Here is a 144,179-nt window from a genome sequence, read left to right as displayed (position 1 = left end):
ACCTAATATCAGAGGTTTCCGTGTTTACTGAATCCACCCTTAACCTTTTTTAAAGCTTATATTCTGTCAGGAGACTCACTTCTGTTTTTTCCACTCCAAAATCCAGTCTTAGAATTTGAAGCATTTTGTGCTTTTCACACACATTCAACAATGTAGAGGTCTGGACTCTGCAGAGGCCTGAGGAGGGGGTGATCAGCCCTTTGTTCTGACTACACCAGCACCTTCTTTGTTTGAGCTGCAACTGTTCTTGTTTCATTTCTCAGTAAAAGCTTCTTGATCAGCTTCACGGCTTACGTTCAGACCCACAGCGTTGAGTCATCTTCAGCACGAGTGATGCTGAATCCTTTCTCCGTTTCATGAAGTTTTTTTTCCCTTTTTACTCCAAATTTGGTCATGAGAACTAAGTAATTGATTAATTTGAAGCTTACCCCAGCACTAGCAACGCTCCCGACACTAAGAGGGCAAGGACTTTACACGTCTCCTCCGATACAGGCAAAGCCAGCCACCGTCTTTTTTCTAACTGCCACAGAAGCGACATCGCCAGGCAGCCAACATGCTCAGAGGAAAGCGTCGGGTCCCCAGCTCCACCACACCAGCTAACAGACGTCTGTTAGCTGATGCACGGGCAACTGGGTCATGGTGTTAGGGCATTATACTGCCGAGACACTCTGAGTCCACATGAAAAGTTTTGAGTGCTGTTTTGTCTAAAAGGGGCATTGCTGGTGGTCTCCCAGGTCTTATATGGTTGATAATTTTTTTCTGTATCAAATATTTTTAGATATAATTTCCACAGAAATATAGTAAGTATTTGGACAGTGACACAATTTTTGTAGCTTTGCCTCTGTACACCACCTTAACGCTTATAGTAATATAATAGTAATAATAGTATAGTAATATTATATAATAATAATAATAATAATAATAATAAAGGCTTAATAGTCAGATTGCATTAACTGTTCATGAATTACAGATACTTTTACATAGTCCCTCAAATTATCAACATGCTCAAATATAATTGGACAATCTAACATAACATATATAAACATAAGGATCCTTTGCAGTAAATGAAAGCCAGGAGCCTGTAACCCATGGATATCACCAAATGAGGACTTTCACCAAATGAGAAGATGCTCTGCTTTACTCTAGCGGTCTTCAGCTGCTGCTTGTTTGCGGGTTTTTGACCCTCAGTTTTGTCTTCAGTAAATGAAAAAAATGTCCAATAGGGTTGAGGTCAGCTGACTGACTCGTCCATTTAAGAAAATTCCACTTCTTTGTCTTAAGGTCTCGGGTTTCATTCTCGGTATGTTTTGGGTCATTTTTCACCGGTACTGTGACGTGCCATCCTATCAGTTTTGGAGGTGGTTTTCTTTTACCAAGGAATAAATTCTGTGATCATCTACTTTAGTTGCCCTCTGTGTTCACTGTGTTCAGCAGTGCATTCCTTCTTTTTAAGAATGTACCAAACTGTTGATTTGACCACTTTAAAGTTTCTGTTCTCTCTCTGGTATTTTTTTTCCACAGACAGATGATGGCCTTGCTCGCTCATATTAATTCCTCTGTAGACCTCATACTGAGAGTTCCAGTGAACAGCTACAGATAGTTGTTAAGATAAAATGAGGGAACAGAGCATTGTTGGCTATGAATCTGCTTATAAGTAAATTGTCTAACTACGTTTGAGCCTGTGAAAATGGGAGGACTAAGTAAAAAATGGCTGTAACTGCAAAATTAAAATTTTAATGCAGCATTTTTGTTAAACCCACCAAATTAAAGCCGAAATCTGGACCTGCCTGTACATGTTCTGAAAAAATGCAATAGATAAATTAAGTAAAGAAAAAGAACCTAATTATATATCATTAATGTAATAAATGATTTTATTAATTATTATTATTTTTTTAATTAGAAAATCAATGTACTTTTGCACACCACTTTTCAACATTTCAAATGCAAAATATTTCTTAGTAATTTCTTAGTCGTTGAGTCAAAAAATTTTGTTAACAGATTACTGTGATTGTATAATCTCAACCGATTTCATCATAAGTCATTTCCTTACAGGTTTCATTTATGAAGAACAGAGAGAAATAAGAGCGTATGGACAGTCCATGGTCACACGTGTTGACATGATGAGTTTCCACCACTGCTATGACATTTAGATGTGGCCACAGATAGAAAAAAAATGCCTGCTGAAGTAAAAAAGAGACAAAAAGATGCCAAAGATATTAAGAAAAAGGTGGTGTTTGGTGAGAAATGGGGTGGTTCCCCTTCAGCAATAGGTCAGAGAATGAGAGAGAGAGAGAGAGAGAGAGAGAGAGAGAGAGAGAGAGAGAGAGAGCGAGAATGTGGTGGTGTGGGAGAAATGAACAGTTTCATAATGTTTCAATGTTAAAAACCCGCGGCCTTCACGTGTGTAACTATCTGCTGAGTAAAATGCAAACACACTGCATGCCTCTGCGTTCCCACTAGCACTTTCAGTACCAAAGATTTATCATGAGACTCATCACTGATTCTCCAACAAGCACAAAGAGCTACTGCATGAACTGCTCTTAGATTTTAGTAGCAATTCAGTGGTACAGTACAAATGGAGAACCTTTAAATAGAGAATCTGACTGATGGTAGCAGTTAAAACCTGTCATAAACTATCATTACTGCCATAGATGTCTTTACTTCCAATTTTTTCTCTTTTTTCAATAACATTTGAAAACTGCAGCTGCTCTTTATATCGTGTGAATACAGCATGATGAATGGACCAATAGGAAGAATTCAGAACGACTCTGAATAAAATCTCTGAACATTAAAGTTAAGAATTTTTTTCCCTTTCTCCTTGTAAGGTTACCATTTCTCAGATATTGATAGTGGATCATTATTTAAGTCATGATTATAGACGGACACTAAAACACAACAACAGTTGTACTGTTCATGTATTGAGCTGAGCACACTGAGACAGCCACAGTGCAGGCTAGAAAAAGTAAGTGACCCTCTGTGTTACTGAGTTCTCCAAGAGCTTATTGGCAAAATGTGTTCTAATTAAGGAGATTAGTGTTGGTCTCATGAACAGTCCAACTGTGTGGGTCTCAAAGGGGATTTGCCTGTTGTAATAACACAAAGCGTTCTCGAGAAAGATTGGTTAGTGTAAACCACGACTCAATTCAAACAACTTTCCAGGTAATTTCAAACAGTTCACCTACTTTTTCCTCACTTATTCTAGCAGCTTTACCTACTGTTTAACTAAGAAACACTTACATTTAAGAATGTTTTTCCTTTTCCTTGTAATGTTAAACACATCGAGTAAACATCCACAATGCAGGCTAGAAAAAGTAAGTGAACCCCTTGGACTCCCAAAGCTAGATTTCCAATCTGTTCTTCTCAAGAAAAAGTGGTTAGTGTGAACAGCAACTCAATGCAAACAACTTTTCAGGTAATTCCAAACGGTTCACCTACCCCCCTTTTTTGCACCTGTACCTTCTATTTCATATATAATATATTACGTAAAGCTAAAACGGATTTCCCTTCTCCATAAATTAAAGTTACCAGTTCAGTGATAATGAGAGAGGTCTGATCATTCTCTAAGTCATAATTATTGCCAAACACAATTTACATAAACAAATAATACCCCAACAGTTGAACTGTTCATGACTTATATTAAATACGTTGAATAAACATCCACAGTGCAGGCTAGAAAAAGTAAGTTAACCTGAGTTAATGACTTCTCCAAGAGCTAAGTGTATGCAAACTGTGTTTAAATTAAGGAGAGGACATTGGAAACGTGAGTTTCAAGAAAGAGTGATTAGTATGATCCACAACTCAATGTAAACACCTTTCCAGGTAATTCCAATTGACTAACATTCTTGTAAATCTACCTCCTTTTTAATATATTATATATTGACCATGAGTAAGAAACAATTAAAGCTAAGAATGTTTTCCTTCTCCTTGTAAAGTTAGCATTTCACAGATAATGATAGTGGTCTGGTTCTTATCTAAGTCAATTATAGTTAAACACAAACCTACACTACACTAATAACACACCAACAGTTCGGTTCATGACTTGTATTAAACACATTGATTAAACATCTACAACATGCGTTTTAATTAAAGAGAGGAGATTAGAAGTGCAGGTTTTAAAGGTTTAAATAAAGGCAAGCAAAGTCTGTTCTTCTCAGGAACAAACTGGTTATCATGTATCCTTAACATCCAGATAACTTAGTTCACTTATTCTCACAGCTGTACGTATTATTTTAAATATTTCAGCTTGACCATGACCAACAAACAATTAACGCTGAGCATGTTTTAACTTTACCGTTACCATTTCACAGCTACACAGCTTTATTATTTTGATATTTATGGTATCAATAATGCTAGCACAACCCACAAAATTAAGAATAGCATGACAGCGACTCTAAAACTTAAAGCTATACACAAAGGGTGCATCTGAAGGGAAAATTTAAGATTTGCTTAATATTTGATTCCACATATTCCTCCTGTAACTTCACTGTTGTTTCTGCTAATATTGCTGCTGCAGTAAAGCTGTGTTTGGTAAGGGTTGGCATGCAGCAGGCAGAGGAAGCCCATGTTCGGCTCTGTCTCTACGATGACCTTTTAAGTAATGATAACCACGCAAAACAAAGTGTAAGTGAAATCACTGATGAATTATGGATGATCGGAAAGGCTTTCAGAAAAGCTTTATGGCTGAATTAAACTCGCTATATAAACAGAATTGTGTGCGCCCAGTCATTCCGCTAATATTTAAAGTGGAAGTTCAAATACAGCCATATAGAATGAATGGTTGTATTTAGAGAGCTGATAAATATTGCATGCATAATGCACAGATTAGGGACCTCTGTGTGTCTTTGAGCCGCACTTGGGGAAGGACCGGCCTTTGTTGTATAATTCAAGGTCACGTGCACATCTCACAAATTGCATTTTATTCTATATATTGCATTTATTCTCTTTATTAAATGCAGGGTGGCTTTTTTTATTCATCACTGAATCTATGTGGGCCAAGATATATAGGTTGTGCGGGTATGCATGCGCCAGTGTGGTTTAATGATCGGTACGGAGAATACGGTTTAAGCGATGACAGTTCTAAGTGGAAATGTTTAAAACAGCAGTGGTTTTGACTTGGCTTATTCCAGGCTTTTCCACCCCATTTCGACTCTGCTTTTGCTCCAGTGGGAAGCAAAAAAAAAAAAAAAAAGCTCTGCACTATTGCGCCTCTCTCTCTCTCCTTCTCTCTCTCTCTCTCTCTCTCTCTCTCCCTCTCTCTCTTTTCACTCTTATTCTCTCTTGTTCACTGTAAATGTGTTTGTTTTCATTTCGCTCTGTCTCTGAGCAAGTGTAGCATTGTATTATTTATGCCCCCCGGAGCTTTAACTGTCTTACCACTCACTAAAAGTCGCGCTCGACCCTCTTAGCACTTCCAAAACAACAACAGCAGCTTTGAGATAACACGAGTAATTAGAGAACGACAAGCACCACTCCACGGGGTGGTTATTGGGAATAAAAAAAAGAGGCAAACTGTCATTTGACAGAGGTAGGAGTCCTTGTAGCTCTGGCAGGGGCTGAGATTGGGCTTTTTTACAGTGTCGCCCCCTGTCTGCTCGTACAAGGCACAGTCAACCCCCCGGTGAGCTGCTGCTGCACCCCGAGGTCCGTCAGAGCTGATTTAGGTGACAGCTGCTGTTTAACCCTCCGCATGGCTGGCTGTCATATATTAGATGCTCTAGCATCCTGCCTGAAACACACTTGCATATGCATACAGACACACACACACACACACACACACACACACACACACTTCCCTGTCATTCCCACTCTGGGCTGGAACGCCACTGCTACACTATGGAACTTCAGTAGAGCTGCAGGAGAACCTCTGTCCAGAACTGCTGTGTAACGCTCCTGTAGTAACACTCTGCTGCCTCATGAGTCCACATGCTTCTCTACCTTCAGATGACAGTTCTGTATCTCTCAGCTTGTCAACAAATGCACATGTACAGCTGTCCATAAGGGGAGGATTTTATAGAGAAATTTGCATTTACGACAGTGGTGTCAAAGTGAATTGCACTCCCCAACTGTAGGGGGAGCCCAGGTGCCAAAAAATATTCTTGCATAATAATTCTGCTTTATGCTGCACTTCAGTAGTTTGCAGTTGACTGTTTTGGCCTCTTAATCTACATATAAGGTATTCAATTTTCTTTCCCAGGGTTGTTTCCAGTGGTGAGTACTGATCCGAAAGCAGTGATCTGCTAAAGCGCCCCTGTATCATAGTAGTAAAGTACATAAACAAATTGGAAATACATATTTTTGTACACATTTTTTAAATAATCTTCTAAAAGGCTAATAGCATGCACCGTTTCTATTTAGTGAAACTTTACAAAAAGACAACAGCTGTAAACCTGCAACACTCCTACATCGGCCTCTTATAAGAACTGACGTAAACCTACATAGACACTAATAAAGGTTTAATCCGGCATCATTGTTCTACACTTATTAAAGTAAAATCACATTAAAATGATCAAATATAGCTTTTTGAAATGTTTGTTGGAATTAGCCTTCATAAATGCCTATTTAGGCTTAGTTGTCATGAAAGACCTTCTCCAAGTTACAATTATAGACAAACACAATCTAACTAAACTAAACACACAAGCAGTTGCACTGTTCATGTCTGTTCTTAAGCATGTTAAGTAACTCCCACAGTGCAGGCTAGAAAAAGTAAGTGAATCCTTGCATGGGATATATGTGCATATAACAAAATATTGTCGCTGTCCAATGAAAAACATGGCAAAAATGTTTCTAACTGTGAATGGAGGTCAATGTAATATGAGTTTATTCCAAGTAATTCCAAGAGTATTTCTATTGGGTCATTCTGAAAGAAAGATTTACACAGTGTACAGAGCAGCTACCCGGTTCAAACCATGGACCAGACAAAAATGGTGATACATGGTTTTCATTGGACAGCATTATTATATACTATAATACAGATGAGATGATGGATATACAGTCATATGAACAAATTAGAACATCCCATGAAAACCTTTGTCTTTTTAAACATATTTAAACATATAAACATTAGATCTTCATTTGAACAAGATTGAGAGATGGAGGTAATAGAACTGTGAACACATACAACTGTTGTAAATATATAAACATGTAAATTAGCTCACTGTAATTAATAGAAATGCAATTTTCAAGGATAGAAAATGTTAGAACACCCCAACATTAATTACTACTTTAAATGCTGAATATTCGTTTTAGTGCAGCACATATCATAAGATCATAAGAACACTGTTGAAGGATCCTGCTTATAATATATATATAAGATAATAAAACAGAATAGAATTTATTGCTGCTCTCCAATGAAAAACCATGTATCTCCATTTTTTGTCTGTTTAGTTTTCTCAATGTTTCGAACCTTGTAACTGCTCTGTACACTGTGAAAATCTTTCTGGATGAACGGACCAATAGAAATTATTTGGAAAAAACTCTTATATTACATTCACTTCCATTCAGAGTTAGAACATATCTGCCTTCTACCGTAAAGTCACCATTTTGGAGATGTTTTTTCATTAGACAATGACATTATATATATATATATATATATATATACATCACTTTGTATAAGAAATGGTAACAAACATCATTGTATTCCAATAGAATAGGCTTCTTATTTTCAGAAAAATGCAATGAATGTCAAACAAAGTCATTGTGTTTTAAAGCAATCAGCAACAAAGTAATGCAGAGCACGACGGCACAAGAAGAGTACTGTCATTGAGATAAGATTCCTTCTTTTACACAATGAACAGCTATTTCTTCATTTCCCCCTCCTACTAGGCTTGTGAAAAGCTATTTTGTGTGCATGTGTGTGTCTTTCTGTGGCAGGCTACAGCCTGCTCCACATAAAACCTGACACACTGATATATCAAATCAACAAACGATCGTTGGGTGCTTAAGGATAAAGAACACAAATACGCACAGTATGGCAGAACGTAGATATGAATGGTGTTTTAACATTTGAAGACAATATGCCAGTTTTGCGTGCACAAGAACAGGCTCATCATCAGATTGTAATCAAGCCTTTCTGTTCAACACTTAAGGTCTGAAGGAAACATAATTGTTCTGCTGACAAGTGCATTTACATCTGCATACCTGAGGCCCACTCAATGCCAGCGGCGACTGAGAGATTTACTAGAGTACTTCCCAAGGACGACTCACTCATTTGGATAGAGAAAGCATCGAAATATGCTTCCCAGAACAGTCAGACTTAGTACACAATCTGAGCAACACACTTTCATCTTTCCTTTCTGCTTTCATGTCTTTTTATTACTGCACAGAAAATGCTAATTTGTACGGGGTTGTGTGACATGTTTGCAGGCTTCTGGGGCCTCTGAATCCAGTGTGATCATGGCTCCATCTAGTGGATGACAGGCATCGCTGTTAAGAGTTGGAAGTACAATATTTTAACTGGTGTTTATAGATTTTACTATTTTACACTTTGAATTCTGTGCCCTTTTAGTATTTTACACTTTTCTTATTAAAATATAATTTCCCAAACTATACATAGCAATAGTGTAAGTCCACCCCCTTCCACAACAGCTACTGTTACTATCAACCTACATTAAAAAATCTGTATCCGACAAAATATGTCAGCCCCTTGAACACTGGGTTAATTACTCAGTTAATTACCATCATGTAGAATTATTATAAAAACCCTACTGTGTTTGGTTTAGCATATCTGTGGAGTCCCAGAAACTGATGGTATTTATGACAGTAATGTATGGAGTAATGAAAGTAAAGACTTACATGCATGCTCTAACGGGTTGAAGACAATGTATGTAATGGGATATTGTTTTACAATACTGCAAATACTGTCATCTTAAATACTTTGGTGTGGCTACTGTGTGCAGGGGTGCCATCTGGTGTGTGTGTGTGTGTGGGGGTAGGGGCAGTTAGCACAATGCTAAGGGCCTGTGACTAATAGGGCCCTAAAAATGTATTCATTGAGTATTTTAGCAGAATTGGTGTGGGTTGTGAGTTGTGGGGACCAGTGTAATATCTTTTCATTGGGCCCAAAATCCCTGGCAGCGGTGCCCCTGACTGTGTGTCACTGCATGGCATGCTAGCTGGTTCATTATTTGAGTAAGATGTTGTGTGACTGTGAACAGAGGCCGTAGATAACTTACACAACACTCAAACGTTTGTCAAACATTCACACACATCTGTTGCACACATGAAGCTTACATGAAAAAGCTTCAAGTATTCAAGGACTCAAATGCCTTAAAATTTGCCTCTACTTGAATGAATCATTTAAATATGTTTACCACAATGGAATAAAAGACAATTCAGGGACTATTGGTCAGGACTATTGGTCAATCTGAAGGAAAGCTGTAAAAATGAAGACCAAAGGCTACAAAAAGATTTAACACTTTTGGATCAACTGTGAGGAATCTGAAACGTCATTAAACACCTGAGACACTACCTAAGACCAGGCAGTTTCTAAAACTCGTAAAGAACGCTACAGAGAGGCCAACAATCACGGTGAAGGAGCTACAGAGTTCAGTGGATCAGACCAGATAACAGTAGAGCTCTGGATGCAATTGGCCTGTATTCTCATAAAGGTGGCTAGTAAAAAAAGCCATTGCTGAAGAAAACATCAAACCACATCTGCAGGTTGCCAGAAAGCATCAGAGTGACCTAGCGTAAATATGCATAGAATGGTGGAAAATGTAGGTCCAGAAAGTAGGGACTGGAATCTTACTTTCTGGACCTGAATTTTTCATTTTTAAAAATGCAACAAGGTTTTATGGCAACACTGTAACACATTTCTGTAGTACTCACAGCATTACTACAATATAATGGGCAAATTACAGCATGTTGCTGTAGATCTGTAAAGCACTGTGGTCAAAATGTAGAGGCAGGTGAATTCTACAGTAAACATATTGTCCTGTAAATCACAATACAGTAATTTTGAGCAGGATTTGTTTTCAGTTTGAACAATACTCAATCTATGCTAATTGTTTGTTAATTTTACATTATTTTCAACTGAGAAATTTGTTTTTATTGTCACACAGACTAAGGGATGTCTTTATGTCATCCAAAACTGTTTATAGGCACAGAAAGCTACAGTATGTTAGATGATACATTGCTAAAAATGTACACAGAGAAAGCCAGTGAAGATGTAGTAAACTGATACCAAGCATGAAAAGTAGCTCTGAAAGCTTTTTTTTTCCTTCAGTGTTTACGAGTAGAGAGTAATAAAGAGCTTGAACTTATAGAGAGATGCACCTCACTTGATTTTTACATGTAGTTTTGTGTGTTTGCGTGTGCGTACTCATGTGTATAGCCAGCTAGCTATGTGTGTTAATGCACTAGTTAGCTCCATTTGGTGAAGCTTTTCACTTATTTTTCTTTTGCTAGCTATAACAAAAGGTATTTAATCAAATCAAATCAAATCAAATTTTATTTGTCACATACATAGTCATACACAGTATAACTTGCAGTGAAATGCTTTTATATGATTTAGTTTATAATAGTGTCTTTATTATCTATATATTATACTTATTTTACAGTATATAATCAATTTACAGTTCTTTATTTACTTAGTACTTATTTACTTATTTACCTACTTTATTTAGGTACTTTTTTAATATTTGCTGTGATAAAAAAGTTATATCAATTAACAAATATCAATTACAGTGCTATAATAACAGTAATTACCATTATAGTACAGTCATTATTACTGTAATAAAAATTACCGTATTTCTTAGGTACGCTGATTAAATGTACAGTATGCATCCTGTGAAATTTACTACAGTACCATACATACTGGCTCATTTCTGCCAGCAAGTCACTGCACATTTCACGGCGTCCTTTTTGCGGTGCAGATGAGACAATAATGGAGCTCAAAATTCAAACTGCGATGTGATGCAAACCTAACACTGCTCATTCCTCAGTGAACACCATCCTAACAGTAAAGCATGGGGGTGGTGGCATCATGTTGTGGAGATCTTGTTAAAACTGAGGTACAGCTGAATGGTGGGAGATACTGTAAGAGAAGCTGCTTCAGTGTGATACAACTAAAGCTCAGGAGAAACATCAGCTCACTACAGGACAATGATCCCAATCACTTGTACAAACCAACACAGGAGTGGTTGCACAACAAAAAGGTGAATGTTCAGCACCCAAGTCAAAGTCCAGATCTCAAACCTGCTGAGAATTTGTGGCAGTTTTTGAAAGTAAAGTGGAAAACGTGATCAGTGTCAACCAACCTGAAGTGACTCTGACAGGAAGAATGGAATGAAAAATACTCCCACACAGACAGCAAAGCTGGTACAAACTCACCCAAACAGCCCCAGAGCTCGTACTGAGGTAACAGGCTGTTCTACCAAGTACTAGTCTGAAGGCGTTGTATGCTTCCGCAAGCAGCATCTATGTGTGTGTGTCCAAATATTTGTGACTTTAAGTTGCACCCCTTGCGAACACAGACGTACAAATGCACACACAAACAGCTTGTGTAGTCCCTGTGCAGAGGTACTGTCAATAGAATAGGACTTTCTGGAGCAGATAAACATGAACCTATTGGCACCATGCCTAATGATAGACCTAATGAGAGGGGTATAAAGTCCCCCAGCTCCATCCAGAACATTTTGGATGAGTTGGGGACGGTCTTGTTGCTGAATGCTGTCAAATCCTCACAGCAATGCTCCTCCACAATCTAGCAGAAAGCCTTCTTCCCTGGACAGTACAGACAGATACTCCAACAAAGGCAGGATAAGATATTTTTTTAATACCCTTGATTTCACATCCCAATAAGTTTGTCCATATATTGTTGATAAATAATGATGTATGACTTCTACAAATGACTGTAATATTAGATTGGTATATATAATAAGAAATAAGAATAATAATAAGAAATTATATTAAGAAATTAATAAGAAATTTCTTCTTAAAACCCACTAATGCAAAGATTCCGACATTCTCCGGTGTTTCTTATTTGAGATTTATTCAGTTTACAAGGAAAATGAGATCCATCATAATAAGAGCCGAGCTGTGAATAGTTCTTTGGTTTAAAAACACATCATGACTCTGACACAGACTTGGTGTTAGGAGAAGAAATTCTTAGGAAGGTATTGGTGAATGAGGCCTATTGAATCCAAATTCCATATATGGACTGTACAGACTGAGGAGTAAACAGTAAACAGTGTTTACTTAATACTTAATATAAATATTTTAAACTACTCTCTTATATAAAAAAGAATGAAGAATACATTTTGGTTTTCCATGATATGGGCCTACTAATAAATCTCATTATTCTTTAGGGTGAACCTCCTGATTAATGTCCTGTTGATGTCCAAGCTCAAATGAATCGTTTGGACCATGCCATCAGCATATGATGATTTGGTAGAAGACTAAAGAGAGGGGAGAAAATTAGAGAAATTTTGCCTATAGTTCAGGCGGCTACTGCTTGTAGTAGGAAGCCAGGCCTCATCCAGGCCTCAGAGACGTTAAAAAAGAGGTGACTAGGTGGTGGAGGTCTGGGAAGACTTGTCAAAGACACGTAAACAATGTAGAGATGGTACTTATAGCACGCTAAATTAGGAAATGGGGTTTCAGACATGTTCCTTCTCCCAAATGTTTGTAATTTCATAAAACCACCTGATGCATTTGTAATGACGCTACACAAAGGGGAGACGACCATTACCATCAGTAACTAACATATGAACTGTAACTTCCTGTGAAATGAGTTGGAACCAATGTACTTTCTACTATATAGCCAAAATTCTTTGGACAGCTGCTCATCCAAATTTACTTCCAAAATCAAGGCCATTAAAAAGGAGCCCGCCCCCTTCAGCTTCAGTAACTGTCTTCCCACTAGAATTTTGTAACGTTGTTGTGATGATTTGCTTGTATTTACCCTTAAGATCAAAGTGAGGTCAGGTATAGATGAAGGATGATTCATCCTAGGTCACAAATTCCACTCCAGTTAATCCGAAAGATATTGGATGGAGCTCCGTCATTCTCCACAGCTCCACAGCTAGAGGAGGCTTCATTCCTCTAGCCTACTCTTGGCATTAGGAAAGGTGTCCTAAAGCTAATGTGTGGCTACTCCAAAGCGCCCCTTCTATTGTGCATTTAACCACTTCTCATCAAAGGGCGCACCTTGAAGTAGCTGCATTCACTAGAACTCAAAGGGGTGTCCATTTCTCACTCCCATTGGTTTAGAATCAACCTTAAAATGTCCTGTGTAATCTCTTTGCTGGGAACTAAGAAAACTGGGTCTCCATAAATGGCAGGTCTGGAGTGTTCCTGGTATGCAGTGGTCAATACCTACCAAAAGTGCTTCAAGGAAGAATAACTGGTGAACCAGCGACAGGGTCATGAGCTGCCAAGGCTTACTAATGCAAACAGCGTAGGCCCTACCTCACAACCTACAGTACTTACAGGATCCACTGCTAGTCTTGGTGCCAGATACCACAGGACACCTTCAGAGGTCTTGTGGAGTCCATGCCTCGACCGGTCTGAGCTGTTTTTTTTTTTTGTTTGTTTTTTTTTAGCACAAGGTGGACTTGCACAATATTAGGCAGTTGGTGTTGCTATGGCTGATTGTTCATACTAATGGGGTGTAATGGTGATTTGTGGCATAAATCTAAATTATTGTATAGATTACTAGACATTTAGTACAAATTGTCTAGATACTGTTGGAAAGTCTGATAGTGTTTGATGAAGTTTGTTACACAAAATATGCAATTATATTATTGTCATCTTAAAAGCAGCATTTTGTGGAGCAGAATAACAGAAACTGTCTGTGCACTTTATTAGGAACACCTGCACACCTGCTCTGTCATGCGATTATCAAATCCGTCAATAGTGTGGCAGCAGTGCAATGCATAGAAGCATACAGATATGAATCAGCAGCTCAAGGGAAAGTTCACAAGTTCAAAGTTGATCCCATGAGATTCAGCACATCAGTCTCTAGAGTTTACTCAGAAAAAAAAAAAAAACATCCAGTGAAAAAATGAACAACTCAGCCAGTTTGCATTGCTTTGCATGTAGTTACCGAGTAGTAATCCTTAGGGTGTTATAAAAGTCACAGAGCATAAGGGGTTAATGGTCGAGCTGTTCACACTGTCTCAAATTTAGTATACACTTAGAATGTATTTAACATGCACTGTAAAACAACCCTGCAAAATTAAGTTAAATATCCTGATTCAAATTCAGTTAAAACACGATAAATTTACAGACATTATTAATAAAGTTATTTTACAGATTGTTAAGATTGAATTATTACAATCAATGAAGTGATGGTGCTAAAAGCCATTGCTTTACAGTGTTTTTTTGTTTTGTTTGGTTCTTTACAGTGTACACAAAAATATAAAATTAATTATATTTATCCTTAATTACAAAGAAAGAAGCTTCAATTGTTACAAATGTTTTTATTATTATCTGCATGCTTAATTACAGATAAATATTGTAATTGTAAACAGTTATAAAACAAAATATTTTTCAGTTATTTTTGTAAAACTGGCCACTGTTGCACAAAAACTTTATATCTGGCAAAATGTTTATCTTTATAAAAAATGGCAAATTTGCAGTAGAAGGAAAAAAACTTTTAACTTTCAGTGGAAGTCAATATAAAAAAGCATTAATCAAAGAATTTGGACACATAAATATATGATTATTTTACAATTTAATATAATAAATAAAAAAGAGAAAATGGCAGATTCCCATTATGTAAAAAAAAGTAAAATGCCAGAAATGGAGACACAAGTTACTAATGCAAAGAAATGATAGATCAAAGAGATGCATAAATGCAATAGATCAAAACACAGAACAAAATAAACTTCTAAAAGTATTAATAATGGTACTTAGACACTAGTATTAATATCAGAGTTTTTGTATTACTGTACTAATACTGTGCTTTTGTGCTGCTGTAAAGTGTGACTTTCTGACTGGCATTAATAAATGATCTATCTGTCTACATGGACAAAAGTATTGGGACACCTGCTCAATTCATTGTTCCTTCGGAAATCAAGGCTATTAAATGTTTATCCTGCTTTTGTTGGAGAAACAGTCTCTACTGTCCAGGAAAGGCTACAATGTTGTAAAACATTGCTGTGAAGATTTGATTGCATTCATCAACAGGAGTGCTAGTAAGGTGAGGATGTTGGATGGTCATCACCCCACCCCACCTCATCCTCAACTCCCCAACTCATCCCAAATGTAAAAGCATTACTCCAGAGAACACAGTTCCACTGCTCCACAGCTCAGGCCTGGGGGGCTTTATACCCCTCTAGCCCACACCTGGCATAGCCATGGTGCCAATGGGATCATGTTTCTCTGCTCCAGAGAGTCCTATTAACCTATATTTAACCATACAGACATTCATTCCTTATTTTTTAGTTTTTAATTCCTACTACTGTGGACTTCTTCCTCAGCTGCATGAGTCTAGTGGATTTGCCTCCCCCTGCAGGTGACTTCTCCTCGACGCTGCAGCCAAACCCTACCGCTGGATGACGATGGGAAGGAGGACCTGATCCAGCTAGTTAGTGACAAAGATGCTGCAAAGTTTCCCCCGTTTCTCCAGACACAACTCTTGAAAAGCTACGAGCGTTTGCTATGACACCCAAAGCAGGTAAATGTGACCTGACTGCTGTCTTCGGTTGTGGCTGTGCGGCCGGGCTGTGTGTGTCGCCTGCCAGATTGTCCCGCATTGCGGCCTACAACAACACAGGCGAGGGGGGCGAGCTAGCAGTGTGGGACCGGAGAGAGGAGTTCACCGTGCGGCTCGGTTGCTCCTCTTTGGCTGGTTCTTATTAAAGACGGTCTGGGACAGTCCTCTGTACCGTCGCTAGTTTAGAAAGTGGGCGCTGTTTTGAAGCCTGATCGGCGCTCGAGCTGTCAGTTCATGTGATTGATCAACCAGGGCTCGCGGTGGAGCTAACGCTAACGCTAACGCTAGTGCTAGTGCTAGCGCTAGCTACTAACACAGCAACTGGGCAGCGTCGTTTGCTAAAGCTGGGAGGACAGGGATTTAGGATGACATGTGGACACGTTTATGTTGACGATTAACTCTTCAATTCATGACCACTTTTGTCTGATCCCAGAACAGCCGCTGTGAATATTCGTCTAGGCGAATTTCAGCAAGGAAGCCCCGTTAGCTTGCCAGCTAGCTAGCTAGCTATCTGACACAGCTATGCGATTAAAGGTGTCTTTCGAAGAAAACGTGAGGTTTGAGTATGTCAGCAATATCTGTAGCTTAATGATAACTAAATTATCTTAAAAAATAGGTCATGGTTCAGCTTGTTGAGCAGCAAGGAGTTGTAGTGTTTTGTAGCATTTGCTAGCTTAGAGGCTAATCTGCTAACTAGCGCAGGCTACGGAAGTCCTGGCTACCTGTCTACAGTGTTTCAGCAAGCTGGCTGCCTCAAAGACTCACAATCCAAGTTTATTTGTCATATACATGCACTATCTGTCCAAATATTTGTGGACACCCCTTCTAATGGATGCATTTTGCTACTTTGAGTTGCACCCATTGCCGACACAGCTTGTCTAGTCCCTGTAGAGAAGGACTGCCAATAGAATAGGACTGTCTGGAGGAGATAAACATGGACCTGTAGGGATGCATATACATGCTGCCTAATGTCAGGCGTGGGCTAGAGGGGTATACAGCCCACCAGCATTGAGCTGTGAGGCAGTGGGAGAACTGTGTTCTCTGGAATGATGATGATGATGATGATGATGGTGCTCCATCCAATACTTTTGGGATGAGTTGAGGAGTTGGGGATGAGGTGGGGTGGGGTGGTGATCATTCAACATCCTGACCTCACTAACGCTCTTGGTGCTGAATGCAATCAGATCCTCACAGCAATTCGCCTCTGCCTTTTTCCCTGGAAACTAGAAAGTAGTTACTCCAACAAATGGAGCATGATTTAAAAAAAATCCCTTGAGTTTGAAACAAACAATGAATTAACAGGTGTCCCAATACTTTTGTCTCATAGTGTGTCGATTTGATTATTGATTTTATTATTTGTGTGTGTGTGTGTGTGTGTGTGTGGAGGTTATGGTGATTTAACAGGCTGAGGACATGCTAAACACTCACTGCTGTGTGTCAGGGGTCTGTAGACGTCCATTAGGCTCTGTCACAGGACTTGAACAGGAGTTTGGTTCTAGTATTCACTCACGTTTCTGGTTGTGTGAAGATCAGCCTGAGATAGGAATGTCTGGAAAGATTCTGGAGAATGTCTGTAACGTCAGTCCATCCTTTGTTTTGATAAGTTCATCCTGGGCTCTGAGCTTAGCTGCACGCCGTTCCACTGGAGCAACTAAAGCCGTGTTCTGTCTCTGTGCAGCTGGACGGGGCTGTGATGTTGAATTGTGATTAACGGTGATTAGTTCGTCTCTATTTATAGTCAGGATGAACGTCTGCGGTTTGTCAAATGGCCCAGTTGTCAAACAGCGCATCTGAGACTAAACACAGATGTAGTATTTTAAGTAGAATGATTGATAAGCAGGTATGTTTGATTTGGACAGAATGTGGGTTAAGTTTGGGAGGTTTGTACATTTGGGGAAGTGAAGATCATCTGCATGATTATTGCAGTAGTAAATGATATTAGCTTGATCCAGATTCACTTATGAGCTTCCACATGTGAGCATTAGAGCTGTACCCAACAGCGCTCAGCTCCCTTGATGGTAATATAATTATCTAATTGACTGACTGGGATAGTTACTGATATTACTGGATGATCATTTATAGTGATAACTATATTCTGCCCCGATAGCATGCAGCACTGGTAACATCCAGTGGTTCTTTGTATTGATTTGGCTAGATCTCTCTACCAGAGATCAGAGGCTAAGTATACAAAAGCTTTCCTCTGAAAAAAACCTTAAGATGCTTCCCAAATGCAATTTAAACATAAAAATATGTTATTTTGTTAAACTTCCTGCAAAAAGAAGGAAAAACTGAATTAGAGAGACACCAATAGAATAGGACTCTCTGGAGCAGATAAACATGATCCTACTGGCATCTTGCTGGGCTAGAGGGGTATAAAGCCCCCCAGCATTGGGCTGTAGAGAAGTGGAAGAACTGTGTTCTCTGGAATGATGGTTAGGGCTCCATCCAATACTTTTGGGAAGAGTTGGGGAGTCTGGGATGATGAGGTGGGTTGATGATCATCCAACATTCAGACCTCACTAACACTCCTGTCGCTGAATGCAATCAAATTCTCACAGCAATGCTCCACCAAAATCTCGTAGAAAGCCTTCTTACCCGGATAGTAGAGACAGTTACTCCAACAAAAGCCGGCTTTTTAAAATACCCTTTTGTTTTTGTTGTTTGGAACAGTAGATGAGCAGGTGTCCAAATACTTTAGTCTCATGGTTTGTCTGACAGGCTCTAACGGTGTGAAATTGATATGATTATTGAAAAGGTCACAGTCTGTTTGTGTTTTTACAGTAGTGTGTGGTGGTTAACTGGCTGAGGATGTGATGGAAACACTCACTGTTGTGTGTCAGTGGTCTGTGGAAGTCCATCTTAGGCAGTCAGATCCTCACAGCAATGCTTTTCCCAAAATCTATCAGAAAGCCTTCTTCCCTGGACAGTAGAGACAAGGAATGAGCAGGTACTTTACAGTACCTTAAGAACAATGGGCCTTATTCACCAAACTCTTCATGAGGACGGTAGGTGAATAAGGTCCATCGTTATTGGAAACGTTATTTCTTCTTAAAACCCACTTATGCAGTGTTTATGAATATTTTGACATTAACAGGTGTTGCCTTATTTGGGATTTCTTCAGTTTAGGAGGACAGTGGTCTATGGCTATCATTATAGGAGTGGAGCTGTGAATAATTCTGCTCGTCTTCTGTACCATTTATAATAATTCCAAGTGTTGTTTATTGTATTTTTATATAATGTAGGCATGCACCGATCCATCTTTTTCTGTTCCGATACAGGTTACCGATACATGAACTTACATGCATATTGATCGATACCCGATACAATCCGATACCATTGTTTAATTAATAAACCCTATACCTTTCCATGTGGGAGAGACTTAAGGCATCAGGATTGACGTAATCATTACTAACTACAATAAACTATAGCAACTGAACACGGATATAACTGAACCCAGGGCATGCTGGTTAGATAGGGGGAGTCTTGCTGTTTATGATATGTGGATGTGGATGTCTGTAGGTTACTCTGATCCTGGGCTATAAAGCCTAGATTACGGGCGGTGCAAACATCGGGTTTTGTGAATGGATCGGTCCTTTGGATCTGACTAATTAGCCGATACCTGATCCTAGTATCGGATCAGTGCATCCCTAATATACTTACCTGGCAGGGGAGATACCATGATCAAGAAGGTGGTTCACCCAGGGTGAGGCTCAGCCATTGTACTCCGTTTGTGCTGACCCCTGCAAATTCCCCAAATGTGGGAATCTCGACTGCATAATTTCTGGTAGTGGGGGACTGCGTTGGCGCTCTACAGGGCAGTGGTGGCTCAGCGGTTAGAGCGCCGGGATATCGATAACAGGGTTGTGGGTTCGATTCCCAGGCTCGGCAAGCTGCCACTGTTGGGCCCTTGAGCAAGGCCCTTTACTCTGCTCCCCGGGCGCTGGAGTTGGCTGCCCACCGCTCTGGGTGTGTGTGTGTGTACTCACTGCCCCTAACACACGTGTGTGTGTGTGTGAGTGTGTGTTCACTACTAGATGGGTTAAATGCGGAGGACAGTGACAAATACGTGCACCTTTACCTTTAATGTATGTATTTAATTTGTTTATCATTTTAAATAAGAATGTGTGATCTCTTCATTTGTGTGCATTATTTCAGCTATACCATAAATTATGATTTACCCCACATGAAGCACTCCTCATCACACCTGAGTACACAGAGGATTGCAAATGCCAGCATTACTCTAATGATCAATAAACCACTCATTTACACGTGCAGCCCTGATTCACACTTGTATACCTTGTTGTTATTCAGTGATTGTGTGTTGATCAGGTTTAAGCTGGTTTAAGACAGACTGCATGGGTGCAGTGAATGAAGCTTACCTCCAGCCCAGGAAGAATATCTTTATCTTTCATTTGTCTCACTGCTATGTGGAATGCTGTGCCCGTGGCACTGTGTGTGTGTGTGTGTGTGTGTGGAGGTTATGGTGATTTAACAGGCTGAGGACATGCTAAACACTCACTGTTGTGTGTCAGGGGTCTGTAGACGTCCATTAGGCTCTGTCACAGGACTTGAACAGGAGTTTGCCCGTGGCACTGTGCGGTTAATCAGTTGCAAATAAAGGTCATTGCTGTGCACAGGACTAGGTGTTTATTTGTCTCGCCCTCATGAATGAACCAGAAGTTATTGTTGAAATACTTAGTTCCTCAGTTCACATGACCGGCCTGTTTGTGCAAGGTGAACAGGGGCAGAGGATGGGATGGACTGTTCCTTGTTGTCAAAACATGGTAATGCCTTGTTTGGTTTGTTGTGCCCTGCAAATCAGCAGTGGGAGCAGAGTTGTGCTATACCAGTTGGAGTTGGATGGACTGCGATGTAAAATGAGCAAAACTGACTAACAGTGTGTGGAATAGTGTATTGGCATTGGTGTATTGGCATTGATACTGGAAATATAGATTTTTTTTTATTATTATTATTTTTGTTTTACATAAAAACATTATTGTTTTTTTCATACTTTGTTATAAAACCAAATGTTTAAACAACCAGTAAAAGCACTTTTTGTTTCTAAACTGGTATTTGGTATTTGTATATGTGAGTTTTAAGCACTAGTTAAAAACTGTTTAGTAAATCTTAGCAAGATAATTCTTCCCTACCTGCATGTGTTTCTGCATTGAGGACATTTACAACTTTTCAAATGTGCAGTTCCTCAACCAGTAAATGCTGCTTTGTCAAGCTCAAGCTCATCTTATTTGTAATATATAATATATATAAAAAAGTACAACCTATATAAAAGTGGAGCGCTATAAATATCAGGATTTATTGCCGTCTATTGAGTATTGAAGACATTGAGTTGGTATCAGTGTCTGTACTCGGTATCGGCAGATACTTAAAAAAATCTGGTAACGGTATTGCAAAGTAAAAAGTGGTATCGGTGCGTCCCTATTGAAGAATAGTTATTATAATAATAATACGTCAGCAGAGAACACTAGATTGGATATTTGGGCGGGGGTCTTTTTTGTGACAGATCTAGCTCACACTCACATTGAGATGTCACATTAGATGCCACAGAGCCTGTTTACACCTTTACGATTTGTACCCTGATAGTATGTGGATGACTGGATTCTTTTTACGCTTGTCATTTAAATGTCAATCAAATTCTTCCAGCAATGCTCCAAAATGTAGTAGAAAGCTTTCGTCCCTGAACAGAAGAGACAGTTTAAACAAAGGCAGGAATGAGCAGGTGTCCCAGTGCTTCTGTATATTTAGTGTCTTGTGATCAGCAGAATGAATGTTCTTCCTGATGCCACAATTTCACTTCCCCCAGTTGATAGTCAGGGTCTCAGTATTGGTATCAGAAAGGGAAAATGGGGTATAAGGGGTTGGTGTGGTGCAACAGAAAACACCACTACCTGGCAGTGAGCTACAGCACCATGTGGGAGACTGGGGTTCAATTCCAGGTCTGGGTGACTATGCTGCACTACAGACTCCTAACGCTACATTGGCCTGCCTCTGTAATACGAGTACCCTTGTAAGTCGTTCTGGATAAGAGCGTCAGATAAAGACTATACATGATGACATTTATGTAGCGGGGTTCTTCTCTATAGTTCTCTATTGCTGGTTTTCACAGTTATCTGATTTCTGTAAATTGGGGTGGGGCGGTTTAACGATGGCACCGTATACCACGTTATCTCAAAATGTGGACAGCATTTCAAAATGATGGACTGTCAGCTGTGTTGAATGTGTCGAAGTTCTGTTTCTGTATAGCACACGACCAAATAAGCTCATTTTTCCATGTGCATTTAACAGAGCCGCAGAGTGGGGGTGCTGTGGAAGCTCACTGATTGGTGATGTTGCTCTCTGGAAACTGGTGGGAAAACGTTGCAAGCCCACTGATAACCTGATTAAACCAGTCTACCAAATGTGTCACAGAACAGTCGGAAAAACGCCTAAGATCAACTTAGGGCCTCAGTTAGCTAGAACACAGTCTGTGCTGTGGTGTTTACCCTGCTGGCTAATGTATTAAACTCTAGCTGGCCGGCTACAAGTCTGAACGCAGCAGAACCGGCCAAAACCAATTGCTCGACCTTGCTCCCTCCTACACAAGTTTTTATTGTGCCGGTAGCTCAGCAGTTAGCCAATAGCAGCTGCACTGAGCTCTCTGATGCTTGGGGAAGCTGTAGCTGACGTGGAACCATCCGGGTTCCCCATCCCTGGTAACATACTGTAAATGTAAGATTAATGTTGCGTGTGAATATTGCTAAATGAAATTCTTTATGGCTGTAGCTATCGTATCTGCATGAACTCACTCACCTTTCTGTTCTTCCCTTGTTTCAGAACTTAGCTGGATCCACTAGAAGCCTCAGCCATGTACTCTGAGTGGAGGTCTCTGCACCTAGTGGTCCAGAGCGATCAGGGCCACCTGAGCGTGCTGCATTCTTACCCAACTACTGTTGGCCGGGATGTTGCCAATGCAGTGGTACGCCCCCTCGGGGCCACCCTTGGAACTCCTGCCCCTGAGTGCCTCCTCAAGACTGACAAAGAGGTAAGGTGGGAATGTTGGTGTGAGAAACCAAATAGACTGATTTCAGATTACAGAGACCAAAACAGCTGTTGTTGAGTTGTTGTTGAGTGTCTTTGTGCTGCCAGAAGACAATGATTAAGAAATGACCGGTGAGACAGCATTGATTTTTAGCCTGTAACTGTAGAGAGGCATTCAAGATCACTCAGCTAAAGCTAGCTTACTGCAGACTCCCAGGATCACTTACAGCTTAGCTGGTGGAAAATCCTTTACTTGCACAGCTTCTTAACTCTGAAGTGGCATTCCAGAGAATATTAGCAGTTGCAAGTTAAAATCATGCTTGTTTAGGCTCAGATTTTCTTTTTCTTCTTATAGTTTGTAATGTAGATGTTGTCATCAGCTAGGGCTGGGTTTGGAAAGAACAGACTGTATGCTGTAGCCTAGCTGTGTTTATACATATCTGACTTTCTGTCATTGCTTCCTCAGGGAGAACTAGGCTGATACTGAGTGTTTGTACGTTAGCTGGCTTGATTATCCTCAGCTTTTTTGATCTGATTAGTTACAAGTCAAACATGTGCACTTGTCAAGACCGTGATCTGCATAGATTCACCCCCATCGTTTGACACTCACTTGAACCACGGATCAACTGTCAAAGTTTAACTGTACTTGTGTGGAGTATAGTGAGATGTGAGGATTTGTAAGTTTTGCTCCTGGGCTCCCTCTATGGCCGGAAAGTGTAATTCACACCTAAATTACATGCTTTACACATGCATTTCTGGACAAGCTGAGAGATACAGAGCCATCACTAAAAGCTAAGAAGTGTGTGGACTGAGCCGGTAGAGTAATATTACAGGATATTTCACAAATATTAAATAGTTATGAGCAGTACAATTCTTTAGAGGGCTGCAAAGTGCAGTAGCAGCGTGCCAAGCCCAGAGGAGCAGCGATAGAGACGCCGTTCTCCTTTTGCAGTCAGAAAATGAAGCATCCCAATGAAGCTGCTATTTCAAGGTTAAATGCTGTGTATTCTTGCTTTATCTTTTACATTTTGAAAAAATGCAGTCTTATAAATAATACCAGAGCTGGGCTATACTTAGAAACACATGTCTCTTTGAATCACTGAGTTGTGAAGTCAGTATCACTAACAGAGCATGGTCATGGTGTGTGTGTGTGTGTGTGTTTATTTTAGACAAGGCATTTTTCTTTCCTGCCAAGATAAAAGTACTTTGTTTGTTCAGTGGATTTACATGATTTGCCATGGAAATGTCTCTTTAGAGGTGTATTTGTGTTTAATGCAAATATGCTTCTGTAATTGTATTGTGTGTGTGTGTATGTATGTGTGTATGTATGTGTGTGTGTGTGTGTGTGTGTGTGTGTGTGTGTGTTTAGTATTCACCCTTCTGTCTGCTCTAGTGTATGTTTGTGTGTTTTGTGTGTGTGCTCTCTCACACACACACACACACACACACACACACACACACGTCTCACTGGGTTTTGTGTAGATTTGACCCCCCCCCCCCCCCCCCCCCCCCCTCTGTTGCATTGTAGCCGTGGTTCCTGCGGGCTTCTGTGCAGCCCGATAACAGCAGAAGGATATCCTGTGAACTCCCTTCTTGCCTCCCTCTCTGGATCTGATTTTTATTGACTGTTCCCACCCCCAAGCTTCCACACAGGCCTCATGCCCACTAACAGCAGTGTGGTTTGGATCGTTGCACAGAAATGCAAAGCCTGTTTTTAGGTTTGGGAAAGCACGATGATTTGTGAGTCGTATCGGTTTGAGAAGATAACCGCTTAAGACACAGATGTTTAGATTTGACCATAACCCTCCAGAAGAGCAGAACGTTGAGGTGGCGCTGGGCTACTACACTAAAATATCTGCATTTTACTCACTTTGCTGCATTTGTAACCTAAAATAAGTCTTATTTCTCTGTTATGAGCAGTTCAGGTAGACCTAGTCAACTCAGATTTAATTGTGTAGCGATTTTTGCAACTTGATGTGGTTACAAAGTATCTTGCGGAAATCCTGAAAAACACATATATGTATAAACAAAGTAAATAAAACATGAACCCCAAGTGAGCAAGACCGAGACGAGACAGGAAAAACAAAGCTGGAGGAAGAAATCTGGGGAGTACCTATGACTCTGAAGTGGGGACCCATCATCCTTGGGTCAAAACCACTTAGAAATGATGACTAAATGGTGTAAAGTATCCTTAACACTGCATTGTTCCATTGCTGTGCATTGGTGTACGTACATAATCATTGATTTGCTCAGTAGAAGTGATGGTAGTAATAATAATAACAACTGTGTTGATTATGATTATTAATAACTAGAGAGTGTGATTACAGTTTAACAGTGTTTCTGTAATATATGTGTTGGTTGCTAAGGTGTTGCGAGGTCAAGGTAAAGCTGTGTTGTCAAACTTTTGCCCAAAAGATATTTCAGGCAAAAGCCTATCCAATACGTTTGGATATATATACTATATGGACAAAAGTATTGGGACATTTTCTCATTCATTGTGTCCTCCAAAATGAAGGGCATTAAAAAGAGTTTGTCCTGCTTTTTGCTTTTTGGAGAAACTATCTCTACTGTCCAGGGTAGGCTTTCTTTTTGGTTTTAGGGCATTGCTGTGAGCTGACCTTAGGCTCATTGCTTCAGAAAATCCTACACTGTATAAAATGAGAACCTCTAGATTCCTTCAGGAACTCAAACATTCCTCGGTGCTCTTAGAGGTGTCTGTAAGAACTTTTGTTTTTTCAAATAACTAAATATTGAATTAAGGTTTCTAGCAGATCTTTAGGCTACTATATTTTGATCCAGCTATGAGATGGTATGTGTCTCACTGAAATAAATGTAGTATCTTGTCCTTTTACCACACCACTCTTTACCTGATGTGTGAAGGTTTTGTGTTCACATGTCTGATTGTTTTTTTTTTTTTGTTTTTTTTTGTGATCCTTAGGTGAAATGGACTATGGAGGTACTGTGTTATGGCCTGACTCTTCCCCTGGATGGAGATACAGTTAAGTTGTGTGTGGATGTCTATACTGACTGGATCATGGCACTGGTGTCACCACGAGATTCCATACCCCAACCCATCATCAAAGAGCCCAACCTTTATGTCCAAACTATCCTCAAACATCTTCACAACCTCTTCCTGCCAAGGTAATTGTGAATGCCTGTGTATAGGTCTGTGTGATGAAGTGATATCATTTCAAGTTGTGTCGGTAGACACCAAATGTGACCTTTTTACCAAGTGCTGGTAAAAAGCTGTAACACACGGGGGAGTTACATTTCCATAATTGCTGTTTGTAATTAATTAGGCTATGGGTTTGTTTTGGGTGTTTTTACCTTTATAAATCATAAAGGCCATATCAAGCCTTTAGATAGACTACCTAAAAATCTTCACTCCTCAGCTGAAGTATCCCAAGAGAAAATGATTGCAGGTGCAGTGATTAGTTGATGTCATTATTATATAAACAAAAGTGCTTACATTGTTGATGTTGACATAGGCCATATTAGCTAAAGTACTACTTCACTTGAAATAATTAATTATTAAACCACTACCCCAATGATACACTTATAGACAAAAGTATTGGGACACCTGTTCATTCATTGTTTTTTTTTTTTGTTTTGTTTTTTTTTTTTTTCCAGAAATAAAGGGGACAAAAATTTGATTGTCCTCTTTTTGTGGAAGTAACTGTCTCTACTGTAAAGGAAAAACTTAGTGATAGATTTCAGAGAAGCATGTGAGGTTTTTATTGCATTCAAGCTGTGTGCATGTGTGTGTGTGTGCGCACATTTGCGCATCTGTGTCAGCAATGGGTGCAACTCAGCTGAACGCATTCATTAGAAAGTGTGTCCACAAACATTTGGACATATAGTGTATGACTGCAAGTACTTTTTAGCACAGCATGTGGTCAGTGGTAAGAATTATTTAAAGAATTATTATTTATAGACGTATGGAAGCCATAGAGACATCTGCACAGTTCCTTGCTTCATAAACATAAAATCTAAAATCATATCTAAAATCTGGTCTGTACAAAGTTTTGTTTCCCAAAATGTCAAATAATAAATTAAATAAATAGAATTTGTGCTTGAACATTATCATAGAAAATGCTATTATTTAGAATGTTCCCTGTAATAGGATTTTTCCTATCACTTTGTTTATTTCTGTATTTTAGATTCTTACATTTAATGATAATGGAAAATTAAAACATTTTGTCTTTGTCTATAAATTTATGTGTTTAATAACAAAACATCTAGAAACTTCATTATTTAGCAGCAGAAACGGTGGTTGTTTTCTTTTACAGTGTTTAATATACTGATTTAACTTGCATTTATTTACCTTTACATTGTTTGTTGCTTTTATGGCCTCTAATATAACTTTGAGCTGGTTTGTAAATGTAATTTTCCTCATTCTGTCTCTTAGGCCTGAACAGTTCAGCCCCATGCACTTCAGGTTGTGTCAGCAGGTGCTGTCTGCGGTGCAGAAGCTGGCCCGTGATTCCTCCTCCATGGCCAGAGAAACCTGGGAGGTGCTGCTTCTCTTCCTTCTCCGCATCAACGACACATTACTTGCCCCACCTACTGTAGGAGGTCAGTTGCCATGTCAACCATCTAACTCTAACTACTAATGTTTCAGTATGAAGGTTTTCTTCTCTTTCCAGAGCATTGCTCCACAGTGTCTGCATTATTTCATCTGCCACTCAAGCATCCTGAGACACCCAGTGCTTATTTTGCCCCAGAAAGAATCTCTTGTGTTATCTGTTGTGTTGTAGTGAGGAATGTCGCGTGCTATTTTTAAGTGTTTACAAGTCTGCTATTTTGGTCCCCTCTAGGTGGGATAGCGGAGAAGCTAGCCGAGAAGCTAATCAGTGTACTGTTTGAAGTCTGGTTTCTGGCCTGCACGCGCTGTTTCCCCACCCCGCCATACTGGAAGACTGCCAGGGAGATGCTGGCTAACTGGAGACATCACCCTCCAGTGGTGGAGCAGTGGAGCAAAGTTATCGCCGCTCTCACCTCCAGGTGAACTTATATATATGGTCCGAGTGTTGGAGTGTAGTAGAAATCCTGTAATGGGAAATTACAGCAGATGGAGTCATTTATTTATATTTTTTATAATTTTTTAATAAAAATGATAAATTAATTTTGGTTAGTTTAATATCTAAATAATTTAGATAAATTAATTTATTTTAGTTATCCTTTTCTAAATATTCTTTATATGCAGTCCTACATTTTTCCTAGTGTTTAATAACATTTTTGTGTTGTTGATGTACTAAAAACAATCATCTTTAATTTTTACCACATTTTTTTCATCCCTTAGAATTAAACAGACCAATTTTTTCACTGAACCTTTAAGATAAATTATATATTTATAAATGATAAATGTAAATGATAAATGTACATGTACATAACTTTATATGGAAGTCAGTTTAAACAGATTTTATTCCAAGTAATTTTGGAGCATTTCTATTAGTCCATTCTTTATGGAATTGGACATAATTTTGAGATTTTTTCAGATTCACATTATGGGGATATGGGGTGGGGGGTGGAGATGCTTTGTGTGACGTAGTAAAATAAATAAATAAACAAAGAGTCTAAATTTTATAGTCAATGTGTTTTCACTCCATGTCTTTTCCTCAGGCTGCTGAGGTTCACATATGGACCGTCATTCCCGCCGTTCAAAGTGCCAGAGGAGGATGCTAGTCTCATACCTGTGGAGATGGACAATGACTGTGTGGCACAGACTTGGTATCGCTTCCTACACATGCTCAGGTATGCACCCCTGTTTACATTACCTTCATTGATTTGACTATCTGCTTTCATGCAGATTTCCTTGCATAAATGCAGTTGTTTCTTCTAGTAGGTTATAATATTATTATTATTATTATTATTATTATTATTATTATTTAATCTTTCCTGATCCCAAATCTGTACCCTTGCTTCTGAATGTACTAATTAACATAATAACATGTCTGTGTTTCACCCTCAGTAACCCAGTGGACCTGAGTAACCCTGTGATCGTAAGCTCCACTCCCAAGTTTCAAGAGCAGTTGCTGGGGGTGAGCAGTGTGCCTCAGGAGGTGATCCAGCACCCCTGCCTCAAACAGCTGCCTCAGATCTTCTTTAGGGCCATGAGGGGCATCAGTTGTCTGGTGGATGCTTTCCTAGGTAAGATTAAAAAGATTAGACTGTAAGCCTGATTATTTGTTTATGATGGGCAACACTAAGCCTTTAACAAGAACTCAGAACAACACGCAAATCAAAATGACAGGTATTGATTTTTGTACATGGCTGAACGCTAACATGGTTTGTGGGATGCTGCGCATTCTTCACCCACATCACATGGCACCCACATTGCCATAGTAATAGCTGCCGCCCTAATCGAGCGAATGTATTTTCATGTAGGTCCTGTGGTTTCATGTCTCGAGCAGGGACAGGGGCATTTTTCTTACTGTTCATGGTGCATGTGCAGTCAAGCAGCTTAGTTATTGATTATTGTCTCTAAGCAAAAATTTTTTTATAGGTTTGTGACTTTTTAATAGAACAAAAAAGTATGCTTGTAATAATGATGTTAATCTCATGTTAATATTGTGTGTGCAAAAATAACTTGTACACTTGTACAGTGTAGTTTGGTACTATTACAACTAGCCATACACAGATCAGCCATAACATTTACACCACCTTGTTTCTACACTCATTTTATCAGTTCCTCTTAGCTCATAGGAGCACTTTATAGTTCTAAAATTCCTGACCATTCCTAAGTCCACTTGTTTCTCTGCATACTTTATTAGCCTCTTTTCACCCTGTTCTTCAATGCTCAGGACCCCACAGGACCATCACAGAGCAGGTATTATTTGGGTGGTGGGTCATTGTCAGCACTGCCGTGACTCCACTGACTGACATGGTGGTGGCGAGTGTGTTAGTAGTGTGTGTTGCACTGGTGGTATGAGTGGGTCAGACACAGCAGTGCTGCTGGAGTGTTTGAACACCTCAGTGTCCCTGCTGTACTGAGAACAGTCCACCAACCAGAAATATCCATCATCCAACAGCTGCCCATGAGCAGCGTCCTGTGACCTATGATGAAGGACTAAAGAATGACCAACACAACCTGTGCCGCAGATGACTTCTACCGTACCTACATGGTGGACCAACTAGGTGGACACAGTGTTTTCAAAACTCCCCGTATCAGAGCAACACACACCACTAACACACCACCACCGTCAGTCAGTGTCACTGCAGTGCTGAGGATGACCCACTACTACTACCTTTTGAAGGGTGCTAAAAAAAACAAAGTATGCAGAGAAACAGATGGACTGCAGCCTGTCATTGTAGAATTACTGTGTGCTTCTCTGAGGTAAGTGGAGCTGATATGATATGATATGATGGTTAGTGTAGAAACATGGAGGTGGTGTTAATGTTATGGCTGGTTGGTGTATAATGGCTCTGGTAAAAGTGCCACTCAATTATTAACACATTCACACTTCATGTGTTTATATAACAATATTAAATACACAAATTGACCCAATTACAAAAAATAATACTTGTATGAACAGGTTTCTGTTTCCATTTTGGTTTGCATGGTACACTGTCCTGGAACACTGACTTGGTTTCAAATGACCTGTGTGAGCTGTGACCTGTGCCACAGTGTGATTCTCTTTCCCTCTCTAGGTGTGGCAGTGTTTAAGAAAAACAAGAGTCACGAAACTCTGCCCTCTCATGGTACTCAGAAAAAGTGCACTTGCTGTTTTCACTTCTATGATGTAAATCTGAGCAATTAGGGATCACTAATATGACTGTTAGATGCCAAGCTAGCCTCAATGTTCAGATTTTACCTCAGTCTCTTGATTCAGCAAGAATGAATTCCAATAAACTAATCGAGTAGTATTATTGATGACCATGCTTGCTTTTTGTTTGTGGCAGATAGTCTGACTAACCCTGAAACAGTTTGACTTGACATCGGGTCTCGTCCCTTTGCTGTCACTCAATCCAGGCCTTTTGTAGTCTGTATATGTCAATGTTGATCTGTTAGTGGTGCTGTTTTTAAAATGTTCATAGTAGTCCTTAAGCATATCCATATAATGCAGATGCAGATTTCACATGCACATTACTGATTGTCCGATTATGTTTATTATTATTATTATTATTATTATTATTATTATTTTTATTTATTTATTTATGTGCTGCTTTTTGCTTCGTAGCAAACCTGATTTTAGACTGATTGGCAGTGAGTGTGTTGTAAAAATGACAAAACTCTTGATGACCTCTAATGTGGGTGAAAATGTTTCAGTGGAACTATTATGTTTCTTCTTTCTCAGGAACAACAGTGTCTAGGAGCTATATTCGAGAGAGACTTCCCTCTCTAGGTATACCATACCTGACCAACCTAATCAAGTAATAACTAACTAAGTACTGGGTTTAGCTTCACATCACACCTGATTCTTTCCTTATTTTGTAGTACAGTTGCAAGAAAAAGGAAACCTTTTGGAGGCGCCTGGATTTCTGCATTGTTTACTAATACAATATGGTCTGAGTCACAATAATAGATAAACACAAGCTAACTAAGCTAATAACACACCAGCTGTTCATTTTTGTTCATTGCAATGGATATTATTATGCATCTTGAGTAAACATTCACATTGCAGGCTAGAAAAAGTAAGTGAAATCTTGATTTTTAGCAGCTCTAGATTGATGTCTTGCAGGCACAGTCCTCTTCAGGTCATGATGCCTCTCAATAGGGTTAAGGTAGGGCTGGGCAATTAAGCGAAACAGATATTCCAAACCTTTAACCGAATTAATCTTGTTCATACCGGTTAGACTTTTCTCACTGGGTGTGTTCATGTTCATGTAGGTCTTCTGCTGTTCTGCTTGGGTTCTTTCTTACCTACGCCAGGGTTGCCTGTTGTGCTCTGGGAGTGATCTTAACCGTCCTGAATGTTTCCCCCTGGATTGATGTACACCCGGGTGTTTAACAATGCTTTTATCACCTTATCCAGCTTCATTCATCTCCAACACATATTTTGAGGTCTTTTGAAAGTTGTTTTCATCGAGGCATGGTTCAGGACGTTTTGGAGAATACTATGTTTGCCAGTAAAAAGGCTTTGTGTGCCTTTACTTAATAGACAAAGAACCAGTGAAACCCAGTCTCATCATCCAGTTAGCTTTTGGAGAAATCTATTAACACATTAACACAGAGGTTCACTTACTTTTTCTAGCCTGCACTGTAGATGTTCACACAATGTGCTGAAGACCAGATATGAACAGTACAACTGTTGGAGTGTTATTAATGTAGTATACATTGTGTTTGTCTATAACTGTGACTTTGGTAACAATCAGACCACATGTCCTTAGTAATCAGTGGGGAAATCTGTGTTCTAGAGGTTTTCAACTGTATGTGTACTATGTTCACGAGGTTGCGTCGAGGGGGCATCAGTAAACATGGGCCTGCGTTTTTGTAGTGACACAAATATTAGGGATCAGACAGTAACTCAAATATGAAACTGATTTAAAGCAGAAATGCAAACATGTTGGACATCATCTGTTTCTGATCCCTGATATGTTGTGATGAAACTCATAAATTCACCTTTGCATAAGTTTTTTTCTCTATAGTGTAAACTATTATTTTGATCCATCTGCACATGTAATCCTATTTGTCCCCAGGTGTTGCTGTATCTAGGAACAATTTTCGTGACAGGCTGCCAGCCTATGGTATTTTTTTAACATGCTCCTGACAAATCATTTGGGACCTTTACTTGGATCAGGATGTTCTTGGGTTTGAGTTTGATTGGGTGGTTAAAATGTTGCATGTGGAATTGATGGAAAATGCTGAGCAAAATCATTTACATGTTGCAGAATGGACCATTTGCTATACCCAAGGCATGGTAGCAAAGAACGTAGCATGACTTGTCAGATGTTCACTAGGCTGAATGAATGGAAGTGCTGTGCCTGAACCAGGCCTGGCCGATATCTAGAGATGGTAGCTCATTGTTTTCCTTTGAAACAAATCTGGGGATTATCAGTTATATCTTAGGAATTTCTCAAAGCAGTTTTCGTCAATCTCCAGTTTCATCACCTCATCACACAGACCCACAATAGCTCTGAGTCTGTTTCTGTGATGGAAGTTCTGCAGAATATAGTGACCCAGATAGAAATGAAAGTATCTCTGCAGCCTAATGCTCTTATGTTCTTTCTGATGATGTTTGCACTTTTTCTGACTATCTGTGGATGGAAGAATTTCTTTAGAATAGCTTTAATCAATGACCGATTGCTGTACTCACCCAATCAATACTTACTGTAGTTGAGATCTGAATGTGGAACTATCTGGGGCCATATGAATGGTATGTGGACATCACAATATTGCTGAGTACGAATTTATGCAAAAATCAATATTTATGTAATTGAAACATGATGCATGTGCTTCTACACTCATTGTAGAGGTAGTGTTCTTTAGGGAATTTAGGGAGAATAAGAATTCATGACAACTAGTGGACAGAAGAGGTAGTGCAGAATTAATCAAATTAATTCGACTTTTTATAATGGTTTGTTTTGTCACTGAATACACTCTAAAGTACACTCTGAAATCTAAAGGTGTTACAAAGTGTTCCTTGAGCGATGCCATGGAGGAACCATTTTTTGGTCCCACAAAGAACCATGTTTGTAAAAGAGAGAATTGCAGAGAAGCTTAAAATTGCTAAAGCATCTTTACATTAACTTCATTAAGTCTTCACCCACACTCATCTCTTGTGTCTAAATGTTTCTTTTTTGGAACTAAAAATGGTTCCTCTATGGCATCGCTCAAAGAACCCTTTTTATTTGAAGAGTGCACAGTACAGGAGCGGAGCAAGTAGGACCCCTAAAACATAGCACAATGTTATTTAGTTCACAGAGTCAGTAAATAAAACCTATTTCCCAAATGTTTAGCGTCTTGGCATTGCTGTTAAGTGTTGCACGTTTGCTTAGCCACTGGAGACCTATGCAGATGTGACTGTGTGCTTTGGCAGTGGAAGAATGGCTCTTAAGAGGTTAATCATCAGTGTTTTATTATGAATAATTATGGGAGCTAATCCCACATTGATTTCACTGGCACACTCTGATTTATGAGTAACAGGTGTGCATAGATTTGACAAAAAGGCCATTATTGATTATATATATATATAATGGTATTTACATTGTCACAATTGTCCTGATTGATGAACCAATAGACCAATTCTCCAAAATGATTTAGAATCAAATCTTTTTACATTAACTTTTGAAAATAAAGGTGTTTTCCTTCCCATGTGAAGGTGCCATTTTGGAGGTATAGTGATTTTGTATGTTTAATGGAGATTCTGTGTATGTTTTCATAAATATGGCCCCAGGTGTTTGATCCATATAGATCTCCTACTTTGCTTACAGTTATGATACTGTAGTAAAAGCAGCTCTTCAACTGAACGCACAATTGATATGCTCTAACGATGCGTGGACAGATGTTGGGGATTTAAACAGGTGCTTAATGGCTGAATGTGAGTCCAGATCTGTTCTGAAACGGCCACTATGGTGACAAGTTTATCTCCTTGTGAGTATGCTTGGACCACCAAAGCTGAAGGCCAGATTTGGTGAGAGGTTTGACCTTTGTGACGCTTACAGGTGTTTATCTTGGTCGTTGTCACATTTGGTTTTGTGTGTGTGTGTGTGCACATGCATGTGTGTTTCTTCTTCTTTTAATCTTCTTTTTAATCTGCCAGGTATATCCAGGCCTCGGTCAGACAGTGCCCCGCCCACTCCTGTTAATAGACTTAGCATGCCACCGCCCCCGACGACTACCAACACCACGCCTCCTCACAGCCGCAGGCACAGACCCACAGCAGTTACCAAGACAACTAGCAAAACCACAACGGTACAGCATAGTGGATATGGATATTGTTATACTGTAGAATTGTGGAAGTTACAATACAAAAAGGGCAGAAACAAGCTTTTCCCTATTTTATATAATAACTCTTATCATAACACTAATAACACATATAGAGTCTAGTTCCCAGAACCTTCATATTAAGTATCGGCTCTAACCTGTCAAATACGCTCATGTTTTAATACATAATACAACCATAAAATAATTCTGCTAATTTATAAAGCTGTAAAATTACTTTGATTTTAATTCAAGATATGGACAAAAGTATTGGGACATCTGCTTGTTAATGGTTTCTTCCAAAATCAGTTGGTTTTTTTTCTTGTTTTTGTTTTATTATTATTATATATTAAATATCCTGCTTTTGTCCAGAGTCTCTACTGTCCAGGTGAGGCTTTCTACTTCATTTTGGAGAATTGCTGTGATAATTTTATGGCATTCAGCAACAAGAGCATTAGTGAGGTCATGATGCTTTATTATCACCACTCCACCTCATCCCCAGCTCCCCAACTCCTCCAAAAAATATTGGCTGGAGCACCAACCATCATACCAGAAAACACAGTTCCACTGTTCCACAGCTCAATGCTGATGGGCTTTATACCCCTCTAGCTAGCCCACCTCTGGCATTAGGCACGTTGCCAATAGGTTCATGTTTATCTGCTCCAGTGATTCCTATTATTGGCAGTGCTTCTCTACAGGGATTGGACAAGCTGTGCGTGTGTATTTGCACATCTGTATCAGTAATGGGTGCATCTTCAAATAGCCAGATGCGTTCCATAGAAGGAGTGTCCACAAACATTTGAACATGAAGTGTATATTTTACATATCAACACAGTCAGAGAATTGAATAAAAAGTATGAATGAGAAATGATTGAGTTACAGTGTGCTCATAAGTACAAAGTCTAAGATGTAATTAGAGTTAACGTAATTATAGTAATTATAGTGTTTGAGTGTATTTTCAAGCTTCTAAGTAATTAATTGCTTCTCTATTCCAGACTGGCCAATCCAAAGTTTCGCATCAGCCTTCCTCCACCTCTCCCCTTTCCAGTCCAAACCAGACGAGCTCAGAGCCGCGGCCCTTGCCTGCTCCCACCAGGCCAAAAGTCAACAGTGTTTTGAACCTGTTTGGTCAGTGGCTGTTTGACGCTGCACTGGTCCACTGTAAACTCCATTCTGGCCTCAGCAGAGAAAGTAGTATGACTGGTAAGATGTTCACTGGGCTTAGACCTGTAACACGTTATTAACATCCTATTGCAATAACTTGCTTTTCTTTTTTCTTTTCTCATTTATCTCTCTTCCTTTTCCTGTTAGTGTTTTATTTCCATTCTTGTTTTCCTCATACAAAATAGGCTATTCCTACCTGCAAGATTGTACAACATTTGGAGCTTGGAGTCATTTGTGACATGTAGCTGTAATGTTGTGAAGCAGTGCTAGCATTGGTCTCAGCTCAGAATACCCAGTAGTATCGCTTTAGCCGTGTGCTGAAGTATTTGAATGTGACTGATGAGGAAAATTAAAATAAATAAATAAATAAATCCTGAACTTATTACATACATTTAATCATAGTGGTGTTCCGAGACCTATAAAATTAGGGCCAATTTATGCTTCTGCACCGAACCTGGGTCAAAGCCTATGCCATAGCCTGACATGCACCTCCCCAGTTGGACGACCGTGGATCATGGATTTGTGTGTACACTGATGTGAGCGAAATGCTTGTAGATAACAAACCAAATTTTCTCATTCATGTCTCTCAGTGGCCAGACAAACTTCAAATGGCCCAACTCCAACGTAATCCCCTCAGTTTCAGTCATAATTGTTTGTAGTGCACCAAGAAAGCCAACACCCTCCATCCCCCCTTGCTAGACTAGTGTTTAGGAGGTGTAATTGCAGAGCAACGCAAACACAACAAGGCACAGAGTATAAAGTATCACAATGGTGTAAGTCACGTATCCGTAGGCTCTGCGTTGATTCGATGCAGGAGCATAAATCGGCCTTTAGGTAAGAAATGAGGATGTTTACAGTGTGTCGCTTTTGTCTCGTAGCTTCACATTTTCTTAAGATTAATTTGTTCAGGGACCTCCTTCAGAGATGCTGACCTTTCTTTTGCAAATAAGTGAATATTAATGTTCATAGGAATCTTGCCAAGTTGTACCTATATTTATTTGAATCTCTGTTTCATATCCTTGAATGCTTGCCAGCATTTTTGCACTTGCAATATTTAGGGCTTAATTACCACATACTAGGACAGAGGGTCATACGTGGAGCTTTTTTTTTTTCTTCATCATCGTCATCATTTTTACTGTTGATGGTAGTGGTAGTAGTAATTGCTAGCTTAATGATCACATTGTTTAATATGTGGGTGAACACCTCCAATCGAATTTATCCTTGTAATCAAAGAAATCCACAGTCTGAGAAACTGCTTTGGAAACCAGACTGGGCTTATAGAAAGAATGTCAGTTTTTCAGAGTAACATGTAGTAACAAAGGTTGCACGATACAGGGTCCTAGAAAGCCTAGGCCTAGTTCACTGCAAAATAAAAACAAGCTGCAAAATTATGAAACACATCCATCAAAATCCCAACACCTGTGCTTCACGGACATTATGCAAAATTCAGAATGCGAATGCAAATTCAGTCACAACACTATGAAAGTGTCCTCTCTGGAGGACACTGAAAGGGAGTGGAACCCTGAGGCTGCATCCTTGTACCAGATATTGCTGCACTAAATGGTTTGAGCACCACATTTAGAAGTGCATTAATTAGTAAAGTACAGACGTGTGAGATTTAGGACGTGGTCTGATAATACGTGAAATGCACACAGAACTAGATACCAGTAAACTGAACTGTCTATCTATGATTACCATGGTTTTATCATGGGTTTATGACCAAGCCAACGATTGACCTCTTTATGCTCCATGTTCTGTCACTGGATTCAATCTATCTATGCTTTAAAACCGGATGCACACACGTGTGGAATTTTGTTAAACAGACATGCAGTGTAATAGCAGAGGGAACTCAGTAGATCACATATTTAATTCATAAATTTTAATCCATACACACAAGCACTGTGCTCACTTCATAGCCAATAATATGGAAGGAAGTTCCAAATACAAGTGATGTTTTAATGGCTTGATAGGCACTTAGTAGACTTTACTATAATGTTTCAGTTAATTTGTTATTATTATTTTTTTTTATAGCTGAATCTGAAACAGTATACATAGATCGTTTTACATAGACTCACACAGAACACTACATGTTCTTCAGAGACATGTAGCTTTTCTTTTGTTTGGTTGCAGTATTGTGTAGATCCAATGTTCCAGTTGCTTTTATTGTCCTCCGGAAACAACATTTCTGTTGTGTTTGGATTGGATTTCCAGCATTTCTGAGTTTGCATCGCCTCAGTGAATTTGTGTAGCGTCCGTGCAGCACTAGGATAGCAATGGTAAGAGATTTCCGCGATATGATAACAGTCTCAGAAAATGTCATGGTTATACTGTTTCACAGTTTTTCTCTTCTTGTTCTTGTTTTATACATTGACACTTAAAGGAATGACACCAGAACAATAAATATGTATTTTGTTAATTATATAAAATATAATAAATAAATAAGAAAGCTGCATTTGAGGTGACAACATTTTTTTTCCTTTAGTTTTCTCCATTAATCTCTCTGTTTGGCTGCATTTTCTTTTAGTACTGTTATTTGGCAGAAGTGTATCAGTCAGCTATCAATTTTTTTATACCATGGTATACTATACAATGGTATACTACTGCAACCCTGATTTTGACTTTGATGGATGTGTTTTGTGATTTTTGCAGCGTGTTTTTTATTTTACAGACCGTTGCCACAGTTTAAGAGCAAACCGTTTTAGGTGAAATTTTCAGGAACTCATTGAACAGTATTCTGAGCTGAATGTTGAACCACTGAGATGAAATGTGGGTAGTTTTAGGTAAGCTAAATGTCCATTTTATGTTTGATTAATTCCTTTTCGTTTCATTTCTACTCATGCATGATGAATAATTGAAGCTCAGTATCATGTTATAGCCACTGCATTTGCTTCCTAGCTTCAGCTTTAGACCTATCTTGGTATTTAAAGACACAAAACAAAAATGAAGAACTGTTTTGACATTCTTCATAGTATCTGGATCTCTATTACTGCTGTTCTTTGATTTGTTTCCATTTTATCTCTGTTATCTTGCAGCAACATTTTTCCAAATTCTTCTTTCTTATAAATCTTGTAAGTAGGAACACAAGCTTTACCAGTTGCAAATATTTGGTTACATTTTGTTTGATTTCATTTTCTTTATTTTATTTATTTATTTATTTATTTTTTGCTTTGACACTGTCACTCTTTCTGTTGTCGCAGTATTGTTTTCTTGGGGCAAGAGATTTGACCATACACTGCTTGGTTCTGGTATTAGGGGTCCGGGGAGTATTTTGACTGCTGCCCAAATGTCATTGGCTCAAATGCAACAAATATTCTGAAATTCCCCAGATGAAATGATAATCACTGGGTCCAACAATCACCAAAGGGCTGAGAATGTTTGTTGTGATTGATCCTTTTTTTTTGGATGCAACTTAACCCGCCATCATACAACCAGTTGCTGCCCATATCATCCACCTAAAGGACCTCTACTAACCGATCTTCTCCAAAGAAACACAACAACCAACGTTGTCCTCAGTTTCGCCTGGTGTTTTTCTTATGTAGCTTTTATTTATTTATTCATTTATTTATTGATTTGGTTCTCATTTGATTCTTCTGTTCTCATTTGAAGTTCTGTTTATTTTACGTTTTGTATGGATATTTCTGCATGTCGTGGATGTTTGTGCAATTTGTTTCTGCCATATTGTGCCCTTTATTGTGTTTCTCAGAGATGCTGACTGACAGTAACTTAAAATAACTTCTGGGATTGAAAACGGGGAGGCTGACCAGGAGAGCTTGTTATTTATTTATTTTGTTGTATTTATTATTATTATTATTATTATTATTATTATTTTCTTTCATCATTCTCAAAGATGCAGATTCAAAGCCACTTATTTTGGCATGGTTTAAACCAAACACTCTTATCAAGAGATATAGTGGCAGCGGTTATTAAATATATTATTAAAGTAGCTAATGAAATCTTAATAAAATGTACTGTCTTCCAGAGATAATGAAACGTATGGCCTAATCTTATGCTTTGAACAACCGAATGACCAGGGCAGAAATCCTGTTAAAATGGGTGGGAATGGGGGGCTCCGAGTGGTCCAGTGTACTAAGGTGATTCGAATCCTGGGTCATGCTGCTTGCCGCCAGCAGCTGAAGTCAGAGAGCACACAATTGGCCTTGCTCTCTTTTAGGAGTGGGTTGATGGAACTTTCTCCCCACATCACTGCTGGTGTGATGCCGGTCAGTACAAGCATCTGGTAGCTCAGAGCACATTGGCTAACTAGCAATGCTGCATCAGTGGCGGTTTGAAGACAAGCTGGTGGCTGACTTTGTGTGTTGGGGGAGACATGTGCTAGTCTTCACTCTCCTAGTGTTGGAGGCATTGCTAGTGATCGGGGAGTTCACATGAATAAGGGATTGAGTAATTGGCCTTCCAAATCGGGTAGAAAACGATGTAAAATTACATATTAAATATTTAACAAAAATTGGGGAATGATCTGTCTAAATGATCACACTTACAAGTTATTACCTGATACTTTAAACTGACAGTAAATTGTCCCAGTATTTTTGGTGGAACCATGATCTCTGGAGAGATTTTCAATCTGCGGATCTCTTTGTCTGTAATCCCTGTTAAGACCTTTTCTTTCTTTCTTTCTTTTATTATTTTTTATATATATATATAAATAGTAGGCGTACAAAATGTCACTTAGACTTTGCTGCTCTTCCTGTCCTTCTCCTTCTTCTTTTTTTTCGTTCTTTCTCCTTTTTTCAGCCCTTGCGACTCAGGCTGGAGTTGAACTGAGGAGGAAAGGCTCTCAGATGTCTACAGACACCATGGTCTCAAACCCCTTGTTTGATGCCAATGAGTTTCCTGACAATTACGAGTCTGGTCGAGCAGAGGCATGTGGAACGCTGTGCAGAATCTTCTGCAGCAAAAAAACAGGAGAGGAGATTTTACCTGTCTACCTGTCCAGGTGCAGTAATTATAGATTTTACCCAAGAACTATCTATACTAAACTTTAGGCTGATGCTCTGTAATGTTCTGAATCCCATGCCAGACGGTGTTATGAAAGCATGATCAGTAAAGCAAACATATTACCACCTGTATCTGCGACGGTCAGAGAGACTACAGGAAGGATTTGTCATTATCCTGTCTCTCAGCAGTTTTCATTAAGCTATGATGAAAGCTACGTTGGTATTGCATCACATGACATGATCAGTTTATGTTCTCCTTCTCTGTAGTCTGCTTTGTTTCATGTGTTGAATATATTTGGCCTTTAACTCACTGTAGTTATATTCATTTGACATTTGGTATTAAATCAAGAGTAGAATAGGACACTTTATTGTCTAACCCTGGGAATTTGTATTTGGCTTGACCAAGTTACACAATATAAAAATAAATAAATAAATAAATAAATAAATAAATAAATAAATACATACATAAAAATAGCAGGGCAAGAGTTTACCTATAAAGGCAAACACAACACATGAAAACACACCTAATAGCAAACACCAGCTTCCAACCCCCCAGTTTAGAGTAATTACAGTACCTAAAATTAGCTACATTTCCATCAAAGCAGTAAGTGACTTAGGAATTATTAGACAAATTACTTATATTTTACTAATATATGGAAAAAATTTTCTTGTGACCAGAGGCACCCTATAACGCTTTCCAAAAGGGAGCGGATTAAAATTGGATGAGTACGATCCCCCACAATTTGCTAGGCTTTCTTCTTACTACTGGACAAATATATCTCACACAGCTGTTTCTAATGGTTTATGTATTATGTATTGTTCTTGCCATATTCACAATCCTCAAGAACTTGGTCTAATCCTTCGATACTGTGAGTGCTCTATGAACATATGAATGAGGGTTTTTTTTCTTCCCTAAACGACTACTTGATTAACTTGATTCATTTTGTCTCTTTTCTTCATCCTTCATGCAATATCTTCTTTTTGTCTTTCAGGTTCTACATGGTCCTCATCCAGGGCCTTCAGATTTCCGACTTTATCTGCAGACCAGTTCTGGCCAGTATTATTCTGAACTCCTCAGCTCTGTTTTGCTCAGATCTGAAAGGGATCAACGTAGTGGTTCCGTACTTTATATCTGCACTGGAAATTATTTTACCTGATCGGTGAGGACAGACAAATTGTACTTCACTATACATATAGTGATCCATGATTTCTAAATGTGCTTTAATATATTATTCTTAGTGCTTACATGCTTCATCATAATAGCTGCTTTAGATAGAGGGCCAAAATGTCTTTATACAGTGACTGAAAATACAGCTGTTTCTTAAACTACCCAACTAATTGCTTTGAAAGTCTTGAACAATTCTTTTTGTGAATTAATTGAGCGATTCATTGATTGTTTTTGTTGTTTTTTGTTTGTTTGTTTGTTTGTTTACAGTGAACTGACCAAATTTAAGTCATATGTGAACCCCACTGAACTAAGAAGAGCTTCCATTAACATTCTGCTATCTATGCTGCCTCTACCACACCATTTTGGCAATGTCAAGTCCGAGGTAATACTTTATTACTGATAGACACCCTGACAGAGGTTTAACCGGCCGTTGTTAATGGTTCCATCTACCAACTAAGGATCGGACAAAAAAGCTGATCATAGTAAATAGCCTTCTACTCCCAGGACTGTTTTGGCATAATGAGCATAATGAGCTTGTTAACTTGCAAGCTTTTAACACGTTGGGCATTGATTTTGATTTTTGTCAATATAGTAATACTCAGTAAGGTACTTTTCTCTCTATGGGGATTTTTTTGATACCACCCTTCTTGTGAACCACGCCAACATAAGTAATTGACTGGTTTTCTCAATCTCATTTTCAGGTTCTCTTGGAGGGTAAATTCAGCAATGATGACAATTCGCTTCATGACAAAGCGGTTACCTTCCTCTCACTAAAGCTGCGATTGGTCAATGTCTTGATTGGTGCCCTGCAAACAGAAACAGACCCAGTCAACACACAGATGATACTAGGTGTGTTTCCTCAATGTTTCTGTTCCTCAGCGTTTCTGGTTTGTTTTTTTGGGGGTTTTTTTTGTAATTCATGTTGAAATCGGATGTCTCAGTTTTGTTTAGAAAAATCCAGATCTTCATGCAGCATCCTGTTACACTCAGACATTCAGATGAATAAATGTACATTTATGGTCTGTCCACAGCTGCAATGCTGAATATTGTTCAGGATTCTGCACTTTTGGAGTCGATAGGTGCTCAAGCTGAAGTAGTAAGTTGACTTTTAATTTTTGTTATGTAAATTGTCCAAAAGGTAGTGTAAAAGTATGAATAGTGTAAGTTGTGCTGCTTTTTCTTGATTGAGCACAAGTAAACAAAAAAAAAACTCCCCAAGTGAACTCCTGAATTTAATAACTTAATAGATCTGCCTTTAGCAGCAATCCTCTGTAAATAGGGTTTGCACAGTATTGAGGAGGAATTTTGACCCATTCCTATATACACGTCTTCATTAGTATTTCCAGAATGTTTTGCATAAAGTAGAGTTCTCATCAGTTCTCTTGATGGGGTTTAGTTCATGACTTGGACAAATCATTATATTATTCAATCTTTTATTAGTTAATTTACTTCTGTGCTTTGGGTCACTGTCTTGTTGCATCACCCAAACATCCCTTGCTGCTGTCCTCGCTTTCTCCTGTAAAATGTTTTGATACACATTTGAATAAATTATTCCCTTAATAATTGCAAGGCATCCAGACCAAAAGGAAGCATTGAAGTATGATGTTTTAAAGGGTCCACTTATTTATTTATTTATTTGTTTGTTTGTTTATTTTTTAATGCAAAAGTAGATCTATAGCTCTAAAAATACAGCAAATGTTTGCTCAGAAAAAGTTTCTTTTTGTTGTAACTGTAGCGCTGTCTTCCGTCTCTTTTGCCATGTGTAGGGAAGTGTGGATGGAAGTCATTCCTTGGCTAAGAGCCACAGTCGCAATAACAGTGGAATTAGCAATGCTAGTGCAGGCAGCTCAGAGGCCACCACTCCAGACAGTGAGAGACCTGCTCAGGCACTGCTGCGAGACTACGGTAAGTCCTGGGAGACTCACTACTGACACACTGCAGAACAACAGGTCATAGATGATCTAGTAAAGACCCATTCAGCTTGTCTTCACCAGAATATGATTGGTTTCTTCTTGGAGATAAATGTGATTCAGCTCGTCAGTTGATTTTATCATGAAGAGCATCTGCTGAAATCGACTTTGTGTGCTCCATACATGTTGTCTTTCTTGTGGCTCGTCTGAATATTGAAAAACATGCATTTCTAGGCTCTGAAGTGCTTTTTGTCTACAAGGCATGGTATCTTTTTAGGCTGCATGGTCTAAAAAGTGTTTCTTGCTGATTGTTTGATTGCCTCGTATTTGAATCTGTATGTAGCAGGAGATGTTGCCATCAGAACCGAGACTTCATTTTCTCAGCCAACTGCCTGAAGCCATTTGCACTCTGTTTTGTTTTGTAGCAGAATGCCATTCATTGTTGATTTGATCACTTATGTAGACGTGAATGACTGTGATGTAGTGCAGCGTTATGATGGTATACGGGTGATTCTTCAATTGGGGGCTCTTTTTACCACTTTTAACTTTTGGAAAGAAATGTTAATTATGCCAAGACAATGTTTAAATGCTTTTACAGAGTAAAGACTTAATGATGTCCAAGACTGAGCTTATATAGGATTAAAACATTTTAGATCTCATTGCCAAGTCAAGGCTTCTGATATTGCCCAGAAAAACTGTGAAATTTTGCATTTCTAAACATAATATATAAATACATAATATATAATATAATAATAATTATAATAATATAATAATAATAAAAAAATTATATTATTGATGGTAAAACTGAAAATGGCATAATTACCATCACAACCAGTGTTGTGTTGGTAATGATGTGTTGCAGTAATAGTATCTTTTTAACTTTTTAATGAAAAAGAACACTAGGTCATGTTTTTTCCTAACAGATTTTTTTTATTATTTATTTTTTTATTTTTTTAAATTATGATGTATTTTTTTATTTATTTATTTTTATTTGGTAAAATATTGCTGTAACAGTATAAATGACAAAATGACAACAGGTAATGATGCTGAGTATATCTACTCCATTATTAAAAAGAATACATCTAGACTTCTCAAATGTCACTCTTCTCTAATGGCTCTAATATTCTCCACTGTCCGTCTTTGCTTCTATGGTTAGAATATAGACGTGTTACTTAAAAAAAAAAAACTTACAGACATCACAGACTGACTTATGTACAGTAATGACGGTAAGGTTGGGGACTGGAATATATTCAAAAATTTCCCAAACAAGTCTGTAATACAGAATATATATTTTTTCCATTGTGTTTATTTGTTTGTTTGTTTATTTATTTATTTATTGACATTTGTATTATTTTATTTGACCTGAGATGTTTAATTAAAAAATGGGAGTCTTAATGATTTTGTTGGTGCGATAAATAGTTATATCTAAAAGTTCCTCTAATTGAAGAATCAGCCTGAAGAATCACATGCATGTGTGCATACCTGTGCTTGTATGTATGACACTACTGGCTGCTGGCTGTGTGTTTGCGCTTGGCTTGGGGTGCGTGCGTGTGTGTGTGCCACTAACCCGCTCTCTGTGGCGTGCTGTGTGTTATATCCCAGCTCTCCACACAGACACGGCGGCTGGCCTGCTGATCCGCAGCATCCACCTGGTCACCCAAAGACTAAACCCTCAGTGGAGATCTGATATGAGCATCTCACTCGCCGCTCTCGAGCTTCTTGCTGGACTTGCCAAGGTATGTAGCATTAATCTGAATTTTAATCTCATTTACATATTTATATATTTTTATTTACAATAACCACCCTGCAGAGGCTGAGGCCCAACCACAATGTTTAAAACAGTAGTCAGACCTGTCTACATCTGGCAAACAGCAGAGGAATCTGAGTGGTCCTTTGCTCAGCAGTGAAGATCTGGAAGAAAGGTTAAGTCGTGATGGAGTGTTCTCATGGTTTTTCAGGTGCTTTACTGAACGCAGGGCCGAGTTTGTTTCCCACTGCGAGTAAAGTAACTTCAGTAGACAAACATGAATCTCACACAGTATGAGGTTTATGCAGTTCGTATCCTGTACACATCAGCTGAGTTTGCACGTCTGTTATCTCTGTTTTCCACTTTCCAGCTTGTCTCAGCCTCTCAGCCTCACTGACTGAATGAGGACGCGCTCAGCTTCCTCTGGTCGTTTAGCAGTCAAAATAAAAGCCAGACAGATTTGTTTTTGGCTCTTCCTTGTTGTGTAACTTCGGTTCTCACTTACTGCTGCAAATCCTGAACTCCAGTCTTTTACAGAAATACGGAGGCTAGCTGTGAGAGTTGTAATTTCTACATTATACTCTTAAAAATAAAGGATGCTTCAAATGAGTGTGGAGGACCTTCACTCATACATCTGTTACAGTCATGGTTCATTATGCAGCCGAAGTGGTTCTTCTTGGGCATCACTCAAGAACAGTTTTAAGCACCTTCGTTTATTTAGTAGCGTTAAATCACAGTGCCTGTTACAGTTTCAGTGTCCAGTTATCCATCAGCCCTGAGCTGACTAATCTTTTCACTTAATAGTTGCTTTTGACTTCATATTAAAGAGATGAGACTCTCCTTTAAAATTAAATGTGCCTGTAATTTTTCCTAAATATAATCTGACTCCAATTATTGTAGAGAATCCACAAGACTTTTCTGGAATGCTGTTGGGTCTAAAGGGGTGAAACAGCTGCTGTTTATTGAAAGTAATGTTCTTACTGGGTCACTCTGTTGGTATAATCGAACTCTAAAGACCTAAATATAATCGATGGGTGCTTCGTAATCTGTATGATACTTCGTAATCTTATTATACTGGTCGTAATGCAGTGTGTTCTGTGTGGAAACCTGAAAAATGAATTTTTCTTGAACTTTTCTTTTTTGTTTTTATTTTGCTAGGTCAAGGCGAGCGTGGAGTCGTCCGATCGTAAGCGAGCCGTCAGTTCCGTTTGTGGTTATATAGTGTACCAGTGCAGTCGGCCCGCTCCCCTCCACTCCAGAGACCTGCACTCCATGATCGTAGCTGCTTTCCAGTGCCTCTGTGTGTGGCTCACAGAACATCCTGACATGCTCAATGAGAAGGTATGCTCATTTGAAGATGGACTATGGGAACAGTTTGTGGGTATCGCAGATATGAAGTTACCAGGTTTTTCTTATGTGTCCTCCCTCTATATGGGAAGCTTTAAGGACATGTAGTTCATGCTAATAAAGTTTAAATAGTCTTTCAAAATGGGGGAGGGGGTTATATCTATATCAGGTTTATAGAAGCAGGGACCATAAGCTAAGATAAGAACAATAAAGTAAAGAGGGCCAATGTGGATATATGTACAAGAGCAGCATATGCATTATTACACTATGGAGATATGAGGTAGTAAGACTATAGATAAAATATTATTACTAGGAGCCAGAGTGAGAGGAGAGTGAAACTGTTGTAAAAGCAGTAGGTCAGGTGGAAATAATAGTGCAATTATTGCATTAAGTCATACAAATATAATAATTTTGTAAATTGCCATGCAGCTGTAGATTTGTATTTAGTAATTACAGTGTAATTACATTATGTAAAAATTGCCCCCAAGCTGTAAATATGCAGTAGCACCGTTCTGATGTAGTTTGGTTGAGTGCATGTCTCTTGTCTTTGTGTCTTACAGGATTGCCTGATAGAGGTGTTAGAGATTGTGGAACTGGGCATCTCCGGCAGCAAGTCAAAGACAGGTGAGCAGGAAGTGAGGTATAAAGGTGACAAAGAGCATAACCCCGCGTCCATGAGGGTCAAAGATGCAGCTGAAGCTACTTTGTCATGGTAAGTTTGACCCCTAATTCTGTGAGATTATACTGTGAGAGTTGAAGATGTGATTTTTGTTTGTGTCTTGTACATCTGTAAGCCTTAATACAGTTATTTTAAAGGTGGCATAGAATGCATTTGTGGCTGAGCAGACGCTGTCCCTGTGTGATGCTGCAGGCATGTGTTGGCTATCATATATCTGTTGGTATCAGAGCAGGGGAGCTGTCTCTTTCCTCCAAACGCCTTGGCTGCTTAGCGATGCTGCATTGGCGGCAGGTCAGAAAGAGGCGGTGGCTGATTTGCTTGTCCTCACCCTCCTAGTGTTGCATTGCAAGTGATGGGGGGGGAGTCCTAGTGAGTGGGTGGGTTAATTGGCTCAGCTGAATTAGGAGAGAATTGGGTAAAAAATAATAATAATAAAAAGAATGCATTTGAGTATGTGACTTAAATTGGGGTAAAAAAAATAAATATGCTGGTATTCCTTTAATAGTGGGCTTGGGGAAAAACTATGAAAAGCCCAGCTTTTATTGGCTAGTTTACATCAAAGTTACACATCACAGTAGCCACATAGCTTAGCTCAACATAGCTTAGCATATCATTTCATATATAGTACAAGACTATCATTGAAGTTATGATTGGCGTGCCACTCACTTCTGTGGATGTTCTGTTCCAGTATAATGCAAGTGCTCGGGGCATTCCCATCGCCAAGTGGTCCCGCTTCCCCCTGCAGTCTGCTGAATGAGGACACATTAGTAAAATACTCCCGTCTGACGTCCACCTCTCACAGCAACTTCAGATATTACGTTCTTGACAATTCGGTCATCCTGGCAATGCTGGAGCAGCCCCTTGGTAACGAGCAGAGTGAGTGAAGCACCTCCTTAGACTTCTGTGTGTTATTGTGATGGTACAGTAATACAGAATATTTACACAGGTTATTTAAAACTTTTTATAATTATATAATTAAGTTCTAATATTTCAAGGAATGAATGATTGACGCTGTATTGATGTTATGAGCTTACCTGACATCTTTATTAGTTCTTACAATGACAAGAGAGTAGGTTGTTGGGGAATATTTTGTAAGTTTGGGGAAAATAAGTAATCATGTATGTCATATGTGCCTTTGTTTGTTTACTGTCAGACCCCTGTCCATCTGTCACAATGCTGATCCGAGGCATGTGTGGTCGGCATGCCTGGACCATGCAACTCTTCCATCAGCCCAGAGGAGCCCGGGCCAATCAGAAGGTAAGATATACCCCAGCAACCAGTCAGACCATAGATATGCTTTGAAAGGTCTTTGGAATAAGGCCCATATGAGTAAATACACAATCTCAGAAACTCATATGTCATATCTATTGCACATTATGTTGTAGTTGTAGTTTCGGCCACAGAAGCGGATTTGTTGAGAAGCGTCCTGCTTGTTAAGGATTTAGCTATAATTTGGTGGAAGGACATGCTAACATTAAAACATTAAATGCTTCGTCCACGGCTCTATTTATTTCTAACTTTATTTATTTTCTGCTCTGCTGTATAAAAGCAATCAAACACTTGAGGTCGTGTGTTTTTGGGAAATAACAGCACGGCTGTGATGAAATAAGACACTCTACTTCGGCTGGTGTCTGCTTTGTCACAGCCGTACTGTTCTTTCATGATAACACACTCCCTCTCATGTTTTATTGTTTTATTTAGCAAGCTATAAATATCTGGATTCTGTTAGGTGCGTTCTGTTTGGCTGTGGGCTTTTTAAATCACAGTTTACCAGTTTACAGGTATACACACGCAACTAGTAGCAAAATACTTCGAAAATGTATTTCAAAAAAGTTTGATGCCATTAAACAAAATAGAAGATGAGAAAAAAATAGAAATGTAGATATGTAAATAGAAAAATTGCAGAAATATCTAGAAGTAAAGGTTGGGAATCAAAAGGGTTCAGGTTTAATGTTTGGTGCAAAAATATTATTCAGTCTTACCTGTAAATCCATTTGACAAATTTACCATTAAACAAGTAAACCCATTTGCATAATTGCCAGCAAACCCATTTGACATATTGATTTACCTCCATTCAGAGGCCATACTTCATACTTTGCAGAACCAAATAATTATTTCAAAGAAAGCAGTCTGTGCACTGTACTTTTGACTGGTTTCCCTTATCAAATGTCTCTCTCTCTATATATATCTCTCTCTCTCTCTCCCCTACAGCAGGTGTTTGTTCCAGAGGGTCGACCAACTCCTAAAAACGATGTAGGGATTCGTTTTAATGTCAAGCACCGGCCATTCCCAGAAGAGGTGGACAAGATCCCGTTTGTAAAAGCTGATCTAAGCATCCCAGACCTGCATGATATAGTGGATAAGGAGGTAAGAAGAGTCTACATTTACATTTACATTTATGGCATTTAGCAGACGCTCTTATCCAGAGCGACTTACAAAGTGCTTTGCTATTTACCCAAGAAAGAAACCTTAGCTAGTTAGAATAGACTAATAATTCAAAGATACCTCTAAGCTTAGACATTAATCTAATTAGTCTAAATTCCTAATGTCATTATCTTTGCATGTTGGATTATGCTCTTCAAAATGTTTGGTCTGCGTGCATTAATATGAAGTAGTCAAATTGTATACAAGTTGTTTAAATGTGACTGGAATGGGTTGGGCTGTATCTTTTGACTGACAGGAATCCTACTTGTCCTGTGCTACAGCCTTGAAGTACCCAGATGCGCTCGTGAGTTTGTACACTTGAGTGTGGGGAAATGGTTCACTGTCACAAATCAGCCCTCTCAGCACACGTTTCCTTCTTTTTATTTCTTTGTTAAATTAGTACTTGGTCTCTTACTGATATGGTTTCTGTTTTATTGTAAAAACTGAAGACTGAAACTTTTAATTTTATGACCGATGTGCTGATGTAGTGCTGTGTATGTTAGGATCTCTGTACACAAATTATATAGCAGTAGCAGAATAATTTATAGTAGTTACTGCATACTTTACAGCAGCTACTGAAAAATGCCCAGTAGTTACTGAATAATTTCTAGTAGTTGCAAATTATTTACAGCAGCTACCAAATAATTTACTACAGCTACTGTTAAGTTTATAGTAGTTACTGATTAGTTTGTAATAATTGCTACATTATTCACAGCAGTTACTGAATATTTTCTAGCAGTTACAGAGTAGTTCATAGTAGTTACTGAATCATTTTCAGCAGCTTCTGAATAATTGAACTAATCAGTAGTTACTGAATCATTTATAGTAGTTACAAATGATTCACAGCAGCTACCAAACAATTCACACCAGTTGCTGCTAAGTTTATAGTAGTACTGATTAGTTTATAGTAGTTGCTAAAATATTCACTGCAGTTACTGAATAATTTACTGAAAAATTCTAGATATAAAAAAGATACTTAATAGTTATAGAATAGTTCCTTATTACTTGCCGTCACAGCAGCTATGGAATAATTAACTGCAGTTAGTGAAAAATGTATAGTTTTTAAATAATTTATAATATATACTAAATAATTTACAGCATTCGGTGAAACTGTATTGTAAATATCGAATAACTTGTCTAGACACTAAATAATATGTCTAGAACTTCAAAACATTGTTTCCCAGTTTTGACACATGCATCAAGCTGGCAAAGGTGAGTCTATGAGTGGTTTTATGTTTGTATTTGTTTCTGGGGAAATGTCACGGTGATGTTGAGGATGGTGATGAGGGAGAAAGTGGGAGATAAGTAGGTACTTGTTCCTCATGAAGAGTATTACATTTATTAAGTCACTTTACTAATCCTAGCGTATATGTGTGTTTGTTTTAGCTGGAGCAGCAGCATGAAAAGCTACGTGGTGTAATGGTGAAGCAGATAGATTATGAGACAACTTTGGAGCATAACACTGAGGAGCTGTGGAAGAACAAACCCTTCCCTGACCCGCTGACGGACTGCAAACCTCCTCCTCCAGCACAGGAGTTCCAGACTGCTCGCCTCTTCCTCTCACACTTCGGCTTCCTGTCGCTAGAGGCTCTCAAGGTATTAGAAACTACTCGACCTTACCCCTTCTCTCTCTTTTCCTAACACCAGCTTGTTGGGTGCCATTAAGGGATTCTTTGCAGCATCTTCCCCTCTCGTGGCAAACTCGCAGTGTATGGACTGACAGGGGGCGCTATAGGACTGGAAAATGCATTCCTCTGTTTAATAGATTGCTAGATTTTTCTTATTTGGCAAAAATAAGTGCAGAAATAACAAATACAGTGGATTTTACATCTCCAGTTTAGCATGTGATGGACACTTCTTGCTTTTATCTCTCTGGAACACAGGGATTTTGTTTTTCAGTTGCGCTACGCCCTGGACCTTCTGAGTGAAGGACTGTGTGTGGTGTTTGCCTGGTCTGCAATTACTTGTGTGCTGTGCACACCACTATGTCCACAAAACAACAGATCACAGGCGGTTTATGTAATTACATACAACTCAATTTACAGTAATGTCTTAACGTTTTACCTGAAATTTAGATTGAAAAGCTGCTTATCTGGGCAGTAAGTGTTTAATTACTCAGTAAAACACTGATATTAGAATAAACACTAATAATATTCCTACAGAAAGTGGTGATGGTTCTCCATCACTGTGTTAATTAAAACATCTTCAAAGTTCTCCTCATGGAGTCTAGTATTATTTAGAGTTCTCCTCATTTGGTAAATCAGGGCTTAATGATGGTAAATCAGGTGAGCTGCTGCTGCTGATGGAATTGAACACATCCACGCTGTGTCCAGGAGAAACCTGGAACCAAGCTTATTAAAAGATTATTATATAAAATTAAGAAGACATTGCATTAGCACCACCTGCCTAATATTGAGTAGGTCCCCTTGTGCCACCACAACAGTTGTGTAGCATCTACCTGGCATCAAGTGGTTAACCCATTTAGTCCTGTAGGTTATGAGATAGGGCCTTCATGGATTGCATCAGTGAGCCTTAAGTGCCCAGCATGACCCTGTTGTCAGTTCACAGGCTGTCGTTTCTTGGACCATTTTTGGTAAGTTCTGACTGACCAGAATAAAAGACTTGAGGCCTGATGTTTGAGATCCTCTGACCCTCCAGTCGTCTAGACGGTTTGGTTCTTATCAAAATGGCTCAGATCCTTGTGCTGCCCATTTTTCCTGCTTTTAACGCCTTTATCAACTTCAAGAACTCACTGTTTACTTGCTGCCTAATATATCCACCCCTTGACAGATATCACTGTAGATTAAGATAATCAGTGTTTTTCACATCACCTGGTTATGGTTGATCGGTGTATGAATATATAATTAAATAAGAATAATAAATACCACTTCTATACAAGTCTTTTTAAATTGATTCTGTTAAATATTTGGTTCCTTTGAGAGAAAAATCAGTGAGGGAAGAGCTTTGCTCTATATGTTCAGCGTGTGTTTACTTGGACTTGGAGTCATTTGGAGTTGTTTTTGTTTTATGTGAGGTTTTTTTTTTAATATAAAATCTGTGCCAAAGCGAACCCTTCCAAAAAGAGAAAAAGCAAAGATGCAGCTTCAAAGTAGAGGTCCTGATGGGCTATGGACTAGCAGTAATGCACTCTCTCTCTTTGTTGTCTTTTGTCTCCAGGAGCCAGGTAATAGCCGTTTGCCTCCTCACCTCATCGCCCTAGACTCGGCTGTGCCAGGCTTCTTTGATGATATTGGCTACCTAGACCTGTTGCCATGCCGACCCTGTGACACAGTTTTCATCTTCTACATGAAGGCAGGGCAGAAGAGCAGCCAAGAGGTAAACGCAGTCCGAGCCATGTTATCACAGCACTCTGTCCATATGTTTCCAGTGACATTTAAAAACCAGTTATAGGAAGGAGGTGTGAGCGTCCTGTTCATGATGGTTCTCTTTGTTTATGCATGTTTGTAGATCCTTAGAAATGTGGAGTCCTCTGCAAACGTGCAGCCACATTTTCTGGAGCTGCTGTTGTCTCTGGGCTGGCCAGTGGAAGTAGGGCAACATCCAGGCTGGACTGGAAGTGTGTATACTAGCTGGACAATAAACACATCCAGCGGCACTGATACACCAGGTACAGCCTCTAGTATGTCATTTTAATGCAGATCGTCTTCGTTGTGGTATTAATTTTGCATTCATTTTTGATGAGATGATCCAGATTGAGAATGAGATTTCTGCTGCAGATGAGTGCGTGGCTGTCGGAGACACTGGAGCTGGGGTTTTTAATGGCGAGAAGAGGGTGCTCTACTACGCAGATGCTCTCACTGAAATTGCTTTTGTGGTGCCCTCACTTAGTGACTCCTCTGGTAAATACAGAACCTTCAGTGACTTTTTTTCTTTGGATTTCTCTTTGTTTTATGTCCTGGAGCATACTTGGATTTTTATTTGATTTATAATTAGGATTTATAATTTATTTTAATAATAATTAGGATTATTATTTGTTTTCGTCCAAATTGATACTGCCCGTTTAAAGATCCTCTAACCCTAGCAATGCTCCCAACACTAGGAGGGTAAAGACTTTCCTCCAACACTTACAAAGCTGGCCAGATGTGCGCTCTCCCCTCATCACTTTTAAGCAATGTTGGCACAGGCATCTGTTAGTTAGTGCTGTGGAGCTGGGGACCCGGTGCTTTCCTCTGAGTATTCCGGCTGCCCGGTGATTCCCTGTTTGGCCACAGTTCAAAAAGAGGCGCAGGCTGACTTTACATGTATTGGAGGGGATGTGTTAAGTCCTTACCCTCCTAGTGTGGGGAGTATTGTTAGTGCTAGAAGGAGCTGAAAGGGTTGGGTTCATTGCCAGCACCAAATTTGGAGAAAATGGGAACATTTTTAATATGATATATTACGAAATATAATAATAAATAGGTCTGTGATGCTATTTGTATTTGTGTGGTCATGTGTCTGTTTACATTTACACGTGTTTAGCAGAGTCATCGGAGAACAGTTTCCCCACGGCAGACTCTGATTCTCAGATGGAGCTGCTGCCAAGCCTGCTGAAACAACCCAACCTCACACTGGAGCTCTTCCCCAACCACTCGGACAACATGGGCCTGGCACAACGGGTAAACATACACACATATTTACACTCCCTCTCTTTTTGCAGTGTTTTAACTTTGAGCCAGCTATTCTCAGCTTTCCAAAGAGAAAGCAGCTCGGCGTAAACAGAAGGCAAAGCAATGCACAGCTCTAGAGTTTGGCAGTGTGCTCTGCGAGGAAACCGAAGTTGCTGATGGCTTTTCCCGTAGCAGAATTCCCTTTACAGCAAACTGCTTCTCACTTTACATGTCTGCCCTTGACGCATCCGATAACAAAGACGTGTTTTAAAAGCAGGATACCCTCAGCATTCCCCAAGTCAGGAAAGGACGTTGTGTAACCCTTGCTCTCTTTGTGTCAGTCTCCCACAGTGAAGAGTAAGAAGCTGCCATCAGGCAGGAGTATACCCCCACTGGGTCCAGAGACTAAAGTACTGGTGGTCTGGGTGGAACGATATGATGATATTGGTAAGAGAAAAAGTGTTTGGTGGTCATAAATCTTTTTATTTATTTTTTAGACGCAGTTTGATTTATCATGTTCATGGTTCATAAAGCATATATCTCCTAATATTGTTCAAATGAAGATCAAATGTCCATATGTTTAGATATGTTAGATTTGTATGAGGTGTCCTCATTGGTGCAGTTTTAAAATGCCTGCACCTTTAAAGAAGACTCTAAGCTAGAATCAGAGACATCTGTTCACTTCCAATTACTGATGCAAATATAGAAAAATAACTCTCCGGCCTTCTACCTAACAACAGTTTCTAAATAAAAAATGAAATAAATCAGTTTATCTGTTGCACCAGCATTCCCTGATTAACCATTGCTGTAAATACATAGAATTATGTGAACGACTGAGTAATTGAATGTGTATTGGCTGAAAAAATAACGTTTGGGGCTGTGACTTCATTCCTGTCTTCCTCTTTGAACTGCAAGACAATTTTGACTGACTGACATTGTGGTGATTTGTCTCTCCATAGAAAACTTCCCTGTGTCTGAGTTGATGGCAGAGACCAGCACAGGAGTGGAGAGTGCAGTCAACAGTAATGCTTCCAGGTTAATACCAGCCATCTTCATCTCTCAGCTAATTTACACAGCCTGTCAAATTTTGGAACACCTTGTCTTATTTAAACCTTCTGAACTCCACAGACCCACCGGCTGTCCCAAATATCAATTTCTACATTACATTCACTTAAAGTATTGGTTTCACATTGTATGCAGTCGGATTTTCACTGCGTAACCTGAACCGCTGTGACTCCAGATTGTTCAATGCGGTTCAGGCTTGTATTTAGCTTTTTTTTTGGGTTATGGGTTATTATCGGTTTTGCATAGCAACAGCTTTTTTACAGATTATTTTTCCATAGGAACAAGTGATGAAAATGCGAGTACAAACATTTGTGCATTCTTATTACATAATAATGCAAACACACTTGCAACACCCAACCAACCACTTAGGGTACCACAGCAACCATTTGGCAGGAATCGTCTAAAACACCTTAGAAAACACCTGGGATAACATAGCAACCACATAGCAACCACTTAGCAACACCATAGCAGCCATCTAGGATAGCATTGTAAGCACACACACCTGGATCAGGTCATCTCACACCTCATCAAGGGCATCTTAGCTGTGCCTGTTTAGGTGATTGAACCGTTCCGAACCCCACTTCTATAATTATTAAGCCACACAATTTCTTTGGGACACACTTTTCACTGTTAAATTTGACTCAAGTAGGAAAAGTAAATGTTTTTATACTGTTTTACATTGTTAATTCTCAAACCTGCGATGGGTAGCGTATGATGAGTGAGCTTGACTTGATTTGCATTTACATTTACATTTATGGCATTTACCTAACGCTCTTATCCAGAGCGACTTCCAGGGTTACTCATATTACAGAGGTGGGACAATGTAGTGTTAGGAGTCTTACCCAAGGACTCTTATTGGTGTAGTGCAGCATAGTCACCCAGACAGGGAATCGAACCCCAGTCTCCTACATGGTGTGGTAGCTCACTGGCAGGTAGTGGTGTTATCTGTTAGGCCACACCAACCACTAATTTGATTTGCTGTTTAAAATTGTGTAATTGTACTGCGCTGCTTATCTTAGATCCAGCTCCTCAGAGAAAGACGTCCCAGTCATTTTCATCCACCCACTGAAGACCGGTCTGTTCCGCATCAAGCTGCATGGAGCCATGGGCAAGTTCAGCATGGTCATCCCTCTAGTGGACAACATGGTGGTCAGCAGGCGATCACTGGGTAGGTTTCTGTTTGTGCAGCTGTTCTGGCTTGACCAGCTGACTTCAACCATGTGGCCATCATTTAAACATCCACGTTTGATTTTGACTCTGCTGTGAAAAGGTTTTTTTCCCTTTCCGAATTCTTCTGTTTTCGCATATTTGTCACATTTAAAGGTTTCAGATCATCCAACATTTTTTATATAATATGAGTAAACAAACACAGCTTTCATATGAACATACCATTTAATGAAGATAAAGATTTGTTCAAAACCTGTAACACCCATGCAAAAAATAATAACCCTTGGCAATAACAGCTGCACTCAAATGTTTGAGATACTTTGTGTTGAGTTACATCCCTTAAGAGGAATTTGGGCACTTTCTACTTTGCCAAATTGTTTTAATTCAGTTGCACTAGAAGGTTTTTGGCCACAGAATCTTAGTCGGATTCGGGTCAGGATCAGGTCAATCAGATTAAGAGGTTGTCTTGACTGTGTGCTTCAGAGCATTGGCCTGCTGCATAACCCAACTGCGCTTGAACTTTAGATCATAAATGGATGGGCCATCATTCTCCTTTAGGATTTTCTGAGGGAGGGTTTCATCACTTATGACAGGTTGTCCAGCTCCAGCTGAATCAAAGCAGCCCCAGACCATCACACTACCTCCACCCCATTTGACTGTTAGTATGATGTTCTTATGGTGGACTGCGGTGTTAGCGTTGCGCTAGAGGTAACAGGACCCATGTCTTCCAGAAAGTTCCAACTTTGACTCCTCAACAGGATATTATACCAAAAGTTTTCAGGGTCATCTAGATGTTTGTTATTGTGGAATTGCGTACAGCTTGAACTGCCTTGACTGAGTCAGGGGAGGCCTGCAGTTCTTTTGATGGCTATCTGGGTTGTTTTGTAACATCTGGAGGAGTCATGGAAGTGCTCTTTGGCAAAATGTTGGTGGGCCGAAGTGATATAGAACAAAAAGGGTAAGGGGGAAAATACTTCACAGCGCCTCCATCTTACCGGTCTCTTCCTGTTTTTCTCCCTTCCAGGCTTTCTGGTGAGACAGACGGTAATAAACGCGTGTCGGAGAAAGCGTCTGGAAAGCGACTCCTACAGTCCTCCTCACGTACGGCGGAAACAGAAGATAGCTGAAATCGTTAACCGCTATCGCAACAAGCAGCTGGAGCCGGAGTTCTACACATCACTGTTCCAGGAGGTCGGAGAGACTAGCCTCAATCCCTGAACACACAACCTCCACCCCCACACAGAAATGAGAGGCTGTTCTCCATGATTGTTGGAGAATTACTGTTTTCGTTTTGTTTAATTTTTTTATTTGCCAAATGGCCATAGTTTCTGAGCTGTCCAAAGCTCCCGTCAACTTCCTAGCTGGTCCAGACGCTGATGCCAGAATGGATGCTTTTTTCCGTTTTCTCATTACTGTATTTCACATGCTTTTATTTTGACATCATCCAAGACTGGAACAGAGAAGGGATAGTTGGTAGATGTGACACTTGACTCTAAGAACACTATCTATTACGAAACACTAATGTCAGTGTCAGCAGTGGGGTGGGGTAGATGTGGAGATTGACTTTGACACACACACACACACACACACACACACACACACACACACACACACACACACACATACACTATAGTGCCAGTCTGTGTTGATGCATAACATATAATTTTCTTTTCAAACTCAGGTGGTTTTACCATTCTTCATATGCATTGACATGGTCATGTAATTCAATGCACTCCAACAAGCTGACCTCAGCTTTATGTTCCTCTTCTTCTTCTTCTGTTTTTTTTTTATTATTATTATTATTTTTCCCTTCTCTCGCGCTCTTCCTCTCGTGCTCTCACACTCTCAAATATTGTCATCCCTGGACATTGACTTCACGGAAGTCCTTAATATGTTTATGTTAACATGTTTGGCTTTTTCCATTTAACCTATTTATGTAACGGTTGTAAAGATGACTTCAGAAGTCCTTCAGAATGGTTGTCATTGATAAACTACTGAGCACTCCAGTACTTCTAGATCCCACATGTTTGGCGCTTACTATAATTTTTCATGAACTCAAGTTTTGCGCTGTTAAACTTGTGGTGGGATACACTGCTCCTTGTTTCACCTTGGTCACCCTCACCAGTTAGTGTCTTTTATTTCAGCTTGACTGTGATCCATCCATCCAGACACGATTTCAGTTCAAAACGTCATAAGGGCTTTGATCCTTTTTCTTTTCTTTTCATTTAATTTTATAAGTTATCTGGTAAATGTAGGTGCCACTCTTTTTCTTTTGCAATTTCTGCTGGATGTCAGAAACACTGGTCTTTTTTTTAAGACATTTTTTTGTCCTTTTTTATTTCGAGAAAAAAAAGAGAGAATTTGCTCCACAGGAAATCATGTTCTGTCTCTCATTTACTGAGAGATGCTTGTAGTGTCTCGTATTTCGACACATAGCTTTTAAAAACACAGGTCACTACAGAGAAGAGTCGACTGAAAGGAATGACTGTTAAAACATTTACTGTACCTGGTCCATGATGCTCATTCAGGTTAACCTGCTCATTCTTTTTCTTTCTTCTTTTTCCCTCCATTGATTAAAGAGGAATTGCCTTTAGTCAGTAAAGGACAAGTCTTGTGTTGGTCTAATAAATCAGTCAATAAAAGTCTCATCCCCTGTAATTGGATGGTTTGATGTTAAGAGAACATCATTAAATAAGTCAAAAGTTTCCTGAAAACAATTAAAACATCACACCCTTTTTGTGTCTGTTAAAAAGCAAAATCACAAGTCCCTCTCAAAGAGCTAGTGAAGTTTCCCCCCCTGTTTTTATGACAAGACCAACTTTAATGAACCGCTTCTTCCAACGCACAAGACTTGGGCCTTTAGTTGGTTGGTTAGAGACGTCCTTTTCTTTTTTGCTGTAAATATCGAAGGCATCGACTTTGTATAAAGTTGGACTTTACATGTAAATATGAGGGTGTGAAGTTTCGCTCACTCATTCTATTAGGAAAGGCACAAAAAAGAACGCTCGTTTGTATTTATGCCTATCATATATGTGTCCTAAAGAAACACATTGGGTATTGAATGTAACACATGTAATGAAATAAAGATTTTAATTAACTTCTTATCATAAATCTGTGCTGGTTCTGGTTTACTCACCTTCTGCCTTTTGTATGAGCTCTTTTGTATGACTGTGTTTCAAATGTGCACTCTCAGATTCCGGTCACTGATGGCAAAGCGACCAGGCTCGGGATTCGGGAAAGGAAAAGAGCCTCTGCATGGTCAATACTTCATAAGACCGCCCCCCCCCCATAGCAAGTATCACAGCAATGCTTTTTGTAGCAGCTAGCAGTTTCGGTTCCTATTTGGGGAATTTCAACCAATGTCTTACCCTTCAGGTTCTGTGACCTTCTGCTATGCTGCCTTTTTAATGTCTATTCACAGATTTATGATATTGTTTAGGTTGGGGGACTGTGAGGCCATGGCAAGATCTTCAGCTCGCACCTCTTGAGGTAGTTCATTGTGAATTTTGAGGTGTTTAGAATCATTATCCTGCATTATCCCCTTTTAATCCACTTATCATATCATCTGTGCTTGTTCTGGTTTACTCACCTTCTGCCTTTCATCTCAGCTCTTCTGTATGACCATGTTTACGGATGCAGCAGTATATCGGTTTCAGTTCTGAAATTGATGATTATTATACTATGTTCTAGAGATGGGCGAATGTTAAAAATATTATATTATGATATAAAAACTACATAATATTTATCACAATATTTTGCCATTTAGACAAAATGCATCAGTAGTGACAAATTCTTAAAAACTACTGTTTACTGAGTACAGTGATTTCTATTCAGTAAGAGGTTTTTTATATCTGCTGCACTTCATCTAATTAAACTCCATTAAACACAGTTACAGTTGGACAGTGTTCTTTAAGCACTGACGCTCGCTTGTATCAATACAATTTATCACAATTTGTCATATTACTCTTAAAATGTGCTTAATATTATTTTAAAAAGACAGCCGAACAGAGGATCCCACTAATTTCTTAGTATTTTCAGAATTTCGTAAACCAATCAGTCGATCAATGGAGAAAATACCCTGTAGATTAATCCATAAAATAAATAAATAAATAAAAAGGAAAGAAACAAAAGGCTCTGTGTATATTCAATTATTTGTTTATTTTATTTGATTTTACATAAACATCCATTATAAAGTAGATTAATAAACATATCTATAGTAAAGTCTTTGTTAAATCAAAAGGACTGCTATTTTCATTCCTTTAAGGGCCGCTTGTGAAATACTGTGAACTGTGAAATTGTAAAACAGTGATATTTTCTGAGACAGTTGCACCCCTATCCGTGTTCAATCAGACAATTTTCATCCAGGCGTTTGTCCTGTCAAAAGAAAGGTCAGTTGAGGCCAGTAGCCAGTAGAAGGTCACTGAGATTTGGAGGATTTCATTCCTGCCATTTTCTCGGCTGCTTATCAGGACGTTTCAGAAATGGATTCTCTGCTAAGCTTTACAGCTTTACTGCAGATGAAATAAATATCAGTGCAGCGAGGGCATCCATGATATCTGTTACTAATAGCTAAGCGAGTAAAAGATGACCCCGTTTCTAAAAGGTAGAAAGGTTAAGAGGACCCTTCTTTAATGTATATTTCATTTTGTTTGTTTTTTTGGGGGGGGGCACTGGCAGTTTACCCACTCGTTCGAAGCTCCACCTAGCACTAGCAATGCTCTTGACACTAGGAGGGTAAGGGTACTTAACATGTCTCCTCCAATACATGTGACGCCAAACTCTGCCTCTCTTCTAATTGCCGCCAATTCAGCATCACGGGGCAGCCAACATGCTCAGAAGAAAGTGCTGGGTCTCCAGCTCCACCGCACCAGGTAACCGACACTTGTGCCGTCCAACATCATTTAAGAGCCAGGGGAGGGAGAAAGCCATCTACCCTTACATTATTATTATTATTATTAATAATAATAATAATAACAATAACTATAATAATAACAATACTATCAAATAGCTAGCTACCTTGGTCTTCTAGGCATCAGCCTGACCTCCATCGTTTCTGTTAATTTCAGTTACATTACCAGGAAACTTGCTATTTGGTTCCGGTCTCCTGTTTTGTGGGAATCAATTATTTTAATGTTCAGAGCGCTAGGAGGCTGCTTAGAGGAGCCCATGAGTGCTGATTGTAAGGACTATATATAATCATTAACAAGTTATAGTCTGAGGTTCTCCTTTTTCACTTTTAAATTGTACAAAAAATAAACTTTTTTTTATTAAATTTTAAACAAAATTGCAAAAAATGTGTTTAATCTTTAGCTTTATGTCTTTTGGAGATCAGTTAATCTTTTATGTAAGGAAAAATTTACAGAAGTGTTTACTAGGGGTACACAATGTTTGCATGCCACTATGTATTTATGTATGTATTTATGTATGTGTTTATGTATGTGTTTATGTATGTTTAGTATTTGAACCTGTTTGAAATAGAAGCTTTCTGCTTATTCAAGCCAGTTTTAGTCATTTTGACCGGAGTTGTAACATACTGATTCATAACCTCATTTATAAACATCAGCCGCTCACTCAGGGAATGAGAAGTTGTGGCCATGACTTCCTATGGCTTGGGAATTAAATAATTGAGTCATGGCCATGGCTGAGTAAGTCATGTCCCACAACTCCTGTCCCTTGACTTAGTAAGACACGGGAACGAGATAATTAAGTTGTGGCCACTTATTAAGACGACTTTATTATCTTGTTCCCACGCCTTACTAAGATGTGGCAACGACTTAGTTTTATTTATGTAGGATGACCATCACTTGACCATCACTTCTTGGTTCATTATATGATTTACAGAAACAGCGTTCAGCGGAGTGATACAGTGTTCATAGAAAGTGCTGTTATGGTAAAATTATTCTTATAATATTATATAATAATAACATTTCTCAACTAATCAGCTTGCGTGGCTGGAATGATCTGTTGTATATAATATAATATTACATATGGTTTTGACTGGTTTGACTTCTGTTCTACCTATTTGTAATGATAATTCAGTCGTTAGCTTGGAGCTCCAGGGTTCAGCCTGTTGGTTGTATACACTGTGCAGATGAAGGCTTCTTTTGATACAGGCTCTTGTTTGCTCTCTGACTCTAGAGGTCACTGTTTGAAGTCTTTCTGGTCCACTCAGTCAGTCTTTCAGTAATGTTCTGATGGCCGGTTTCACCTTGAACCTAAGGACATTCTTCTTTTTTGGCCCTTCTTTTTTCTGCTCATTAAAAACTTTACCCCAAGTGAAGAGGAGCCTTCAATCAATCCTGCATCTTAAACACCAGCTGCTCCACAGTGAGTGCACACACACACACACACACACACACAAACACACACACTCACACACACACACTCTGACAGGTCCTTAGAGACTGTATGTGCTGACTCACACTTTGCTGGAAGAGCGGCCGTTTATTGTATCGTGATGTTCTTACACTTAGCCTCTGCTCTCACACACACATACACACACTCTTTCAGGCACACTCCATCCCGTGTCTCTTGAGACCATCAGTTTATTTCCCCAGCCAATCTGCTCCCATGAGCTGAATGGCCGGTTTGACCTCTGGTGTGGAGGCCCCATGTGGGCTAGGGATAGACAATGCCACTAATTCACTTTGCTATTCATCAAGTAATGCCAAAGCTTGTATTCCAGTATCAGTCAATTTCTTAGGATTCACACTGGATCACACTTCTTATTCAGATATTTTAGATTTGGTGTCCTAATATACACTATATGTCCAAATGTTTGTGGACACCCTTCCTAATGAATGCATTCAGTTGCACCAATTGCTGACATAGATGTGCAAATGCACACAGACACAACGTGTCTAGTTCCTGTAGAGAAGTACTGCCAGTAGAATAGGGCTCTTTGGAGCAGATAAACATGAACCCATATGTACCATGCCTAATGATGCCAGGCGTAGGCTAGAGGGGTATGCCCAGTGTTGTGCATTGCTGATAATCGTTCATATTTTTTAATGAGAAGATTATTTCTCAAAGGAAGTCAGTATCAGTTTATCTTTCTCTAGAAGTGGGTGTGAAGTGTGTGAGTCCAGCAGCAGCAGTGAGAGCTGGTGGAGGGGTCACAGCCAGACTCTCTTGGCTCTGGGCCCTTGGCAGGCCCCAGTGTGCCTGTGTGAAGGACTGGCTGTCTGCCACGCCCCAGTCTTACCCTGCTGGGTGGCCCTACTCTGCCTTATGCTGCACTTTTCCATCTTCCAGCCTACTGCTACCTTTCAGTTCTCTCTCGCTCGCTCTGTCCATCACTCGCTATCTCTCTTTCACTTTTCTCTCTATCTCTTTGCTCTCTCTCTCTGTTCTCTCTCCTTATAGTATAGACTATAAGGAGAGAGAACAGAGAGAGAGAGCAAAGAGATAGCAGTGTCACTCCCCATCTATCTTTCTATCTATCTCTCTCTCTCTCCCTCTGTTCTCTCTCTCTTTTCTCACACTTTATATCTCTTTCACTATCATTCTCTCGCTCTTGTCTTTCACTGACTTCATCTTTCTCTCTCTCTCTCTCTCTCTCTCTCTCTCGATCTCTCTCTCTCTCTCTTGTTCTGTCCCTTCTCCCTCTTTTCTATCTCTCTGTCTTTCATTCTGTACTCTCTCTCTCTCTCTCTCTCTCGTCTATCTCTGTCTCTCCCCCTCCCTCTCTTCTATCTCTCTGCCCTTCTCCCCTACTCTCTCTCTCTCTTTCTCTTGTATACCTTACCCCCACTCTCTCTCTCTCTCTCTCTCTCTCTCTCTCTCTCTCTCTCTCTCTCTCATTCCTACTCTCTCTCTTCTATCTCTCTGTCCGTCTCCCCTACTCTCTCCCTCCCCTCTACTCTTCTCTCTCTTCCCTCTCCCTCTCTTCTCTAATCTGAACACTCAGCTTCTCTACCCTCTTTATCCTACTGTGGCATTTCCCTCTTTCCCTCGTTTCCCTCGTTTTCCTTCTTCTTCTGCTCTTTCTCTCTCCGTCAGCTGAATATCTACTCTAAGTGGAATTAAAAATCACAGGCAGGCGAGGACAGAAAAGTTTGTGGATTTTCCTGATGTGATCTCAGAGTGAGGCCGAGATCAATTCAGAAAGAAATAGTCAGAGCGAGACAAGTGCAAATTTTCCTTCTGTGCTGATCTGAATACAGAAGCTCAGCCAACTGTGTCCCGGCCTTGTGCAGTAATCTGCATTTCAGCAGAATCAGATCAAAACTATGTCCTATTAAACCACGTATCTCAGGTTTACCTTTTTTGTGTACGTTATTTAAACATAGCTGATGCCTTTTAGGAGCAGAAACACACTTCATAGCTCTGGATTACACTACATTGGATTTAAATCTCCACATTTAACCCACACACACACTCATGAATTGGCGATGAAAATATAGCCATCTCAGCACCTGGGGAGCAATTGGGGGAGTTCAGTATTACTGCACTTAAGTAACTTTGGTGAAGCAACTGAGTCATATTTGTGTATAATCCTGTAATTTTACTCAGGCTGCCTCAGTCCACATGCTTCTTTCAGTGATTCTGTGGATCGCTCAGCTTGGAAAATGCATGGTCCAAAGCTCTAATTATACCTTTAGACTGTTGCATTTTGCATAATGCTGCTTTAAAGGCATCCAAAACTGTGCCCTATTTACTCTATAGTGGCCTATTCTGAGAAGATGTAGAGCTGGAGTTTGCTGTAACAATCCCACAATGCATAATAATATATAATGTGCAATGTCCATTAAACACAACATAATCCAGTGTATTGTTTGGTTTGATGATTCACATGCAGCTTCTCTGAAGAAGACTGGTGTACATTCATTACAACTCAAAAAGTCTCAGAATCAGCTGCAGAACATCAGCTGCAGATGATCAGACCATGGTTAGAGAGGATTCTGGAGAAGCCTGTCTTATTTAAACCTCAGACATTTAGTCTGGTTTGCTCTTGATTGTTGAAGTAAGTGGTGAAGATCATCATCATGGCCAGATCCAGAGAGCTTTATGAGGCCTTCAGAAAAAAGGTTGTAGGATGCAGAGGAGTTCCACATGCAGAAGACTGTTCAACTGTCCGCTACATTTTTTACAAGTGGAACAAGAACATTTAAAACCACTGCCAGCATGGGCAGATCAGATCATAGCAAGTTCAGCCCAAGTGCAGGACTCCACTAGAGCCATTAAGAAGCCTCCAACAGTCCTCAACCGCCTCTGCATGGGATCTACAGGTAACTCTACAGGTAAAAAAGCACATGCATGAAATCCGTGCCTGAGAGAGAGAGTAGGGGAGAAGGACAGGGAGATAGAAGAGAGGAAGAGAAAGAGTAGAGGAGAGATACTGAAGAAAGATACTACAAGAAAGAACGTTAAAGAGAGAAGGGACAGAACAAGAGAGAGAGAGAAAGATGAAGTCAGTGAAAGACAAGAGCGAGAGAATGATAGAATGATAGAATGATAAAATCTAGATAACCTCCAATCTTTGTCACACAACTGTGGCAGCAATGAGATATTCTGGGCGGCAATAAGATATTCTGTCATATGATATAACTGGAATTTGTGTAGCATTGTCATCATGCGGATGATATCATTGTACACCTCATCACTGCTGATATCATAGCAACTGTGACTCAGTTTTGGCAAAAGTGAGACTCCCTCCTTATCAGATTCTCCCAGTGTGCTGAGTCACCTTGGGCTGAAACAGTCTGACCTCCACTAAGCAAGCATGTATCCAATGTATTTAAACAGTTTGTGGACCAATCTATTCAGAAAACACACAGTCAATATATAGCAAAGTCACCTGCCAGGTCTCAGTCACTGGAGGACTGATCTTACTCAGGTTAATAGAGGGGTGGGTGGGGGGTACAGAGCTCTCATCTACTCCAGTGGCATCTAATATTCCATTTAAGTGTCTTTCTGTATGCTGTCTGCCATGCGATTTCTTTCTAGAAAGATCATAAAGGGTACCACGGATGCCGCGTAAAAAAAGGACTTCTGGTCGTCTCATTCATCTACAGTTTTGACAGCATCTGATATTTCATCTGAACATCTCTATGTCTGTAGTGCTCCTTGATATTTCTAGAAAGATCATCAGGGATACAGATGGGTCCTGCTCTGCCATCTGTGTTACGGATGGCATTTCCTCTATAATACTCTCGGTAGCTTCAGCTCTCCTCACCCTTCTACGCCCTTGTCAGATGAAGATAAATGTAAACAGGACAGTAGAGGTACATTAGGCTTCACCAGGGCTTCACATTGGCCTTTGCAATACTGACACCATACAGTATTGCATAATGGGTGCAGTATATACAGTCATATCAGAATATTAAAACCACCTACCTAGGGAAATAACCACCCTTGGCTCGGGTAACACTAGCGAAACTTGGTGATTAGGTGTTCGTTATAGGGGCTAACTGCTCCACTGTGGCGCGTCTACTGCTCTGTACCACTCTATTCAATGGGCCGTGGGGCACCACTGTTATGCCGTTGGGAGGCACTCAATATGCGAGAAGTCTTTTCTCTGTACACCTTCCCTATAGCGCCTCTAGAACATCCTATTATGATGCCCTTTTGGACATCAGTCAAACCTTGTCCTTTGCCAATGACAATTGTTTTGCACTCTGCTACAACTGACTGGTGTGCTCGCTTATTTATACAAGCAACAAACCCTGTGATGTTCATAATATTCTGATATGACTGTAACAGTGGGCTACGGGTGGTAGAATCTCGGAAACCATTAACTCCATGAGATGTTCTAGAGCTGTCATTGTGAAGGTGTACCAAGAATGGACTTCTAGCACATTGAGTGCCTCCCAATGGCATAACAGTGGTACCCCACGGCCCATTGAATAGAGTGGTACAGAGCAGTAGACGCGCCACAGTGGAGTAGTTAGCCCCTATAACCCTTGATTGCAGAAAGGAAAAACAACAGTACAGAGTGCTACAGAGCAATCGGAGCATCACTGTGGACCAGTTAGCCTCTATAATGAACATCTTCCGTCACCTGATACAGTATAATCCATGCCATGATATCTCAGTAGTGTGAGAGCATTCCCATTATTAGGTAAGTGGTAATAATATTCTGTGTACATGGCAATATAAAATCAGTGTGAGCATCTTCATCAGTGACGGTTTTTCAGTCTTCAGTGTTATTCTTTGCAGGTCAATGTGTTGACATCTTGCCAAAGTGAACTCTCCCATTGGTGTGTCCTTTAAGAAATGGACAGAAGATATTATGCTGCGCTCGAGCTAGGAATTCTCCATCTGGGAAACTTGCTGTAAAACTCACTAATTTAGTGCCAAAAAATGACAGTAAAGCACACAGTGCGACCAACTTGTGTGTTCTTCTCATTCGGCCTCTGCTGGAACACCAAATTGGAAAAGTTGGAGTCTTTGAGAAACTTCACTACTTCACTCGTCTGCATGACGAGCCAAGTAACCCTAACCCTAACCCCCGAGGCGCATTGTGATGAGATTATGATCGGATCACCCAAACCACATTTGGACCGATCTTGTCCTTATGATCGGATTCCGTCAGGCAAACGAAAATACATCTGTTAAAAAAACGTTAATGCGAGTAATAATTACTCTGGATCTTGGCTCTCACTCTCTCTCTCTCTCTCTTTCGTGTGTGTGTCTGTGTGTGCACACTGTTGTGCTAGAGCTTTTTTACCAGTATATGAGCACAGTATTACAGAGTTCCCTTGCAGCTTAAATGATCTGTCACATTCTCTGATAGAGCCGTTACAGGCATTCACTGCTGGAGCAGGGCAGTTCTGATGAGAAACTGTTGTTTTTACAGGAAGTGAAATAGAAATGATGTACTGATTCGTTTTTTTATGCAGGAAAGTAAAATTTTAATGACAAGTGTAAACAGAATCCAGTCGAAGTGGATTTAGATACTATCCAGGTACAAAAGGCATGTTAATGCCAGATGTAAACTTCCTGAGTGTGAAATATAAGTTGGGTGGCTTTTCAATGGAATTTTCCCACTTGGAGGATGGAAACTTCCTATGCAGTATTACACATTAAGTACCAGCATAATTTAAAAAATGACAATGGAACCAACAACCAATCATATTTTGAATTGACAGTGATGGTACAAATTTCATGGGAATTTGTCATCTAAATATTGAAACTGTAGTAATATTGATGAGGTGACTTTCTTTACATTTGTGACCCAAACTGAAGGCCTAACTCTAATAGTCATGTTTCACCAGGGGTTTTAAATATCTCACATATTATAAAGTATAAAGCATCACAATCACAAAGTGTGTAGCAATGTCTCTATACTAATATTTTGCCCTCATTGTGCCACCCTGTTTTACAGTTATTTATGTTCCTCTTTGTCATTCTGAATGGTTCGCTGCTTCAGTATATTAAAAAATACTGCTGGCGATGATTTTCCATTATCTTCTGCCCTCTCTGTAGCTGTGGAAGTTCTCAGGCCTTTCTGCAATGAACCAAAGATGGGGTGCTGTTTAGCCACTGCCATTAGAAATACGGGTCACTATTGCTGTTGTGTTCAAAGTGCCTCCAGGTTTTGCAGAAGCCGATGAGAACGAGAGAGACTCTACCTGGAGTTGGAGTGGAGGGTGATGCGAGCCGAGTCGTCATGGCAACCTACCCTAACCTGCTTTTGTGCCGAATGTGGAGCAGTCGGATCTCAGCGTCTGAGATACTAAAATCTTTTCGGAGACAAAGCAGACAAGCAGAGCAGAGGCTCATCTCGGTTGGCTGCGTCTCGTTAGACGAGACCACACACACAGCTCTACATGAAGACCTCCTCCATCCAGACATCGTATCATCATTACTTCTGCATACCAAGAAGAATCAACAACAGGAGGGCAACAAGCAGTAGGGGAGAGTTCCCACTTTTCTCTTGGTCCATTTATAGAGACCCTCCCTCCCCCGCCCGCAAGACACAGAGGCTTTTATTTGTTTATTCACCCCAAGGGCCCGCTGTGGTGTCAGTGCATTAAATCATTTTTAGACTGGTACAGGAAAACACTGCTGAAGGAAAACACATTTATGGCCAAGCCCTTTCAGCCTCAACAGGAGAGTGTGTCTGTGTCTGTAATCTAAAAGACATGCATTGTCTGAAATATATAATGTAAAATATTTCTAAAATATGCCTATTTTAAACCATATTCATAGTGTAAAATATACAATTTTAGATTTTCTATTTTTTTTTTTTTTATCATACGTGTATATGTGTTTTTCTAAATGAGAGAAATCAGTCTTGCTTGTCTGAGCATTTAGGGATCTTATTAGGAATCACGCACACATAAAACTGGCTTATTGTTCACTGGGCTGTTGCCATGGAAACGCATGGCCGAACAGATGAAAAGCTATTCTCCATTCGCTCTCCTGCTTCTGTGATCCTCTGTAAAAATGCTGCCTCGGTATGCATTATTTATCACTGCCACAACTGAAGTCTGCTTTGGCATCGTTAACTTACCAGACCCTGAGCATCCAAATGCGCCAGTACAGTACAGATGTGTATGCCTCTACTATCAACATCTGTATTATATCTATCTCATGGGCCTGCTTAGGGTTAAGCTTATAAGGCAGTACAACTATATTAGGTGAACAGTTCCATAATCTCACCTTTTTTACTGTTGTCCCCCTTTTCTGTTGTCCATAAGTAACTGGACACAGTAAGAACATGTTCCATTACTCATTCGCAACGAATGAGTGTCTGAAGTCTGTGACTCATACAGACCACCAGCACTGACCATCTGTTTCCATACTGTGCCCTCACTGACTGTGCCACGTCATTCCATTGTGGCAGAATCCACAGTGCTGTTTTAAGAGCCATTTCTGTATTTGCTCAAGTGAGGTTTGCAAGATAATCTGTTTAAAGGGGTGAGGTAGGGACTGAGCTAATAGAAATGTGCACTTCAGCAGAACTTCAGCCAATATAATAGCCAATACAATTTTAAGAGGGTGTTGTATCAAAATCATATACATTTATAACAGTAACCAAGGATATGTTTGTGTCTTGATTTAAAAGCTGAAATATAGAAAAGTTGGAAAAAAAGTGGTGTGGGATGCGGTGGGATGGACCGTGGTCACTTATGGGCAGTGCTAGTCTTTACACAAATAACATGCTTCCTAATTATTTATTATTCTCTGTCTGTACTGTGTTGTATTGTCTGTCTGCACTTGTACTGTGTTGCACTTGTGTCTGTATGCACTGTGTTGTGTTGCACCATGGTCCTGGATGAACGTTGCTTCGTTTCACTGTGTACTCTGCATGTAGTTAAAATGACAATAAAACCCACTTGACTTGACTTGAGAAAAATTGTAGGTAGCTGTAAGTATGTTATAAATTGGGTTGAATATTTTATTACAAGTATCAAACTGGAATGCTGGTAGGACTAGTAAGTAGTGAAAAATATTTTTTTCATTTGGAATTGTAATTGAATAAGAGTACAAGTACTCAATTTTGGAAATTCTTAAGTAAAGAACGCAGCAAAGTGTATTACACACTAAGGGGTATTATTCTGTAACTACAGGCTATAACAAACTGGTGGGGCTTTTCTGTAGTAATAGAAGTTTGTAATAACACTTTGAGCCTGCCAGTGGGCTATATGCTTTTTAAAGAGTTCTATATAGAACTGCCACATGTTCTTTAATTTGTAGTAAACTTTCACCCCTTTAAGTGCTAAATAAGTACAATTCTACAAAGGGTTTCCATCAGTCTGAAGAACATTTTAACTGGAAAAGAATCCTTTGAAATGACATGGTTTTATATAAAGCAGTGCCTTTACTAAACAACCCCTGAAGAACCATTTTACAATAATACAATAATAAAATACAATTGCTAGGTTTTTCCCATTCATGCCAGTTTTGTTTTCAAGCCTGATAAAGTGACAGACAATGCTGCTATGAGTCACAGCAATAAAATAATGATGATTTAAAAACTACTTTTGTTTCAAACCCAACATTCGAAACAAGCAAGACTAACAAATATTGCATCAAGGCTTAGTTTCTCCTGGACTGTACTGTATTTCTCCTGGTCTGTACTGTAGATTATTATGTGAGATGACCCAAAGACTGCTGGTTTCCTGTTGGAAATGGAGAGCGTTGGATCTGATCAATAAAGCATACTCTGATCAATTTGTATTTCATCCCCAGTGGAACACTCTTAGACCACAGCCAACCCGGCTCAGACACACAATGTCACCTTTTACCCGTAACTGTAAGACCCGAACACAATGTTCATCGATACTGCAGTTCAATAGCATGGAAGTGATATTCATTAGTAATGTATTCATGTCATAGTAAGAAGCCTGTGTAGTAAACAGTACCGTTATTGTTGCTGTGTGGAGGTTCTGATGAGGACATACACCAACCAGCCATAACATTAGTATCATAGACCGTTGAACTGAAAAACATTGGTTATCTTCATTTACAGTGGCATCTATCTGTCATGGGGTGGGATCTTCATATTAGGCAGCAAGTGAACAGTCAGTTCTTGAAGGTGTAAGAGTTTCTTTGTATTTTCTGAATCCACAAACAGGTCTAAACATACAGATAAATAAAGGATGTTCAGTGTTTGGCTACTATAAAGCCATTCACACAGAGAGGTTGGCTGATGAATAGTCTGTGAAGTGCAGTATATCAACCAGAGGGGAGAAGGATCCATCAGTGCTGGTTAATACTTGCTTAAACTTTTCAGCACTGGACAGCGTCTGGGATTTGTAATCCTATACAGAACTAATTACTGTATATCTCTTTAATGCAGATCCAGGATGACTTAGACACAGTAAATGTTTATGTATCAGCACTGGTAGATATGTACATGAAAAATACTGGACATCGGTTTTCCCATATCAGCACATCCCTAACAGGAACCAATACAGCTGAGTGACAGTCCAATTTTAGGGTACTGAGGGTAGGGTAAAATCCCTGCACAGTTTAGACAGAGGTGACAGAACAATTCTCAGACTGTGTGAACACTTTCCCAGAACACTCCCAGAACTGAGAACATCAGGAACATCAGGAATCAGTTAGTGAGCTCGCAATGTTCCTGGTGCTCTTGATGCTCTCAGGTCTGTGTGCTCATGGTCCATTCACATTCAGGAAATTTCAGGAATGTTTTGCTACAGCTGCTACAGCTGAGACTCAGGAGCTACATGGAAAACAATAACTGAAGCCTTTGATGTTATCATAGTGCACATGCCAGTAATAATGTCAAAACACCCAGAGAGAGAGAGAGGGAGGGGGAGAGAGATGTGATGAGTAGTGATTGAAGGAATGGGGTTGCTAAGACAGAGGGTTTGTGAGTGTGTGTTTCTGTGAAGATGTGCTGAGATTTGGGATTCTAACCAGCTGTCTTTAGAACAGCTTTAAGGAGATAAGGCAGTATGTAGGATAAAAGAGCAACATGAGTAACTAGAGAGCTTGTTTTACACTGATTAAGGATGAGAAATAAAACAGTCAGAGCATGAAGAGAGATTTTAAGATTTTAGGTTTGATTTAAGGCTCAAGAAATATACTCATATATATCAAAAAGTTTGTAGACACCACTTTCTAATTATTGAATTCAACTGCTTTAAGGTGCACCCACTGACGGTGCCCATTGCCCAGCATCAGCTAGAGAAGTATAAAGCTTCCTAGTTTTGGGCTGTGGAGCAGTGGATCTGCATTTTGGCTCCTTGGTGTCTGGGCAGCCTGGTCTCAAGAGAAGTTTGTACATAACCTTACCCTTTCCTAACTCTAACCCTAACCCTAACCTTTACCATAACCTGAACTTAACTGTAGTCAAATGTGAAGTACTTACCGCTTCTGCAGGAGTTTCCTTCCATACAGTCTATTCTGCCAATCCTGTTTTAGAATCTCCATAACAGAGAAAAGCAGAATGCTGTCAATTCTTCTTTGAGTACATGACAGGCTGGGTTTCACAGTGCAACCAGTGGACGGGAGTGCCTTGTGAACGTAAATGATGTACAAATATTTTTGTGCAAAAATTAGTTTTAGGATGCACTTATATGCAGGAAAAGTTAGAAAATGAGATCTTGAAGTTTGATAACCTAAAGCATCAGCAGCTGTCCTCATTAATGTTCTTGTGGCTGAATGCAATCAGTCAGCAGATTGGGTCCATGCATTCATGCTGTTTTTGCGAAACTCTGACCCTACCATCTGTATGCTTCAGCTGACACTGAGATTCATCAGACGGCTACATTTCTTCGGTCTTCAACAGTTCGGTTTTGGTGAGTCTGTTCACTGTTGCCTCCTTACTTAGCTTTCAGTTCTTGGTTGACAGAAATGGAACCTGATGTGGTCTTCTGCTGTTGAAGCTTATCCTCCTCAAGGTTGGATTTCATCAAAGTATTTACATCTGCAGAACTGCCATCATGTGTTTTCTTTATTACACTATTCTAAATACAACTCTAGAGACTGTTGTACTAAAACATCCTAAGAGATCAGCAGTTCTAGGAATACTCAAACCAGCTCTGGGACTGGGACTGGGACTAACATACATGTCACACTCAGAATCACGAATTCTGATGGTTGACATGAGCATTAACTGAAGCTGTGTCTGTGTGATTGTATGCATTGCAGTGCTGCCACGATTCGCTGATTAGATGATTACATGAATGAATAGGTGTACAGATCTTCCCAATAAAGGGAAATTGACGGGAGTGGAGGATTCATACAATCACAAATCACAGGAAACCTGAGGCATGCATTTAAGGCTTAATGACACATTACTGACAGTGAAGAGTCAAATATATCATACTGCTGAAACATGACATGTAAATGATGATGCTCTTGGAGATGCTCTCCAGAGCACACTCTCCAGAGCACACTGTGGGTGTTAATGTTGAGGTGAGGGTGATAGAGGGCATTAGGATGCTGAAGTACACACGCTGTTCTTTCAGTAAAAGCACTGTGGCCTCAGAGCTGTTAGAGCTGGCCTCTGTGACCTGGTCTCAGAGGACCTGCGCCCTGTGCTGCTGCTCCCCTGTCTCCATCTCACTGCAAGCCTGCCCTGAATACAGAACACGAACAACGGACAGGCGGTCATTGCAGCTTTGGCAGGATTACAAAAGCATATTGGTTTGGAAATCAGAGTAGGATCAGAGTATAAGATACCAATCCCAGTCTCTCTCTCTCTCTCTCTTTCTCTCTCTCTCTCTCTCTGCTCCTCCTCATCTCGTCCCTCAGTGACAGGCATTGGCAGGTAGGGTGTCTGCTGAATTGATCAGAGTTTAATCATGATTAGATCAGCTCGATTTACAGAAGCACACACTCCCTCTCCCAAAGGACACCACTGATAGAAGCTGGAAGTCTGGAAGCTGTCTTTCTCTCTCTCTTTCTCTCTCTCTCTCCCTCTCTCTCTTTCTTTCCCTGACACTTAGACTGAACATTTGCCATGTCTCCCTGTCTTCTACATTGTTTGTCTCTCATTTACAGCAGGAACATCCCCTGGACATTGCTCTAGTCCCTCACACTCTCCTAAAATATAATGGTGCTATGAATGGTTCTTTGAGTGATGCCATAGAACCACCATAGAAGAACCACTTTTGGTTCCATTTAGAAGAAGCATGTTTGTAATAGAGATGTGTGAGTATGAAGAACCTTTATAAAAACCTTTGAATATGTAAAGTACACCAAGTGAAGGTTCTTTAGGGCTTTTCTTCACACTCACAAATCTCTATTACAAACATTCAGCAACTGTTCCTATAAAGACACTTCTTCTTAAACCCACTTATGAAGATTCTGATCCAGAACTTTCTTATTTGAGATTTGTTGAGTTTAGAAGGACAATGGGATCCATCATTATAAGAGCAGAACTAGGAACAATTCTGCACTTTAAAAACACACCGAATTCTCTTCTGAACATATTGGTGAATAAGGCCATGGTGCACAGTACCACACACTCATTCACTCGCTCATTGACTAGGGGCAGTTTAGCAAAGCAAATTCACCTACCATGTGTATATCTGGGAGTTGGGAGGAAACTGGAGCTTTTGGAGGAAACAAGGACAATTCACACTGTTAAGAGGACAAGAGCTTGAGAAACATTTTGAGGTTTCTCAGTTTGAAACTGTGGTGCTTCTGTGGTGTGTGGTTGGTGTGGCGCAACAGATAACACCACCACCTACCTTTGCGTTACAACAACACCATGTGGGAGACCAGGGTTCGATTCCCTGTCTGGGTGACTATGCTGCGCTACACCAATAAGAGTCCTTGGGCAAGACTCCTAACACTACATTGGCCCACCTCTGTAATACGAGTTACCTTGTAAGTCGCTCTGGATAAGAGCGTCTGCTAAATGCCATAAAATGTAAATGTAAAATGCTTCAAGGTTTCTTCACGGTTCCTTAAAGCACCATGAGAGGTTCAAACTGAAACCCCCTTGAAGGTTCCTCAAGGATCTTGTCTTTTTAACAGCGAGCACACTTACACTGTCTGCAGCGCCACTGTGCTGCCCTTATAACAGTCAATAACAACCATAATAACAGTGGCCGCAGCCAGAATCACAGCAGTGGTGACAACAATAGTGGTAAAGGGGATAAAAGTGTTGACATTTATCACGGTGAGGCTCTCTTCTCTCTGGGCAGCCAGGATTTCATATATCTGTCCTTTTCTGTGAGCACTGAATCTGCTCTCAGGATCTGTGCTTTGGGCAGAGACAATCTATGTCCTGTACATCCTGTTTCTCTCTCTCTCTCTCTGTACATTTCTCACTCTCTCCTCCAGTCCAATCTCTAAATTCTCTAAAAGCTTTATTGGTGTTACCCTATTTACATTCTCCCAATATAACGTGCTATAAATACCATCTGTACCTTGTTTACGTGTCATCCCTCGTTCCTCAGACATCTCTGCATTATACCACAAGCAAAAGCCACCTGCACTCCAGCCCAGAGGTCTCTCCCCTCTCTTACACTCTCCTCTCCTCACTATCATCATGCATCATATTCTGAAGTGCTGATAACAATAGTGAGAAATAATAAATTAATGAATTAATAAATAATAAATAAATAAATAAATAGTTTTGTAGAATTTCTAAATATCCTAAACTGCTGAACTGCTTTGTATGTGTGTGTGTGTGTGTGTGTGTGTTTGAAAATATACTTTCTTTACTATTCTCTGTGTGTGTAACCCCACCTTTCTTTCCATCTTCTGAATTATTGAATACACTTCTCTTTTTTTCTCTTGCTGTCAGGTGGCCGGAAGGTGCTGATGTAGGGAGAGAGAGAGAGAGAGAGAGAGAGAGAGAGAGAGACTGCAGCATCCTCTCGTTGCTCTCTTCTCCTTATCCCTATTGGCTTTCCCCTCTTGCAGGCGTAGCTCTCGCCCCCACCTCTCGCGCGCCTCGAACGATGCTGCTACCTGGCAAAGGGCGGAAAACCCCCACGAGCGCGCGCGCCTCTCCATGACAGCGCCGAGGCGAGCATGGTGCAGAAATCCCGCAACGGCGGGGTCTACCCCGGACCGCAGGCCGAGAAGAAGCTGAAGGTGGGCTTCGTGGGTCTAGAAGCGGGCGCGGCAGACTCGAGCCGAGACGGAGCTCTGCTGATCGCGGGCAGCGAGGCGAGCAAGCGGGGCAGCATCCTGAGCAAACAGCGCTCCAGCATCTCGGGGAAGAAGCCTCCTAAGCGCAATGCCTTCTACCGCCGGCTGCAGAATTTCCTCTACAATGTGCTGGAGAGACCGCGAGGCTGGGCGTTCATCTACCACGCTTATGTGTGAGTGTGAAGGCTGGGGTTTGCTGGCTCTGATACAATTCGTGCAGCCTCGTGTGACCATCTGCTGCATGCGTGTGTACAGGTCTGGGTCCAGTTCGGTATAGTGTGAACCGTTTCGGAGCCGCAGGTTTGTGTCCAGTATTATATTCATCGGTTCAGCACCACCGTCCGGTGGACAGCTCCGGCTCTAATTCGGTTCAGTATGAACCGTTTTAGGAGGCAGGTCTGTGAACAGCTCCGGCTCTAATTCGGTTCAGTATGAACCGTTTTAGGAGGCAGGTCTGTGAACAGCTCCGGCTCTAATTCGGTTCAGTATGAACCGTTTCAGGAGGCAGGTCTGTGAACAGCTCCGGTTCTAATTCGGTTCAGTATGAACCGTTTCAGGAGGCAGGTCTGTGAACAGTTCCGGCTCTAATTCAGTTCAGTATGAACCGTTTCAGGAGGCAGGTCTGTGAACAGTTCCGGCTCTAATTCAGTTCAGTATGAACCGTTTCAGGAGGCAGGTCTGTGAACAGCTCCAGCTCTAATTCGGTTCAGTATGAACCATTTCAGGAGGCAGGTTTGTGAACAGCTCCAGCTCTAATTCGGTGTAATATGAACCGTTTCATGGGTGCAAATGAAGGCAGAGCTTTTGGTGCCTCTGATACAGCTGATCAGCCTCGTGCAATCACACACAGCATGTATACCCTTACCCAGGCTGCATTCTTGTTTACACCCTCTGACTCCACTTCCCTCGCGACAGTGATACGTGTGTGGAGGTGGGACGGCGCGAGCGCAGCTGGCATCAGTGACTGCTTTTCTACTCTGCTCGTGCATCAGACTGGCTCCTTTATTCAATGGCTTCTATCTGAATCATTAAGGCGCCACTCAGCCCACCCATGTGACCCCCTGACTGCCAAGCGGTTTCCTGCTCTTTCAGAGCTGCCGTGGGTTGCTCTTCTACCGTCTGTCATGACACCACATGACCGCGCAGCGTAGATTTTAGGGAGAGACGCGATAACACTGTAACCTCAAGGTTCAGGTTGCAGAACCTTACGGCCACCAGCCGTACACCCCTATCTGCGCGCAGTCACATGAGACACGCACGCGATGAATGAAAAAAGGCGTCGCTCGGTTTCGAGATATGTTTACAACAAGCCTGGTGGCGCCAGCGATACCAGTTCCAGGTGCAGACATGCGCCTTAAGCGCCTGCGCGCGCGCGTGTGTGTGTGTGTGTGTGTGTGTGCGTGTGTGTGTTTTGTCAGGGCGATACACAGTGGAGCGTCTGCGCAGCATTGACCTCCCCCCAAACACACAAAGCTTAATTGCGCTCGATTTAACGTGAGTAAAGCTAATTGAGCAAAGTGGTGCAGCGCTCAGTTTCAGCTGCGGAGTAAATCCGGCTTAAATGATTCGAATTCGGTTCTAATGTGAATAGCTTTGATTGTAATTCGGTATAATATTACTATTTCAGAACTGCTGGTTTGTGGACAGCTTTGGTTCTAATAGGTGTGATATGGACAATTTCAGAACTGCAGGTTTGTGGACAGCTTTGGTTCTAATAGGTGTAATATGGACAATTTCAGAACTGCTGGTTTGTGGACAGCTTTGGTTCTAATAGGTGTAATATGGACAATTTCAGAACTGCTGGTTTGTAGACAGCTTTGGTTCTAATTGGTGTAATATGGACAATTTCAGAACGGCTGGTTTGTGGACAGCTTTGGTTCTAATAGGTGTAATATGGACAATTTCAGAACTGCTGGTTTGTGGACAGCTTTGGTTCTAATAGGTGTAATATGGACAATTTCAGAACTGCTGGTTTGTAGACAGCTTTGGTTCTAATAGGTGTAATATGGACAATTTCAGAACTGCTGGTTTGTGGACAGCTTTGGTTCTAATAGGTGTGATATGGACAATTTTAGAACTGCTGGTTTGTGGACAGCTTTGGTTCTAATAGGTGTAATATGGACAATTTTAGAACGGCAGGTTTGTGGACAGCTTTGGTTCTAATAGGTGTAATATGGACAATTTTAGAACTGCTGGTTTGTGGACAGCTTTGGTTCTAATAGGTGTAATATGGACAATTTCAGAACTGCTGGTTTGTGGACAGCTTTGGTTCTAATAGGTGTGATATGGACAATTTTAGAACGGCAGGTTTGTGGACAGCTTTGGTTCTAATAGGTGTAATATGGACAATTTTAGAACTGCTGGTTTGTGGACAGCTTTGGTTCTAACCGGGTGTAATATGGACAATTTCAGAACTGCTGGTTTGTAGACAACTTTGGTTCTAATAGGTGTAATATGGACAATTTCAGAACTGCTGGTTTGTGGACAGCTTTGGTTCTAATAGGTGTGATATGGACAATTTCAGAACTGCTGGTTTGTGGACAGCTTTGGTTCTAATAGGTGTAATATGGACAATTTTAGAACTGCAGGTTTGTGGACAGCTTTGGTTCTAATAGGTGTAATATGGACAATTTCAGAACTGCTGGTTTGTAGACAGCTTTGGTTCTAATTCAGTCTAATGTGAACCGATTTCAAACCACAGATTTGTGCACACTTTGGTTCTAATTCTTATTAAAACCAAAGCTAACCATATTTTACCAAATTAGAACCAATTCCATACTCTTAATTCATTAAAACATTTGCAGAGGTAAAATTAACCGGTTATCAATCAGTATAATTTCAGTAACCATTTCAGCACCACAGCTTGATGGACAGATATGGTTATAATTCAGTGTAAATTTAACTGCTTATCAAACTGTTTCAGAACCGCAGGTTTGTGAATAGCCTGGGCTTTAATTAAGTATAATATGCAGTGGTTCTAATTCAGTATATTATGAACTGTTTCAGTACAGCAAGCTTCAAGTGTATGAATTTGGTTCTTATTCTTATTAATACCAAAGCTATTCACATTAGACCATTATGGAACCAATTCTGTCCTCAAAACTGCAGGTTTTTGGACAGGTTTGGATCTCATTTATATTATCGAATCGAAGCTATTCACATGTTACCAAATTGTAACAAATTCTGTCCTGTTATACACGTATGGTTCTAATTCAAAACAATATGAATAATTTCAGAACTACAGGTGGACAGCAGCTGCACCAATCCTGTATAATGATGAGATGTTTCAGCACCACATATATACTGGACAGTTCCCATTTCAAAGCTCAGACACAAGCCACAAGCTTCACTTACCAGGTGTAATCGCTTACACATACCAAAGCTGACAAACAAACCCCAGACTACGAGTCAATGGGGCTTCTTCTCTCACGTCACACAGCACCTAAATCTGCCCACTGTTGCTCACCAGGCTCCTCTTTTTCATCTCCATGTCCCTCAAAAGCGTTACTAATGCTGTTGTATTTCTGGTGGCGAGCTGAGTCGTGCTTGCCGTCAGCAGGAGGGTCACGCCCGAGAAGAAAGCCCGTTTTCATCACTTGTGAAATCTGACGAATCCCTCCCACTCCAGTTTCACTATGAAAAATGTCCTGTTTGCAAGAAACGGTCATGAGGAACAAGCTTAAGTCAGCATAACCTGCTAATCAAAGTGGACAGGAGAGGATAAATAAATAAATAAGCATGCCGTCTATCTGAGCCGTACACTGGCCGCTGTCACTGTGCTTTAGCAGATTATGTGTGCGTGTGCTGAGGTGAACTAAATGTGTCTATGCTGACTGCCAATTCAACACTAAACCTACTTTCTAAGACATGATTGTGGCTTATCTAGAGCACGGATGTACCAACTCAAGCCTTTTTTTTAAAACTGTCTGCATAAAAAGCACTGACTAAGACAACACAGGCTTGCATTTCCTAAAAAGTGGTTCTTCTCTGACATTGCTCAAAGAACTCATTATTTAGGAGTGTACAGAAAGCAGAAGTGTGTGAATGTGTGGTTGTAGTTTCTGTTGTCTGGGATAAACCTCTCCATCTTGCTGACCTGAGTGTAAGTGTGTGTATAGATGCATGAGCCCGGGGGATGTAGCCTGGGGAAGCCCTTCACATGTATGGCACTGTGCTGTACTGTGCATTAGTTTACGTGTGGTTGCTGCTCTGTGGCCTTGCAGGCCTTGTGGGCGTGTGCTACCTTCTCGCATCAGCACTTTCGGTGAATAATGCTGTTCATTGTTAGACCTCATACTGACAGCCCTCATTTTTCTGTGTGTGTGAGGGAGTGCATGCGTGTCATGTGTGTCCTGACACAAGTGATATTTTGATGCATCATGGTATTGTCGTTTCTATTAATTTGACTTTGATTACAGTTAACATGTAAGAATTATTTCACTGCTAATTTCATAAGAGATTTTATTAACAATAATAACCCTGCTATCATATTTGCACTTGTAGCTGTGTGTGTGTGTCTGTGTGTGTGTGTGTGCTTGCATGGCACGGATCAGGTGTAAACCAGGCACAAGCATTCAGGTACTATATGAACAAACCAGCATGATAGTTGGCCTCCAGAGATCTGGACAGGGCCATCTGCCTTGCAGTCTCCGCCTGCTGTACTGCACCAAGCCAAGCCTCAACTAACAGGCTAACACACACACACACACATACACACACACGACCAGATTTACAAGCACAGTGAGTTACACTGGGAGCTGCACGGGCCATTAGTGGTGCAAAGTTCTTGTAAAAGTGCTTTTACCTGATACGGCGATGTTTCAGACTGGAGTGATGAATCTAGCAGTGCTGGTCAGCGAGTAGTGGGCCATATATTTTGAAACATAGGTTTATATGTTGCAATAAACTCAGGGTGAGCAGAAGCACTGATGTTGCATCAACATCAGCCTCTCAGAAGGCTCTTGTATCTTTAAAGGTGTGCTTCTGTTACTGTCTGTCTGGGGTTTGGATCCCTGTGGAAGTTGGGCTGGTGTTACCAGGGTGCAGGTAAGCCCTGTGAGCAAGATGTTGGAACTGCAGACCTGGTCTGTCTGACTGTACTGTAACACTGTTAAAAGATCTGATAAGATCCTCTTAACCCCTTAACAGCCTATGGACCGCCAATGAGCCAAAAGTGTTATTACAAACTTCTATTACCAAAGAATATCCCCACCAGATTGTACAGAGGTCCCTGTAGTTACTGAGTAATACACCTTGTTGTGTCTTTGTGTGTTAAGGTGCTAAGGTGCTTTTGAGGAACCTTCAAGAAAAGGTTTTTAGAAGAAAATGATTCCTTAAATGTTACTCAAAGCACATTGAAATGTTCCTCCACAGTTTCAAACTGAAGAACCTCCAAAAGTTACTCATTCTTATTCGATCTTATCTGTATAATAATTGGACAAAGGTATTGGGACACCTACTCATTCATTATTTCTTTTCCTAAATCAAGAACACGTTCCTGCTTGTTTCTGTTGAAGTAACTGTCTCTACTGTCCAGTCTCTACTAGACTCTAGAGCACTCCTGTGAGGATCTGATTGTATTCAGCAGCAAGAGCATTAGGAAGGTCAGGATGTTAGATGATCACCACCCCAACTCATGCCCAACTCCTCAACTCATCCAAAAAGTATTGGACACAGAACGTAAGTCCACTGTTCCACAGCTCAATGCTGGAGGGCTTTGTACCCCTTAAGCAAATGCCCAGCATTAGGCATGTAGGTTAATCTTTATCTGCCCCAGAGGGTCCTATTCTATTGGCAAAACTTCTCTACAGGGACTAGACAAGCTGTGTGTGTGCATTTGCTAAATGCATTGATTAGAAAGAGTGTCCACTAACATTTAGACATGAGGAGTTGCAGATTCTTTGAGACAACTACATGCTCATGTGGGGCTCACATGGGTGGAACATGGGCTAGGTGGGTTGCAGGTGGGTGCCAGGAGGGCATGGGTGCATTTGTGTTGTTTATTGGGACCCAGCTGGGCTTCCTAAAAGAGCCCTGTCATGCTGGATTTCTGTTGAAGGGCTGGATTTCTGTACAGTTTTGTGACTCTCCTGTTTAAGTTTACCTGATTTAACAGCCAGGTATAATAGCTCTGCTAGAGCAGGGGTCCTATTACTCACCCCTGCCATAGATGCAGGTATTTCTTCTTGTTCAGATTTTACTGTTCTCCTGTGTGTGTGTGTGTGTGTGTGTGTGTGTGTGTGTGTGTGTTGTGGTTGTAGTGGTATCACAGGTCCCTCTGTTGGACCTTCATGGCCACTGACTCATAAGTGGTGTCATAATAAATTTGCTTTGAGGTAGATCCTCTCTCTCTCTCTCTCTCTCTCTCTCTCTCTATCCCTGGTGGTTAGTATGTGTGGCATCCTGATGAGCTTCGTCTGTCTTCTCTTGACTTGCCATGTGGTCGACGAGGGGTAATAGCAGCAGCAGTGGTGGGTGCAAGGGATGCTGACATCACCATTAGCCTGCCTGTAGGCTCTGAGCCAAATGTGTAATGAAGCACATAAAGCTGCATCTCCGTCTAAAGTTGAGCCACATATGGGCATAGCTAGCGGCTAGACCTGACATCAGTCTGTCAAACTAACCGGTCAGCGAATTAAGAGCAGGTTAAGAACAGCTGATACTAAACATGCAGATATGGGATGGGTTTATATTTCAGTGGTTGGATGGAAGGAAGTAAAGGTAGACTGTCCCCATAGTATGATGTAGCTTTGATGATTAAGGGTGCTTCACACCTGAAGGTCTGAACCAAGCTTGGTATCTTTGTTCACATTTGATCCGGTTAGTTTTGGTCCCACATTGCACTAAAGAACTCCTTCTGAAATCATATACAGTACTCTATATGGACAACAGTATTGGGACACCTGCTTAATCGTTGTTTCTCCTGAAATCAAGGGTTTTAAAAGGGAATTAATCCTGCTTTCTACTGTCCAGGGAAGAAGGCTTTCTGCTAGATTTTGGAGCATTACTGGAGGATTTGATTGCAATAAGCGACAAGAGCTTCAGTGAGGTCAGGATGTTGGATGATCATTACCAACATTACCAACTCATCCCAAAAGTATTGGACGGTGCACCAACCATCACACCAGAGAAACACATTGATCTCCACAGATCAATGCTGAGGGCTGTATAATCCGCTAGCCCATGCCTGGCATTAGGATTGTGTTCATCTCCTCCAGACAGTCCTATTCTATTGGCAGCATGTGTAGACAAGCTGCATGTGTGCATTTGGACATCTGTCTCAGCAGTGTGTGCAACTTAAAGTAGCATTTATGAAGGCATTTATTACAAGGGGTGTCTAAAAACAGGCCCCTGTGGACTTGCTGCTCCTTCTGCTCCTTAGTCTTGGTTGAGAGAAGTAGCATTCCTGACATTTTAACACAGTCCTAAAAAAGGAAATAGTACTTCCCAGCTACCATTAATAGGTAGCCCAACTGGGAACCAGTTTTGTCCTCGAGTTCCACCTTGTTACCATGTAGGGATGCCCACCAGGGTCAGTGATGGGACCGGAAGGAGTTAAACATCAGCCTCACCGGGGTTGTACACAGCACATGGGTCCCATCTAGGCCTAATGTGAGATTAGGGTGGGCTGTAACAATGGGCCACCTTTGGGAAGCCTAACTGGGTCCCAGTTAAGTGTGTTTGGTTCTATACTCTTTAACAAAAAGGTGCCACAGAGGGTTTATTGAGTGATGCCACAGAAGTACCACTTTTGGTCCCATGTCTAAAAAGAATTACAGAATGTAAATGTTCTACACCTACTGAAGGGTCCTTCCTACAATATTTACAGTATGCAGAAAGTTTCTTCACGCTCACATATACACTTCTCTCATTTACCAAAACAAATAGTTTCAGTTTCTGTAGAAGTTCAGGGAACCTTGGTGTGGAACTTCGTTATGTAGAGGTTTTAACCTTAACAAGGTTTTCCATATTTAATTTGAAGAACCATCAACTGAAAGGTTATGAAGGGAACCTAGAGTGGATTTCCAATGGCATCAGCCCAGAGAGTCTTGAATCTTAGTATTGCCTTAGTTTAGAGTGGTGTGTGTCCGTGTGTCCGTGTGTGCGTGTGTGTGTGTGTGTGTGTGTGTGGTGAGAGCATATGTTGATATTTAGTGGACAGTGCTGCTCTCTGGCTCAGCTCCATTAAAACTAAGCAGTGCAGGTGTGACTGAGCAGGAGTCTAATGATTCAGATCAGATTAGAGATAATCACACTAATCACACATAGCAACATAGCACTGTTTAGATGTGTGTGTGTTTATGCACCTGTGTCTGTGCAGGTCAGAGAGTCAGAGGACCAGATATGCTAACATTTTAGGTATAAACAGGATGCTTTGTAGGATGCAGGATGTTATGTATGAGGCACACAAGGTACTTACACATGGAAAAAAGCATTAAAATACATTTCTCTAATACATACATATCATCACATTGTTTGTTGTTTTTCTCCCAATTTGGTACTGCGACATGATTCAGAGCTTAAGAAGAGGTGGTACAGTGCAGTGAATGACTTGTTTGATGTGTGGAAAATGGGTTAATGATGAAGGTTAATGATTGGCAAATAGGAATGATTACATTTGGGCGTGCCAAAGTCCATGGTGTGAAGGAAGTAGCTGAATCTGCAGGTGTATGGAAGTGTACGAACATCAGAATCTACCAGCAGTGGCAGAAATTCAGTCTACAGGAAATTTACCTCAAGGTTATGGCCGAAAGACGAAACTGATGAACAGAGACCGCCGATGACAAAAAAAATCGCTTCATTTTTTGCAAGAATTGCTTCTAGGAGTCAGCGCAGGTCCTTCACAACCAATTTCTGAAGGAACACTTTGCAGGGAACTGCAGACTATCAACACATGGAAAAAAGTGGTACGCAAGAGGCCTTTACTCACCTCTGCTCAGGAATGACGAGTATGATGAGAACATCCTGTAGACTGGGATTTCCGCCACTGCTGGTAGACCTGAATGGCCGTACTCCTCCATAGACCTGCAGATTCAGCTACTTCCATTTTTCAAACATCCAACATTCGACATTCGAGACAAGACATAACTAAATGAAATTCGACCATTACTTTTATTTTTTTATTTTTTAATGCACATGATAGTAATAAATTAATACATGCATTATCAGTCCCCAGAAATCATTAAATCATCTCTGAAGGCCAAGAAGGCCCTTAAGGTTTTCCACAGCCTTTTTCACCATAAGCAGTTAATCTGCTCACACATGCTCATCAAATATTTATGTCTTTGTCACACGTATTAAGCAGCACTCTGGTGACATGCACACGCACTAGTTGTCATTGATTTATTCTCCACCATGTTTCTTAAGTACAGAGACAAAGTACTTGAGCCATTTGTGTGGTGTGTGTGTGTTGCGTTTGTAAGTCGCTCTGGATAAGAGCGTCTGCAAAATGCCTTAAATGTAAATGTGTGTGTGTGTGTGTATGCACATTGGATTGATGATCTTAGTCAGGGTAGAGTGACATGTGCTACGAGCACATGCTCATTATGCCATTACTGTCCGGCTGTGTGTGTGTGTGTGAGTGTGTGTGTGAGTGTGTATGTTTGTGGAAAGAAGAGAGACAGATAGACAAAGAAGAGAGGGGGTGACAAGTACTAGCATGTTTTTTGTGTGATATGTCATTTTGTAAATCACTCTCTTTCTCGTTCTCGCGCACACACACACACACACACACACATAGATATAGTACTGCAGAATATCTAATGTACTACATAAATCAGCATAACCCTGTACATGTGTGACCATATTAATATTTAAATAGTGTATTATGTAGTCACTATGGAAATCACAGCCCTTGCATATAAAGGACATCTGTATTATATATGCACACTATATTGAAAGTATTGGGGCACCTTCACATCACACCTACAGGAGCTTTTATGACATCCCATTCTGAATCCATAAGCATTCATTTATTAATTGTATGGATAATGCTCCTCAGCACTCAGCTGACTTGTTGTTGCAGTGGTGGCTCCTATTACATACAGAACTACTCTTCAGTGAGCTTCAGTGAGCTTTTTCGAACCACCCCTTCTTTCACTAATGTGTGTAAAGACATACTGCATGACTAGGGGCATGATTTTATACACCTAATGAAACTCAATGAAACACCTGAATTCAATGATTAAGAGGTGTGTCCCAATACTTTTGTCCATATAGAGTATTTAATATACAGTCATACATGTAACCTTGTAAGTCACTCTGGATGAGAGGGTCAGCTAAATGCTGTAACTGTTAATGTTATGTTAGGATGATCTTAAACTGTAGAGAGAGTGTTCAGTGTGATGCTCGCTCGACCATTTAAAAACCTTCTTTATTCTGAGATGTTTTTGGCATTAATAAAGACCAATATTTAGATTTTTTTTCATGAATGATTATGTGCTTGATAGATCGGTTGACTGTCGAAAAAATAAAAATGTACCAAAATGTATAAAAATCATCATGTCTTTTCTGGAGATCTTGTAAATTTAACACATGCAAATGTATGGTGTGTAGAAAGGAATAAGCCATAATTTGAGGTCTGATAGATCTGTATTAAAAATAAAGGGTTCTTTGAGGGATGCTGTAGAAGAACCTCTTTCAGGTCCATAAAGAACCATGTTTGCAGTCCAGATATGTGAGTGTGAAGAATCTTTAAACTGGTAAACAACCCTGATAATGTCACACATTCACACTCTCATTACTGCATGTTGGAACTGACCAGTAAAGGTGCTCCTGAGCTCTTCAGTGTACTGTGTAATGGATTTATCCAATAAACTAGATTACCGTTTCTCTTCCTTACCTGCAGTAACGTTCACTGTACTCAATGGACCACATCAGCTCCATTGATTGTCCAGATCTTTCCCCATAAGATGGTGATGATCTCTTTCCTCATAAGTTGGTGATGAACGTGGGGTGTAACTCTATCGATTTGGGTAAATAATAGATTGGATTTTTTATTCATTCAGCCATAACCTGCTGATCCCCTGCTGGGAGGAGTGGTGTAGGTAGAGCTGCGCTGGCCTGCTCCCCTCAGTGACCGCTCGGCTTTGGGTGCCTTTTATTTTGCACGCCACCTCTCTCACTACTTCCCAATGATGGATGTGCTGACATGCTTGCTTGTGCTGTTCAATGCGGCTCTGCCAACTACCGGCTACTGCAGTGTGTGTGTGTTTGTGTGTGTGTGTGTGTGTGTGTGTGGTTGAGTAAACACATTGCAACCACAAAAGCAATTGATTGCTAACAATTTTTTTAGTGTTTGTGCAAAGACACACACACACTCTCACACACACACACACACACACACACACACACACACAAGAATAACAACCTTGCTCACTAGCTGACAGTGTTAGCTCTCTCATTCTTTCTTTTCTCTCTCTTCTTTCTCACTCACTCTCTTTTTGCTCTTTCTCACTTATTTCTCATTTTTTTCTCTCTCTCTTCTCTCTGTTCTTTCTCTTTCTCTCTTTCTCTCTCTCTCTCTCTCTCTCTCTCTCTCTCTCTCTCTCTGTTCTTTCTCGTTCTCTTTCTCTCTTTCTCTCTCTCTCTCTCTCTCTGTTCTTTCTCGTTCTCTCTCTCTCTTTCTCTCTCTCTGTTTTTTCTCGTTCTCTCTCTCTTTCTCTCTTTTCTCTCTATTCTTTCTCTTTCTCTCTCTCTCTCTGTTTTTTCTTGTTCTCTCTCTTTTTTCTCTCTATTCTTTCTCTTACTCTCTCTCTCTCTTTTCTCTCTATTCTGTCTCTTTCTCTCTCTCTCTGTTTTTTCTCGTTCTCTCTCTTTTCTCTCTATTCTTTCTCTTACTCTCTCTTTCTCTCTCTTTCTCTCTCTTTTCTCTCTATTCTTTCTCTTACTCTCTCTTTCTCTCTCTTTCTCTCTCTCTTTTCTCTCTATACTTTCTCTTACTCTCTCTCTTTCTCTCTCTTTTCTCTCTATTCTTTCTCTTTCTCTCTCTCCCTCTCTCTCTCTCTTTCTCTCTCTTTTCTCTCTATTCTTTCTCTTACTCTCTCTCTCTCTCTGTTTTTTCTTGTTCTCTCTCTCTCTCTCTCTCTCTCTCTCTCTCTCTCTCTTTCTCTCTCTCTCTCTCTCTCGCACTGTGTAGTGTTTCTCTGGAGTACTGACAGAGGAGGATGAAAGTTTCGACAGCCAGGCCAACAAAAACACCCTCTGGACCTCTCCTCTAGCTCTTATGTTACCCATTCTGACGTTGTGCTTGCTCACAGAGTGGTGTGTGTGTGTAAGAGAGAGAAACACAGACTTTGGAGAGAGAGGGAGGTTTGTCACCTTTGTTTGGTTCATCCTGTGGGGGGAGGGGAGGGGGTTGTAGAGTTCTGTATAAACGGGAGCTGCCTGTCACCGTCGTTCTCTCCCTGACATTTTCTACATCACCTGCTGTGAAATCAGAACCGAGCGACTCTGGGCTTTGTCTTTGTTTGTTTACAGTTCTGACTCACTTCACAGTGGTCCGGCCCATACTTTGCATGTGCGTGTCTGCCTATGATTATGTTCTGGGTAAAAACGCTGATGGCGAAAGAGATGTGCATGTGCATGTATATGCGTAAGATGTGTGTCTGTGAATGTGAGATTGTGTGTGTGTGTGTGTGTGTGTGTGTGTGTGTGTGTGTGAGAAAAGCTGTAGGCAGTGGAAACTCTAATGGAGTGTCACGACTAGGTGGGCTGAGTGTACCTGTGATATCACTGATTGCTCATAGAGGGCTTTTTCTGGTTGGACATGTTTAGATCATCCTGCTTCTCTGAGGAAAACCTCTGCAGCTTCATAATTACCAGAAGTAAATGAACACAGTGTTCCAAGGCTGAAGCAGCTAAATGAGCTTCATAGAAACTGTAAATGACACTATTATATAAAATACAGTACAGCAGCTTTTCTTCTGTTCTCGTCTCCTTTTCTTTCCTCATCTTTTGTTTTTTCTCCTCTCCATTTCCTCTTTTCTCATTTTATCCCCCTTCCTCTTTACTCTCCTCTCTTCTTTTCTCTTATTAAATGTCCTTTTCTTTTGTCTTCTCTTTTCTCTTTGCTTGTATTCTCTTCCTTCCTCTTCTCACCTTCTATTCTCTTATGTTGTCCTCTGTCCCCTTCTCTTCTCTCATCTTGTCTCCTCTTCTTTTTTCATCTTTTCTCATCTTCTCTTCTCTTATACCCTTTCCTCTTCTGTTCTCTCATCTTGTCTCCTTTCCTCTTCTCTTCTCTTCTCTTCTCTTCTCTTTGTATTTGAATATAGTGAATATTGGTAGTCAGGACATTGGATCTACAACAAATGAGTCCCCATGTAGTCAGCCCCCAGGGTCAAGGAGAGGGCACCATTGCTGAAGACACACACAATCACCTACTCCTGAGAGACACATTCACACCCTGTGCTCCTCTCAGGCAGAGAGGAGTGCACTTGCTAGAAGCTGTTAGGTTGAGTGCGTTTACTGGTCTCATGTCAGCCCGGTTGTTTGAAGCATAAAAGTAACAAATCACAGCATGTCCAGTTAAACACAGTAACCACAAACAGTCTGGATCTGAAGGAATTTATTATGCCCACCTAAAAAGACAGTCTTAGCTCTGCTACTGAGTCTGTGAAAGCTCAAGCCAGAAACCGTGTTAGAGAGGTGTTAACAGAAGCACTATCAGGGAGAATCAGGCAAGAAATGTAATGGAGAAAGCAAATATCCCTGTTCTAATGGAGCAGTTACCAGACAATGCTTTTAGCAGCACTGAGCAATTTCTCGTCTGTTTAATTGTTATCACAGTATCACATGATGATCAGAAGATAAGTGTAGAACAGTCCCGGAAATATGTTGTCTGTATCTTGCTGGAGAAGTTTTAAAGATCTGGATATAGTGTAGTTTGGACCATCTCCATCATCAGACCACCGCTTTTATTTGAGGGCTTTATTGAGAACCCATACATTTATGGTTTATTCTCTGAGAATGGTAAAGGAATATGGTCTTTTCTGATGCCTTGTGAATCATGCCCAACAAGCCTTATTGGTGTAGTGTGATCTGCTTGCCTGGCCAGGGAATAAAACTGTAGTCTGCCATGGAGAAGGTGGTCTTGTTACCCACTATCATACACCAACCCACACTGCAGCTACTGGAATATAGACATGTATGTAGAATATGTATATGGTTTCCTCCTTGCACGCCTCCTATGTTTGGACTCTTTCTGATGGTAGATGCTGTACTTTGGCATCAGCTGTGGGAAGCAGGTCCCGAAGTAGATCCTGTGATGACATTTTAGGATTGTTGAAGACTTGTGGCCTGATCTTGGGCTGTACATGCTGGGACGGCCTGCTTTGGTCGTTAATTCACTTCTGCTTCTTTCTAATAGGTCTGAGATCCTTTTTAACCCTTTCCCAGACTCCTCTGCATCTACAGCAAGAATTCTCTCTATCTATATTCTAATCATCTGCAGCTGACATGCTGCACCTGATTCTGATTGTACACAACTTAGGTAGTAATGAATGGGGCGATTTAGCATTTCTTTAGTTGTGTGTTTAGTTATTTTAATTTCATCTTTCATTATTGTTCAAATGAAGATCAAATGTCCATACGGTAAAAATGTTCAAATAGCCAAGGTTATTATGGGGTTTTCTTATTTTTTTACATGACTGTATGTATTTATGCATATTTTTAATGAATCTTAAACAAAGATCATTCCACCAGCCTAGAGATACATACATAGGAGAGAGAGAGAGAGATAGAGAGAGAGAGCGAGATAGATGTAATGCGCCATTTAGGTCCCAAGCTGTTAATGCTAGCTAACGTCAGAAGGCATACTCAAATTAGCCAACATACTACTGCAGAAGCTCATTAAATTAAAATGAGGCTTGAGAACCTCAGCACTGATCCCAGCACACATACTCTCTCTCTCTCTCTCTCTCTCTCTCTCTCTCTGTCACACACACACACACACACACACACACACACACATATACACACACGCAGCAAAAACATGCATGGTCACATTGGCTGAGGGCAAAAGTACACTTCACACACAGTCGAGGGAGAGTGTGCTGTGGGACTCGACTGGAGGCTGCTTCACCCTCTCAAAGCCCAGAGTATGTTTCAGAGAGGGAGAGCGAGGGAGAGCGAGGGAGAGAGAGGGAGAGAGAGGGAAAAAAGAGAATTTCAAGGATGCTTCGGAGCTAAATGGATCAAATTCAAGTGAAGAATATGTTCCCCCAGCAACTGGATGAAGATAGCAGGTAAAAGAAAGCAGCCCTTAACCCTGACATCCCCAGAAACACAGTGGAAGACACACTGAAATTTACACACACACTCAGTGTGTGTTATGCCTACCCCATGCTGCTTAACATGACCAATCAGATCTAACATGACCAATCAGTGTTACACATGACCAATCAGATCTGTGTATCATGACGAGTGCCGCGAATCGAGAGAGTGACACACACATAGGGGATTGATGAGCTGGGAAACCGCTGTTGGAGAAGAAAGCGAGTCAGAGGAAAGTTAATTCTCATGGCGACTCTAAATTCTTCCCTAGACCAGTATGTCTCATATGTTAAGATGTGCTGAGACTGTAGAGATTATTAAAAGCAGTAATGTTGAGCAGCACTACGAGACGAGTTAAGCACTTTCTCAGAAGTATTTTGTTTTATGCCAGGTGGTATTGCTGGGATCTGTAGATTCCAGCCATACCACACCGTCACGCTGTAAATGGGATAATTGTGCTTCTGTGATGACTAATAAGATGTTTACCACAGTGAATAAGCAGCATGTTGGGTAAAGTCATAGAACGATGATCCAGATTCCAGTCAGACAGTTTATAGTGCAAAAACCTTTCCTACTTCCTTGTATATTAAAATTTTGTTGTTTTTCACTTTTTCACATAATTGGATTGAATCGGGTCAGAATTTAAAGATGAATGGACCTACAGAAATGCTCCAAAATTACTTGGAATAAAATCTTTTTACATTGACTTCCATCTAAACTTCCTTCTCCTGAAAAGTTGCCATTTTGGAGATAGTTAGGTTTTACATGACAGTGATGATACTGGAACAGTTGAACTCATGTTGCCCCTGTTGGTATCAGTCTTCAGTCATGAAAACCTGAAACCAGTCATAAATCTCTGGGTGGCTTTTATGTAGATTTGCAGTAGACCTTCAGGAGACAGGAGATATTTTGCAGTCAGGTTTTAAAATATACAGGATCGCTGAATTTAGTCATCCTGTCAGAAACTGTCAGAAACTGTCATAATAGGAGCACTTCCTACATGCTTGAGCAGTAGCTCCAGTAGCTCCTTTATTGAAGTGAAACACTGTACGTTCCATTTACTCTGTGGTAGTTTTACTCCAGGTGTACAGTGAATTCAGCCAAAACTCACCAGGCTATTCTGTTGCACAGTGTGTACAGTTAGTCTGTAACCAACTGAATGTCTCTGCCAATACTGAAGACTGAACACTGATATTCTACACTAAACACTAAGCTTATTATTATGCCAAAATCTCATGTTTCCAGAGAAAACCCTTCTTTACTTTAAATGGGAGTCAGTGTAAACAAACTGTATTAAGTCATTTTGGAGCATTTCTATTGGTCCATTCATCATGGAATGTTCACAATATATCAAAAACTAAAAACCAGCAGAAATTCAGATGCTACATTTATTTGCATGACAGCTACATTATAGTTGTTTGATTTCTTATGGAGTGCTTATGGAGTGGTGATCATACAAACTAGCAACAATGTGACTAGAGCGTTAGTGAAGTCAGGATTTCGGATAATCACCCCACCTCAACCCCAACTCTCCAGCTCATCCCAAAAGTATTGAGCACCAACCATCAGCATTGAGCTCCACAGCTGTTATACATTATAGCTGATACCATTTACATGCAGTGGACACATACTTTAGTAAGTGTATGTATACACTAAATGGGCAAAAGTATTGGGACACCTGCTCATTCACTGATTCTTCCAAAACAAAGGGTGTTAAAAAGGGTGTTGCTGCTTTTGTTGGAGTAACTGTCTCTTCTGTTTAGGGCAGAAGGCTTTCTACTAGATACTTTTGAAGCATTGCTGTAAGCATTTGATTGCATTCAGGGAAAAGAGCGTTAGTGAGGTCAAGTTGTTGGATGATCACTATCTCCAGCACCTCATCTCCAACTCCCCAAAACATCCCCAACTCATCCCAAAAGTATTGGATGGAGCACCAACCATCATTCCAGAGAACACAATTCTTCCACTGCTCCACAGCTCAGTGCTGCAGGGCTTGGGAATGGAGCCAATACGTTCATGAGTGTGTCAGCAATGGTTGCAACCTAAAGTTGAAAGCTGAAAGCATTCATTAGAAGGGGTGTCCACAAACATTTGGACAGATAGTGTAGGAAGGACTGTAGAAGGTGTTATTGTATCTCTCATGCTGTTTCATGCTTCACTTACTGCTTCTCTCCATCTTCTTTACACACTCTTACGGCCCTCTTACGTCTCTCAGCTCTGTTCCTTCTTCGGTTTCTTCTCTTTCTGCTCTCCATGATTCCTTTCTAGCAGTCCCATTCCCTCTGCCCCCCCCCCCCCCTTTCAGCATTCGCTGAGTGGGCAGTGTTTTTTCCAGGCTGTCTGGCCGCATTAGTCTGAGCCTGAGGCCAGTGGACGAAGAGAATACATTAAGGAGTCGTGAAGAAAGATAGGTGGAGATGTGGAAAATAGGTTGCCTGCCTTACATCAATCAGAGGAAGCAGCCTTTGACTGATTTGAAGCTGCAGCGTCTGACGAACATGGCAAATATCATAGATTCTGATAGAATACGCTGGGCATTGGGCGAGGAAATAATAAATGGTCTTTTCTCTCCCAGCAGTGACGCTGTTGTAGTGGTAATCAATGGCTAATCAATGACAAACCCAAAGCAGAGACGCAGCCTTCTGTGAGGAGAAGCTATTGTATTACTGAATGTAATCACAGTTACCTCTGAGGACACTGCTGTTTTTGAGTGGGAGGTATTTTTCAAGAGTCTTGTTAGAGCAGATCTCATTAGAGATGAATCTTGCTGTTTTTGGTAGCCCTCTGTCAGGGAATGTGGCTGCCTCTCAGGTCTGGAGAGAAAACCTGTATAGTAACTAGTGCTGAGTGCTGTCCCAGCATGTGCTGAGCACAATTAGTCTGCAAACTTTAACGTGTTAATCTTTTTTTAACACAAATTATCTGCTTATCAAGTTTGGCCCCAACTTCCTCCAGTAGGTGAATCTCTTTACAGGGCCTAGTGTCGGATTAGCACTTTTATTTACCTCTGTAAACACAGTGTTGCTACTGTTGAGCTCAAAGGGTAGATTACACTTTATTTATGCTGAAATATGGATTCAATCTCATAACTAACTCTCATTTTCTTACCCCTCCATCACCCTCCCTCATCTCTCTTAGCTCTTAGCTTAACCCAGCCCAGTGACTGATCACCCATTTATCTCTTAAAAAGCATTTTCTCTATTAAAGCGTCCGTGTCCGAGCTTCGTCATGTTCGAGGCTAAGTTCTCAAAGCTACACTCAGATATTCTAAGAAAAAACACCTGGATTCCTCTAGCCGGTTTTAGCCAGGCATATTTTAGGCACATATATGTGTTATCCTGCCCAGAAATGTAAGGACATGTTGGCTAGCATTTTGTGATTATTCATAAATAATCATATTGTTGTGATTAACGCTATTAAACATTTTAATAGATGGACACCACTAGTAGTAACACATTAACAGCTCATGTAACAACAGTGTAACTACTGTAGATGGATTGGCTATTAAAGATGCAGTTGAGTAGTACAGCTCATGAGGTATCAGCCACAGTTTCAGTCTCAACAGCAGCAGCTCATAGAAATACATTTCCCTCGTCTTATTACACATGTATAATCACATAAGAGAGATACGCTGTCATAGCTATTCAGATACTGTTGTATGGAGGTGGTAAATATGTGTAATTACACAAGCTGTACTACTGTAATCCATCTGTAAGAATCAATACATCACAAGGAGTTGCATTATTGGTAATTAAATTATTGTTATTAATGTGTAATTACTATTATTAGATACACATAATATAAAGTGGGACCAAAATAGAATCCAACTCGCCTGTAAATCTACAGTGCTTAATGAATTGGTACGTTTACATATTAAATATAACATGTTAAGTGGTCAGAGATGAATTTGCGCTGCAGAATTAGTGGTGCTTGTACAGTTTTAATTAGGCCTTCAGGGTGTACACTTTCTGTACTTTCAGGTTTTGGACTCCTTTCCTCTTCTCCTCTCTCTTTGTGGTCGTAGTATACAGTCCGAGACACTTGGCTCCAGATCCATGTTAACTTGATTGATGGTATTTCCAACCATCCATGAATTCTGAGGTCATAACTCACCTAGAGTTAATCAACCAAACCAGGGTGGGCCCATTTATCATTTCAAGTGGCTAAATTCTTTTCGCACCGCACATTACTGCACCTCTCTGAAGGCATAATTTCAGTCTTGACCACTAAGATACATCACAACCAATTTTTTTTTTGTTTTTTTGTTTATACTTTGCATTAGTGCCATATAGGAGTACCTCTATATAGCAGCCAATTTATCAGACATCTTTGGCCACATAAAACTGAATACTTGACAGTTACTTGACCTTACATTGCAAGGTGGTCCCCAGGTTCCTAGCAGCTGTGGTTGGATTGCTTTTTCTAAGGAAGAGGATTTTCAGACTTTATTTTGTATTGTTTTTTATTGATGAAAATAATGAATTTATTCCTAGTATTTTTTGAGCATTTCTATTGGCCCATTCATCATATTAAAAATGAAATAGCATAAATGGAGAGGTTCAACATAGTTTTATATCGCAACTGTGTTGAGGGTGTGCTAATTCTGCTTATAGTTTTTAGTTAAATAGATAAAACATCTCCCTAGTGGTGATCAAGCTTAGATATCGCATTGTCACTCACAACCTTATAGTTCTACTGCTTCTGTTGGTTCACTTTTTCAAATTTGTACAAACCAATCTTCAATAAGTATCTGTCCCCATCTGTAGTGGCCCTAATTTATATATCAAAACTTCCATGGTGGTCAAACTTAGGTTCTGGGGGCCCGTAAAAATGCAAATATCTGGGTTTTCCTTTTCTAACATACCCAGTTCCCAATTAAGGCCTTGCTATTTCCTGAAGAGTGGAATTGGGTATCATAAATTAAGTAAAAGGCTGAACTCTGCAGCTTTGGCTTTCCAGGACTTTTTCAGGAAGCCAGTGGTCTTTAGTCTTGAGCTCAGCTCACTCTCATCCATGTGTATGCCAGTTAGGGACTTCCACTAAAAGGCATTTACCTTCAACATTAATTGTCAAACAGAGTGCTGGAGAAAGACTGGAAGGTCCTCCTCTCCTAGAGTCCTGGAGTATTGACCCTTGTCTCCTGTTCTGAATCATTAGTCTATAATTAGAGGCCCTGACGAGTCATCTAATCTACTGAACACAACGTCTGTTTGCTGAGCCAAAGCATAAACATCTACTGGGTGTATATCTCTGCTCTGTGATATGTATTACTGTGTATTAAGCAAAAATACAAGATCTGAAATGCCTGTTTATGCTTTATGGGTGTTGTGGGGGTACATGTCCTATGAAAAAGATTTGTATAAGACATTATTAGATTTCCAGAACAAATGTAAATTAAATCTTTAATCTGTGTTTGAGATGCTACATTTGTGTTTATGTGTAGAGTCAGCAGCTGTGGATTACCTGACTGAAGCAAAGGCAGAAAATTGTTAAAGGATAGACTGCAATTTCACATGAATGGGCAAATTGGAAGCATTGTGTCTAATGATCACTCTGCCTACAAGGATAAGGGCAACACTGTAAAATGGTCCTACTTAGCACCACCCACCATCTTGGCTTCCCTCTAGTACCTGCAGTTTCACAGTAAAATAAGTAATAATAAATATTCTGTCATTATGAAATATCCTGTTTTCACTGATATGCTTAAAAGCTTAGTCGTCACTAAATTAGCTTCAAGCATGGGAAATGTCTGTGTAACCGCTGGCCTGTTCCTTCATGATAACAAAATAATCAAACATATTGAGGTAGTCATGCATGAGCCCATGCTTTCTGCAATTATTTGCGATTACAAATTTAAACACATTTTTATTACCATGTCATTAATTACAGCAGTCATTTCTGTTAACTTTTTATAAATACAGAAATTAGAATATACTGTGATTTAGCCTAATTTCACCACACTGTTCTGTAAAAACCATATTCTTGACTATAAAAAGCAGGGCTTGTGCATTATTAGACTGGTCTGTTCCCATTATTGCTGTAAATCAACAGGCAGCTGTGGAAAGTAGGACTCAGGAGATAATGATGGCAGGCTGATATATGGGCTAAGAATTCAGAACCTGAGGAATGAGTAGGTTGTAGATGCAGGTGTTTTCTATGAATAAGCCTATGTGCAATTTGGTGTGGAACCCACTGAGAGTGAAAGAGCGATGTAGTCAATTCAGGGAAACATATGGTATGTCTAGTAGTGTTCATTAGATAGATGTTGTTCAGGCGTTTGCTGGGTTAAGAAATGTCAAGCATAGTTTGGGTTTTCCTAAAAGTACCTGTACTTGCAGCCTAGTGGATGCTGGAGATGAATAACAAGGAGATAAGGGCCATATTCCAGCACAGCCTGTTAAGTGTCAGTGTCAGAGATTCATAAAATATGTTTGAGCAGGAAAAGCATAAAAACCTTAGGAAACTTTTGGAAGTTCTTCAGTTTGAAACTGTGGAGGAGTCTCTTAAAGTGCTCTGAAGAATCTTCAAGTGTCTTTTTTCTTGTAAAAACATTTTTCAAGAGGTTTCTACACAGTTCCAACCTTAAGGATCCTATATTTTAAACAGTGTAGAGCATGCAGTTAGCCTGTTGGGACCACATGTGGAGATTTCCCATGTGTAAGGTGTAGATTTGAAGAGACAACATTGTTAACCATCTATCTTTGTGTATTTGAAGATGACTTATATATGCAGAAGAAACAATAGTGGAATGATTCAGGTAGGGTTCCCTCATCCATTAAATCTGGTGAGTGGCGTAATCAGGTCAGTCCTGAGGGTCCAGAAGTGGAGTCCAGGAGTGTGACTAGGTACCATATTTCATGTAGCACTATCTTTATATAGTGGCTATTTTGGTATTGGACTTAGCTGTAGGTTGAGGCAGAGAAGGAAGTTTTGATATAAGCAAGACTACAATAATGAATCATGTCTGAACGTTGCTTCCCTAAGTAGGCTATTCCTAAAATAAAGTAACTGAAGTAATTGAAGAGAGGTATTCAGATTAAGCAAAAAAGGGAAGTTAAAGGCACCATCTCTACATATTTATACCCTGCATGGGAAATCTTTTCTCACATATGGTCTTCTCCACACATATTAACAAATTATAATACTATATATAATAATATCAACTATAATTCAAGTAAATGGAGGGGGGGGCAATGATATCAGAATCATATTAGTATTGTCAGACAATTGTTAAAAAATCCAAATTATTGGCATGGATTTCATGTGACTTCATGGACTACTGCACTAAAATATCCAAATTTTCTTCACTGCAGTTGACATTAAAAACACCTGCTTGGTATTGTGCATGCCCCCCTTACACCTCCAAAATAGCTCAGATCCACTGAGGCCTGGACTCCTAAAAATCTCTGAAGCCATCCTGTTGTATCTTGCATTACAATGTTAATGCAAGTCAATGTTAATAAAGTCCTGCTGGTTGTGAGGTGGGGCCTCCAGTGGTTCTCATAAATGAGGCTTGTCTCCGGATCACCAACAGTCTTCCTTGAATGACTTTCGGGAGATACTGAGAACTGCATATCAGGAACACCCAGAAGAACTGCTTGATGTTTAGGAGATACTCTGCCATCACAATTTGGTTCTCGTCAAAGTGGCTCTGATTTTTACACTTTCCCATGTTTCCGGCTTTTAACACGTCAACCTTGGAACTTACTGCCTAATACGTAGATCTCACCCCTTTGACAGATGTCACCGTGATGGGATAATGTTATTCACTTCAGCCATAACACATAACACCTGTATAATGTTATGTCTGACTGGTCTATACTGGTCTATACTGATCTACTAAAGTATGTGATGCTAATCAGAATTATTATATTTTGTTCTTCTTCCTAAAACAAAGCCATCTACTCTTTTTATGAGGACGTTGAGGATAGCTTTTCTCATGTCTGAGGCTGCATTCGCGCAGACCTTGCTGCAGGCCACATTAAGGATGCTTGTAGCCAAACACAAACACTGCAGTACTGCATTGGCCAACTGGGAAAACCTGTGGAAGTGTGCTCCTGCATATGCCAGTGTGTGTTTCTCGGTGTTGTGTGTGTTGTCTTATTTTCATCTAATCCTTCTAATAATTAGTTATTTTTAAAGATATTACCTTTTAAGCCACTGTTCCACCCCAGGTATTTGTTTTAAAAAGCATGTAGAGAAGAGTGAACCCCGAGCAAAATGCAACTAGGCCCAAATAGACAGAGTACTAAACCTAATGAACACAGTCAGCACAAACAGGTGGAGACATTAGTACCATTCCAGTGCATACCTTCTCAATTAACCACTTCCACAGATTATTTTTGGATAATGCAAACCTTTAAGATGTAATGATGGTTATTTAGATGGGTTTTAAATGAAAGTTCATGCTATAGAAGGCTACAGTGAAACACTCCAGGTGATGTCTAAAACACAAATATAGCCACTTTATGACCACATATTGTGTATCTTTACCTTGACAGAAAGAAAAACAAATAATTCTTAATTTGTAATGTACATCAATGTAAAATGTACATTCACTCATTATTAAATGTTCACACAGTGTAAAAACAACTAATCGAATCAAATTATGATAAACAGTAATAAAACATATTCATATCTCAGTCATATATCAGTCATGAATAGATTATTAAATGTTCTTAGGCCAAAATATAATCTCCAATCTGTTGTAAAGCAGCCCATCAGGTGTTAGACAACCTATTTTTATGCTCATTTGTGTAATAGCACAATTGTGATTAATGTCTGTACATTTGGCTCCATTCACAACCACCAACAGTTCTGACTTAAGTTTCTCTAGAACAAAGCATTTCACACCAAAACACTTTGAATGACTTTATTCATATCTTGATGATTTAATTATTAATTAAAAAAACCAAACAAAATGCATTATTAAGATGAATGCTACAAACTATTCACAGGATTTCTGTCATTTTTTATGAGTGATTTCAAATACTGAATAAAAAATCTGACCTTTAGTTTTGAGTATTTGGGGGATATCTCTCTTTTCATAGAGATAGGAGCCTGGTCTTGTAAGACTGCAAATAACTGCCCATCAGCGTTGCAGAGATCGCCACTGAGTGAACAGACTTAATATAAGGACGTTGATCAATCAAATTTTTAAAATTAACATTGTACACTAACAACGTCAAAGAAAAACTCTGCACCACCACATAAGACTGCTCTTCTGCTCAGGTGTGCTGATATAATATATATATATATATTCAGAATATAATATCATTAATATAATCATAGTAGAGAATGGTAAGAATAATGAAAGTAATAATGGTTAATGATCTTTCACTGTTTGTCACTTTCATGTACCAAATTGTCTGTCATGTACCAACTGTCCAATTATGTTAGACAGGGATGTTAGCGAGCATTGATGGTCAAAAGCAAGTGTTTAAACAAAAATGGCTTTTTGGTCTCTTTAGTTTCTTGCTGGTTTTCTGCTGCCTGGTTCTATCAGTGTTCTCAACCAAGGAGTATGAAAAAAGCTGTGAGGATGCCTTGTACATCTTGTTATGGGATTTGTCTGTACATAGTCTATAGGCACAAGTAGGCGCTGATATTTTGATGACTTTCTCCATTGCTAAGCTGCAAACGAATGCAGGTTATGCAACCAACAGCGCTGTCATTTAATTATGTGTGCGCTTTAGGGTTGAAGATGTAATTCATGATTCGAAAGTAAGTCGCCTTGGAAAAGAGCTTCAGTCAAACACCAATAATGTAAATGTAATGTAACCCTCTCATATTACATAACCCCAGATCAGAACACACTATACGGCTCTATTTATTCTCCTACATCTGAAACACTTACAATTTGTGCTGTTTTGTGCTTTACAGGCAGAATTTGATTCCTGTATCTTTGGCTATCCATGTCTGTTTGTATCAGTATGATGTAGTGTACTCCCTTGTAGCCTGGTACCCGATGAGGTGGAGACTGTGACATTTCTGTCAATATGCCGTATTGTCTTTACCTCTTTCCTGGACGCTCCAGTATCTGCAGAGGACTGTAGCGTGTTAGAGGGAGGCTGATATCCTGCGGTGGGTCTAATGTCCAGCTAGCTGTTGCATGGGCCAGCTCAGCAGTTTCTGCTGAACCGTATTGAATTTGTCGAGATCCCTCGCAAACCGCAGCAGGACTCCTGATGTGAAAAAAACCCTCATTTAACTGTATTAGAGAGACCTTTGAAGGACAAGCTGACTGTATTACGTTTAATTAGGTGTTTCTTGTCTGTCCTCTGTCTCGGATAGGCCACTAATGTTCAGAAGGTTGCACTAGCTGAGATCATGTTTCACTAGATGGACTCATTTGATTTGATGTTTTTCATATTTGTACATAAATTAACTGATATGGGGCCTCAAATCCATTTGTTCAGTATTTAAGCTGTTTTCTGGTGTGTACATAATAAGTATGTGAATTTGGTTGGGATGATTAATGCACACATGGTACATATTTACAACCTTGTTATTTTGCCTCTTTAGAAAACTTTAGAAAACATGGACAGCGTAACGTCTCTCAGAAGTGAAGCAACCACAGTTCTAGCGTCTCTGCTGGCTGAATGCCCTATGATGTGTAGCTCCGCCCATCCCTATATGTTTCAATGACAAGACAGCACTTTTTCATACATCTCCTCTAAACTACCTTTCTGCAGACCCACACTGCTCCACGTCCACACTGCAAATGAACTGCGCATGCCCAAAGCCGGCACTGGCCCCGTCCTCTCTTTACCGAGCGGGATGTATATAAATCTATATAAATCTTCAGTGTGACACAAAAAATAAATCAGTGCATTTAACTTACACAGTCTCAGTTGCTCACTTACCTCAACACTAAAAAAAACTCTCTTAAAAGTGTCTCTTTTAAGGTCAAGGAGGAGGACTGAGCGTAAATTAGCAGTTCCACTCCACATAACAGTCTTTTGATTAAAATTTGATATGCTAATATTTAACAGCACTGGACAAAATTGATTTATGGAATTTATGTAAAAATGATTTATGTAATGTGGGTCTAGACAAAGCATTAAAGTCATGACGTTATTTTGAGACGGGACGTGCTTTTAAAGGCAAAAATTCAACAGAAGAAGTTTCTGTTCTAACATATTTAGGATGTTTTTATTCACCTTTTTATCTCCCACAGCGTTATTCCTTTATTCAACAGCCTCAAATGGACAAGTATGCAAATTAGGAGAAGACATAATTTCAACATCTAGCAACTTCTAGCTTTTACTTTTAGGACAGCCAATAGCTAATTTCCTTACCGAGGAGCAACCGAGGAGCAACACTGGAGACTGGTTGTCAGCAGGACCTGCATGGCACCCTTTCTGTTTATTACATGGAGAACTTACATGAACCAAAGCTTTACTGTTGAATCATTCCACTTACTGAACAAACTGGGAATCCATGGGGAAAATCCTACCTGGCATACGTTTTTTTAACTGGCCGACACACTCAGATATCCACAGCAGTACTTCCTCCTACAGTGGTGATTAGCCATCTACATTAGCTGTTAGACTTGCTTTCTATATTCTCCAAATGTAGACGTTAAATTTAGCCTCAAAAGGCCTTTTGAGGTTTAAGGTTTGTCACTTCCATTTTACCAAACTGTCTTCATCCAACTGTGCCAACCTAAATACAGTTTTCCACTCTAGGTCACCTTTAACAAAAAAGGGTGTCAAGGAGAATTGATGGTCAAAAACAAGTGTTTAAAGAAACAATGCTTTTTCTTTTTCAGCTTCTTGCTGGTCTTCTCCTGTCTGGTCCTATCGGTCTTCTCAACCATCAAGGAGTATGAAAAGAGCTCTGAGGATGCCTTGTACATATTGGTATGGGATTTGTTGCATAATTCCTTGTAATCAGTTTATTATTAACATTTATTATAACCACATACCTTAATGAGCATTGTTCTTTTTACTCATGTGTTTGTAGGAAATTGTGACGATCGTGGTGTTTGGAGTTGAATACATCGTAAGAATCTGGTCTGCAGGATGCTGCTGTCGATACAGAGGATGGAGGGGCAGGCTGAAATTTGCCCGCAAACCTTTTTGTGTCATAGGTGAGAGCATTTTTATTTTAGGGAGAACCCTTCAGTGTCCGGTTTAATATACTAAAGTCCATCTATGAAACTTTAGCTTATTAAGTTCATTATCCAGTTAAATGTTTTACTTTAACAGCCCCAGCCAACCCATATTTTAAGCCAGGAGTTATGATCTCAGTGGGTGGCTGGACTAATCAAGCATCTCTGAACAACAGAAGGTTTGGGAGTTTTCCAACCACCCAATCCCAAATAATCATTGAAAAAATTGAGAAAAAAATTATTGCCTTAAAAGTAGTGCTTAAGCTGCATGTAATATAAAAAAGTCTGCAGGCCGGCCTAGCAATGGAACTGGCCTATGAGGCCCACCCACAGCAATTTCCCTGAAAGCTAACAGTACATAAAACTTCACTGGTTTCTTTTGTCTTAGGAAGCTTGTAGCTGCATTCCTATAGCTTTAATGTAGCACACAGACTCAGCAACAGGCCGCCACAGAAAATTACAGCCTCCATTTCCAGAGCAGTTCACACCTGGAATTCCTAACTTTCTACATAATGACTCCTGGTTTTCTGTGTATCACAGACATCATGGTGCTAATAGCCTCCATATCGGTGTTGGCGGCTGGCACACAGGGGAATGTCTTTGCCACCTCAGCCATCAGGAGTCTTCGGTTCCTCCAGATTCTCCGCATGATCCGTATGGACCGCCGAGGAGGAACCTGGAAGCTCCTGGGGTCTGTCGTCTATGCCCACAGCAAGGTAACCAACATTACTGAACATCAGCCATCACTCAAGTGGCTCTTGCAGAGTAATTTTATTGTCACCATAGAAACTGGAGTCTGTGTTGGCAGTTTCCAGAGAATAGATGCTCATCCACATTGGATGAACTGTTTCAGATAGCTCCTTCAGAGCTCTCTGCTGGCTTTGTGTTCACTCAGAGTTAAAAAAAATTGGGCTTGGTCCTTTTGGTTGTTTTTAGTTGTGTATCTGTCCTATGGGATTTTGATTCAAAATGCAGGCCTGTATTTGGATTTGAAAATCTTTTCAACAGTACACTATATGGACAAAAGTATTGGGACACCCATGGGCTTTTGTTGAATCAATTGTCTCTACTTTCCAGGGAAGGCTTTCTACTCGATTTTTTTACTCGAGCATTGCTGAGAGGATTTAATTGCAATCACCAACTCCCCAACTTATCCCAAAATACTGCATTGAACACCATCATTCCACTGCTCCACAGCTTCATGCTGGGAGGCTTTATAGCCCATACCTAGCATTTGTCAAGGTGCCATTAGGTTCATGTTTATCTGTTTTAGCAATGGGGGCACTTTAATGTAGTTGAATACATTCCTTAGAAGGGATGTCCACAAACATTTGGACAAATAGTGTGTTTCAGTGTTGTATTCACGATTCAATGTTCTAAATTGAAGCCAATTTTAAGTCCCATCTGATTTAAACAGAAGCTGTTCTAGCGGAGGGGCATCATATTGGATTTCATTTGTAAAGCCTGCCTTTTCCCTTGCTATGATAAAGTGGATCTTGATAGATCAGGCTGTCTCATGGTGCAAGGTTGTTGGCTTCTTCTCAGCCAAGCATATCTCCTTTGAGACGCAGTGTAGGAGCTGTGGAGTATGGAGTTGTTCACTTTCTAATGAGATATCCTGGTAAAGTGTCAAGTAGAATGGATTTAGGGTGCATCCGAGAACACTGGGGCTATGGTTGGTTTGCTTTCGATTGGATTTGGCATGCCGCACCCTATTACTCAAGCTGCAGGAGAGTTAGTGGCAGAGGGCTGGAGAAGGGGACTTGGGAAGGGGTAGTATTTCACAGAGGGCTAGACAAAAAAGACCTGGATGGTGTCAGGAAGTCTGACCAGTAACTCCCCCTTAGATAAAAGAAGGAATATGGACTACATCTTCCAACGTTCTGCCATACTGCTTCTGTAGAACGGACAAAAGTGAAGGGTCTGTTTCAGTAGTATCATATTAAAGTGATTTTTTAAGTGGTATTACATTAAGGTTAATCAGCATGAAAGCCTCCCTCCATGCTAAAGTGCCTCTGTACATTCTCTGGCACCTTTCCATCTTGGATATACATTAGTACTTTCTTTGTTTCTAATGTGAACAGTAGGCTAAGTGCCAGTGCAGCTGAGGGCTATAAATCAGCTAAATGAGCGTTCGGATCGTGCATATTTAATCCCATCTATAAAGTTGCTCAGTTTGGGCCAAACATTAACAAGCATCTTTATGAATGTGTACAGCTGCTGTGCAATCCTGCCTCAGAGTACCTAAAACTCCTTTTCAGTTGTGCTGCGAACAACCCTATTTTTAGCTCAAGTCATTTCAAGCCCGGCTCCATCTGACTTGACTCCTCAGCACTTTGCCTGCTCTTTCAAACCCAAAGCCTGCCGCACTGGGGAATGCAGAGGCTGTTGTCTTGGTGATGCAACACTGTTTCTATCTATAACAGCCAATGCACTTTATAAATAACCACCCCCTGCTAGACGTGTGTATGTATGAAGCTGGACTATGAATGAGATTTATGAGATATGAGATGTCCTATAGCACAGTTCTCGGTAGTGAGTTAGAGGGCTAGAGCTGTTTGGTTGGAAAAAAGCCACTACGGATGCATAGAAGATCAAAGATTGAGTAAACCTTCACGAAAAATAGGTCAGGTGTAGTTTCATTGTGTTACCAGTAAGTGGTGACATGTACACCTCTCTTCACTAGGAGCTTTTTTTACACTACTCTAGGCTGTTAAGCAAGACTTTGTACAGCATGTCAAATGAAAAGTTTCCACCCCTCACAGAGTAAATTCTCCAGTGTTGAATGAACACCCACAGTACCCATTTAGGGTCCAGCTGGAAATGACTCACCGATATAAGAGCCAGTTTAACACTGGGCAGTTTACTTATTTTTAAGGTCTTATCGAAATAACTTGTTAAACAGGTATTAGCTTGATTCAAGGGTAGGGAATAAGTGGCACAGTTTTCTGTTTGCTCTGCCCCAATGACTCAGCATACCAGGCTGTACTGGGCAATTTAGACTGACTGCTCTAACCTCTAAAAGTGGAACTGCCACTGTCATTGGTGCCAGCTGTGCAGTAGGTAACTGGCATGTGTCAGCCTGCTGAATGTAATTAAAGCTAAAGCGTAGTGCATAGCACAAAAAGGAGTTGTAGCAGCTATTTCAGAGCCTGAACTGCATCCATGCTTATGTCCATCTGTTGATCCACTATTTTTATTTAACGTTTAAAACATTAACATTGCATGCTGATGCTCCACTGCCTGTAAAATTAAGATTATCATCCTTACCATTGCCGCTCCAAGCTCTGCACTCTGCTAAGTGTAATTTTGATGAAGCTGGCAGGACAACACAGTGAGAACTGCTTAACATTGCACAACCAGAGTCATATTTGTGTAGAATCTGGTAATACTACTTAATCAGATATCAACAGTCAGGCGATCATTGCTATATTGGCAGTGACAGGCGAGTGCCCAATGCTTGTACACCCCTGCTTTGCTCTATTGAAATAGCAATCAGACCCAGCTGATTAAGTCAGGCCTGGCTCTTAAAGGGAAAGGCAAGTGACATGCTGATTGGTTTATTTCACATTACGCCCAAAACCCACCCAGACTTAGTAGTACCTGTCTTTTGTGCATTTCGAGCCACGTATGGTGTTCTTTTCCCATTTTTATGACAGCAAAGACACACTGACACATTTAAAATCAAGCTGCGTGGTGCACAGTTGACAGCTTGCCTAAAGATCGCTAAAATAAGGCCCTAGGACCGTGATGATTTAGATATTGTATGCAATTAGAGCATTGTTAATTAGTATGGTATTGCCTGCCACTATTTCTACATCGACCTTGTAGTTCCAAAAACTGCAAAACTAAAGAAACAAACTTTGGACCCCAGGCAAACAGCACCTCCATTTATTGACTACGTTTGGGCTTTGGGGAAATTAGTGTAAACTGCATTTTTGACTGAACCATCACCTTAAGTATCACATTAGGGAGTCCATACCTGTCCGTGTCAGCTTTTAAAGCTGGCACTACACTCTTGTCACTCGCCTAGCTCAGAGCACAGGTCCAGCTCTCTAAGGTGCTGAGATGAGTGCAGCTTTAGGCAAGGACTTCTCCAAGGTCAAAGTCCTGCCCACATCCAGAGCCCAGAGCGTTGGCGTGGATCTGATGCTGCATTTTTCAGTCTAAAACAGGTTCCGTCGGCTTTGCGGGTCCCTGTTCTGTCTGCTTGAGTGGTGCACTTCACTGGTGTCCCATTTCTTAGCTTCCACAAGAAGGTTGCGTGTGCAGTAGCAGAGGGGAAAAAAGCACTTGCTGACGAGGCAAATGTTTGAAGTCATTTTTCTTAGTTGGGCTCGTTGAGGGGGCTCATGAGTGTTGTGCTGTGCAGTGCTTTCCTCCACCTTGGTGGGTGTTCTAATTAGTCTTTATGCCAAATCTGCCTGATTTAAATGAGTCTCATTAAAAAGGAAGTTTATATATCAGAGTCACTGACATCAAAAGGCATTGTGTTCAGATGTCATAGTTTATGTACTGAATAAGCTGTACTGCACAATGTCAGCTTAAATACGTTTATTTCTTCAACATAACGCAATGTAAATATGGGCTAGATATGGAAATAGCATGTTTTCAATTCACTGTTTTTAAGGATGTCGCAAAACCCGAGTGATTTTATATTTATAGCAATGTAGCACCACCCACTCGCCCACATTATATATAATGAGTGTTTCAGCCCAGACTTCATGTTTGTCCAGTTCTTCCCTTGTTAACCCACTCCCACTTGTTAACCAGTTGACCCACCTGTTTGTAGCTCCCCCCAGCACTAGCAAAGCTTCCAACACTAGGAGGGTCAAGACTTAACACGTCTCCTCCAATATGTACAAAGCCAGCCTCCGCCTCTGTTCGTACAGCCGCTGATGCGGCATCACCAGGCAGCCAGCATGCTCGGAAGAACATGCTGGGTCCCCAGCTCCACCGCCCCAGCTAACAAACACCTGTGCCGGCAAATATCGCTTAAGGGTGATGAGGGGAGAGAGCACTATCTACTTACCTGTAGAGAATATGGCCCATGCAGCACCAATGGCTCGGGAGTCGAACTCACGCGGTAGCGCATGAGACAGCTGAGCCACTCAGAGCCCCCCAGAGCCCCCCAGACTTCTCTTTGAATGAGGCACGAGACAGGGCAGTCAATCAGTGAAAAAGATGATTTACAAATATCAGTCCTGAGGGCACAGTAACACAAACCACCTGCTTTATCCTTAGGAAATAAATGTGCTGTTTAGTCATGCCTGTATTCTCTCAGCCTAATTCCCAGTCTAAAATGTCTCACCACATTCAAGCTAATCAGTCTTGAAAGGCACCATATGCTTCCTCTAATATATATGCAAACTGCCACTGACCTTTTTTTTCAAACTAGTGGCCTTGCTGCATAATTGAGCACCTTAGTTTTTCATACAGACCTGGCTGACTGAAATAAACCATATGGACAAAAGTATTGGGACACCTGCTCATTTAATTTCTTCTGAAATCAAGGGTATTAAAAAGAGTTTATCCTGCTTTTGTTGGAGTAACTGTCTCTACTGTACATGGACGTTTTTACTAGATTTACTGGATTGCATCGCTATGAGGATTTGATTGCATTTAGCGACAAGAGCGTAAGTGAGGTCAGGATGTTGGATGATCACCACCCCACCTCATCCCCAACTCCTTAACTCATCCCAAAAGTATTGGATGGAGCACCAACCATCATACAAGTTCTTCCACTGCTCCTCAGCTCTGTGCTGGCGGGGTTAATACTCATCTAGCCAATGCTTGGATTTAGGCATGGTGCCAGTTGATTCATGTTGATCTGCTCCAGAGAGTCCTATTATATTGGCAAAGCTGCTCTACAGGGACTAGGCAGGCTGTGTGTGTGGATTTGTACATCTGTGCCAGCAATGGGTGCAACTTAAAGTAGCAAAATGCATTCATTAGAAGGGGTGTCCAGGAACATTTGGACAGATAGTGTATGTGCTGACATTGGAGGACAAAGAGAATATGACAAATGTCCTTCACCTCTACACCACTGAACAAGGCCTTTAAAATGTGAGCCTTCAGGGCAATTAGCTTTCTTTACATTAGCCTTCAGTAGACTTTACAGATGTCTCATTTTCATAATTAGCCACTTACTGCAAATTCAAAATGGCTTCATGCCAAGTAATAGCCAGGGGCTGCAGCCCTCAATGAATGTGTGGGTGATTTCATGTTATTTTCTGCCAGACTCTCTTTTAGCCACCGCTAACACCTCAGGCTGTCTTTCTGAGACTCTTGTATGGGAATTAGGTTACAAAACTGCATTGGGGAGCATTAACTTTTGGAGAGACTCTGAACTCGAATGAACCTGATTTTAGTGTAGCACATTAATTATGTAGCACACGATGAAGCACAAACTAATTAGCCACTAATAAAAGCCTGATCTGCTCATAAGACGGGTTTAGTGCTGCTATGTGCCTCTGTGCCAAGGCCTGTGGTTTTCTGTCACTTTTTGTTGTTGTTGTGTAAGCGCATAACACGCATGAAAGATATATGATTGTTTAACTAATAATTTCTAATTTGCGCTGATGTTTGTAGCTGTACTCTTCTGTGGTTCATTACAGTAAATTCCTCCTAGATAGACACTGAATGAAAGCCATTATTTGGCAGCATGTCAATAGCTTAACAAGGGCCACTTTTTAAAATATCAAGTAAAGATTATGTGCATTCCCTAATGCATGTACACTGGTTTTTTAAGAATTACTGAATGACGGGACTATATCTGGATCAGGCCGAGCCACATAAAAATGCAAGTGTAAACGTACTCAAGGCTCATTTAACCCAGATACAAATCCCATCACTCAAACCACTTCAGGTGGTCTGAGACACATTCGAGCTACATGTTATAGCAGTGTAAGCGTATCTGTCTCTCCAAGGTGCATGCGACAACCAAAACCCCTTTCATTACAACCGAAACACCTGCAATAATTGCCATCCGACCAGCGGATTTGCATATTCCGTCCAACACAGCGATCCCAGCGATTTCAGTCTGACTAACCTGAGACACATTTGCCTGCCCAGTGTAAACGCATGTGGCTAAAATCCTACCAGGATACAACTCAGGCACTAGTGCCATGAAGTGACCAGGTGTAAAGGGGCTCCACGTGTTGGTGCTATCATGGTGAGATTGTCAGATTGATCCCCTGTGATACCACAGTCATCTGTGGCTAGAAGTCCCCCAGAGCACAATTGGCCTCACTCTCTCCCTCTACTCTATCACCCACCTCAATGCTAACTGGCAAGGGTCTCTGTTTAGCTGATGTAACAGAACTGGCAGTTGGTGCTCTCCTCCAAGCGTGTTCAGCTGTCCAGTAATGTTGCATCAGCAGCAGATGGAAAAGATAGGGTGGCTGGTTTCATATTTTGAGGTCATGTTAGCCTTCACCATCCCAGCCTATGTACTGTATGTACTGTGTCCTATGTCATGTGAGCAATTCTTTTTGACTGTGTGTGTTTGTGTGTGTTTGTCCTTGGCAGGAACTGATCACAGCTTGGTACATTGGCTTCCTGTGTCTGATCCTGGCTTCTTTCCTTGTGTATCTGGCTGAGAAGGAAGACAACGAGATGTTTGCGACCTATGCTGATGCCCTGTGGTGGGGCCTGGTAAGTGTGTAATTACTGCCTAGGAATGAATATGGCATCGATAAGACTGATATCTTCTGGTTTAGCTCTGCCCAGTCACAATACATCCCAATTGCATACTATTTTTAGTATATATTTATATACTAATACTTAGTATAGATTAAAATGTCAAAGCTGAGTACATTTAAAAACCATGCTTAGATGCATACTTAGAACCGGTCGGTTTTTGAGTGTGGTCACGATGGACGCTAACGTCCCACAAAGCAATGAGAAACAGAAAAGGAGGAGTTACTCAAGCCAGGAAAAATACAAAAATAATAACGGATTATAATGCAGGGGAACTTGCAGCGACGTATGTTGGCATAGCAAAGCTTCACTTCCTGTTAGTACAAAACAGACTAGTATGTTAATATTTTGTGTACTAACTTGTCAAACCAATAATATTAAGATTAGTATACACAATTTTCATGAGGTACAGGGCAGTCAGATGTCAGGACAGATGTTTTTTACATTGAGCAGTAACAAAAACATCTGATTTAATTCCTAGTAATAAAAAGAAGATCTAAAAAATCTAAAATAAAAAAAAGAAAGCAATAAAACACTAGATAAGTGGATGTTTGAAATAGCTTAACTGAGATGGAAATTCTATGAGGTTAGATTTAGGAGAAGGGGCTTCAGGCATGGGCCTCTAACTCCAAAATAGCAACTTTACACAAGAAGAAAACAAATCTTCTTAACTTTCAAAGGAAGTCAATTTAAAAAGATTATATCCACAGTCATTCTGGAGCATTTCTATTGATCCATTCTTCATTACATTGACACAGAACAACTGCTACATTATGTCTAAAAGTGAAAAATGCACAGCAGAGATGTATCTGTTTAACCGGGACAGTACACATTAATCTAACTAAACAAATCAATACATTTACTGATTTAAGCATTAATCAGTCATAAACATGATTCATTACTTTGACTGGTCAAACACTAGGGTTTCTGAAGGCCATGTTGATGGACAGAACGTCTTGGAAAAGCTTCTGTAGTCAGGTGTTATAATTTGGATTGTGTTAGCAAGAAAGTCTTAGTTGCACTTGAGCTGCCAGGGAGATTCATGATGGCAGTCCTTGGAGACTGTAGTAATTGCCAAAACCAGTTGGCAACACACCCCTTTGAAATAAACTCAAAGACATCAGTGAAACAGAGGCTGGGACTGGGACATTTCCATGGGAGTCCAAATTGATACGAGGCAAACTCCAGTAGATGTTTTCTTTTAAACAGTTCAGATTAATGCTGTGTACCGTGTTACACATCTTATAATATATGCATCTAAAATCTTACAGTAGCGCCGAACAGACAAGTCTTTAATCCTCAGGATCTGTTCTAGGATAGTCAATAGCCAATTCAGTTCAATTCAATTCAACCTACATTGAGGGTGACCTTTATTTACAATGTAGCCAAGGCAGTGCATAAAATATAGACTGAACATAAAAACTAGACATGAATATTATAAAACAAGTAAGATATAAAACAAATAAGATAAATTATAACATTCTATAGTTCAGTCTTAGAGCAGAGGCCCCGGCTGCTGATGATGGGACAAGATTTAAGCTAGTAAACCTCTGGTCATAATAACCACTAACCACTAACCATAACTTCTTCTTTTAATTTCTTATGGTGATGCATACAAACAGAAATAAATAAATAAATGACTGAGTGAAAACATCAAACAGGAAACTAAACAAGTAACTAAAAATAAGAATAGTAAATGGTCATTTTTAGAATAGTAAAAAACTAAGAGTAATAAGACAACTAAAACTATTGTATTAAAACTACAGGACTGTACTAAACCACAGTAATTACTATCAGTTAATGCAGCTGAAATCTGCCACAAATACATTTACATTTAAGGCATCTAGCTGACGCTCTTATCCAGAGCGACTTACAAAGTAACTCGTATTACAGAGGCCAGTGTAGTGTTAGGAGTCTTGCCCAGGGACTCTTATTGGTGTGGCGCAGCATATGACCCAGACTGGGAATCGAACCCTGGTCTCCCACATGGTGTAATAGCTCACTGGCAGCTAGTGGTTTTATCTGTTGTGCCACACCAACCACCACACCACAACACATACACTGGAAGTTTTGGAAGTGATACAATGCACACATTAGGGAAAAAAAAATCTGCCTGAATCCGACCACTTCTTATTTTGCGTGGAGTCAGGATCCTTGTTTGATTTGAAAGTAATAGACTTAGTAAATTTAATAAAGTAAGAGTTAAATGAAAATGATGGAGACTAATTGTTCTTTTTATTGGGTTAGTAAAGGCTATCTGTCAGGCTTGATGCAGCCCAGGCAAAGAGAGCTCACAGTGTCTGTTTCCTTGTAGTCTTCTGGTGCTCTATATTAAAGCTGCTTGAATACCTGATTACATTTTCTTTTATGTGGTTTACGTGTCTTTTTAAACCCCAATTCCCTGTAATTTGGATTGGGAGGGTTCATTTAAAAATGTATTCCATGACTACTGATTATTGATTACCTGTTAAAAAACTTACTGTAACATAATCACAGTTACTAACATTACAAAGGATTACTATATTAAAGTAATGTAATCTAATTACTTTCAAGAATCCCTACTTTTTAAAGGCACATATTCAGATAAAGACAAAAATCTTTAAATATAAATGAATACGAAACCATCCTGTGTGTCTCCACCAAACACCAAAACATCTCATATCCACATCTTGTGTTCTCATGAAGCGAATCCCCTGTCTACTAAATTATATACACCATTACTGCTGGAGCAAAACCTTCTCTCCAACAAGAGAACTTCACAGGGAAAGGGGAAAAATTGTGTATTTTCAAAATGAATGTATAAAGATTGTAAAAAGTGAAATGATAAGATATTTAAATAACCAGTACGCGTAGAGTGAGCAGTTCAAAGAAATTCACTTGTTAAAAGGTTAGCTAATCACTTTGAGAGCCCCGAGTGGTCCAGCAGAATAAGGCACTGTAACTATAACCTTGCTAGTTCAAATCCCGGTCATGCTGCTAGCCATCGGCACCTGGGGCCCCGAGAGAGCACGAGAGAGTGGGTAGATGTCCTCCCAACATCACTCTAGTGCAATGCACCAGTGTCTGCTGGCTGATGCATCAGTGCTGGGTGCATGCCGCTTTGGCGATGGCTAGCTGCACATGTGTTAAAGGAGGCGGTCATTATATATATATATATATATATATATATATATATATATATATATATATATATGGATTAGGTAATTGGAGATCCAAATGAGTGAAAATCAGCAATAAAAAGTTCATCAGTTTGAAATGTAATCACACATTTCTATTATTTTAACTACTTCAGTTTTTTTCATCTGAGTTTGTTATTTTTGCATGGGTTTGGGGTGTGACAGGGTTAATTCTCTTCAACTAGCCGTGATAATGCTGAGCTAAACCCTTTTGAAACAATTACGTATTTTGCACAACAATGGAGTTGTCTTCCGAAGAGATCCAGACAGGCTCAGTTCAACTGAGACACGGCTGATGCCTCATAACTTACCTTATTTTCATCTCTCCCTTAGATCACTCTGACCACCATAGGATATGGAGATAAGTATCCAATAACGTGGAATGGGCGTCTTCTCGCAGCGACCTTCACCCTTATTGGAGTGTCCTTCTTTGCCTTGCCTGCTGTAAGTCTTATCATATATGGAAATATGATTCACCAAATCCGTAATTCAATTCCATAAAGTGGTGTTTTGAGGGGGGGGGGGGTCTCTGTGCTGCTGTCAATTTTGGCTTGCTCACTGGGGGTTTTATGTTTTATGCGCTGTTGATCTTTCCTATTATTACCAGATTTCCGTAAATCTGCAACAGCATCAGGTGTAAAAAGTGCTCTACAAGTAAATGTGATATGATTTGATTTGGGTTTTTATGTTCTTTTCAAAATAGAAATCTGAATAAGCAGAAAATTCCCATATATTACCATGATGTTTCCTTTTTCAGTTTAATACAGCATTCAACATTAAAGCTGCATATGTCTTTCAGGCTAACACTGTAGTCCAAGCTAATATGTTAGCCTCAAACAAGCTAACCTGCTCCTCACCACACAATGCTAAAGAACAATACATTGGATTACTGGTTGGACTACTTTTGATTAGACGAAGGCCCGTAATGTTTTTGGCCATCCTTTGTATGGGCAGAGGTCATTCCAAACCAGGGTTGGTCATAATGTTCTGATATGACTGTTCTGATATGAAAAGCCCAAATGTCTGCTCAGTGTGACTTTATGTCTAGTCAATTTGAGCACAAATTTAAGCAATATAAAAATATAATCAAGCAATATGGCATTTTATTGGAATCATGCAGCCTTATTAAGCATGCTTTGCTGTTTGTCGTTTTTAGGGAATCTTGGGCTCTGGTTTTGCCTTGAAAGTCCAAGAGCAGCATCGACAGAAACATTTTGAGAAACGACGGAACCCAGCCGCTGGGCTAATTCAGGTGAAGTCCACTTTTTGTCATGATATCCCCAGCATGCTAATCACCATCAGCTCCAGTTAATTACATTCTCTTTAATGAGAGATAATTAAACTTCATTAGGGTTCCAGTGCTTAATTCTGTGGGACTTCTGGAAGCTGAATGCCTGGTCAGACATTTGAAAGGCACTCTTCAGTTTAACTCTAATAGAGACTGACAGCATGCTAATAAATAAGTCAGTTTGGTCGCAACAGAAGCACATCAGAAATTCTGTTTGTTGAAGCTCTGCTGGGTTTGGCCACCCTGCTTTCAGCCTAAGAGGTGATATGATTAGCAAGGATCAGTAGATACGTCCATGTGTTGCAGAAAAGTCAGGACTACACCCTGCATGTAAACAAGTCCTTATTGCTGCTCCGACTGCCACTAGAAGAAAGCTGCAGCTGGAGCACAGAGCACACTGGGGGGGTGCTTAAGACAAACACTCATGGCGTCAGACATCACAGTATCAATATTGGACTAGAGGCTATTGATAGCATAATCCTTAGAGAATGTCTTTAATTGTCCTAACAGTACACAGAATCAAGGGTGTTGGAGTCAAGGAGTGATTTAGAAACTGTGGCGGTTACTCCTTTTTTTAATATATATTTTATATGCATATTTAATCACATGATCTATATGCATATTTGACGTATGTGGATACTGCATTCAAACTTTATTTATGAAAGAATAGCAACAAATTGGGTCAATAGAAAAAAGAAGGGGGCAAAATATACATTTCTGAAAGCTGGGGTTACCCTTATGGTTGCTTCCCTAGTGAAGATCTTCTGGCTGGATAAGAATTTGAAGGGGTGACCCAGTCCCTTTTAATTTGTCTGAAGAGAATAAATTGGGTCTTTGCAGATAAGGATATAGCAAAGAAAGGAAACACAAACACACACATGCACAGATTCTATTAAGCTAAATAGGGTGATAAGATAAGGAGGAGTAAGAGTAATCATACATCATTCACACAAAATCTGGAAAAGTGATGCGAATAGATAAGTAGAGCATTTCCGTGAATCGAAATCATACAGAACAGATGAATCAGATGATTGTGGAAACAGGTGTTAGTTGCAGCCCTCTTAATCTCTGTTTATCTGTTGGAATTAAACAGTGTTTTCCTTACTGTGTCTTCCAGGCTGAGAGGGTCAGCTTAGCTTAGGCTTGTATGGACTGGAGAGTGAATGGCATGTAGAGGCAACATTGGGCCTGTTTACACCTGAGAACATCAGAGAACAGTATTACAGAGTTTGTTCCCTTGCTGTTTAAATAGTCTGATTGAGCTTTTACAGGAATGTGAGAACCCTCTATTGTTCCAGCGCATTGTAGAATCCGTTCCGTTAAATGAATCACAGTCTGCTGGAGCAGGGCAGTTTTGGTATGAAACCATGGTTTACAGGAAGTTCATTGGAGATGATGTACGTGTTGGTGTGGCAAAGTAAAATTGGATCCCATCTGGTCAGACTGGTCAGGCATCTCTGTCATTGCCACTCCAGGAACCCTGCTACTGCACTATTAAACTTTGGTGGAGCTGCACAAGATCTCTCACCAGAACTGCATAATGATGTGTAACTCCAAATCATATTACTGTAAGATCCTGTGGTATTACTCCTCAGTCTCAGTCCAAATGCTTCTTCACCTTCAGATTCAGCTTCTGTATTTCTTAGCTTGCCTACAAATGCATGTTCATAGCTGTCCATGAGGGGGCGCTCAAAGTGTGATTTGTATTTACAGCAGTGGTGTGAATTCCACTCCCGGGAGCCCAGGAGCAAAAAATATAAATTCTCACAAAATGCTGCTATGCTTTTATTTTGCAAAAGTAAGAAATGATATTGATATTAATGAGAATCAGAATCAGAATCTCTTTATTTCACCAAGTATGTTACACATACAAGGAATTTGTCTTGGTGAGAGCAACACGTATGACAAGTAACAAAAAACACAGAACACAGTCTTAAACTAAGGGAAAATGACACTAAACAATAAATAGGGTAGGGGATAAATTAAAAAAAGTAAGAAGTACTAAAGGTAAAGGTAATAAAGAGCTGAAAAATATATTTACAGAAAAGAACATCTGTACAGGTGTGCAAATAGTCATAGTGCAAATAGGCATAGTGCAAAATAGCTGTTCAGTCCGGTTTGGAACAGTTCAGTTTTATGTTTTGAGGTTTACAGTGGGAGGTGACCACTGTGATTGAGGAGCGCTACAGCTCTGGGGAAGAAGCTGTTAGCATGGCATGTTGTGCTGGTTTTGATGGATCGCAGTCTTCTACCAGAGGGGAGTGTCTGGAAGAGGGGGTGTCCAGGATGTGAGGGGTCAGATGTAATCTTGCCAGCCCGCTTCCTCACCCTGCTGGTGTAGATCTGCTGAAGTGATGGCAGGTTACATCCGATGATCCTCTCTGCTGTCCTGATGATGCGCTGGAGTTTGGTTCTTTCTGGTGAGGTGGAGGAACCAAACCAGATAGTTATGATATATTTTATTAATTATTAATATCAATGAATTAAATAATATATTAAACAATCAATTAACTGGGCCTTTAAATAACCTTATTTGAGTTTTTTAGTAACCTTATTTGCTTGAGAATGTGTCATTTTATGCTGGACTGTGCTGAACCCCCAGCATTGCTCCAGGTTTAAGCCACAGGGAACACAATGAATTGAATACAGAGGACTATTTTTAGAGGATCTTCCGCAGTGCTGCAAGACAGCAAGCCACAATAAAGCTGAATTTAACAATAGTGGTTGCGGGTTCACCCCGAGGCGAGAGCATACTGTATACTGTAGTAGTTTCTAATGGATGCTTTCTCCAGGGAGTTTTTCCTCCAGGTTCATCAGTCATCCATTGAGCTGTACAGGTTACGTGTAAAGAGGGCAGTAATGTAATTTAAAATGTCACTGTGCTGCCTAATTCCTAATTCCTTTAGGCATGTGTAATAGTCCTACAGAGAGATGGAGACAAGGACGTCCTCCAAGGACACCCTGCAGCTGTATCTTAATTACCTTATGAAGCCCATTGTGTGTGTATTAGTTACGTGTTTTTATATCTGATCTGTTTCTCCAGGCGGCCTGGAGGGTGTACGCCACCAATCTCTCTCGCACTGACCTGCAGTCTACCTGGGATTACTATGAGAGAACTGTATCGGTCCCGATGTACAGGTATCAACACCTCTCTTATGGGTTCCATTCTTTGTTATTCTTTTCCATTTTCTTTGCTTCTGTATTCTTCTCATATATACACACAACTGCCTGCCTGTCTCTCTCGCCCTTCCTCTCTCTCTCTCTCTCTCTCTCTCTCTCTCTCTCTCTCTCTCTCTCTCTCTCCTTGCTTCTATTCCTCCTGGGTGTCAGATGAGAAAGACGCAGTGGTCACATTGATCCACATAGTGACCTTTCTCAGGGGGTGGGGGTTGTGAAGGTTAATGGTGAAGTTCAAACAGCTCCTCTATGAAACCCTCAAGCATCTGGAGGTCATTCTAATGTGTATGTGTAGGTCATATAAGAAGCTTTACTGGGTTTGCTGCTTAGATCTAACCTTATTCACCATTTGTTCTTAAAGCAACTGTCTATTCACTGTCATGATTCTCTGTTATCACTATTATATGAAGTTGTTGTGATTAATTTAGTCTAAACTGGCAGAAAAAACAACGATGTCAGTATTTTCTGTGGAGAACTTTTTTCCATAGTTTTCTAGATTTAAGTGGGGCAGGACTAAATTTAGTCCATCTGATGTCACCTCTTTCGACTTCACCAGATAATTCCATAAGTTCATCTAACCCGGCCACACGCTTACTCGTATAAGTTCTGAGTGCTAGTTTAAGCTCAGCCCTGGTTAGTCACTAAAACAGTGTGGAAATCTCCTCACATCAGTATAACATTTCTGCCTTGAAATTTCAAACGTGGTGAGTTATGTAAGCAGTCACGGCTGTGCACCAACAAGGCTGGAGTTATTCTCCAGCTTCTTACTGGAATGTTTTTCATTCCACCTTAAATGATGCAGGCAAAATGTCACTGCAGCACTGTTTTAAGGTGGAATTTCAACGTCATGCTGTCAGAGTAGCACACGGCAGACTTCCTGTGTTGTTTATTTCTTTAAAATGATATTTTCAAACTTTTCATATCAGTCAGATTCAATAAATACATGAATCATGAGTCATGAAGAGCCACTACTTCATTAAAACATGCAAAAGGCTGTAATGATAAAAATGTACACACAGATTCATGAGCTCATCTTGTCTGCACAGTTATCTGCATTTTACATATACTTTTTTTTTTGTCTTTTACAACACCGGCATGGCTACTGACTGGTGGGGTGTTCACATTGAAGCCACTGCCAGTCATTCTGTGATCTGACAGTGTGCTGCAGATCTTGATTTTTAGAGAATTATACTGCATTAATATATAAATAGATGTTAAACAGATCATTGGTAAATGCTTATTCTGTGGCATGTCTTTAGTATTTAAAAAATGTTTTATTAGATATTTAAAACATGTCAGTAAGGATATGCCAGTTATGCCAGTTAACCTGCCAGCTCAGTGAATATACAGTCAGTTTCACCACCGTCAGTTACTCATCCCGGAGTTCATTGGATGATTATTAGTTATCTGTGTTGCAAGATGATGCAGGCCAGCATGTACTGGAGTCCTCTGGACTCAAGATACTTAATTGCATAGACTGCTTTTAACAGTCTAACACTCCCTCAGCTCATGAAGCTTATAAGTAGAATAGTGTGTGTGTGTGTGTGTGTGTGTGTGTGTGTGTGTGTGTGTGTGTGTGTGTGTTTGTGTGTGTGTGTTAGGTGAAGAAAAAGAAGTGTTACACTTATGCCATTTGGCCCACACTCTCATCCACAGTTTAATCAAGTTACAGACATAGGCGAATGTACCTCTACAGCCTTGCTGAAGGACTCTGAATGGTAGAGCGTGATGTGCTCACCCTGGCAGGGATCAAATCCCACTTTGCCACAGCAGTTTTGTCAGTTTCGTCCTGGTGGCTCTTGGAACAGCAGAGGATTTTACCTCTAGCATACCTGATTATGTTCACCTGTTAACGTTTTACCAGGCTTAGTAGGCACATTGTGAGCAAGAGGTCATCAAACCTTGCTGGATGTCAGCCCTCCAGGGGCAGTATTGGATACCGCCAGTGTAGACTACGTACCTAACTGTAATATAGCACATTTTTAAACTACTTGCATCCACTGCTAAAACAGATGTGCAAATGCACACACACACACAGCTTGTCAAGTCCCTGTAGAGAAGTATTGTAAGTATTGTAATATACATGAACCTGTTGGCACCATACCTACCTAGGTGTGGGCTAGATAGGTATAAAGCCCCAGCACTGAGCAATGAAGCAATGCTCCAAAATCTTCAAAAGCCTTCTTCCCTGGACTGCAGATAAAGTTACTCCAACAAAAGCAGGATGAACCCATTCTCAGTACCCTTGATTTCAGAAGAAACAATGAATGAGCAGGTGTCCCAATACATTTGTCCATATAGTGTATTTGCCAAGGCATTAGATAAATGTAAATTCAGCATTTTCCTATTTAGGAACTGTGACATTTGCCGTACAACATCCCAGAATAACACAATAGCAACCTGTGAAGTTAGCCAGATGTCCTGCTGCTATATGGGGCCAGTATTGGAGCAGGCCATCTGAGACCATCCTTCAGAATTAGGCTGAGAAGTTCTAGAGGACATATTCCTGGGGCTAGTGTAGTCTAGGATTGAGGGTCAGGTCTATGACTGAGAAATGCCTCATGTGGATGGTCAGCTTTGACGTTTTTCATTCTCTCTCTTTCTCTGATGAAATCTGATTGAAGTCTGACCTTTCTTGTTATCATAGCACTGCAGCCGAAGTCCTTTCACTTCACAGTGCAGTCTGCAGCACTGCGTACCCCTGACATTAACTCACAACACCGGCTCACTGCTAATAGCTATTAAAGAGAGCCAGCTTCCTGTGGCATAAACTCACACATACAGTACAGGCACACATACACACACACATTTTCGCACCTTCGTTTTGCTATTCAGCATGAACCTTTAACACCTCAGATTGATTCCCTTCCTGCTTTCAGATTTGTACCTTGAGGCACATTGTGGACTCATTATTTCTCGGCCTACTGCTGTTGCGCAGTGGGTCCTGGCAGCTTTCTAACAGTTAACTGCAAACATGGTGGCAAAGTACCTCAATATTTACAGCTGACGCTGTGAATTTTGAGACTTCAGTATATTAATGACGCGTCACTGCTGGGCAGTCTGTGGCGATGGACTGGATTGTCAGTGGTTCATTACTGCAGTACCTTTTTTATGCTTAGTCTCTCTCGTTATAGAGCTTAACCTTAGGTTTGTAACCAGTTAAATGTGTTGCACAACTGTATATGCTCAGTTCTTGTATGCATGTTTGCAGGATGATGTCATGGTTTTAAGGCTTTTCAGCTGGAATGTGATGCATTTGCTTTATGACTGAATCATTTGTGTGTATTTTTCCAGACTCATTCCTCCTCTTAACCAGCTTGATCTACTGAGAAACCTGAAAAGCAAATCTGGCCTCTCCTTCAGGTAACACAAATACTAATTGTTTATTTATTGCAATCATGATCAGTGGTTTTTGCAAGTCATTTTAAGGTACAATTGTTGGGGTTTTTATTTAACTACAGTAAAACACCTTATTTATCTCTTTATTAAATATATATGTATTCCCATGCAGGAAAGAAGCCCAACCAGAGCCCTCCCCCAGGTTAGTGGATATACCTACAGTATTCAGTATTTGTTTACTGATCCAACGAAGCTCTTTTTCATGCTTATCTTCACTGCTTGTCATTGCTTTTATCAATGAGCTCAGGGGCAAACCAGGACCTTGTATAGTGTACAAATATTTTACCTGTCCAATCCCAGAGTAATGATCCATGATGAATGTCGCTAGACTCATTTTTTATGAGCATGTGTGCTGGATTTGACCTTGTCCTTGCGCAGATGGATGTGTCGTGTGGTCTTTCCTGTAGCCATATAAACTTGTGTATAAACCTGATGTGTTAGGCCCAAAAAGGGCAGCTGTTTTATATATAGGATTTATATGGTTATCTTTCAGATGGCGACAGCTTTTTCTTTGTAATAGCTTATTGATAGGTCACCATTTACATTTACGACATTTTGCAGACACTCTTATCTAGAGCGACTTATGACTTGTGACTAAGCTAAACACAAGTCAATATGAATACCATAGAACTCTACTATTCGCCCAAGTACTGGAAGAGGTGGGTCTTCAGTCTGCGTTTGAAGACAGCGAGCTACTCTGCTGTTCGGACACCCAGGGGAAATTCGTTCCACCACTTCAGTGCCAGGACAGATAAAAGACTGGACGCTTGTCTTCCATGGATTTTAAGGGATGACGTGTCAAGCCGAGCCGTACTTGAAGCTCGAAGGGCTCTTGGTGCAGATCTGTTTTTGACCGTTGCCATCAAGTACAGTCACCAGACAGAATCTGAGTCTCCTCTATAATGCTGATTTCTATGATGTGGATTTTTTATTTTTTTTGGAAGCTCCCTGAACCAAAAAAATTAGTCACATTCATTATTTAACTTCTCTAATACTTGGTTACACGGCCCCTTGCCTTAATGACAGCACCAATCCAGTCATAGGTCAAAATCACACCAGTCTCTTGAGATATTTTCCAGCCTATTCATCCACACAGTTTGTGCTGCATGTCCAAGCTGAACACAACACGGCAACTCCTGCTTTTTACTTGGCATATGTAGTGTGAATAGGTCGAAATAATACACACAGGGTCAAAAATATATGTACACCACCATACATTATTAATTGTTTTGGTGCTAAAACTTCCCAAATGTATTTTAACTCGCCAAGGCCAAGTGCCTCTTAGCTTCCTGTTAGTGATCATAATTGGCTACAGCTGGTAGCATCTCTGTGCTGAAGGACATCCTGTAACACTGACCAGTAAGATTAGGCTTCAAACCCAATTCTCAATCTGGAACAACTGGTAAAAAGGTGAAATGATGATGTGCACAGAGCTGTGAGAAGAGTGGGCTTAAATAATGGAGCTCTCAAGAGACAGGTGTAATGCTTACCTGATTAAATTTAATTAAATTGATTAAATGGAACCCTGGTCATTTTATTTGTGTGTGTGCATGTGTATGTATATATATATATATATATATATATATATATATATATATATATATATATATATATATATACACAGTCATTTTGCTATATTTTAAGCCCTCTGATTAAGGTCAGTGTGTTGAACCCCATCTCTGTACAAAAAAGTACTTCTAGTCTCTTGCTAAAGAGCCTGCTAGTCTCTTTCTTGAGCTTTTAAAACCTTTGTCCTTTGCAGTCAGAAGGTCAGCCTGAAAGAGCGGGTGTTCTCCAGCCCCAGAAGCTCAGGCAACAAGGGGAAGGGTTCACCCCAAAGCCAGCAGCCACTGAGGCGTTCTCCAAGTGCAGATAACAGCAATGAAGACAGTCCTTCCAAGGTGCCCAAGAGTCTGAGCTTTGGTGACCGCAGCCGTGCTAGACAGGCGTTCCGCTTCAAAGGGGCAGCATCACGGCAGAACTCAGAAGGTGAGGGAATCCACACAAGAAATGGGTGCGCTTTTATATTGCTGTGAATATTGTCTGGTTTGTGTATTTGAATTAGTAAAGAGTGGAGAGGCTAACTGAGTCGTTTTTTACACTTATGATAATTTGGCAACAGCTGAAATGTATTTGAGGATGTCAAACTGTCTGTGATTTGAGTGAGTGGTTGTGAAGCTGTGGTTTTGGACCTAGTCCCATTCTTTCTGAGTAATTTTTTGTTGTGTTTAAATTCTACTGAATATCAGATAGACTGCTTATACTGATAAAACCTGTGATGATTTTGTTCCAGTGACAAGGCTTTAAGAATTTGGCATTTGACTAAACCAACAACAGTCAGGCTAAATTAATGTTCAAACATCAGGATTCTTGTTCTATTGTCTGTGAGCTGTTGCATGTTATTGTTGCGCAGTATCTTGTGGTATTGTGTATTGTGACAGGCCATTTTCTATTCTGGCTGCTTTCTCTGTTATTGTTCTAATGGGTTTGGCTCAATGTGTTGAATGTTGCTTTTTCTGTATTGGTGTATATATCTTAAACATCCAATGGAAGCACAGAAACTCTGGAACACAAAATAAAAAATATATAAATAACCCAAAATTAACCAAAAGATAAATTCTGCACAGTTGTGGTTGGAAGTTTACATACACTCATCATGGGCATGCCATGTCAGTATTGGGCTTTTAGTGATTGGCTGTAGCGACATCTTTAACAGAAAAAAATATATGTATTTGTGTTTTCTATGCACAGGGACAAAAATAAACATACAGCACTAAATGTCCCTTAGCAAGTTGTCCCTTGACTAAAAAGCCAAACTCCTGGCAGAATTCTGGTTGGATATTTTGAATTTGTCAAGTACAATTAAATGTGTTGGTTTTCTGATATGGACCTGACTTTAAGGCCAGTCCAGATATTTGAGGTCAGGGATGGAATGGGAAAGCCATTCCAAAAAATACACAACCACGTCTAATGTGTGGTCATTGTCCAGTCGGAAAACCCAATTGTGCCCAAATTCTAACTGTCTAGCTAATGGCTTGAAGTTATGTTGAAGAATTCTGAGGTGGTCCTCCTCCTTCATTATCCACTTTAAGCAGTGTATCAGACCCTGAGGATGTTGCTACCACCACCATCATAACTTATTTTGTTACTTCTCCAAACTTCTTTTGGTTTCATCCGACTGCAAAATGTCCCTCCAAAGGCATTTCTCGAAATTGCTATAAGATTAATGTCTGTGATGATAGATAGATGCTTTATTGATCCCGAATAAAATTGAGCAGCCAGTAGCAATTACACAATACAGCGTAGTAATACAATGCAATAATTACAATAACAACAATAAATACATTAAATGTAAAAAATAAATAAATAAATAAATAAATAAATAAGAAAATTGAGATGTAAAGTGTCAGTAAAGTGTCAGTAGTGTCCAGGAGTGCAGATGTACAGGATGTACAGTAAAGTGTTAATAGTGCAGATAAATAAGCCTATAATTAAATATAGGCCTCCCTCTTCCGGCCCCACTGAGAAGAGCTAAAGAGCCTGATGGCTCTGAGAACAAAGGATCTCCTGAGTCTGTCTATAGAGCAGCAACCTGCCACTGAACTTGCTCCTTTGGTCCATAATGATGGTGTGCAGTGGGTAGTCATCATCGTCCATGATGGAGAGCAGTATGTAAACTTCTGACAACATCTGTATGTCATAGAAAGGGTATATATCATAAATCATAATGTATGAACATAATTTATTGTTTTTGGATTGTTTATGCTGGTCCCTTACTTACAGTGGCCAGCCAATGTTTTTCCTTTTTTAAATGGTGTTATAAGAAAAGCCAAATAAGTTACAAGGTTGTGAAATTACAGCATTAAGCACCATTATGTTTTTTTTACACTGTCACAGATTTCACAGATAATCGCAGTGCCCAGAGTTTGTGTGTTAATTGCAATATCCCAATGAACTGTATTTAAAGCTTGCGCTTGGGTAGCACTTTCTGCAAAGTGCAGATTCAAAAAAGCCCTCTAAAAAATTGTGTTTTTTATTGGAAAACTTAATTTCACAGATGTATAAAATCCAAGCAATAATAATTATTGTAATTAGTTGTATATTGTTCTTTATTTTCAGTAATATATCACCATGTGATGTTGGGGGCTGTTAAAAGCACATTGTGTAAAGTGCAGCCTATCTGTAATCTGTGTGTGTTGATTTTTTCCCCGCATTTTGAAATGAATCTGGATCCTGATGCTGTCCTTTCCATTTCTCTGTTCGATGCTGATGCTAAAGTGCTGATTGAGATGCAGGCGGAAGATTTGAGGCAGAAGAGCTCCCCAGGTCAGACAAACCAGATGGGTCTGGGCTCAATACAACTTCTACCCTTAAAATCTTCTACCCTTCAGAATCAAACTAGCTTTACTTCTAACTTCATTTCAGAAGATTTTGTTTTTGTCTGTTTTTTTTTTTTTTTTTTTACTTCTTAACTATGACTGTCACATTCCTTTTCATTTTGGTTTATGGGGGCATAGGATGAGCATGTAGGTTGGTTACAACATATGACCTGTTTACAACTGAAAAAAATAGCATACGCTGAAGCTGTATGTTAAGGAAATATTGCATAGTGCAGTCCATTGGACACCAGAACTACATTCTTTTAGATATTATATGTTACTACATTCCTGGTATACTCAAATACTCTTGCTAAACTTGAGCTTTGATTTAACATCTAGTTGAAGGAATGTGCTAGCTAGTTTGTTGTCTAGCTAACAAAATGTCTTGTTTTGAGAAACAGATGCATAGAAAGTAAGTAAAAAATAAATATACATATAATAAATATTGTACAAGAACCTACATACAGCCAAGCTGTAAATTCTTATTTTGAAGCAATGCAGTGGTTTTGTTATTATAAATATACAGTAATAATCAATTGTTGGTAAATAATGGTTGCTGTTCATTTTGAATGTTTATTATGTTTTTTAAACAAACAATTTTAACTTACATGAATGCACCTTACAATTGTTTGTTTGTTATTTTATGTTATTTATTTTATGTTATTTAATGTTTCAGATTTGCTCTACTGAGCAACCAGAATTATGTTTAGGATCAACACCAACAGCAAGGAATTTTTACTACCCTATGTTAATAAATAGTTTAGTCAAGTAAAGTGTATTTTAAACACATTTAAGGCTACAGGGAATGTACTATATCATCATCTTTCATTCTCTCTTCAGTTATTACTGACTCATAAGAACACTGTGAAGAATGTGAACATTGAACATTTAGCATTCATTACATAAAGCCCACTGGTGACTTCTCAGCATTCATTCTTTATTTACAGTTCTGTTTCCTGACATTGTAAAATGTTGGTACATAAGATGTTATCTTATGTTAGAACTGTACTGCTCTGTATGTGGTGTGTTGTTTTTTAAAGTTGCATTCAAGATCCCAGATTGCTTACGTTTATGAAAATATCGTTGCTGTCCAATGAAAAACCTGTATCTCCAAAATTGTGACTTTACAGGAGAAGCCTGTGTACAAAACAGCTGTTTAAAGAGGGTTTAAATTATGGCAAAAGCTAAAAAAGATTTTCATTGTCAGTGATTAACATAATACTATAATTTCAAAACAAAAAAAGAATTGTTTCAGCCACAAAGAAAATGAACAGTGGCTATCTGTTGGCAAAAGTTACGGAAGGTCTTGTGATCTTGAAAATGAGATATTTTTTTAAAATCTCGTCACTCATGGTGAAATTTAGTCTTTCATTTGAGTGCCATGACGTTGTATTTTAGAATTATGCTTTTTTCCTGTTTTTTGTTTTTATTTTGTTTATTTTTGTTGGTTTTGAACATTTTTGTTGTTTTTTATTGTGTTTCTCTGAAGGTACAGCAAAGCTTCAGCATATAAATTATGATTATTATATTTATTACTGGAGATTTTAATTCTGGAGACTTGTAATAGGGTTTTACTGTGTTGTATGATTAACTTCCAAATGACTGTAAGTGGCTCCATTACTTTTCTAGTCCAAGTCTTTCATTACTGTCTCTGGGGGCATCCACATTTAATTTAAAACCTATAACCCATAAGGCAAGAGCAGCTTCGCCTTTTATCTTAATGCACTATTTGTAGAACCCTTAAATGAAGCAACAGCTTACCTTCAAAGGGGTTTCTGCCATACAGTTTCAGACACGCCTGACATAATGATCTAAGCTGTCTTTTTGTTTATTTTCCATTTAATTTCATTTGGGTTGTTTATGCATTTACATTTGAATCTTAACCAGCTTTTATTGTCTCTTCTCCAAACCTTTGCAGCAATTGAAGGGTTGATCAGTAAGACAATATCACATGTCTGCTAGGGGTTGTGGCCACTAGAGCTAGCTCTTTTTTTTTTAACCAACCCTAAAACCAGTACAACTAGTATAAGTGCATGTTCTTGTTCTAGACCCATTCCATAAGCACATGGCAGGACCCATCATACCATGATTCCAACTCAGCAGCTGGCAACCCTGCTCTGTTACCTGCATGTGAGGAAAGCTGGTTAGTTCCTAGAGTCCCTGCAACTTATTACCCGATGGGGCCTTCCAGTCAGCATCACAGAGCACTGAAACAACTCACCACTTTCCAAAAGCCATGTTAGATCTTCCTGCATCACTCAGATTGAGGCTTTACAGGTTTTGTACAGTGTGGACAGGCTCTGTGCTCTGTTTCGCTGGCATAGGTAGTACTGTTCTTACAATTCCCATGCCATATTAACTGCGGTGACCAGTGAGAACTACTGCAGCCTAGACTTACTGCTTCAGCACGACAATCAGCAGGGGGAAATGGAAAAAGAGTTATTAATTAATACAGTACATCCCAAATGCTTAAAGTGGCAATTTCACAGATTTTTCAAATTTCTACACAATTTAGACAAAATCATTCAGATTGGGGTTTGGTGTGAATTAATTCACTGTAGAGAACCTTACTGACCTTAATTTCTCAACAGTGGAGGCGAAAGGAACCAGAGGTCATCATGTCTACAATGCAAACAGAATTTGTACTTAATCTGACCATTGAAAATACACATTTTCTGAATTAATTTTATATATATATAGGTTGATAGATAGATAGATAGATAGATAGATAGATAGATATAGGTGTGTGTGTATAAATGTGTATTATGTATTTTGCATCAGAAACATCAGACAGCAAATTCATAACCATTTATTGTAACCTAATGAGGAATTGAATGCTTCAGACATCTGGTTCCTATCACCACCTATCACTGTGAGTTCTCACTCTGTAGGTTTCTCTTGTCACATCAAACCTCTCTGATTGACTCTGTTTACATTTTAACTATTTAAAGCAGCATTATGGGAGAATTGGTATTTCATGCTCCTGGGTTCCACCTACAGTAGGGAAGTGTGATTAGTGCTTGGGGCCCTTTACACATGCATTTGTTGACAAACTGAGAGATGTAGGATTTTACACAAATATGTATATATTATGCAGTTCTTACAAGCATTGTCCTACCTGGTGCAGTAGCTGGCATGCTGAGCCCAAAGTGGCAATAATAGAGAGGTTATTCTCTTTATTACTTTATATTTGTCATTAGTCATTTGAAGGTGTGATTTAAGGTAAAATGCTACATAATGCTGCTTAAATTATGCAGAAATTTTGAAAAAAAAAAACACTGGTGGAATTGCCCTTTAAGTCGATTGAACTGGATAAGCACAATCTAGGGTCAATAGTGGTGAACTATAAGTACTGAGCACTTAAAATAATATAGCCAACAGTTGAAGGGGGTGTTGTATTGAAGGCTTTTTCCTACTGCTGCTTTTAAGAGCATTAACATTGTTCACACTTGCTTCAGTGCCTTACAATTCCCTTCACATTGCCTACCATTTAATGATACAACTAACTTTTGACCTACAGCTACTCTGCAAATTGGAATATCAAAGAAATCTTTTCACACCACTTCTTTTATTCATCACCTTCTGTTTTCTCAAAACCTTCTTGCAGAGTGGCTGTAATTCAAGCTCTCATGGAGGCAGACTGTTTGCCTTTGTGTATGACAGTGGGGCCAGACGCATAGAAACAGTCTCACGTTGCACATTTGCTGGCCCCCTGATTTCCTCATGTTCTTTTGGGCCTTGGGTTGTCTTAGTTAAACCCTAACTTCTTAATTCTGCCCATCCCCGCCCTCTCCTTTTGCATTGGGCCGCTGTGAAATCACCCGGCCAATGAGACGAGAACACTGCCCATTAACCTGCTCTGACCCAATCGGTATTCAACTGCGCCCTGTCTTACTGAGCTGTGCAAGTTAATGGCTGTGGCTGGCCTCTGCTTGGTTCCATCCCAGAGTGAAAGAGTGAAAGGCACAGTACAGTGTTTACTAATGCTGGAGTCCTCCTGTGTCCATGTTGTGTTTTATAGAAGCCAGCCTTCCTGGAGAAGACATTGTTGATGACAATAAGAGCTGCCATTGTGAATTTGTCCCACAAGATTTAACTCCAGGAATCAAAGTTACCATCAGGGCTGTGTGGTAAGCAACAAGGAGACAGTCACAAAATGCAAAACTGACACTGTAGGCTGACATATCAATAGAATAAACATAAAACCTTTTACTAATGCACATGTATTTTTAGGGGTGTATCAATCTGCTAACATAGTGCAGCTGGACGGTTCCCGTTGTCCTTCCTCGAACTAGACAGTGTCAGAAATTTTAGACGACTACTAATATACTGCTACTACTACCACCTGCTACTCGTACAACTATTACCTTCTAATACGACTACGACTACTTACTACTATTACTATTACTTCTAACCTGGTGCAGTTGGAAGGTTCTCTGTTATCATCAGCCTCAGACTAGACAATTTATGTGAAAACTAAACTATTTAAAACTACTACAACTACTTACTAATACTACTACTAACACTACTAGGCTTATGACTAGTAAAACTACTGTTAATACTACTACTATTATTATTACTACTACTTACTAATATTACTACTAACATCAACTACTGTTAATACTACTACACCTACTAATACTACCACTACTACTACTACTACTATTGCTACAACCACTTACTAATATTACTACTTAATAATAATAACACCTAATACTAAGACTATGACTACTAAATCCACTACCAAAACTACTGTTAATACTACTACTATTACTACTACTACCTAATAATAATACTACTACAACCACTTTCTATGTTATTACCACCTACTACTACTAACATCAACTACTGTTGCTACTACTACTATTATTATTACTATCACCTACTAATACTACAATTAGAACCACCTACTAATATTACTACTAACACCTACTACTAGGACTACTAAATCCAACTACTGTTACTACTACTACTATTATTACTATCATCTAATACTACTACAACTAAGATAATGCTAATACTTCTACCACTTACTACTACTATTACAACTATTAATACCTTCTGCTACTACAACTACTACTATTACCTACTACTGTTACTACTCCCAGCTCCTATAACTAATACTACAACCACCTACCACTACTACTAATAATAATAATACTTACACCTACTACTATTAGCCTTCCTCCTCCTACTACTACTACTATATATTATAGTATATTATATTATATTATATTATATTATATTATATTACAGATACAGATAGTGTACCTGAATGTACACATGTTCAAGTAATCTAATTTACATAGTATTAAGGAATTTTACAGGGCTCTGCAGTGGTGAATGCAGTGGCATTCCTGCCTGAAAGAGGCAGTATGCTACATCATCCTACATATTGAATCTACTGTTTAGTCATAAATCCATTAGGACTGATTTAGCCGTCTCTTCAGCTATGTCTAAATTAGCATAATAGACTGTTCAACAGAGTGACACAGTTGCATTCAGATGACCAAACTGCAAATTATAATGCATTTGTTTGTGAAAAGTGAAAAGAAGTCTAGAGCTCTGCAGTAAAGAGCAGTAAACAATGTAGAGGTACTGAAAATGCACTGTATACACTTAACATGTGGTATGCCAATTCTTTGTCTCTGCAGCATTATGAGGTTTATGGTGTCAAAGCGAAAGTTTAAGGAGAGTCTACGGCCTTACGATGTGATGGATGTTATTGAACAGTATTCAGCTGGACACCTAGACATGTTGGCCAGGATAAAAAATCTGCAGTCCAGGCAAGACCAGACACAAATACCAATGTCCGAAGGGAGAGTTCTCCCTTCCTTTTTTCTGTTGTTTCCTCTCTTTTATGTCCTCCTTTGTCCACTAAACCATACCCCCACACACATAGTTGCACAGGTGACACTATTTGGAGAGGCGGGTTCAGCTGTTACTACACTCTTTAAAATAACAATGTTTAAATGGTTCTTTGAGGGATTCCATAGAAGAACCTCTGTTGGTTCAGTAAAGAAACCATGTTTGTGATAGAGATGTGTGAGTGAGAGAAGCTTTTAAAGGTGTAAAGATACATCACTTGATGTAAAGATCATTTACCAACTTGAAGATTTTCACTCTCACACTATATCTATTAAAAACCTGCTTCTTTATGGAACAAACAGTGGTTATTGTATGGCATCGCTCACAGAACCACTTGAAGCATTATTACTTTAAAGAGTGTATCGTATAACATTACAGAAGGTTCTTGCATGTCCCCCTCTTTTATGTGTTTTCTGGTTTGATCATGTGTATTCTAGAACAGCGTGACATTGCATTTTTCACCCCTGACACCATGCAGTCACTTAGGTGTTGTCCCAGTTCCATGGTGTTTGTTTAGGATCATGGCGTGTACCAATTTGTCATTCTGTGATGTTTTGTGTGCTTAAACATTTACCCACCTTGGAAGGACACCACTGATAATATACACTAATCTGCAAGGCATATAGAGTGACCAGCCTTCTCTTGAGGGGACAAAACCTATACAGTAGGAAAGAACTGGAAAGAAATAGTATAGCCTTCACTTTCTCTCATTTAAGAGCAATTCCATTCAAATCCATCAATAAGGAGTATGCATATTTATACATATACATATATTGTATTGTGATTTTAAAGGAATTCAATATATACAATTTGTAAATATATTCCTGCTTATAGAGCATACGATCTCAAGGCATACTTTCATTCTAGATATTTCTACCAAATCTTGCTTTTAATAGAAGTCAAGGCAAGATTGCCCCATCAGTTAGTTCATTTTACGACCCGGAACTTTTTAGGAAACAACCGTTTGGCTGTTTACTCAGTAAAGTATGTCTGGAATATATTTTCACTTATTTATCCCTGTGTCTCTTTTCCTGTTGGAATTTCCTTTCTCTTGGTTTGTTATATATCTGTCCCCCTCCCCTCCTTCTCCGTGCTGATGTGCCCATGGCCCTGAAGTTTGTGCTGGTCCGTGTCACGTCATTCTGCATTGTGCTGTCCTTTCCTCTATTTTGCTTTGCCAGGATAGATATGATATTGGGTCCCCCGGGTCCCACCACTCCCCGCCATAAGAAGTATTCAACCAAGGGAACCAAAGAGTCGCCCCAGTTCTCACCTAGGTTAGGACGCACCAAACTGCATCTATTGCTCGCATTAGAGCTCTAATTTGTTCTGGGTGTGCTGGCCGGAATTAAAAACAACCTGTTTTTGCTTCAGACTACTTGACTGGTAGAACGTTTCTCCTAAGCTGCTCAGTTACCACAAACAGCACACTAGCATTTGCCTTATGTCTTATAGAGTTATAGAGGTGGGTAGAGTAGCCTTAAGCCCATACTGTAGTGCACTACAGTACAAATACTGGTACTTCAGTGAAATATCTCACTACTTCAGTGAAATATCTCCCTGTTCCATTATTAGCCATAATTTTAAACTGCAGTTTAATTATAAATCCAGTACTTGGCAATTGTATAACAGTATAGTGGTGATTAGGATGCTGTTGTACTGGTGCTTTTAAAAGACACTGCAGGTGACTTTTAGTGGCTAAATAGAAAGTGATGTTGCTGGTTGTCTTTTGAGTTGAGGTTTTGCGGATTCTTGTAATTCATTTACAATGCATTAAACTAAAGGCCTTTTTGGGAGAAATATAATATCTACTGAAATCCTGTAGCAAAAAAAGACAAAGCCTAACTAATATCAACTAAACAAGTGACTACTTCGCCCTAATCATAAGCCTAAAGAGGAACATTAACAGCAGTAAAAAAAATGTTTTTATATGGTTAATCTTAAGTACTATAACCTTCAGAACTTCAGTAGGATTTTTATGTGCAAAAGTATTGGGACACAACTCATTCAGTCTCATTGCCACAGGTATATAAAACCAAGCATCTAGCCATGCAGTTATCTTTTACACACATTAATGAAAGATGGGTTGTTCTAAAGAGCTCACTGAATTCCAGCATGGTTCTGTAATAGGAGCCACCATTGCAACATCAAGTCAGCAGGTGAAATTTCCTCCCTCTTAGATATTCACCCACAATCAGCTATAAGTGGAATTTTAGCATTTTAAGAATTTAAGCATTTTAGGAACTACAGCTATCTTCTGGATGAATAGGGGCAAAACCTTGTACCCCCCAAATCTTGTAGAAAGCCTTCCCAAAGGAATGGTAGCTGTTATAGCAACAACAAAAAAAAAAGGGGGGGGGGGGCAACTCCATATTATTGTCTATGGATTTAGAATGAGATGTCATAAAAGCTTCTGTAGATGTGTAAGTGTCCCAATACCGCTTATATAGCACTATTTTTCATTTTTGGGATCATTTTGGTCTAAAATGAGAAATTCCTCAACAGTGCCTAACTAGATGTGACTAGATGTAACTTCTACCCACCTTTTGCATCTGAAGTAAGAGAGTTATTCAGCGATGGTACCTCGAATATTTAATGGTATCTTGAATATTGTCTAAACTGTGTATCTGCTTTCAATGGGGATCTTGCAGTGAAACGAAATTAGCGGAAGCTAATTAACTCCTAATTTAATTGATATCCTTTGTTTGTTGTAACTGAGCATGCCATGTCGCTATATGTTTTCCAAGCACACTTAATATTCCATGCATAGACACCACCAACACACCACAATTAGAGCAGGGAGGCTAAATATCAGACGCTGAACAGGTAAGTAACTGGTTGTAGCTGAAGAAAAACAGGTTGAGCTGGTTTGCTTGCATCGCTGTATGAAATGTACAATCTGGACCGAGCAAAATGCAGCCAAGGTGCCTATGACCAAGTAGTACTATAATTTCAGCAGTGCTTCCTTTACTTATGCATGCTGGCATGACATATTACATGGGCATGCCACATAATGCACATAAAGACCATTGACGGATGTCTGAGTATCAGGCGTACTGTATGTAGGTAAGCTCATTTTGTTTTTGTTGATCTGTTGAAGCGTTTTGTTGGTTTGTGGGTCAGTTCAGGAGAACCTGGTGCTTCAATGCATTAATTGAAGCCAACTCTGAATCTATAGTGAATCAGGGAATGTTCTGGGCAAAGCCAAGCATAAATAAGATGTGCATCTTATTTTAATATTACGTCCAGTCTATCATTTTGAAGAATGTGTCAACAGCATACTTTGACAGTATATGATTTGCTTAATTACTTATACGTATGTATTTATGAGCTTCATACATACATGTACACAAATTCATATCTTGTGTATGAATTTCATGGATAGCAGGCTACCTAGAGGTACTGTTAATCATTTGATAACTTCTCTGACACATTCTTTAAATGCTATATGACAACACGAATATTAAGATTTAGTCCTTCTGGTGGGCAATGGCTCTCTCTGGGGTCCATTTCTCTCTCTCTCTATCTGTCTGGACACACCTCTTCATACCATACCCCACCATTCTGCATGCTCTCATTCACGACTATAATATTCTGCACTTGACAGAGAGGTAGTGCGGGAGTGCGGGATCTCCTCTTGTCTCCTGTCTCCTCCTGTTCCACTTTTCTGTATGTTACTGGTTGTATTTATTATGATCAATCCTTAACACGTAAAAAAAAATGCATTTTTAGCCAAGTTGTCTTGCACAGTTTCCCAAAGCATTGCTTTTACATTATCGGTTGACGTTGGAATACATGCTATATTCTAGATTCTGTCTCTCTTTGCTGTGATTGGTAGAGTGGATCAGATTGTGGGTAGAGGTGCTCCAATCACAGACAAGGACCGTCCCAAAAGCTCCACTGAGGCAGAGATCGCAGAGGACCCCAGCATGATGGGAAGACTTGTGAAAGTAGAGAAACAGGTCACTAAACATTACTATCCCTGATTTGGCAAGGCTGTGTGAATGCTACATTGACTGTGTTTCTGTCTCATTTGAAAAAAAATATATGGGGTTTGTATGTAGATTTTTTTTCTACATGCAACTCCATCCCAATTGTGGAGAAGTCAGTCTGAAAGTCTGATGCTTTTTAGCAGTGTTAGCCTAGTATCTCCCATTCTGAATGAAAGAAGCAAATGTAAGACTTGGTTGATCTTCTACATATGGGGTGAGTGATAGATCATGCAATTTTTCTCCACAAAAGTAATTTCAGGATTCTTATTAGCTTAAATTATACCCAGTATAGGGGGTTTTACCATGCACCAATCAGCTATAACACATCACCTTCAAAAACTTCACTTCACCTTTCAGTGGTATTAATGTTATGGCTGATCGGTGTGTAATTGGTTAGTAATTTAGTTAGTCTCTAAAACAGTCCACCAAAATCATTGATTCTGAGATGTGGTTTCATCCCAGCTTGAGCCAGGATGTTCCCTAACTGTGCTCTTCCACAGGTGATGTCAATGGAAAGGAAACTAGACTTCCTAGTGAATGTGTACATTCAAAGAATGGGAATCCCACAGTCCGAGACAGATGCCTACTTTGGGTCCAAGGAGCCTGACCCAGCCCCACCATACCACAGCCCAGTTGACCACATGGAGAAGTCTGGCTCCATCACTAAAATCATTCGTTCCAACAGCTCGGCTGGCCAGAAGAACTTTGACCCACCTCCCTCCACTTGTGTCAACCAGACCCACTGCCATCCCTCCACTTCCTGGCATCCCCACAGCCTCCCCGAACCCCCTCAGCGCAGCCAGGGCACATCCCCCGTGGGTGACCCCTCTTTGGTACGCATCCCACCTCCCCCAGCCCACGAGCGTTCCTCTAATGGACATAACAGTGGGTCACGAGGTGCTGGGCAGCACCACTCTCGTGGGAGTGGGCCGGAGGATGGGAAGCCTGGAGGTCTGTCCCAACAGCAGGCAGGTGCTGAGAGTGACACCTCCATATCCATCCCCTCAGTGGATCACGAGGAGCTGGAGCGTTCCTTTAGTGGCTTCAGCATCTCCCAGTCGAAGGAGAACCTGGACTTTCTCAATAACGCCTACTTCAGCGGGGTGGCACGCTGCTCTAAAGTGAGACCCTACATTGCAGAGGGCGAGTCCGACACAGACTCTGACCTCTGCGCCCCTTCGCCTCACTCCGCCACTGGAGAAGGAGCCTATGGGGACAGGGGCTGGACTGGCACCAAGTAAGTGCTGAAGCAAGCTTTCAAAGTGGGATTCACCACTGGAGATGGCAGCCTCTGAAGCCAAACGCAATGGGAGACTTGGCGAAAAGCTGTACTTGTCGTCTTTAACATCTGTGCTACGTCGTACAGATACAGCTTCAGTGTCAGTACCAGGATCTTGGTGGTTGAGGAAATTACCAACATGTGAAACTTTCTGGTACTTAAGAATTTCCTGGACACCTGGTTTGTGTGGGTGTTACCTTCAAAGGTGCCACCAGTCATTTCTTCTTTTGAAAGACAAGCATCTGTTCATCAGTCATCTTGCATCTCTCCTAAATGAAAATGGAAGTGAGAGAAAGGCTTCAGAAAAGACCAGACGGATGAAAAGAGCAGAGATAATTAATAAAAGATCACTGTCCAGCTCCATCCTGAAGCACACACTGTTATAAATGTAAAGCACATAAGTTCACACTCATGTGTTCACCCCTTCTGCTAATGTTTGTCACTCCCATACAGGTGACCTGAGACGCTGAAAACGGTTCCACATTGTCCACATTAGCCCATGAATGTACTTCACCACATGACAGCATAATATCAGATTTCTATTTCCATCACACCACCCTTATATTCTCCTTAGGAACAAGATCACATTGTACTGCTCTAGCAAACGTAGGAGTTTCACGTTAATCATATATGACAAGTACACCATCACAATGTCTCAAGTTTACAGCATTTTTATCTAATCCCTGGTTTTAATAATAAGCATGAATCAGATATTTAAAAGGGATATATATTTGCAATTTATTTCTTACTACGAACTACTACGGCTTCAAGGAAGATAAAAAAAGCTAATATTGAATATTTTCCTTTTATAAAGAGAAGCTCTAAAGCACCTCCTAATCTCCTAATATATTGTGTAGAAACTATTACATTTAATGACACCCTTTTCATAAATTAATATGCAGCCACATCACAGTCACATCACATCAGTTAGCGGATATGTTATTTTCACATCCATGTGATGGAGTATTACAACAACCAGATTTAATTCAAATTCAAATTATTATCTGACAATTAGTTTAAACAACTGATGACTTTTAACATCTTAAACTTTTGAGAAACACTTAAACTTTTTTTAATCAATTAAGATTACTGAACATTCATTGGACACTACTTCCTTTTCTGTAATCTTCTACTGGTAAGCAGTGAACAGTAGGCCTCTGACACTCGCTTGTGCTCATATTGCACAGTCCTGAAGATCGCTTAAAATGCACAGCTGACTCTCTTATTTAATGCAACAACTGAATCTTTGCTGGGTTACACTACTAAAGACACTACTGTCCATTCCATCATGTCAACATGCTTGGAGAAGAATGAGTAGAACTGCTAATGGGAACATGGCTAGTTGTGTTCTCAGAATCTGAAAACAGTAAATGGCTTATGGTACAACTGGGATTCAAGCTAAACACCTTTTGTAGTTCGCACTTCTGGGTGTATTTTAAGCTTGTACACATGAAACCAGAACAACAACCTGTACTGTACAAAAATCAGAGACTATTTCTATATTTCTTAGTCAAAACAGGCATTAAAGAAATTAGTTAAAAGTAAAATGAGTATAAATTAATTTTAAATCTCATCCAGAGAGCTGGATTTTAGCTCAGTAAGTAGAGCTAAAGCATGTAGACACTTACTCTGATTTCCTTTGGTTTTCTCAGTCTGCGCATGCACATAAACCACCAGATATGACAGATTCTCATTAAAAAAAAAAAAAACTCTCTCTGCAGCAATATAGAGGAAGCTGTAAGAAGGGCAGCATTGTGTACTATTAGAAACCATAAAAACCGATGATCCACATTTGCTGGTAAAGTGAGTCCAGGTTTACAAAAGGCTGCGAAAGGAAGTTTGACGTCACAGTTTTATGTGAGATTATTGGCTGGATGCAAAGTAGAAATTCCCAATTATCTGATTACCCATGTGCATATAAACGTGCTGATCAGATTACTGACAAAAGCAGATTTTCTGCATTATTATCGAATTATTATTAAGTGCATGGAAACGCAGAGAGTTGAGTTGTCGTCTCACAGTGGAAGGATGGACAGAAACACCTGTGGATATTTTCATATCTGAAGCGAGAGTGGAGCTTGATTTTCTCTTCACTCTTATAGATGAAAGCTTGGACTGCTGTTCATTATGGGTCTCATTTTCTCTAAATCCTTTAACCATGTTTGAACTCTAGTTTTTGAATTTCCTGTCTTTCACTTATTTTTTCTTATTAACTTCTTTTCTTATTGAAGCTGAAGCTCAATCGGCCGCATATTGAAGCTCCTTAGAAATATATCTCCTGGAAATGAATACCTTGAACTGAATGTCCATTTTGTAAATTAAACTCATAAAGGGTGGTCTCTGGCTTTTGCACAGTACTGTAAGAAGCAGTTCTGAAGAACATTTCCACCGTGTTATCTACACGGTCTCTCTCACCGCTGAACTTGTGTTACTTCTTCTAAATTGCACCTTTCACAAAGTGAGTTTCCAAAGAGCACAGTTTAGTTTGCACCATTCTGTCTTCCATCCAGCCTGTGTTCACATATCTACACCTGGAAAAATAAAGCTGCTTCAGATGGTTCTTTGAGGGATGCTGTTAAAGAACTACTTTTGGTTCTTTTAAGAAGCATGGTTGAAATGGTGATGTGAGGGTGAAGAACCTTTACATCAAGTTCTTCAGAGAGTTCAAGTTCTTTAAAGGCTTCTTCACACCACTATGAGCCGGGGGTCGCCAATTCGAACCCTGAGCCCAGCCGCTTTGCCATCAGTCAGAGAGAGCACAATTGGCCGAGCCTTCTCGGGGTGGGTAGATGGCGCTCTCTCCCCTCATCACTCGTAAAGCAATGTTGGACAGCACAGGCTGGTCTAAGAACAATCTGAAGTACCTTTATTTTTAAGAGTGTAGTACAGACATCTCTCAGTACGTTTGAACTACGTTGAGGCAGATTTAATAGGTCATGTGATTTGCAGATCAGATTTTTGTTAAAGTATAAAAGGAACATGCGGCTAAGGACACAACATGCAGGCCTTAACTTACAGATGCATCTGAAATGCTTGATTGACCTTTCTTATTGTCTGTTCAGAAAGAGCAACAGGATTGTGGTAAAACCATTAAAAAAAAAAAAAAAAAAAAAAGCTCAAATGCATTTTGAGCACACAGACACGAGTCTGAAAGGTGTCTTGGTGTGTTATACACCTTGGAAAGATCCGTCATAGGTAATGACCTGTGTTTTTTTTTTATTGCATATCTTGTCATCACAGCTGCCTTGCTTGGTTTGAAGAAAAAAAAAGATTTGATTTTTCCAAAGAATATAATACTGTATTTTGCTAATTTGCCTTGGGTGTTGTTGATAACGCAGAAGTTTCGTTCGTGTTTTTTGTTACGTTTGAGTGTCCTCTCGCTGCAAAATCTGTTTTGAACACACAATGTGCTTGTGAATGTATTATTGAATGCTGTCACACACATATAGATACACACACACACACACACACACACACAATTCTTACTTTCATTTAAGAGGGACTCGCTCTCAAGTTTATAGATATCTTCACTGCAGGACTGGCAGGCACAGACAACCATGATTCTCTTCAGTCGGAAGATGGACAGCAGTTTGACTTTGTAAGACATAAGGGATGCTGATTTTTTAGGCCTTTGGTTTCACATCCCAAATTCTCACATATTAGCATCGGGATGAGCTTCATAAGGCATCACAAGTCAGTGGAATCCTATCTGGAATACCTTACTAAGACCCCGTCTACACCTGGTCACTTCATACGTCTTGAGTATCGGGACTATATCTGGATAAGGCCGAGCCACGTTAAATATACAAGTGTAAATTCACCCAAGACTCATTTAACCCAGATACAAATCGATCACCCAGCCCACTTCAGGAGGTGGTTTGAGATGTATCTGAGCCACATGTTATAGCAGTGTAAACACACCCGTCTCTCCAAGACTCTTTCCACAACCAAGACCCCTCGCTGTACAACCGAAACACCAGTAATAATTGCTATGCAATTAACAAATTTGCATATTCTGTCTCACACAGTAATCGGATTTCAGTCTGAGCGGAGACACATTTGACTACTAAGTGTAAACGCATGTGCCTATAATCTTATCAGGATACAATTCAGAAACTAGTCACATGAAGTGCCCAGGTCTAAACCAGGTCTAAGACCTAAAGCTTGGGTGCTGTGTGATTAACAACCCGTTACACCCACATGGCTGTCCCATGTTTGCCAAAGCCAGAAAACACACACACACACAGGACTCTGCAGAAGACAGACACAGAGATAGAGCAATACATCACGCATGCCATGTATCCTGCAAGCCTTATGTTATTATTTGTACTCGTGTCTCAAGTGGCAATTACATGATTTATGTTTACATTTTTGTAAAAATATTTTACAATAGCCAAGCTTTCAGCTGAATAACACCCACTACTGTCCTTGCAAAGTCTGTAAGTTAATGCAAATGTTTCCGAGACTACATGAAAAGAGTTTACATTGTGTTGATGGTCTCATGTCAGATCCATGATTGTTTTCCACTAAAAAGGCACTGTTTCTTCTTTTGTTGGTGTTTCTCTGAGGGGACAAAATGCTTGCCAGCATGTTTTAAACCGCTGAATGCCATAAATATAGCTTTTGATTATCATGTAGCATATCCCTTGTGTAGTCACTCAAATCCATGGATCCATGGAAACTGTATAATAAACTTTGTATTATTAGAGAGCTGGACTGCTGCTTTGTGTCACTGTGCATAAATATGACATTTACATTTACCTGACGCTCTTATCCAGAGCGACTTACAAGGTAACTCGTATTACAGAGGAGGGCCAGTGTAGTGTTAGGAGTCTTGCCCAAGGACTCTTGTTGGTGTAGCGCAGCATAGGCATCCAGGCCGGGAATCGAACCCCAGTCTTCCACATGGTGTGGTAGCTCACTGGCAGGTAGTGGTGTTATCTGTTGCGTCACACCAACCACTGAGTATGAGATTGTGGTATTTACAGATGTAACCAAATACAAATACATTCATCTGATTGAACAGATCATACGTTCTAAACTAATACAAATGTTGATGCGGCCTTGTTTACTGCATGAGTTTCAGTTCTTGATTGGTAGGAAAAACGTCCCAATTACTTACATTACACTTCCATTTAACCCCTGAAACAGCCTATGTCTCGCCAGCAGGCCGAAAGTATTATTACAAACTTCTATTACCAGAGAACAGCC

At 40.0% G+C, this 144,179-nt stretch overlaps 2 protein-coding genes and 1 non-coding gene across 14 annotated transcripts; all 3 read left to right on the top strand.

Annotated features, from left to right (window-relative positions):
• The first annotated feature begins 15,480 nt into the window (after positions 1 to 15,480).
• ralgapb (Ral GTPase activating protein non-catalytic subunit beta) lies at positions 15,481 to 59,900 on the top strand. Of its 10 annotated transcripts, none has more exons than XM_072684781.1 (33): positions 15,481 to 15,619; positions 22,490 to 22,697; positions 25,632 to 25,834; positions 27,102 to 27,268; positions 27,511 to 27,697; positions 28,316 to 28,447; positions 28,665 to 28,843; positions 30,344 to 30,394; positions 30,991 to 31,038; positions 34,396 to 34,547; positions 35,552 to 35,759; positions 38,753 to 38,788; positions 40,473 to 40,674; positions 41,668 to 41,835; positions 42,111 to 42,225; positions 42,545 to 42,692; positions 42,875 to 42,939; positions 43,610 to 43,748; positions 45,368 to 45,489; positions 46,659 to 46,841; positions 47,408 to 47,559; positions 48,215 to 48,402; positions 48,680 to 48,783; positions 49,738 to 49,893; positions 51,337 to 51,546; positions 53,128 to 53,286; positions 53,419 to 53,578; positions 53,688 to 53,810; positions 54,430 to 54,566; positions 54,899 to 55,004; positions 55,517 to 55,592; positions 56,642 to 56,790; positions 57,814 to 59,900. In XM_072684781.1, the coding sequence occupies exons 2-33, from the start codon at positions 22,521 to 22,523 to the stop codon at positions 58,005 to 58,007; spliced, it is 4,596 nt and encodes a 1,531-aa protein (XP_072540882.1). In that variant the 5' UTR covers positions 15,481 to 15,619; positions 22,490 to 22,520; the 3' UTR covers positions 58,008 to 59,900. The 10 variants fall into 10 exon arrangements, with proteins under 10 accessions (XP_072540882.1, XP_072540881.1, XP_072540879.1 ...); XM_072684780.1 differs by having other exon boundaries at positions 45,356 to 45,489; positions 49,741 to 49,893; XM_072684778.1 differs by having other exon boundaries at positions 45,356 to 45,489.
• On the top strand, positions 19,311 to 19,471 carry LOC140560469 (U1 spliceosomal RNA). The gene has a single exon (XR_011979971.1). It is a non-coding gene; the product is annotated as a U1 spliceosomal RNA (small nuclear RNA).
• A 17,104-nt stretch (positions 59,901 to 77,004) lies between the features above and the next one.
• Positions 77,005 to 143,678, top strand: kcnq2b (potassium voltage-gated channel, KQT-like subfamily, member 2b). Of its 3 annotated transcripts, XM_072684777.1 has the most exons (17): positions 77,005 to 77,494; positions 104,368 to 104,458; positions 104,562 to 104,688; positions 105,250 to 105,425; positions 112,240 to 112,365; positions 115,920 to 116,030; positions 116,743 to 116,838; positions 119,918 to 120,012; positions 123,346 to 123,414; positions 123,563 to 123,592; positions 125,213 to 125,439; positions 127,729 to 127,776; positions 131,851 to 131,959; positions 133,484 to 133,615; positions 134,879 to 134,974; positions 137,536 to 137,659; positions 138,190 to 143,678. In XM_072684777.1, the coding sequence occupies exons 1-17, from the start codon at positions 77,202 to 77,204 to the stop codon at positions 138,928 to 138,930; spliced, it is 2,691 nt and encodes an 896-aa protein (XP_072540878.1). In that variant the 5' UTR covers positions 77,005 to 77,201; the 3' UTR covers positions 138,931 to 143,678. The 3 variants fall into 3 exon arrangements, with proteins under 3 accessions (XP_072540878.1, XP_072540876.1, XP_072540877.1); XM_072684775.1 differs by lacking the exon at positions 134,879 to 134,974 and having other exon boundaries at positions 77,006 to 77,494; XM_072684776.1 differs by lacking the exons at positions 127,729 to 127,776; positions 134,879 to 134,974 and having other exon boundaries at positions 77,006 to 77,494.
• Positions 143,679 to 144,179: the final 501 nt, after the last annotated feature.

This window comes from Salminus brasiliensis, chromosome 7 (genome assembly GCF_030463535.1).
Source record: "Salminus brasiliensis chromosome 7, fSalBra1.hap2, whole genome shotgun sequence".
NCBI lineage: Eukaryota > Metazoa > Chordata > Actinopteri > Characiformes > Bryconidae > Salminus > Salminus brasiliensis.
The sequence above is the reverse complement of the archived record's forward strand: the minus strand, read 5'-3'. Positions and strand labels throughout refer to the sequence as shown.

Coding starts and splice junctions, on each gene's coding strand:
- ralgapb (XM_072684778.1), top strand. CDS start 22,521: ATGTACTCTGAGTGGAGGTCTCTGCACCTAGTGGTCCAGAGCGATCAG. Junction 46,842..47,407: donor CTGACATGCTCAATGAGAAG/GTATGCTCATTT, acceptor TGTGTCTTACAG/GATTGCCTGATAGAGGTGTT. Junction 51,547..53,127: donor TGTCGCTAGAGGCTCTCAAG/GTATTAGAAACT, acceptor TTTTGTCTCCAG/GAGCCAGGTAATAGCCGTTT.
- kcnq2b (XM_072684777.1), top strand. CDS start 77,202: ATGGTGCAGAAATCCCGCAACGGCGGGGTCTACCCCGGACCGCAGGCC. Junction 127,777..131,850: donor GAGGCAGAAGAGCTCCCCAG/GTCAGACAAACC, acceptor TGTGTTTTATAG/AAGCCAGCCTTCCTGGAGAA. Junction 134,975..137,535: donor TCGCCCCAGTTCTCACCTAG/GTTAGGACGCAC, acceptor TGTGATTGGTAG/AGTGGATCAGATTGTGGGTA.